Below are 143,733 nucleotides of genomic sequence, written 5' to 3'. Positions count from 1 at the left end.
GCCTGCCAGCCTAAACCACGACACCAGTAAAAATGAACTCTGAGACTGAACAGCACTGCATATTTATAATCAGATCATGAAGTAAGAACGTAGTTGTGGTTGTGCCAGTGTCAGCTCTTTTAGGTAACTTTATGTCTGCCTGTGCCTGGTGAAAGGAAAAGATGCGATACCAACTTGCTCTGCAGTTATCACATTTAGGCTGAAAAAAATCCCCGAACATCCTGACATTTTATTGGTCCAGCAGTGTAGATGGGCCGTTAACCTTGTCTTGTACACACTCTTCATACTACACAGATAATAATATTCAACTAACTTACAGTGTTGCTGCTAAGTAATCACTGTACTTTGCATTGAGGTTATTGGAGGGAAGGTGCTGTTCTCGCATATCGTTACAAGAAGTGATTTGGGGTAACGAAACAGCACTGTTTTTTCTTTTAAGTGCCTGGGTATAGGTTGATAAAGAGGCCTGATTTGGGAAGGGAAAGGCTGAACTCCAGAAGTTTCAGGTTTTCAGTGTTTCTCATTAAAACAGTGGTTTTTAAGAGGCATTGCTCATGTGGTTAGGCAGCAAAGAAGATCTCTAAGTAACTGGAACAAAAGGACAGTAGCCTCATCATAACTGTTGTTCTGGATGACAGTAAAGGGTAGCTTAAAGGAAAAAAATGTAAGAAATATTGCACCAGCAGTTAATTTGCACTGTTTCCAACAATTCAGCTAAGCCTAGAAAAAACAAATATATGGGTTTAAAGATGGTTGCTATAGAAACCAGAAGAGATTTTATAGTTGCTTATGAGAGTAAAGGAGGTTCTGACTGATAAGACAATCGCATTCAAATAGTCACTATGGAAACCCAAGGTGACCTGGAGGAGACGTGACTCCTCTTGCTCTGCTCCTGTGGGCAGATGAAGACAGCCTGGGTGGGGGAAGGTCTGGGCGATAAAGCACACTGTAGCGAAGCAGCACAGCGCTCATTGTGATGCTGGAGATGATTGGCATTTCACATTTCAAAGCCGTGTGAGTGCTGATCTCTATATCGCTGAAATACATTTATTTACTTACCCTTGAAAGAGATTTTTTTCTCTCATTGAAATCAATAGGAGCTCTGCAGCTGATTTCTCTGGGAGCAAAGCAGGTTTTAGAGACCTTCCTATGTCTTCAATCCATCAAAGCCGGGAAGCATGCTTGCATGTCTCCCCTTGAGGTCTGTGTTTGACAGCTGCCTGTGCTTTGCTGAAATGGGGCCACAGAGTTGCTGAGCACTTTTTGCCTTCACTAACAAGACTTGTGTTTGCACCCTGGTCCCAGAAATAGGACAGAAAGTAAACTGAATATACAAGCCTTTTGCTTGTACAATGGTTATTTAAGAACCAAAGCTCGTCAGCCTGCACATAACATAAATCAAAAATTAAGTAGCTTGATAATGCCTCAGTAACCACTTGGAGCATTTGCTTTTCAATACGCACTTTTAAAGTCATTGATAGAAAGTTACATTAAAGGGCAGATGCTCAGCACTCCTGGACACAGCTGAAAACTAAAAAGTTATTTCATATGTTTACTGTCATCTTATTATCTTGATTAATGCAAAGTGTTAATGCCATCAATGTCAGCTCCAGGTATTTGAAATACACTAATTCCCTGGTAAAGATTCAAACTGGGCCAGACCCTACCTGGTTCCTCTGCCCAAGCCTAGACACACTCTTCTCCTATATCAGGTAAAATAACTTTGATTCACTGTACCCACATATGATCAAATCATATGGATATTAATCATCAGATACATTTATCTTGCGTTATTTCCAGCGAGGTAAAAAGAACTAGCTAGCAGCCTCAGGAAAACATCGATATTTCTGAGATTTCACCGAGTTTCCAGTGTAAACATGCAGATAGGAGGGAACAATGTTGTTGGGAGAAAACCTGAGGATGCATGTCCAGACTGCAGTAGCAGAGTGCTGAGCAGCACAGGTTCCGGGTAACTCTTGCTCCCCTGAGTTAGCTGCGAGAGCTGGTAAGAGTGGTCAGAAAATTAGTCCAGCCCTGCTGAAAGGCTGCTGCCTTTTCTAACTAGCCTTGATGAGTTTTGAAATTGCCCTCCCATGTAGAAAACCAAGCCATGCTTGTACAACAGCTAATCCATGAAAAACAAACAAAACAAACAAACAAACAAAACCCCCAAACAAACAAAAAAGAACGCAAAAAGAGAATACTGCTTCTGCTTTCTTCACTATGAGGGTAGTGAGGTGCTGGCACAGGTTGCCCAGAGCAGCTGTGGCTGCCCCATCCCTGGCAGTGCTCAAGGCCAGGCTGGATGGGGCTTTGAGCAGCCTGGTCTGGTGGGAGGTGTCCCTGCCCGTGGCAGGGGGGGTGGGACTAGGTGATCTTTAAGGTCCCAGCCAGCCCAAACAGTTCTATGATTCTATGTTTCCATCATCAAAGCAAAGGTTTAAACCTCAGGCCGCTCCTAGAGATGCAGGCAGCGCTGACACTGTGGTGGGGCTGGAAGCAGGGAAAGCTGACCAGGTACACACTATACTGAAAGAAGTTTCTATGGTTTTAATGATAAGCAAAATTGTTACCTCTTACTAAGGCTTTTGGCTCACAGCTGGAGGTAGAGATCACTGCTCTAATGGAGTCCTAATAATTCAGCTACAAAGAACATGAGAAAGTTATCAAATCAAAGGTATGCTCACAGGAAGGTGCAGTCTGCCAGGCAAATTTCTGTTCTGCTTTTTTTTTTTTTTTTTTTGTATGTAGAAAGCAAATACATAGGCAAATAAATAAGAACAAGTTAAGCTCTTTGCACAGGAGTAAATGGTGTAAATGTGTAGCTGAGCTTTTTACCCTCAGCACTGCTGCTCACGCTCTCCATCATCAAATGACAAAGCAACTCTGGTATTTTGGGTTCTTTTTCTTGTAATTCATGTAACCCAGCCTCTGTGCACCTCCTAGCAGATATAAGTCACACTGGGAGAGAGAACAGTTATAGCTGTTCCGTGAAAATATTCAAGGTGTAAAAGGTCTCCCAAAGCACATGTGGGAACCCAGCAGCTTTCTCCCCTTGGCGGTGAGGGTGGATAGCACTTTAATACCATTGCTGGGAATGGATTGGGAAAATGCTTTTCTGATACCTTATCTCTCTTTTCCTTCAGGCTGAAGCGGTGTCAGAGCATGCCTCCTGGAAGCAAACGCTACTCAGTATGCCCTGCAAATCATCCTGACTTGAACAGGCTTCCCTGGGCCTCAGCCACCCCATACCAGAGGCACAAGCTGTCTCTTACAGACTGTTTCTGCAAGCTCCACTTTGGAACGTGTCCAAGGAGATGGTACAACTTGCTCTCCTCCTCCCACCTTCCAATTTTAAAGACCACTCCCTCCCCTCCCCCCCGCCTCCCTCCCCGATTATTATGATGGCAGCAAAGCAGCATTTTGAGAAAACCGTCCATGAAAACAACCAAACTCATACGGTTTTGAAATCCTATAGCTCTCAACACTGTGGAATGAGTTTTGCTTTCAGAGCCCAATCCTTCAGCTCCCTGAAAAGTGACAAATAGCTGTAAGCCTTATAGCTATTCCCTGGTAAGTACCATAAATTTACTAGCAGGTAGTGCAGGGTTTCTCTGAGAGGCGTGTAAAGGCGGTAAGCACCATCTGCTGGCTTCAGCATGGAAAAGGAAACCAGGAATTTTTCATCTGGTTGCATGTCTCTTTGGCTGTTCTGCTTCCAGTTTTAGGACAAACTCAAAGAAACTGGTGCAACAACATCAAAATGAATGGGTATTCCTAACCAGAGCTAGACTGCCTGAGGAACATCAGTTATCCTGCACAGACCAAGATAATGTAGGACAAAAAGAAGAAAGTTAAATGCAGTGAAAATTCACAATAATTTTGCCAGCATTCAAACTGAGCATCATTAAAGACCTTCATTTCTCACCTGGTTTTGCATTAAATTTGAAACATAACTGCTTACCTCCACCGAGGACTTGAGCCAAATATTTACACAGCCTTAAAAAAAGAAACAGCCGAGAAACATTTTGCAAGAAAATTGTACACACAGACTCGTTTTCCCCCCGTGGCTCCTGATTTCCAATAAGGATGTGGGGATTTGGCGCAAATATAGCAGGACAGCATTTTGCAGATGGCTAATTCATGTCGTAGATATTGGTTACCAAAGGACCAAAGCGATGAAGCCAGAGAGAGCTGAAGGCACACAACGGCTTTGCAAAGCTGCTCAGCAATTTGCAAAAATTGAACCCAGAACACCAACAAAAGTAACAAATCTGTGAGAATTGCCAGTTTCCAAATAACCAGCCCCAGCCTTCTGTGGTCAGGGTAGGACAAAAAATGCCACATTCAGTTAATTCATAGGAAGGCATAATCCTGCAGCGCTGGGGGCCAAGCACGTCCCTGGTGGTGGGCATGTGGAGCTCCTTACCCTTCCTTGGCTTGACCCACGCGGCAGTGGTGCCTCTCTGGTGCCTTGTTCCCCTGCCACGGGGTCTGCACAGACCGGCCAGGACAGCAGGCAACAGCTCAGGAGAAGCGAAGGGCACCTGTGTGCATCCGAGGGGAATTTCCCACTCTCTGTCCCTCCACAGGGAGCTCTGGGGTCTGTGCTAGGAAGAGTGATGGAAGGAGGCTTGCTCAGGTGCACCAGACCAGGCTTCCTCTTCCCTTGCTCAGCCTGAGCGCTGTACACCCTGCTTGTTCTGCCAGGCAGGAATAAAAGGAAATAATGTTAATATTCATCAATATAAAATACATTCACTAATATTAATATTTGTTAGGTATTATTAAATATATATTCTCTGTTAAAATTGTAAGTATTTATTAATATATAATAACAATTACTATTACTACTACTATGACTATTACTATTATTATTACACTAGCTCTAACCAAGGGAGAATTCTTTCTCAGAAGATGCTTCAATAAGCATTTGGAGCTGCCTCCTCAGACTACATTTACAATATGAAAAGGTTGAGATTTCATTGTTTTAAGCCTGCTCTTGTTTTTGACCACAAGATGAAGCCCAGTGAGTAACCTCATCCTGACTAGGTTTGTCCGGCCAGATATCCATGGGAAATGGTGGTAGCAGCTGTTCTGTGCTTGAACAGCAGAAGCAAACTGGAGATGGCTTAGCGCTCTGCGCTGCTGTGATCAAGTCAGTGAACTAAGAATGCAGCACCCCTGCTCTCTGGTTAGATTAGAACAAGTGTCTGAGGGTTCCCATATCACAACCTCTGGCTTGTTGAGAATAGGATGAAGGGCAGGTGCTGGAAGTTTCACCTCAGCACAAATGCCGCATGTCTTCTTTTGGTCTCTAACCTGCAAATTAGACAACTTAATGGTAAATGCTGGATATGTTCATGTGGCCATAAGCCACTGAGAATGCCTTACTTGGGTCACGAGCCATTATTTCAATGCTAATGCCAGCACCCAGGTCATGTAATGCATCACTAAGTACAGCTTGACCCTACCAGTATCTTTAAACATTATCTGTCAGCAAAATCCAGCTTCATTAAAGCCTCTGCTAAAGCATCCTCATTACTCCATTACTGTAGCATAATGTGTTCATGCATTGCAAGGTTTATTGCTTTTATCATCCCACTAATCCAACCTTTTGTCTAGCAAAAGTCCTACCCTTATACTTGTCTACAAACAAATAATACTGAGCTTCCCAGGAGCTTAATTGCTTTTGTTTGCCGTACTACAGCTTAATGCGGGCAGTTATTTGTAGGTACTTATTATGTATCTGTGTAGTACCTGGCAATAAACTGTGAAACGTCATGTGCAAAATTAACTGGAACATGCCTTGTTAATTATAAAAGGTGCTGTAAAGTACATGTTTCATTAAACAAAATGATTAGTTGTAAATATTTTATTGCAACAGCAGGCTGGTTTGGTACAGCATGCGGTAGTTAATGAGGACATTTTGTTGGACTGGGTCCAACACTGCTTTTTGTCACTTGCAAAGGAGCAGGATTAAACCCATTTACCCAGCGTTCTCCTCAGGCAAACAGCCCCTAACTCCTGCAGCAGGAGGCAAAATGCCTTTCTCTGGGAGATGTAATACATTTTCCCCCATCCCCAGTGTAAAGCGGGGAATGAGCGGGAATGAAGAAGCTTTGGAGTCACTGGCTAAGCTGGTGATTGCATGGCATTGTCAATTGTACTCAATATTTCTTAGTGCCAAATATTTCGGAGGCAGGTCCTCAACAGTATCAGCTGCATTTCATGTTCATTTGCCATCAAGGGCAGGACGCACCCATACATTACCATTTAAGTCTGACTTCAAGCTGAATTAAAAGCCAAGCACATAATGTTGGTAGAATAATAAGATTAAGATAATAATTAAAAGAGACAAAGTGACTTATTTAACTGTATAGCTTCATACATCCAATGGGATATTGTGGAGAAACATTACATGAGAGTCCAATTGCTGTTAAGGCCAGAGGGATCCAACAGTACAAGCAGGAACCACTCACACTCTTGTGCTGTGTATGACAGTGAAATTCAGCACTCACTTAGGCTTCTCCTTGCTGGTCTTCTAAAAAGCATGTGAAGACGTTGCCATCCACATGCTCCACAAGAAGACAAAGTGCTGCTGTCAGGTCTGATTTCTGTGCATGCCCTCTGATGCCTCCAAGGACCTCAGCCACCTTGCAGAGATCAAAGGCGAATATTATGTGACCCCCACCAGGCTGAGTGCAGTGCAGATTGAATCCTATAAATACAATGCAGAATGAAGGGCCATCACAGCCCACCCAGGGTGAGCCCCTAGCTCATCACCTATAGCACTGACAAATCGATTATTCTGCAGCACCCTTTTTTGTCTTTTGGGGCTGAGCCTTGCCTCATGTCTCCCAACGTTTGGCTGCATTTGGGAGTGGCGTGGTGAGGCTCAGGTGGTTTTTAAAAGAGTGTCCAGCACATGCTTATTGCTGCACAGGGAGAGGAGCAGGGACAGCAGTGTGGAGCCTGCCTTTGTGTCCGATATTAGTATTGGTTTCCTAACATCTTGCTCAATTTGTACAAAACCCAAGAAAGAAGCTTGGATCCTGTACCAAACAAACTTGTCTACAATAGAACAAAAAAGTGCATTCTACAGAAGAATTTTAATGTGAAAATTTGAATCTCATCTAATACTTCCTCTCTTTAATATACCGTAAACCATGACTTAAATCCTAGTGATGAACTTTTAAGGCTGCAGTTCTTACTCCTGTTTTTGGCCAAAAGACTTGCTCTCCAAGTAAGAAAAAACAAACGAAAAGATGCCAAAGCTGCCCCCCATGCACACTCAGCCGTTGAATTCTTCCTGTTGCAATGCAGGCTTTTTTCATAAAAAGTTTAACTTACTCATGACTGAAAAGTGTGCGTGATAAGACTTTGAGACAAACATGCTATGTGAAGAGTAACTGAATTAGTATCCTTTATTTTCATAACAGATTTTTAGTCAACTGGAAACAATAGGGGTTTGCGGTCTCAGTTTCCATATTGGTTTCTGGACAAGCATCAGAATTTCAGGAATAACTTTTTTGCCAAATACAGATCAGATTAATCCAAGTATTGGTTCATTTTTCATAAAAATGCCAAATTCACCATGACTGAGCAAAAACGGATGCAGCCCAAATATTGTTGTTCTGTTTGCGGAGTTATCCAACAGTTCTACAGTTTTTACTTAAGGCAAATAACCCTCCCTCCCTCTTTCCATAACTCTAAACAAGTAACCACTCTAGACATAGGGAGAAACTATATGTTTAAAATACAGCTTTTCCATACTATATGTTTTTTAATTTCTAATATTTGGAGTTTCAGAATATTTTGGGAAATCCAGTGGCTACAACAGCACAAAGGCTGTTGAAGGATCTCCCGTCTGCAGGATTAGGTCCACAGAGCAGAGATACACTTCAACAAAACACAGTCCTGACTTCCAGGCTTTTTAAGATTGTAGTTCATGTACTGTGCTATGTGGACTTGTGCACTTCTTCATTATCTACTTGATCTTCTTTACATGCATTTATTTATAGTCCTCCTTTTCCAACTCCTGGGAGTAAAATAAATAACATAACATTGCTGAAAAAGATTATATTTGGTTTGCTTAAAGGTCATTCATTACTGAGTGTGTTAATGTGAACCTACACTTCTGGACAATGTTTTCTAGAAATACAATAAATTTCTTAAACCCAGCAAGAGTTCATTATTCTAGTAGTTGAGAAAATCTAGCTTTGTTTTAGCTTAGTGCCTTGGGATGGATCCTGTCACCTGACTCCAGCAAATTGCAACAACTGGGCCTAAATCTTTTATGCTTTTTGCAGCCTGGCTGTACTATTTAATAAAATGAAAACCTGTTTGGCTACTTTCTAGTCATCTGGATACAGTGGTATAATTATTGCAAAATAATGAAGGAAAATAAAAGCCAGGAAATAAGCCCAGGGCTTTCACTGCACTACAAAACAAATTATGGGAATTTCAGGCTGCTTAGAAATAGGTTGTTGAGAAAAGCATAGTCGACAGCTTATGAAAGTCTATGGAAGTACAGAAAAGTGCTTTAAGAATGTTATGGATCTTGTGTGTACCAAGTACAACTATGGGACAACTTTTCCCAGATACCCAAAAGTGGTCCTCTTGACACCTCCAGAAAGGACATCTCCATCACTCCTTTCTGATGGGCCAGAGTGGACCTCTCTGAATGGCACTCAGGCCTGGAGGGTCAAGATTTTTGCTATAAAGCTGGTTTAAGATATCCTGATCTTCATTCCCTGGTCTTGAGAAAGGTATAATGTATTTGGGTGGCCTGTCTGAACAGCAGAGGATGACAAAGGGGATTGGGATGGAGATGGCTGGTGGCGTTTGCCACCTGCCTGGGCAGTGGATGGGGTGGCAAGACAGAAATTCCCCTGAAGTCTCTGCAGTGATGGAATACCCCCTTTGGCCTCCCCTGGGCTGGGAGGTGAAGGTGGAGAGCAGCTTCCACGCAGTGGGTGGTGGGTAAGCCATGTCCCCAGGCACCTGGGAGTGCAGGCCAGTGCCCCCACTGCAGCCCCAGCTCCACTGCAACCCCCTCCCGCCCTTTGAAGAATGTGAAAATGTGCTTGCCAGGAGTCTCTGACCTGGCAGTGGCCAACTTGTTCATGCTTACCCTCTCTTCTGCTTTCTCTGAAGGTCACCAGTTGATTTGGGCTGATTTTCTTCCTTCTTGCACATGTCCTCTGGCCTCTGACACTTCTACCTCCCTGGCTGCTTGGGCTGCTTGGGCTTGCCTCTTCCCCTGATCCCTCTATTCCACTTTTCTCCCATTTATTTCCCTTCTCCTCTCCTTCCTGAGGCTCAGCCTGTTGCAGAGTCCATCCCACAGAGCAATTCCCATGGAAAAAATGGAGAAGCCAGGTGAGTGCTGTGTCCCTTTCCCACAGCCCTGCCCTCTGCCTGGCCCATGTCACCTCCTCACACAGCCCCTGTCCCCTCCTTTCTTTGCTGTCCCTCGTGGCCATCAGGGCAGTCAGAGCCATGACTCAGTGAGCCAGTTTTGGAAGGTGTGATCACGCCAAGGTCATCTAGAAACCAGGGCTGTCTATTCGATATTTAAAGGGTTGCAGCACTATTCCCAGGACTCTAACCCAGCCAGCTGGGAAGTTTTGTGCTGCTGGCAGGGTGCTTCGTCTGCAGAGCCCCCCTCCTTCTGCAGATGGACCCTTGACTCTCATGGCAGGCAATTTGCCCACCTTAAAAACCTGCTTTTTTTGTTACTGCCAAAATTCCCATTCTGGATCATCACCCTGAGCTGGAGCATAGCCAGGACCACCGGCAGAGACACCTTGGTTGCCCCTGCTCCTCACCACCACAGCCATGCTGAGCACGTCCTGGCACGACTGCAGCCTCTCACCTCAGGAACAGCAGCAGAAGGGATGTATTTAGCTGCCTGATTACAAACGTTTTGGAGGGTGAGCAAAGGAATAGAGCTGCTTTTTTTCTGCAGTGCTGCAGCCCCCTTTGTATAGGCTGTCCGACCTACAGCTGCCTGTCCAAGCAGTTGCCAGGTCTTCTCCTCCAGCACAAAAGATCTTTCCCTTCTGACAGCTCTTGGCTCCTTCACTGTTACAAGATCCCGAAAGCAGCTGGACACTAATCCTGAGTACAGCTCCCTTTTCCCTTCCTCGCCTTGAGCTGCTTCTTCCGCCAGAGCCAGGCAGCAGTGAGTCAGGCTGAAGAAGAGGGAGTTTATCAGCACCAGCAAAGCGCCCATGCTGCCAGCACCCTGCCAGCCGCCGCAGGCTGGGCAGCTGCTCTGTGCTGGGGTGTCCCTGTGGGGAGTCCCTCCTCCCTCCACCCAAACCTCGTGCTGGTTAAGGAGATCCCTCCGGCCAGGGGTTGCACCTCGTGCGACCCCCTTGGCTCAGTCCTGGCAGCTTTGGTGGATCCAGTCACTGGGAATGTCGCTCTTGGCCCCCTGTGGGTATTTGTTCCTATGCTCATGTAGAAATAACAATTCCGCTGGCAAAGCCATACCTGAAAAACAGAATTCAGCCTCTGAAGTTCTTCAAGAGTCATCTGTTGTTCAATGTTGCAAAGTAACAAAAGAAAGCAGGTGTTAAAGATAAAAAGGCACCCACTGTGCTATTAGTCACACTCGCAGCAATGCTGTGCAGTGAATTGCCTAGGTGCCTGGAGTGCACGCTGCTAGGAGGGGCAGGTCTGAATTAATTAGCAGGCACTTCTTTTCCTCTCAGATTGTTTTCTTTAATAAATTTACTGTATCTATGCAAGCAAGATCCCATTTATACATATTTCCAAAATAAAAATCATTTCCCATACCTACTGAAGACAATGAGGATTCAACACTAGCTTTGAAGGGAAAATCCTGGTTTTAACCCACTGGTGCCTCCGCATTGCAAGCCAAGTGTCTCCTCCTGATAGCTGCTGGGAGCTCACTACACTCCTTAATTTGTATACAGTTCCTAGTAAAATCAAATATCGTTATGGAGAAGCAAAGTATTTTCTGTACCTTTGCAGACATCCAAGGAAAGTGCTTTTGTCTATTTTCCCCCTCCCTTTCTTCGGATCAGGGAGAAACGGTGTTTGCTGCAAGTGCTCCATGTACTATTATTCATTCAGCCGAATGACAGACAACACTTTCAAATTTTCACAGAGCTGCATTCATCAATAATTTACTGCATAAATAATGCTCCCTGAGCAGCAGTAATTAACAGGATCCTGAGATGGTAAGCGACAGGACAGAGCAGCACTTGGCTTCATTATCAGTATACATACTCCTGATGGCATCAGGGGATAGATCCAGAGCCATGCTGTCATACTATTGACACTGTACAAGCAGCCTAGAGCCAGGGTCTGACTGCTGAACTGGGCACTGGCCAGATCTTACAGGACAGGGGGTAGTGAGAGAGCAGCAAATGGATCGGCTGCAGCAGAGGTGTTTGCATTAAGCACAGGAAAACTTTGGGGAGGGAGCCGAGGAGAGCAGGAGGTAAGAGGAGCAATGCTGGAAGTGATGCAAGTCTGCTCAGATCTCTCCCTTCCAGAGGCGGTCCCAGCAGGGTCATACAGACATATCCAAGTGACCAAAGAGCCCAGCCCTGGCAGCTCCAGCTGCTGGTCCTGTTAGTGGTGATCTCCACCTGGATTCCCCAGCAGCTTGTCCTCTTTGTCCCCATAGTGGCATGGGATGGGAGACGAAGGGGAGGAGCCCTGGGTTCATATTTCCCAGAGCATGGAGGGGAAAGGAATCTCCCCTGAATTGGGAGATCTCAGCCAGACTTGACTTTTTTTAACTCCATGCTACAGCCATCCCAGCCTTGGTGCCTTCTCTTGCTGATGCCCTCAGATGGCATCGCTTGCTGGCTTCCTTACCACTATTTCTTGCATGCCCAGACTGTGGCAAAGCCAAAGGACAACCAGACAGACTCCCCATGCCAGCAGCGACAATGCATATTCATGCAGTCATCGTAATACGAGCGTGCAATACTTAGCATTTATATTGAGAATTTTGCCTCCCGAGTAGCAGACATAGATTAAAATTCTAATTCTGCTCTTGAATACCAATATTTGCTGCTAGTCTCTCTCTCCCCCCACATCCTGCTTTCTGAAAGTGAATAAATAATTGGCTGATGAGAGAGATGTGTCCCTTTATTCAGAGTTATCGGGCTTATGGAAATCTATTATTCACACCGCACACGCTCAGGTCCTGCACATAGTCTCAGCATTGTCATTCCCTGAGAAGCAGCTCATGTCACTGTGTCCTATCAGAGACTCAGCCCTACTCAGAAGACAAATCAGCCAACATTCGTGGATAGAAATTTCCTCTGGTTAATTGATTATCCTGTGCCTGTCTATCTGCACCTGCTGCTGGAGGTTTCGCATCCCATTAGCTTTTCTTTTCTCCAGGCAATCCCATAGGCTCCCCAACTTCTCTTTCCCAGTGTTACCCCCTACCCGCACACTCTTGTATTTTCTCCTCCATCACCTGGGGGCTGAATTTATTCAGGAAGAAGAGCGTTTTACTTCAGCTCCACAATTGGTGGGGCTCACTCTTGGCTCGTGGCTCAGCTGATGCAGGCAAGTGTGGGAACGGCTAGCCTGAGCAGCAGACTTTGGTTTGGGCAGCTGGTGCTATGAAGATGAAAGGTTTGGTTTCTCTTCCAGATCAGAGCTGCCTGTTGCAGAGCCAGTAGCTAGGACTGTTTGAAGTTTGAATTGTATAGCCACTTGGATACTCTCCTGGCTGACTCATACTCCACCTGAAGTATGAGCCACCACGCGCCACCTGAACAGCTATCCATGTAACTCAACATGCCATAAACAGGGTTTTTTGCCACATTACTGGATACTTAGGTTCTCCCAAACCACCAGTGACAGCTCTGTGTCTGGCTGCCTGGGTCCTCTTTGCCAAATCCTACTCACAGCAGAGGCATTTAGAAGCTGAGGGATGTAGGGATCCTTTCCAACGGCTCTTTGCAGGGTTGAAGTGTTGCTGAGCACTTGCACTCTCTGATACATTTACCGTGAACTTGAGGGAGTTACCCTTCTGCTGCCTTCTCCATGCCTCCTTCACCAGCCATTTGGTGAGGGAGGAGCTGTTCTCCTGGGCTGCTTCCCTGAAGCTGTTGGCAGGAGATGCAGCTTGCAGCCCGAGGACTCCCAGACAAGCCGAAGCACACGAGGTGCAGGGTGTCCTGTGGCTGGTGGCCCATGGAGCTCGGCCAGCACCCTGCCAGAACCAGCTGCAGGGAAGCGTGATGGGCAGTGGGTGGTGACGGCAGCTGGCTCCCTACCTTTCATTTATTTAGCAGTAGAGAGATAACCTGAGAGAACAGGAAGAAAGCCTAAACCTTTGGGAAGGGCAGAGGCAGATCACACCCTACCTGAGCAGTAGGTTCTGCTGTATGCTGGTCATGTTTTGTCAGCAGTTATATTGAAGCTCTGGATGCAAGCAGAGCATGGCTGCAGTGATGGACATGTTGGCTGGAAGGGATCTCTGGAGGCCTCTGGTCCAACCTCCTGCTCAAAGCAGGACCGTTACCAAAGCTGGAACAGGCCAGCCTTGCATTGTCCAGCAAAGTGTTGAAAATCTGCAGTGATGGGGTAACTGTTCCAGTGAGAAGTTTACTCTTCTGGTAAACCGTTTCTGTCCTACCTAAAACTCCCAGGCCGCATGGCTGTTGCCCCTGCTTTTATTGCCTGGCATTACTAGGAAGAGTTTGACTCCAAGGTCTTTGCAGTAGCCCTTCGGGCAGTTCTAGTCAAGTATTAGGCTGCTGTTAAATCACCCCTTGGCCTCTCCTGCTCCAGAGTAAACCAGGTCAGGTTCTTCAAGCATCTACTCCTGAGTTGTGTGCTCTAGGTCCTGACCACCTTGGCAACTCTCTGCTGGATCTTCTCCAGTTGTTCCACAGCTCTTTTGAACTGGGAGGCTCCAAACTGGATAATATTGAATATTATCAACAGTTACTCAGATACCATCTCTCTTCATCCATCTACCTCCTCTTTGCTGCCCTTCCCATAGGAGGAAATCTCCCTGTTACCACCTGTGGAGCTACCTCTGTGCTCTTCTTTCCACTTGTTAACAACTATGGCTTCACAGACAAAAAAGAGTCGGTATGTCCAAAGAGCTCACGTCTTTTTGCACAGGTTTACAAACCAATACTACATTCCTGTTATGACCTTTGCCCACTCAAAAAAAAAGCTTAACCAAAAACATCAGGCTGCTCATGTGCCAAGAACACTCTGCCATGTTCACTGAGGTTGTCTTACTCGTATTTCCTCCTTTACCGTGTTACATAGACTTCCTTGTAATCATGTACTTCATATACACCTACTACATATACCTCAGCTGTAAACTCCCATGGTGTTGCTCATCACTCTGGGTTTGTCGAGTCACTAGCTCAGTGGGAGCCTGCTCCAGAGTCAGGGCTCCTGCCTAACACAGCAGCTATTGTTAACAGGAACATGCTTAATGCTGAAAGGAACAGAATGATACCCTCGTTGGTGTTTTCCAGCACATGCTGTAGATGCATCTGTGAAAAACACAGATGAGAGCTAATTTAAGGGAAGGAGAAAACTGTGGTATAAAACACAATCCTCGAAAAGTCATTTTCAGGTGACAACAATGCTCATGCTGTGAGATTGCAGAAAAGAATCAGTTTTGCCAGAGGAATAGTCTGTGATTTCCAAAATGTTAGTAATCAAACACACTGTGTAATTGAGAATATGCATGTAGCTCAGATCTCTATAATCAGAAAACAGCTTGTTTCTTCCAGGCTCCAGCATGCAGAAATAAAACAAACATCACCAATACACACTTGAGCAGAGATTACAACTGGCAGAACACTAACGATCCCTGCCTCCTGTAAATCATGCCTGTGAGCATCCTTATGAAAATGTGCAATGGAGCAGTGGTCCATATGACAGGTGGCGTTCCAGGTCACCCATGACACCATCCTACAGCACAATGTCATGGCTTGTAAGCCTCGATGAGCTTGAAATGGTGAGGGGGTGCCTGGTTCATGCATTACTGAGATTTTTTGTTATCTTTTGCAGCCACAGAGTGAGAATTATTTCTCCTCACACACCAGCAGTGAGGGAGGAGGTGGGGGAAGGCTGTACGTGACTGCCACATTGAGCTGTTAGCTTGAAATGCAGGCATAAAGCTACAAGCAGGCCAAAAATTCTTGAGCCCTAAGCTTTTTTCACATCAGGCTGGAATTTGTGTCACATCCACACAGAAGCCAGTTACCAGAGACTGCTGTAACCATGACTGAGTGGTACCGGGTGCTTGTATTTTATCTTTAACAGTCTGTATTGCTCCACTGCCTTAAGTGCTACAAAAAGCTTACAAGATAAAAACAAGGCAAGAGAGTAGGGACAAGTGCCCTGCTGCGGATTGGAAAGATAAAAACAAAAACAAGAACAGGGGAAATGTCTGCTGGCAGCAACTAAGGACACTTTGGCCAACAATCCAGCCACTGTGGCTTGGTAAGTCAGTCAAGGCACAGAAACAGTTGGAAAGGACCAAATTCAGTTCCACATGTGGAGACCTTGGTTTTGTGAATGTACAACATGAGCTGAGTGTCTGGCCTCCTCCTGCAGCCTAGTCAATACAGCCATACCCTGCACCTGGTGCACCACTCCACTGCCCGCAGGGTTTATCGTGTGCTCAGCTACAGGTTCCTAATGCCACCTGAGATCCCCTGGGTATCCCAGGCATTTGTTTGGGAAGGTAGGTATAACAGCAGGCCTGAATCAAGACTCCATCAACGCAGGCAGAGAAATCAAGGAATGATTCATCTTGCCCCAAAGTGGGCACCCCTGCTGACCAGCCGAGCATCCTCCAGCTGGAGCTGGCCAGGCCAAGGGGGGTCTCCAAGGGCTGTAAAGGGACCTTCAACACATAGCTCACATGGAGCCACTTGCACTCAACTGCCCAAATCCACTTATGTGATCATGGAGCTGAACTCCCCCTATTTACACCTTCTGAGCACTCCCCATTTGCTGAACAAGGTAACTTAGCCTAGACCGCTCTCAGTAAAACATTTGAACACGTGGGATAGACTATAAGAGTGGAAATGCAGAGTGAGGGCATATTAGTTAATGGTTTGTAATTTGTTAAACTGCCATTACTTGAGTCTCCACCTGATCTGCAAAGGAGAAAGAACTAGAACACAGACCTGTTCTTCTGAAGTGCATTTCTTCCTCCTGGTTCTTCATCTCTAGTTCTGAACTTTTCATTAAAAGGTCAGTATTGGATTAAATAAAGACTTAAATAAATACGCCCATTCTAAAAAATTACATTAACAACCACACATGTTCATAACTAGGTCTGCTTTCCCTAGTTCAAGGGAAGGGTGACTTCTCCAGGCATGCAGGCATGCTGAAACCCTGGTTTTGTGACACCTCAATTGTCCTGAAGTCCTGTCCTTCCCTGCCATGGAACTGCATTTCGGGGAAATCACAATGATGTTTAGATAAACAACCGGCTGGTGATGGATGATAAAATGACAAAACTTACCTGTAAGTCTCGTCACCATATGATATTACTGAGACCCAACAAGCCAGAGATTAAGTAACTTCTGGGTCAAAATGATGCTTTTTCATTTTGCACTGTATCTTTTTCGACAATTCTATGTTTACTAACTAGCTAATAACCTACACTGTTACTAGGGTGCTTTTGTTTCTATATTCTTTATGCTCCTGAGCCACTCAACCATGGATCTTTCTTTTTACTGTATTTATCAATTCCCTTCACTTGACAGCTTCTAACTTACATTTTTTGTGATGTTTTCAATCCTACCTAATCTCTGCCCCTTTAGGACACACAAACACACCCACACTATTTATTCCTACTTCAGTCCAGAGCTTTCAGTTTCTCTTCCCATTTTCCTTGCTCAGAGTTCAGACATCTGTTTTGTTTTGACTCTTGTCCACTTCTCTGGAAACCATTGCCACAATACAGCTGTCCAAGAAGTCTTCCTTCTTCCAAACATCATGTGGTGGGCAACGTCTTCACTGAGGAACTGCATGTACTCTCCTGCTTTACAGACTACTATGGATTTATAAAGACTTCCTTATCTTCCTCACTTCCTCATGAAGAGATGGACTTACCAGCCAGAGATTTCTCAAGGCAATGGCATGATGAAAGGCCAGAGCCCAACCCCTAGTCCTGAGCCTAGGTGACATAGTCTGGGTTTTGGCCAGTCTGGCACAGGGCTAGCTCCATCTCCAGATTCTTCTTGGAAATGGGTAGATGGAGTAGTCCCAAAAAGACCCAGGTATAAGCTCTCATACACTGCTGTAGACACTCAGGTGCTCTAACCATCTCTTATTTCTCAACATGGATGCAGAGGTTGCAGAATCAGGAGGCAGGCAATCCTTGCTGCATCTTCAGCAGATACATCTCACTAAGCCTGTTCAGCCACATGGAGAACAAAAAAATCAACAACAATAAAACATGTTTAAAATGTCAGCCATTGGTTTCTTCTGCTTCCAAAGCTATTGTGCAGTTTTGGCCTCTAAAACTCCTTTCTTGGCTGTTTCTGTTGCCTGGTGAAAAATGGCATGTTGGGAAGGAAAAAACCGTGGCTTGCCAGTCACAACTTTTCCAGCAGAAATGTTGTTCCTAAGCCACGCAGTGTCACAGCTGGTCCGGGACAGCCCAGTGGTTGCAGGGACACATCCTGCTGAGCGATGCAAGACCTATGCAGTCACAGGCAGTCCCCAGCTGCTCTATTTCCAGCCCTGCCAGGAACAGATGGTCATTGTATGGAAGGGGCAGCACATTACACACAAATACATGTTGGCTTCTCTGTATCACTTCACCTCTGGTGAGTGTGGTAGTCAGAGGAATGTGGCACTTGGGTGACACAGGATACGGTCTGTGGCATGGACCCTGTCACAACTCAGTTGATCTTGGTCAAGATCTGTTGAACACAAAGGCACTGGGGGTACACAGCAGCACATTGCCCATGGATGAAGATTCGGATGAGGACGCAATTTTCCAAGTGCTTCTAATTAATGGGAGTGACCAGAGTTTATCATTATTACCTATCAAGCATTACTCCCTTATGTGAACATTGCTAGCGTGAGTTATTCTAACAGTCATTTTTCTGAATTTCTAAAATTGGACAAGCCTTCTACAAGCAACTGGTACCACAGATGAGGGATGGGTCACAAGGGCCAATTTAAGTTCTGTAAACCACTTACCACCTCTTATCCTTGCCAAGTGTTTACTGCTTCCTTTAGAATCTCCTCCCTAGGCCATGAGCAGCATGTAGCTTTTCAATACTTTTTCTAAGAAACCACAATAAACTTTCATGTTGCAACCAGTTCTCCAGGGAGAGAGACTGATTGCAAGAAAATGAGCTCTAAAGCAACAGCTGGTCTAACAAAACCAATCAAAAAGTGTAATTTGCTGCAGAATCTGCATTCACATGCAAAACAATGCACATGCTGACTGGTGGGTGTGCAAGGTCACACCTTCTTCCTTAGAGACATGGTGTCCTGAAAAGTCCCTGAGCAACTTTAAGACCTGAGCTGCCATTCTCTGGAAATTTGAGGCAGCAGTTGCTGCCTGCTGGACCCCCAGCTCTGGCAGGTGGAGCCAGGTTAGTGGGGAGGACTTTGCCACAGCTCTGGCCGTGCATCCCCCGTGCCCTGCTCCTCTCTCCGCATTGCGCAGGGAGGTGGAGATGCATGGGGCACACGGGGCAGCACCACCCATGGCATGGCCATCCCTCTGCCCCTGGCAGGGCACCCAAATCCTGCTGTGGGGCTGAGCATTTCTGATCCTGGGCTGGGGGACGTGGTGAAGGAATGCAAAGGTTTTCTTGTAGCCCTGATCCCCTCAGCAAAACAAAATGAAAGGCGTAACCCACAGATCTATGCCAGAGAAGACAAATTGCAAAAGAAAATGAGTACAGCTTGCTCCCATGAGAATTAATGGATTTTTGTCTGTTAAGTTCACTGGGAGGGCTGTAAGAAAGATTGTGTTAAAAGGATATTCTGTGGCTACTTACCCATGTGTCTAGTGTACATGGAGAAGCAGTGCTAGTGCTCTGGAGAGTTGCCTGGGGTTTTCTATTAGTGTATATCTCTCTATATATGAATATGTGTTTATTTCCTTTAATTCTTCAACTTCTAGTATAATCATTCTTAATTCAGAGAGTTTTTGTGCCTAGATAAACTACTGATATCAAATGATTAATAAAACTGAATGTATAGTTATAGTTTAATTTTAAAACAATTAGAACAAATAGGTTGTTAATAGCCAATTCAGGTTACAGGCATGGTAACAAGGTCCTGCTAAGCGCTTCATTAAGCGCCGGCAAATCTTTTTGTGTAAAACAAGAACTTCAAGGTTACAAACAGAAAGGAATTTAAAAAGAAAACACTCCCAGAAGACAAGGTGAGTTGACTGGAAGCTCACCACAAGAAATGAGCTGAGCATAATGAGGGAAAAAATGATCTTGAACTCAGCAAAGAGTTAGTGAAACCAGGGGAAAAGTAATCCATGAGGGGGAGATCATGACCGCTGACCTGTTCTCAAGAAACCCTCTCTGGGAAAATCAAGGGTGATGGACAGAATAGTCTGATTGCAGTCCATCATGATGCAGAGGACATCCATCATGTCCTACAAAGAGTGAAAAAGGATGGAGAACATTGATGGTGCGACACTCTTTTCAGATGGTCACTGACTGCTACTGGAATGTTCAACAGAGTACTTCACCCTGTTGTTTTATTGATACCAACCCTTTTGCTTTTCATCTTGATGATGGTATTGTACATAAAAGTTTGGGAATGATGAACCAACTATCCTACTTGCTATCTCTATTCCACATGCATACGCTTGATATTCCCTATATATATATGCTTTTGATACTCCATGTATTATTAACACCTAAATGTCCTCATGTGAACCTTGAGTTTAGTCATGGGGGGAGTATGTGAGAAAATTACTTTGAGGTGGAATTGGAGGAAACTGGGACCTAATGGAAACATAGTATTACAGAAAGCTTTTTAGGGTAAAATACAGCTATCACTTTCAGGATGGACGGCTACTTTACCATGGCTCCCTGAGCAACACACCTTGCCATCTCAGTGCCTGCTGATAGGAGTAACGGAGGGTGGAGCGAAGTGGAGACCCCACAGCCAGGCTCTGCTGTGCTCATTGCAGGAATGGGAACTTGATGGTACCACACAGCTGTCAAGCTGCATAGCAGTTGTCATATGAAGAAACTATGAGAAGAAGCCTGCTACTGAGCCAACCATTGCAGCCAAATTACTTTCCTCAGATGAAATAATCCCATTGTTACACTAATGCATCCATCTCAAAGTTACCTGCCCCCATGGTACCACTACACATCACTGGGCATGTGATACCCATCAGTAACAAAAAGGTGCATGACTAGAGTCACTCAAGGTCCACCTAAATCTAAAGAAAATGAACGGGTCTTGGACTGAAATAAGTCCAAAAGGGGGGTGGGGTGGGATGGAAATTGTTGTCTATACTCCTGAATTACCCAACTCTGACTTAGTGTTTAGCTATATGTTAAACATTTCTGTGCACAAAGTTTAAGTTGAGCTGACCCACTCGTTAAAGCCGTCAAAAATAATGAAAAAAAGCACTTCAAATTAAGGCTTTCAGCCTCTGGAAGGATCGGAGACAAAGAACAGATGGTGAAAAGAACACCGTTAATTAAGAAAGAAGCCTTCAGGTGAGGAAGTTCTAGCTGCAAGAGAAGACAAGCTGATGAGGTGTTGTAACCCACATATCTCATCAGAAAATTAATTGAAAGTAGGACAAAAGTAATTGTGGCAGTGGGAGATCTCGACCTCTGATTCAAATAGCCCCCCCAAAAGAGGGCAAAACCCCACTTGGGGAGCATGCATAGTTAGTAAAGAACTTCAGTAGTCCTGTCTGAGGATGTGTACTAATTTCCATTAGAAGTGAGGAACTTGTAACCAGTCCTGTGTGTGATACTGAATATGCATTGTGCTACGAGGTATAAAAAGTAAGCAAGGGAGGGAAGAAGTTAGGGAAGCCTCCACTGTAACTTCTGGGACCAGGCGATGGGCCGAGCCTGTCTTCTCCCCCATAGGGACACCTATTGGGTAAGAACTTTATCCTGTGACAAACTCATGCTATCTGTTACTAAGTGCGTTGTTTTAAGCTTTCTTTGCAGTCAGTATAGTATCACCGGCAATCTTTGAACTGTATTCTGTCACAAAGTTGTATTTTGTATAACAAAAATCTTCAGCTGAAGTTCATTTTGTATAAGTGTCCAGAGATTTGAGTCGTTGCTATAAGAGATTTGGGTAGTTTTTATAAGGGATTTGACTCAGTGATGCTGTCGGGGGGTCCCTGAATAGGTGAGTTGAGTCACCCTCTGATATGGTGGGCTGTCAAAATGAAGGTAGCAACAGGCTGGTCAGGCACAAGGGTCTTGCCTTTCTTGGGAAGCTGACAGGGTGATCAGATATAAAGGGTTCGAGGAACTCTCCCTTCTTAACGTGACACCTTCCGACTCAAAAGGAAGTAAGAACTGAGTATGCAAGATAATTAACATAAGAAACAAGAAAATTACTTGTCAAATAGGGAACTGGATACTAAATAATGAAGGAATGATGTAGCCAGTGAAGACTGACCTTTTTTGTTTGCTAAAATATATGAATAGTGTGAAGTTTCCTCAGTTAGCAAGCTAGTTTTTGCAGATTATCACCTAGCTCCCTACTTTGCACAAACTAGAATAAAAAGATAAAAATACCTTGACTCGGTGTGTGAATTGATGCTGTGTGCCAGGTAACAAATTCCATTTGTGAGACAACACTACCAGCCTCAGTTTGCAAGTGTATTGACTGCTTATGATTGAACTATATTCTTTGTTAAAAAAAACCCCAAACCTACTAAATCTTCAAAACATATTCACTACATTTTACTTAACTTTTACCTTACACTGTCATCAGTCATTTCCTGATGATTATCAAACTTTTCCCTCTTTTAATGTGTGACTTAGTCTGGTGCAGGAGCTTGTATACTGTTCATGAGCAACTGCTTTTTCTTGCTGCAAAATACTTTATGGACTGTTTCAGATATATGGAAAAAAATTTCACCCTGAAGATGGCCAAACACTGGTGCAGGCTGCTCAGAGAAGTGGTAGAATTGCCGTCCTTGGAGATGCTCAGCACTCTTTGGGACACGTTGCAGAGCAGCTTGCTGCAGCTGGACCTGCTCTGAGAGGGATCAGACTGGATGACCCCCAGAGGTCCCTTCCAATCTGCATAACTCTGTGGTTTTATTTTAAAAATATAACCTAGAGGTGTTTATTTTTTTAACTGAATAATTTAGCAGAAGAAAATTAGAAAAGACACAAGTTGCAGGAGTTGCTAGTTTAGGAAATTGAGAACTCCTGGTGCTACTGTATGCAGAAGAAGCAGACAGTATGCTTAGTCAGGGTGATTTATTTCAATTAAGAAAGAGCAGATATGTAAATTTCTCTTTCCATGAAAGAAAAAATTAAACTAAAATGCATTGTAGCAGTTTCCAGCTTAAGAAGAGGGCTCTGCTCTGCATAAACTGAATGATAGCTCCTCTTTCTGGTGACAACATACATGGTGCAATGTCATGACCTCAGCCTCTAGCACATCAATGCAAGTGAAGGGTTGGGGGGTTCATTTATTGCATATACCTTGAGTGGACTTTTACTTATCTCACCAACAGTTTTATTTTGTTTTCAAAATTCTTCCTTTAAGCTATCAGCCCTAAATTCAAGCCTGGCCTAGCTCCTCTGTGACTGCTAGCTGTATTACTACACCTCCCACACTTCATTGACCAGAAAACCTCTGCACGGAGGGTATCTGAGAAGACTATTACCTTGCTGTTGGCTCAGAAACGTCTTTTTGCTGAATTAGCTCCAGCCATCATTTGGCTATTCCCAAACCAGATGGCTCCTGGAAAAAAAATTTCTTAAAATGTCATCATTAGTTACTCGTTACCATGAGCTGAGGGCAGGAGCAGACCAGCAGCCTCAAGTGGCCCTGTGGGGCTGGGTCTCCTGCTCAGGCCACCCCTGCATTTCCAGGGTCCCTCCAGGCACACTGTGCCATGGGTGAGCTGGGGCACAGAGGAGTGCTGCTCAGGCACACTTACCAGGTCCACAGTTCACAGCCTTGACAGCATCCTCTCTGAAGGCTTAGGGCTGCCAGAATAAGACCAGGCTTTCCAGGGTGAAATCCTGTTTCATTTATGCCTTTATAATGAAGGTAACACTCATATAACTGTTCTTTGGCTGTTATGATGTAACTATGACTAAGAACAAGCTCCATCAGCCATACCTAAGCCTTTCTCTTGCTTGTAGTAGAGCATTTCTTTGCCATAGTCACATCATCCCATCTGTGTGAGACCCAAGTACAGTGCAGGTAATTTCCTTATAATTCTTAATGATGATAGCTCGTTTAATGTGGAGCTGAACCAAACACAGGACAGTCTCCCTTGCCAGATGTCTCAGCAAAAAAACACCAATTATAGGTAGGTCAGCTTTGATGAGCTTCAAAAAAATCAAGTTAACTTGGTGCAGCTGATGAGCAAACCACTTCCTACATTCCTACAGTCTTTATAGGGAGCGTTCTTAGGAGCCAGCCTGGGGCACGGTGCATATTCTCTCTGAATGCTCCTTTGCTGAAGTCTTTGCAGGATCAGGCCTGGGCTTCATGTTTCACCCTGAAGAAACCCGACTACTGACAAAGAAAAAGTTACTGGAAAACAGCTGGAAATGTGCTCCAACAGTGATCACGGGTTAGACAGTACTTGTGAAGAGGCCAGCCTCAAACTGTCTGGAAGTGTTTTTTAGGAGAAATTGCCAAATAATCAGTTTCTGCTAAAATTCAGATGATAATAAGATCACCTTAATTACTATAGCACCAAGTAGGGAAAGTAAGAGATTTCAGTATAATAAGACATTGCTTTGTGTAGCAAAATAACGGCATGTCATTACATTGACTGTTAAAGTTGATGGGAAAAAATGACACCACCATGGCCAAACACTAAAATATAGGTCTAAGGCAGCATACCTCACAGGCATGTTACCCTCTGCCCCAAAACACCCACAGACCCTGCTCTGTCCCCCGGGTCCAGCGAGCAGCCCCGGGGCAGCTCGGCAGGGGGGGATGGGGCTGAGCCCTGCTATGGGACACAGGGAGCTGCTAAGCTCTCTATTGCTGAGCAGCAACGGGAATTCTAAAAGCAGATCTTTGCACATTTCCCAGTTCCGCATAAAGAAACTTTCCACTCTTCTGAAACTGCAGTGCTGGTCTGAAGGATATGAGTGGAAACTTGCTTTACAAAACAGTAGGCAATAGAAAAACATTGTAGCAAATGATAAAAGTTTTTTTCTTGCAAATTCTTTCACAATTTGCAGCAGCATTCTGACTTCTGATTTATGTTGCGAAGCAGGTAATCAGATCTGCTATTTACCAGTGACTACCCATGCTGAGGAACATACCTGATTCCAGATGGACATTGCATCTGATTTCTGCAAAGCTGATGCTTCTTCAACATGAATATTGTCTTTAGAAGGTAATGGCCGAGTCATTTCTGCTGATGTTTTTGGACAAGAAGAATCCTTATCACAAATCTTTATCTGCAGATCTGGAAGTCCACATATCTTGCTAAAAACCAATATACCTGCTAGCTGAATTTCTGTACTAAACTATAATCCTTGCTTCAGAATAGATGGATTAAGTTCAAGGGAAAGAGGTGCAAAAAATTCGATCATTTTTTATTGACACATCAAAAAAACATGTAAGCCTGACCTTGGCACTGAAGTATCATCTTGGTTACTAGATTTAGATACCTGTATGTATACAAAAGTGCACACGGAATCACTTCAAACTAATATCAAAGTGAGCCAGCAGAAATTCGGTCCAGTATTAAAATTCTTAGTGTCAGCAAGTTAACCAAATATCATAAAACCACAGAAGCATCTGCTATAAACTATATTTGCCTGTTGCTACAATACTTCAGCGAAAGCAATGGCACAGCAGGGTGAGGAGAGTGCTCCATTCAAATAAAGCACCTGAAAGCGATTTCTTCTCCTGTAGACAGCAGAAACCCTCACAGATATGGGGTTTTGAGGAATAGAGAAGGCTACTTACAAAGTCTTTTCGACACATTTTCCTTCAGTCCCTGTGCACTACTCTTCATTTTGCAGCTCTTCAGTGTGATCATATGCAGCATAATGTTTCCACCTGAATAATTCATAAGCTAAAAGCACTCAAGAAGGGTATGACAACATTTACAAAGATACAGATGCAAAGATGGTTTTCTCTAGGCCATTGCAAGGTACTTTTTTGTTGAAGCTTATTTCCATAGGAAAGTACATCCACCCATAAATAGCTACTTTGAATATCAATCAGTTTAGTGAAATATGAATTGTATTTTTATGCTTTATTTGGATCTCCAAATCTGAGTTACTATTTGCTTAAATCTTAAGAACATGGGCAAAATAGCTGGCAAAACATGTGTAAAATAACTTCAAGTCAAGCAGTCAGCATTCACAACTACCAGCAAACAGTAATAGCATTAGAGGGGAACGCAAAACCGCAGCCCAGATGACCAACATAACACACTCTTACTGGGACAGCGCCAGCTGAGCCCCTTATTTTTAATTGGAACAGTTTAAAATACAAGGAGAAAAAAAGACAGAGTAGAAAATATATACTATTTAAGGAGCCATTTTTTATTTTGACATTTGTAGAGAATACTAATGGTCTGCTTAAGATGATTTCTCTGTACACTTCATACTCACCATGGGTGGTGAGTATTAAAGCCTTATTAAACAAAACATCATTAGTACTGCTATCAGCTATTATTTTGGAACAGAATATTTTTTCTGGGTTTGAGTGTGCTTTTTTAAACAAAGGGAGCATATTTTATGAAAAGGAAAACAGCGTGTAATTGAGTTTCTGTTACTCAAGGCATCCCTCAGCTAAAGTTACAGAAACAGAGAAGCTTAAGAAAACATTTAAGGATACAGCATGATTTTTTCCAATTATCGTTACCAGAGCTAGGTAGCTGAATAAAAGGCATTTCATGAAGCTATTGTCCAGCTTTATCCACCAGCCTTTGAAAATCTTGACAATACTGTTAATTTCTGTCCCCAACTCTCAGGATCTTATTGAGATGTAATGTATTAGTTAGTTATCCTTTCACGTCAAAGGAAAATGGAAAAATCACTATTTCAATTAAAAAACAAGTTCCTTGTCCTTGTACTTACCAGGAAAATCCCGAAAGCATGATCCAGATTACTTAAGAAGGAAATAGAATTTCAGACTGAATGATTTGGGAGAAATTATTTTTGATCCAATATTATGATTTTTGGAAGGTAATTTATGTTGTGGAACAGCTGACCTTGTCAATAGCAGATTTATTTTTAGCTAATCCCATCATTCTTTGCAAAAAAGAAATTCAGCTACAATGAGTAACATAATAAAACTTCCTCTTTTTCCTCTTGCAACAAAAAGATGCAAAAATGAGTCAAGTAAGCAATAGTGTTACTGTAAAAGATAACAGGGAGAAGAAATGCTTGGTGACTGAGGCAATTCAATATAATCCTATCTGTTGCATTTTACTTGTAGTTTATAGTCCCCTCTGGAAAAAAACTTGTAACAATTTCTCTCTGTCCCTCCTGCACAGACTGGTATTAAAACGGAACAGAACAAAACCACAAAAAAACCTTGTGAAAAATGCCAATTTTAAAACAATCTTCTGTATGTTCTCTTTTTGAAACAAATTATACTGATAAATTAATGTCCTGTATCATTTCCTCAACATTTTTTGCAGCCATGTGCAAACTTTTAATGAAAGCAGATTGTTATCACAGTATAGTTTATATGAAAAAGGAAAAATAAAGGTTCTTGCCCACAAAATACAGATGTGGTGCTACATCACCTTTCACTGACAAACCTATAAAAGTGCAACTGAAAAAATGTAAATTTACTGTGCACCACTTTCAGACTGTCTTGTTTTTAGTAAGTCCTCATTGTTTCTCTGTAAGACTAATTTTTCAATGTAAGAAAATTTTTCTGTGGCAAGGCTACACCGCCAAATAACCTTGATTCCTGGAAAAATCAGCTTTGCCTATTGTTATCATCTAAGGAATGATAACCCTTTTACTGAGACACTTTTTTATTTAAATTACTTTTGGATGGCTGTAGAGCATTGGCTCCTGTAAGAACAGCTGATTAACGGGCATTGCACCACTCCACAGGGAAACCGAACCTGTAAAAACTCCACTAATTATAACTCACACTTCTTGGCTACTTTGCTGTAAGCCAATGTTTTTCCAAAATTACAAAGTCAATTTAAGCTGTTGCATTTTTCTGTGCAGATAACGGGTTGCATATTTAGGGCTGTTCAAGGGATGCGGTCGGATGTGGGATCCAGGAGCGCCTTTCAGGCCCAGGTGCCCATCGCAGTGGCATCCAGGCTCCATGCCGGAGCCAGCCCATTGCCTGCCAACAAGCCCTGAACAAAGCTACCGCAGCACTGCACCACAAGTCCCGGACTTGGGTGATGGCAGACACAGACCTCAGAGCACTCCTCTACCCCACAGCATGACTTCAGGAAATTAAGTCCATATAAAAAGTTACTTACAACTCGTTGTAGGTTACAAACACAGGCCAGGTATCACTCTGTATATCTGCTAAACTAATAAAGGCAGATTTGAAATGCAGCCTGCCAGCTTCCCTCCTTAGCTGCTGCTAAATGGAGTCATTTTTTGGAACACGATGGTGCCACTGCAGAACATGGGTCAGAGAAGAGAAAGCTGGGATGGGTGATGAACGACAAGTTGCACCCTTTTGCATGAGTAGAAAATCTCTCTGATTACACTACTGCTCTACAGCTGCCAAAGATAGGATCCACGCCAGGGAAAGCCAGGCACTTTTTTTTCCTTTGAAAGTTTATGATCTTACTGCTTTCAAGGAACTGCTGTGGTATTTGCACCATGCAAGATACAGATATTACAGTCTTTTTATCTAAACTTGTACTCCACACTCACACCTATGAAAAAGGCAGAGTCTGAAGAGCAAGCAAAAATACCAGTTATAGGTTGCATATAAAAGTGTTTAGATATTTCTTAACAGATTGAGGAAAACAAATCAAACTCCCACCCCAGCAACTCCATCCCTCTAGCCAGGATCCTGATGCCAATCTTTAGGGGCCTGATTTTCAGAAGTGCTAAGAAGGCACAGATTCCATTAAGTCAGAGGTATGTAACACCTTTAAGATTAAGCTACTTGCATTTAAGCGCTTTAATGGAGATTTAGCAACCTACCTTCATGAAACTAACTTTGAAGGTTTCGTTTACATATCAAGGGCAAATGTTATCCCATTTTCACGAAGAGACAAACCCACACAGCAGGATGCTGAAGGTATCTCATCCCCTGGGCTGGGCAGATGAGGTGGCCGGTGCAGGGCCCTCACCTGCTCCCAGGCGTGGAGTTGCCCATGTGCAGTTGCAGGAAGCAAGGGGTCAACCAGGGCACTCACCAGGACAAGAGACAGGACAGCTCATTCTCAAAGAAAAGGAACACTCAAGATGCCAGTGACAGCCCTGGTCTCTGAGCAGGTTGCAGCCAAGGTGCTCTGTTTCCCTCTACTGGTAAAATTTCAAGCAATTTTTTAAAAAATGTTTGTTTTCTGCTGGAGGTTTTCTGGTGGAGGTGTTCCAGGGCCACCATGCACTGCTTTGCTTGGGAAGCCTACTCAGACCGCTGTCATTCTTCCCAAATCTCCCCCTCGACTGAAAACTTCTTTCCTGAGCTCTGTCATATAGCCGTGCCTCTTTAATGCTGCTGGCTTCTGCAGGGTTGGGCAGGAATTTAAATTATTAAGAAATATTTCAGGTGATTTATGGGTATTTGGAAAAGTATGAAAGCAATACCACAACACTGAAGCTATTCTAGGCAACTTAGGTCTTTTAATGAATTGCTGCTATTTGGTTGTGTTCAAAAGCCAGAACAGAGGTCCTGTTGTTGGAAAGTCTCAAGATTATGAACTGGCAAGAAGATGCGGTAATTGTACACATTGCACTGAGTGCACTATCTAGGTATTTTAATTGCTCAACTAGACCACATGGCCCGCAGCCGGCTCCAGTAAGACTTCATGCATGAGCCTCTATTTGCAGTTGCCAGACAAAACAGCGTTCACATCCATTAGTGGCCTCTAGAAGTATGCAAAATTAATTTGAGAAGGAGCTTTCTGAGCTTTCACAGACAGCATCTTAAAGAGACGGAGGTTTCCCAGCTTACAAACTTCTGCTGTCTTGGAGCCTTTCAGGTTTTTGCCTTCCCTTCCACACAACCTCCTTGATGCCAGAAGCAAGTGCAATTTTGATCTGTGGTAACGGTAGCAGGGGTGACATTTTAAACTCAGAATACATTTGAGTGTTTCCATATGTAAAAACAAGAAATAGAGAATTTTAACTCCAGGAAAATTAAGCTATGGCTATATTTACTCACTTACAAAAGTGCCAGTGCATTTCTTGAAACATCCAACCATTCATGCTCATTCCATTTATGAATGATGGATTAATTGATCTATTGAACATGTCTTGGCACAAAGTATGTTATAACACACTTCAGAAGAGCCTTTGGCAGGTGCCTTGAGTACAACTGTAGCTAATACCGTACAACCTGGTGGGTCTTAGAGTGAGTGGGAATTGAAATGAAATTACAGTTAAAGAAAGTTATGGGAGAAGGAGAGGAAATCAAGTGCTCTGGGAGCAAGGTAGTCTGAAAATGCCCAATTACAACTTTCTTGATCACTTATGAACATGTTTCTGTTACGGCAGCAGTTGGAGTTTTTTACAGATACCTTTATACCTTTTGTGTACGTGCCAAAATGTTAAAAATCTATCAGAGGTTTTAGGTTCCACTGGTCTTTTTGTTTTCACATCAATTTGTAGTTACTTCAGTTTTCCTTTTTAATTTAATTGGAACTTATATTCTCGGAGTGCAAATTACCAGCCCAGATGGTAGGGCAGTTTAACCAAAAAATGAGAGTATTTAGCGATGAGCAGCATATGCTTCCCTGCAGCAGCTCGAGCGTTGTCCCAGGAACCTTGCGGCCTGGGGCTGGGAGGCGCAGGCAGGTGAGGGGGTGGGAAGCTTGTCCCCATGCATGCATGGATGTTCTTCATACCTGGAGTCATCTTCAGAGGTTGTCTGTTGCCAGGCAGGCTGGAGCACTGCAGTCTTGCAACCCTCACGAAGGACCCGGGTTACATTTGGGCTACTCGCACTTCAACACCTAATATTTCTAGAAGCAAGATTTTCCAGGATCTCACCGTTCTGCTGGTAAGGGCTCCAGCTTCTGGCCTTGTTCACAGTCAGTTTTCATCTCTTCAGCAATGGCTTGTATATGCCACCTTTAAACCAAGTAGTTCTGTACTGCTGAAGTTAGATGCAGATGAATTTTGCCTGCTTGAATTGCCCTCTACACCCCACTTTTTGAATACATATGTAGACTGTAAATGTAGCCAAGAAAACATGTGCTTCATTGAAGCATTAAACGCAGCCTATGTTGGAAAATTTTTAATACTCTATATTAGCCCTGCAAATTCAGTAAATGGTGGAGGAGGAACTTGGTCGAAAATAGCTGCTTAATTCAGCCTAATCTCTATTGCTGAAGATAATGGGATTCCAGTGACATTACTCTGAGATTAGTCGGAAGACCATGACTGCCTGCAATAACTGTGGGCATAATTTAGCTTTCTTCTGCACTGTTGTTAATGTGCAAGAAAGCATGAGCTCAGACAGATGAGCCGATCTCTGTTTGATTTGCGGGATAAGCCATTAGAAGAAGAAACAATCATTTCATAGTAAACTAAGCACAATTAACAGGCATTTGGGGACAATAGACATTATTCCAGAGACACTTCTGAAAGCAGAAAAGGACCACAATAGCAAAATCACATGATTTAGAAATTCTCTAGGGAGCACAGTGTGAGAAAGAATGGGTCTTTTTGCTAACCCTCAGTAAATGACGTGAAAGTGGGCAATTTCAGATCTCATTGCGATTTGGAAATGAGAAAGCTGAATGATGCCGGATCATACATCTCATTAGTCACAATATCTCAACAGTCTACAATATATTTTGCTCAGCCAGAAGCCTCCAATTTTGTACTTTTGCCCCACTGTGATCTTAATGAACATGAATGCTTTAAGCATGGCAGAAGGACTGCTCTCTTTTTGCTTGATTCTGCTCCACTTGGTGGTCAGACACTAGCACAGTGCAATCAAACCTCATGTAATGAGAGAGGGAAAGGAGACACCAATGCTTTTCCATTTAACATGATGTGATCCCAAACGTCTGTGAGTGAAGTGTCCAGAGCTGGAATCCCTGATGGGAAATACAAGACAGCAATTATATTTTGAATACATATGCCGTAGCTTAAAACTTCTCCTTTTTCTCCATCTACTTTTCTTTATTGTTTCTGGGTTCGGTGCATGGAAGTTTACTGCAGATTTCTATTAGATCAGGAAAAAATTTAATTTGCAATTAAAATTTGTCACAGGTCAGCATGACTTAGTGGGTGGATATGCTGAAAATCACATGGACTTGTTCTCAGTTTTGCACTGATTTTCCATGTATCTAGGAACAAGTCTTGTGTCTCTATTTCTGTGTCTGGAGAAAGGCAGGATTCCTGTCCCTGTTTGTAAAGTGCTTGGTGGTAATGGGGAGAAAACGGTTAACAGGAGCTAATATTTTCCATTTGTCAATAATATTAGAACCATAAAATGAACCCAATGAAGGAACTTTGAGCCCAAGGCTTGAAGGCTTCTTCAATCTGTGAAGGGCAGGGCAAAATTCTTATTCTGTTTAATGGTTTGGTATTGGACTTATACTACTGAATGTCCAACAAAACTTCCATAAAAAGTATTTGAAATATGATTCAGCTGTTGACTAAGAAAAAATGCAGGAGTCTGTATGTGAGACAGGAATCACAGTTCTTGTTAGTCAATGGAGACTACTTCGTATCATCAGCATAGTCTAAGGAGTGATTCAAATGATCAAATGGAGGTGCCTGCTAGGCTCCACTGGATGTGCTGCCTCAACATAGGCATCCAGTGCTGTCTGAGATGCCCTGGGCACCACAGTTAGTGTCTAGCAGCTCCTGCAGAAGGATTTGAGTGCTGCATAACCTTTGCCAACCCCACACACCTCATACCCGCTATGAACCCTATGTTTAGACCAGCGAATCGAGCCCAGCATCTTCACTAGCAGTGCTGACAAAGGCAGTGCACCACTCCTCTCCTTGAAGTCAGTGACACCCTTCAGGGCTGACCGGTGCTAAATTCTTACCACCGCTGCCAAAAGCAAAGAACTAACACAACCAGCGCTCGCTGCTGCGAACAGAAGCATTGGGAAAGAACCATTAACAAAGAGGTGAGCTACCACAGTTACCCAAGAGCACGTCCAGCTGACCCCCCCCACTGCAGGCATGGCAGGGTCAGCGGTACCAGTGCCACACCAGGCAGGAGCCAAGCAGCTGCCACCTGTCCTTTGCACCAGGCAGTTTCGCTGGGTGAGCACTCGGTGCTGCTGTCGGGTTCCTTACGAAAGCACACCATGGGCTTAAGTTCAGGACAGGTGGCAGATGTACTCCAGCCAATATACCCTCTCATTTGACGAGTAAATCTTTGATAATTGCAGTCTGGTACTTCAATATTTTTGCGTCTTGCAGTCATAGTTTCATTTAGTCCGAGTTTTGCTGTTCTGCCAATGAAAACATCACATAAGACAGCAGAAAGCTTGCTGAACTCTAGACGCATAACTTCTGTTTCTTCTTCCTTACTCACAACACCTATCACCCAGAAGAGATGTGGGTTAATGTGACAGATTGTCCTTGACAAATGCATTTTATCTGCTACTCATTTTCACACTTACAAATTGTTCATTTGTTCCAGCTTTTTTTCCCCCCAGAAATCAAAGTTAAAAAAAAAAAAAACAAACCCAAAAAAACTATCCTATTTTGCTGGTTTTGTTTGGAGAAGAGTTAATTTTCTTCACAGTAGCTAGTATGGGGCTATGTTTCAGATTTGTGCTGAAAACGGTGTTGATAACACCGGGATGTTTTTGTTACTGCCAAGCAGTGCTTACACAGAGTCTGAAGGGATTGTGGCCCAAGGTTAAGTCCATGCAGAAGGTACATTGTCACAGCACTCTCCAAACCAGCCAGCTGCAACAATCTCATACCAACATACTCTTCATACAGTCCCTCTGCTGCCTTGCCTTCGCCTCATCCAGGGCCTGCTCTCTCTTCTCTTGCTTCTTCCTCAGCTGCTCTCCCTTCATTAGCTCTCAACCCCTCAACAGAAGCAGCCACACCTGCACATTGTCTCCATCAGCCAACCCACCACTCCTGAAGCCAACTCAGTTATATATTATCAATGATAATTAACCCAGCTTCATTCCACTACAGTACATCTTGAAGCATCTGTGGTTGCAAATAAGTCCATGCTGCAGCAGGTACACCTTGAAGTATTAGCAGCCGTGTGTGAGGTCATGCTGGAGCACCTCAAGGTGTGTGGCCATGGATAAACCTGTGGCAGAGCAGGTACACCCCTGGAGGGACTGCAGCCATGGGTAAGGCCATGCTGGAGCAGGTTTACTTCTGAAGAAGCTGAGGCTGTGGGTAAGGCCACACTGGAGCAGGTATAGCTCTGAAGGCATCATGGCCCATGAAGAAGGCCATGCTGAAACAGGTGCACATCAAAGCAACTTTTCTGTGGATAAGTGTATCCCACAGCAGGTATAACCCTGAGGAGACTGTGGCTCAGAGATTAGGCTGCACTTGGAGCAGGTACAACCTGAAGGACTGCAGTCTGCGGATAAGTTCCAGCCAGACCAGGGGCAACGGGAGGTGGTCATTGAAATGTTAAACCCAGTGGTCTGGCCCAAAGGGACCAGTGGTGGAGACTGTAATGGAAATACGTTTAACCTGTTGTAACCCAGAGTTCGAGTCGCATGTTATAGGAACTATCACAGGAACCACCTGAACCAATGGAGGACAAACCTTACAAGAAGCAGTGACCCAACCTGAGCTGGCTTTGGTGACCAATAACTCCACACAACACACCACCTCTCCTGTCCTGAGTGACCACCACAACAGATGGAGCCCAAAGTCACGGACTAAATGAACTCAATGAACATTGGTGGACATTTTAAAGACATTTTGTAGGGCTGGTCCACAGACTAAGGGAATGATATCTGGGTATTATATCAAAGAATGGGAAGGGTGATGGGGTTAATGAGGATGTATTAGATAGTGTAGGATTTTGGCATGATATAAATGGTATGGAATAAGGGATGGAGAATGTGCTGATTTGGGCTGGGATAGGGTTAATTTTCTTCATAGCAGCTTGTAGAGGACTATGTTTTGGATCTGTGATGAGAACAGTGTTGATAATAGAGGGATGTTCTCATTATTGCCGAGCAGTTCTTACACAGTATCAAGACTTTTTCTGCCTCTCACGCTGCCCCACCGGCGAGTGGGCTGGGGGTGCACAAGAAGTTGGGAGGGGACACAGCTGGGACAGCTGGCCCCGACTGACTGAAGGGATATTCCATACCATACGATATTATGCTTAGCTTATAAAACTGGGGGAAGAAGGGAGGACATTTGGAGTGATGGTGTTTGTCTTCCCAAGTAGACTTTATGTGTGACGGAGCCCGGCTTTCCGGGGAATGGCTGAACACCTGCCTGCCGGTGGGGAGCAGTGAATGGATTCTTTGTTTTGCTTTGCTTGTGCACACAGCTTTTGCTTTACCTATTAAACTGTCTTTATCTCAACCCATGAGTTTTCTCACTTTTGCCCTTCCGATTCTCTCCCCCATCCCACTGTGGGGGGAGTAAGCGAGCGGCTGCGTGGGGTTGAGTTGCTGGCTGAGGTGAAACCACACCACCTATAATTCACTGGCCCTTCTGTTTTTGGGTTTTTTTTCTCTTTTTCTCTCAGTAACAAGCCAGTATAAATCAAGAGCTACCCTACTGAATAAAAATTAATATTCTGGTACAAAACCTGTGTGAGATTAAGGGAATCCAGGGCCATTTTCTTAGGGAACTGGTTGTGCAGCCCTATTATAATTACAGACACTGAAAAAAACTTCACATGAAAAGCAATTTACTGAGAAAAGCGTGACCTGGAATATTTACAAGAAGCAGTAATATAAATGATTTTGCTGTTTAACATATTGGGAGCAATAAGAAAATGTATAACCTCGGCTGGCTCCTGTCCTATGGGGACTTTTAATGTCCTGGAGTGTTTCTAACAGTATCCATGTGAGTACAGAGCACTGGAAGGGTAAAACAAGACTGGACTTTCATTGCCAGCCATTTTGCACCATATAATCCTCCAGTTAAAAACCCAAATAGTTTTATTCACGCAGATTGTACTATGTACCAACAGCAAGGCAAAGTGTATGTAATGTGAGTTGAGTCTGTGCAAAAATCACAGTTGCATCCGATGGTATTTTTGAGACCAACCTGTTCCAAGCTGGTGCAAAGTACAAAAGGCTAGGGGTTTTTCCCCCTATCTTCGGTGGATATTCTGTCTTCTACAGTTTCCGGTGATTTGGGGGAAATGGCTCACATTTCATTACTAAGAATGTGAAACCTTTGGGAGAAATGGTGCATTTGCTCTGGTGGCTTGCACAGACCTTTGCACAGTGGGTCCTCGGTGTGAAACAGGCTTCTGGGTGTTTCTGGGGGGCAGAGCCCTGTCCCCCTTCCAGGGGCTTCCCAATACTCTGCTTGCTCAGAGCAGCCTTACAGCCATCACTTACTAGGGTGTATAAACACATAAAATGCTACAATCTCAATCTTGGTAGGATCTATGACAGAGATCTTTCTGTGTTAATTTTTCATAAGGGAAGGCTAAGGAAATATTCTCCAGCTCTGGGAGCTCTCGTGAATCTGCTCTGGGTGAATCTGCAGCAGTTTGTGTTAACAAGTCCCTCCTGGAGAGTTTTCACTACATAGGAGCATACTGATAACTTTTTGCAGGTATACATAAGAGAGGACAGTTTCTTTGCACATTCAAGAAGATTTTGTTTATTCTGGATATTAAAACTCATGCTGTTACATGTTTAACATTGTAAACTCAGCTTTTTATTTGGGAGGGGGGCTGGGGAATCACAAAATAAACAGGATATAGAAAAGATGTCACATTTTTTTCAGACCACGGGAGTTTGCCACCATGGAGACCTTCCTGTTTTCTTCTAGAATGACTCACATCTTACAGATGGAGCATATGTGATAGAAGCAAAACAATATCACCAAGAATTCATTTTAAACATTTCAGAAAGGGGTTTTTGAGCGCCAACCAAGGTCCACAGACTGTTCACGCAGCAAAAATATGCTTCCACTTTTTTCCTTAAGCTTCTTTCTTTCTAATGTGAAATAACTGAAGGTTTTATTTCTAAAGCTAGCTGGATTTTAAGGAGCTTGTGGTACATGAGACTGAGGGCTGGAGGACTTCACTATTATGTTGTGGTTTTATACAATGAAGTACTTTTTATAAGAGCTAATGTACCTAAGTTTTAAGGGCATAATGAAGCTAAAACTCCTTGAAAAGCTTGGGTTTAGTATTACTTGTGCAAGTACAGTTTTTAGCTGAAGACAACCAAATCATGTATGAGAGGGAGCCAAGAGCAGGACAAGGTGGTTTTTCAGCAAGCCCCTGGTTACACCAAGCCCGGGGAAGCTGGAATGAACTTGGCTCGGAAGCACCAGCACCTCTGGAGTTGTGTCCTGACAGCCAACAGCAAAATGCGACTTCGGGAGCATCTCTGGGCAAAAAGAAAGCCTGGGCATGCTACTGTTGCTGTACCTCATATGGCATATCAGACTGCCCCACTCCGCTTTAGTCACTGCTCAGCCTGCATAAATCTATTTTTAAATGAGCGTGGAAGGCATTGCAATGACATCCAAGGAGACCAAATCAAATTAGTCCAAAAATGCATGACAGACTTTCTCCCAAGCCTGCCTTTCTGCTGTGCCGCCCACCTGACTATCTGGTCTGTGGCAGAGGTAAAGCTGTGCCCTCCCCTCCATCATTTCTCCCACCACGCGATGCCAGCCTGGGGCTGGGCTCTGTCACTGCCCATAGTATCACAGGGCCATGCACAGTGCAGGGTACACAGGAGCCTGCCGTTCCCCCCGGGTCACTGTTCTTTATGCCCCTGTGTCTTGGTGGAGAGAGAGAGAGAGAAAATGCGGCCCCGCACTGCATTAATTAGAGCAGCAGGGCAGCTCTAAGAGATGTAAATCTGGTTTTAGATGTCCCTGCAATAAATCAGAACTCCTGCAGCCATATGACACAAGGTATAAAAGCAATGCCCACTCACCCCTGTGAAAATACTTCACACCTGGTGGGGTTTGCTCTCAGCTGTTGTAATTGTCCCCCAGAAAAGGCATCACTTGTCCTTCCACAACACGTCAGATGATCGGATGAAGAATGTCAGAATAAATACAACCTGATGCACTCAGGCTGATCTAATAGAAGGGAAATTGGGTATCTACTCTTAATCAAGATCAGCTTTTCCTGATGGACCATGTGGCATTAATCAGTGTGCAGCCACTTTTGGCAAGGATGGTGGCAAGAGCTACTGTCCCAGGCCCAGGAGAAGCCTGGGCAAGTCCATGGTCCATGGAGCTAGGCAGCCTAGAGAACAGGAAAGCACAGAGCACCATTCAAGTGGGGCAGGATTCCCTACAATACCTTTACCTTAGGAATACCTGGGACGCAGCCTAGGTGCTGAGATGGGGCGCTGCCTCTGTTTTATCTTTCTTTCTTCTTCAATTATCCTGATAATAAGTAAGGCAAAGGAAAGGTCCGTGGTATTTCCATTATCAGTGAACAAAATAACTATTTGGAAAAACTAAATGACTTCAACTTGCAAATACTCTATAGAGGACAATACAGGAAACTTGACCTGAAAACTTAGCAACATTTGTACTTAGCATACATTGGAAAAATATGAATTAAGAAATCACTGCAGTTAAGAGTTGCACTATGAAATTCATCAAACCAAGGCAATGCTTTTTGTAGTTTCACGAGGTCATCTTTATCACAGCCAGTAATCAGGTTGTACTGGGTACGGTGACTGATACCACTTACATCACTTTTGTGAGTCCAAGATTTTTTTGTGTTCTACAGCCTGGGTTGGAATAGTTGAATTAAAAATTTATCAACACCATAGTTCTATTTGGCATGTAGTGGAAAAGTTTAAGACAGAATATAATGTTTCTTTTCTTGAAGCTGGACCTTCTTACAATTTGTTTGTTTAAGTTTATTTGCATTGAGGATAACATTTGATCTGTTGCAGCCAGTGCTCTTTCTGGCACAAGAAATAGGCTGTCTATAGCAATGTCACCTTCAGGAGTACTTTGAAAAGATTTATAGAGCCAGGCTCGAAATGACTTAACCTACTTGTTCTTACTACCTTTCCTGAAAAACTGTGCAGAGCCCCTCTCCTCTATGAGCTGGAAGCTGTCCTCTGATTTCCAGCCTGGACTCATCTGCAGCCAGTTTCCCATTTAGAAGAGCTCTTCTCTCTCGTTTGTATTTACACTCTGTACCTGTTCCACTACAGATGTTCCCTGAAGTTGATCTACGGGAACTGTATGCTGCATTCCAGATAATTTATCAGCACAGGCCTATGAAAGAGTGTTAGTTTGGGGCGCTGTACCTGGGTAATCTCTAATCTTTACCGTGTACTGACTGCAAGCAGCCCCCTCTGCTCTAAGAGCCTGCTGCCATGTTCTTATTTTGTTGTTCGGTTTCTAACTCAGTTTGATTATTGGCAATGCTTTCTAAGTCACTTCAGTAAGGAGTATTTCTTCTGATGCTTTTTCCCTACTCTGCCTTCATGCTCGTAGGGTACTATGATCCCCACCACTTTCCTTGTCCGCAGCCATGCCATTTCCCAATTTCCCACTCTGGCTGGGGCTTACCAGTACAAGGGCACAGCCTGGTGATCAGTCTTGGCTGCTGAACCTGATGTTAGGGATAAGACCAATGTAAAGCATTTCATTTATTACTGAAATATTTTGTTTCTGAAGAGTTCCTTAGGGTCTGAAGTGTTTGAAGCATCCTTCAGTCTCTTCTGCTGCCTGATTTCTATTAAAATTCCTGATACAGATGATGTTCATTTGCAAGCTACAGCACATGAACCACAGCAACTGGAGCGGGAGCTTCGTGTACAAGCAGGGGTGAGCGATCAGAGTGCAAGCAAGAGAGGAACTAGCCTGGGGTCAGAAGCAGTGTGGTCCACACCCAGGCAGGCTGGGGCAGAAACTTTAGCTGCTGAGGTAGAGGCAGCAGGGGTGAGAAATGCAGATCAGCAGCAGAGGAAGGCTGATTTCTGTGGGCTGAGGCTGCTGGATCACGGTTCCCACTAAAACCTTCCAAGCAAGAAGGGTGTCCATGGGATCCAAGCAGCCTTAGGATGGGGAAATGCAGGCACAGACACATCAGGGGTTGTCATCCTCTTCTCACATCACACCTTCAGAGGCTCCAAGGGAGCACCCAGCTCCCACAGCTCAGCTGCACCCAGCTGGCTTGACAGACAAAAGTTTGGGTTTTTTTTTATTACTAGACAGACAAACAGGGCTGAGGGATGGGAAGCAGAATCCCTGCCCCCCATCCATGGGTTGCTTTAGGCTGGAGGTGCCAGGGAGGCCAGGGCACTGGCAGTTAGGAAGCACCTGGCTGTTTGCAGGGCCTGAGCTGGTAGGTGGGTCTGGGGTAACAGTGGGGTGTAAGACCCTCAATTTCTGCTGTTCAGCTGTTGGGGAGCCTGAGCTGGGTGTTTCCCGGCAGGGCATCTGTGAGCATGACAGCACTGGCTGGGGAAATGCCCACCTGCTTCCCTGCCTTTTCCAGATGCCGTCTCTGTGTCCAGCATCTCAACCAAGTGATGACCAGGCTGCCCCAAGGCTGTTGTCACTTATGGCTGAGGTTCATGCGTGGCCAGTCCCCCGAGGACTCCATGGCTGTGGCATGTCACAGGCACAACCACCCACTCCTTTTTAGGACAAGCTGCAGGCTCGCTTCCCATTGCCACGGCTCTCTGTTCCTTGGGTGGGCAGCAGCGACAGCTGTGCCCGCCTGAGTCATCCTCTGTGGGCACTAACCACACTCCGCAGCCCTGGTGGCACTCACCAGCCCTGGCAGAGCAGCAGTCCTGTTGAAGAAGACCCCAAGGTTGGGGTCTCCAGACCAGAGGTGAAGGTGTCTGCAGAGCCTGCTGCCACCCTGAGGAGGGGCTGGGGGGGCATCCTGCAAGCAGAGCCTGTGGCTAGTTGGGGTGCGGGATTGCTCTTGGGTAGGATGGATGTAGCCGTGGGTCATGTAGCTCAACAGGTACCACGATGTAGCTAAGTGATGGGCAAGGCATAAAATATGGACCGTCTTCACCACAGAGATCACTTACAGATTACAGAGTCTTAAAGATCTGCTGATAATCAAACCAAATGCTCGGGGGCAGCTGTCAAAGAAAAAATACAAGTACCATTAGGAGAAAACAGTGAACTAGTTCATCAGTGTAGGGAGAGTCTCTTCCAGAGACTTATTTTCATACCATGCACAGACTTTAAAAAAAAAGCATTAGAATTAAACCAGCATTTGAAGCTGCCCTCTTGAGACTTTATTTGAATGTAATATATTTCAATTACTGTGTATTCAAAATTCCCATGCTAATATACAATCTGCAGACTTAATAATGTGTGTTGGTTGAAATATGAGCTAAATTAATATAATCAGTTCATTTTTTTTAAAAAAAAAAGAGAAATAATCTACTTGGCTGCAAGTGCCTCAAGGAATGTTGAGCACAAAAGAGAGAGAATAGCCGGGGAGTGGCTTTGGAAGCAGCTCTTACAGGCCAATTGCTCAGAGCCAGTGCCAGAAAATAAAGGAAACCTTCTTTTATTAAACATGATTGCTGTGACCTTCTCTGGTTAACCTACAGAAGGAAAAATGAGCTAGGCACTGTGTATGATTTGTTGTTATTACAGCTGGGCTGTTTTCCAGTGAACCTGTAGAAGCTGGGATGTTTATTTTGATTTATTTTTGCTTTGATTTTGCTCAGAAGAGCAAAACCAAATGAAACATCTTCTAGGACTGCATATGTGAACCCATTTCTCTTTGAGTACTGTGACTACGACCTCTGCTCTCACCTCCTTCCTCTCTGTGAACACACGGCCAGGCACATCCCGGTCTCCCTCCTCCCATGTGCAGAGAGGCTCTGCAATGGGTATTAGCATCACCCTCCTCTCAGTGCAGAGACTGCAGCTGGACCTGACCCTTGAGCGAGGGCTGGTAAGATAAGCTTTCTCTCGCCCATCTTCTTCTGAGGCAGGCACCACTAATGCTCCCCTGGGGATTGCATAAATGAGATGGAGAGCAGCAATTTGATGTATTTATGCACAGCAGAGTCAAGAGGGCCCCGTTGTGCCTGGGATACACACCAGCAGAGCTCCAGAGAGCTCCAGCTGCGGGGGCACCACGAGGACAAAACACAGAGCAGCGGTAAGACTGAAGAGACAAGGACACTGCAGTCGTCTCTGTGCTTGGGTATTATTGTCAGTCTCAGAGGTGTTTTGCAGAGGTACATTAATGTATGCAGCATAATCAAGAGCGTAAGAAAATCCCCACAGAATCCAGACTTGGTGAGCTAATTGTGGATTAGATCATTTTCGATGTGCCTTCCAAGATGACTGCATACACCTAATTAAGATGCCTAATGTATTTTGTTTAGCCCAAATGGTGATGGAGGAGGAAGGTTATTGGTCTGGTGTCTGGGGTATTGGCAGGGCTAATTTTTATGTGGATTGGAATTCAGCAAGCTTTCTGTTTCCCAGGAATAAAGTTACCAACACAATTACTTTGAGAAACAGTCAAATCACTAAGAACATTTTCTAAAATCGTAAGATTCCACTGATTCATCTTTCTGTGTCATTTCTTGGCCTCAGCTCTCACTTCAGGAAACAAAATGCATTTGACTTACATTGAAAACAAGGTTATTTAAAGAATATAACAATCACAGAATGATTGAGGTTGGAAGGCACCTGGAGATCTACCCCAAATGCCTGCTCAAGCAAGGCCACCTAAAGCTGGTTGCCCAGGGTCACGTCCAGCTGGGTTTTGAATATGTCCAGGAATGGAGACTCCTGAGCAACTTGTTCCAGTGTTTGATCATTTGCAGAGTAAAAAAAATGATGTTTTTACGTTTAAATGGAATTTCCTATATTTCCATTTGTGCCCATTGACTTCTGACCTTCCAATGGACACAAAGAAGAAGAGTCTGGCTTTGTCTTCTTTACTGTCTCCCAACATCAGGTATTTATGTACATTGATGAGGTCCTCCTGAGCCTTCCCTTCTCTGGGCTGAACAGTCCCAGGTCCTTCAGCCTTTCTGCATGCATCAGGTGCTCCAATCCCTTAATTACCGTCATGATCCTTCGAGGGACTTTCTCCACAGTGTTCATGTCTCTCTTGTACCAGGGATCTCAGACCTGGACGCAGCACCCCAGATGTGTCTCACCAGGGCTGAGCAGATAGGAAGGATCACCTCCCTTGACCTGCCAACAATACTCTGCCCAACGCAGCCCAGGTGTCTGGACATCTTTACCGCAAGGGTACTTTGCTGGCTTATGGTCAGCTGGGTGACCCCCAAGCCCTTCTCTGGAAAGCTCTTTCTAGCTGGCTGGTCCCCAGTGTGTACTGGTGCATGGAGTTATTCCTCCCAAGGGGAAAAGCTTGGCACTCCTCTTTGTTGAACTCGATGAGACCCCTGTCAACCCATTTCTTCATCTGTTGAGGTCCCTGTGAATGGAGGTGCAACCAACTGGTCCATCAATCCCTCCTCCCCATTTTGTACCCTCTGCAAATTTGCTGAGGGTGCAAGTTCATTAATGAAGATGTTAAACGGTATTGGACCCAGTATGAACCCTGGGGTACTCCACAAGTGCCTGGCCTCCAGCACAACTTTGTGCCACTGATCACAGTCCTCTGAACTCAGCAGTTCAGTTAGTTTTCAGTCCACCTTACTAGTCACATATCTAGCCTGTACTTCATCAGTTTGTCTGTGAAAATAGGCAACTAAATTCAGGGTAAATAAAGGCCACAGCTCTCTCCTCATCCACCAGTCATCTCATCTTAAAGGGCTACCAGGCTGGCCAAACATGATTTTACTTTCATAACACTCATAAATCCATGCAGACTTCTTCCAGTCACCTTGATCTTCTTCATATATTTGGAAATGGTTTCCAGGATTACTTGCTTCATCATCTTCCCAGGGATTGTGGTGAGGTTGAACAGCCTGTAGTCCCCAAGATTTTCTTGCTTTTCTTGAAGATAGGAGTGATATTTGCTTTCCCCCTGTCCTTAGGAGCTTCTCATCACCACAACCTTTCAAAGCTATTTGAAAGTGGCCTTGGAACTACATTAGCTGGCTCCCTTAGTGCTCGTGGTTGCCTTCCATCAGGTCCCATGGACTTCTGTATGTCTAGTTGGTTCAAATGTTCCCTAAACTGGTCCTCCTCCAGTAAGAGTAAGTCTTCCTTGCTCCAGATGTTCCCGTGAGTCACAGAAGCCTGGGATTGCCTTACCAGAATGACCAGGACAAAGGCAGTATTGGGTACATCAGCCTCTTCCACGTTCTTTCTTGCTGGATCCCCTCCCCACTTCAGCAGCAGGCCCATAGTATACCTGCTGATATATCCATAGAAGTCCTTCTTGTTGTCCTTCACATCCCTCATCAGATTCAACTCCAGGTGGGCTTTGACTTTCCCAACCTCATCCCTGCACATTCCAACAGTGACTCTGTATTCCTCATGGGTGACCTGCTCCTGCTTCCACCTCTTGTGTTCTTCTTTATCATGTTTGGGTTTTGTCAGGACCTCCTTGTTCATCCATGCAGACCTCCTGCTGCCTTTGCTTCATGTCCTGCATGTGAGGATGGACCATTCCTGAGCTTACAGGAGATGATCCTTGAAAATCAACCAGCTCCTGGGGACCCCTCTTCTTTCCAGGACCATAACCCATGGGATCCTTCCAAGCAGCAATCTGAAAAGCTTAAACTCTGCTCTTCTGAAGTCCAGGGCTGTGGTCCTATCCTTTTCCCTGCTCACTTCTCTCAGGATCTTGAACTCCACCATCTCATGGTTTCTGCAGCCAAGGCTGGCCCAGCCCTCACATCCCTGACCATTTCTTCCTTGTTTGTGATTCTGAGGTCCAACATATCATTTCCCCTTATCATCTCTTCAGTCATCTGTGGCAGGAGGTTATTGTCAGTATACTCCAGAGATGTCCTGCTTGTACCCTGTTTTGCCTGTCCAGCAAAAACTGGGGTGGTTGAAGTCTCCCATGAGGACTAGGGCCTGTGAATGTGCAGATTCTTCCAGTTGCCTGAAGAAATTCCTTTCTTTGTTTGTTTGTTATTTTGATAGAGTAGCAAGTATTTAAGCAAAGATGTTTTATTAAGAAATTACTTATATCCATTCTGCTTTGCTTTCAGTCATTTAATACAATTTTCCAGATCTTTCATCTTTAATGCCGACGTTCTCCAGAGAGGAAGGGGTTTGGAAAATTTGAGTAAAATTGGGTTATTCCTGCTTGAAAATGGAAAGCGCACACACCCCACCACACAAGTTTATTTGAATCTTTTCCTGAGCAGCCTCACAGCAGAAAAGAGAGGCAGCTGAAATTTGGCAAAGACTTGCAACCCCCAGAGAAGATGCATCTTTCAGTACTCCGGTAAGAGTACTGGATTCAGCACTGCCCAATTTTGTGCCCACCAGCAACCCACTGTCTTTGTTTTGTACAGGTTTTCCTTGCAGCGTCTTTCATATTAAGGAGGCCTGTGCTGCATGGGTGATGGATGCAGAGCTTAGGACATGGCCAGCAAACCTGTTGTCTCTCTCCAGGTTTTCCCTTCCTCTGCTTGCTGAAGTCTCTGCTTATTTGCTTGAGGCCTTGGTTCAAATTAAGAGTGCACCGATGAGTGGAGAGAGGTAACTCCAGCCTAACGATGTCTCTTCCTGCTCCCGCTCTGAAATGCCTCCTGCCTTCTCCTCCTCAGTACCTCCCGGCTCCATTTTTCCTATCCATCCCCAAGCTTCTTCCCCTTGCACCATGAGATGTGCAGCATCCTCTAAACAATGACAAGTGCCCAGGAGATGCAGATGACCATCATGGTGGCATTGGGAAGAAGAAAGTGAATTCAGCAAGGCAGGGACAACTCCGCAGCACCCATCCCCCTCCTGCTTCTCAAATCCACCTAATCCCTTCTCCAACCCCATGTGGTAAACCAAGGAAATTTTTTGGCCAGCCCTGTAGCCCTGGGGCTATACATTGCACATAGAGCAAAATGCATACAAGATGGTGGGGAGTCTGTTAGATGTCCACACAAACATTATTTTTACACCATTGATGCACATGGCCATCTTAACTGTACATTTAAAATAAAGAGTGGAGGTAAAATGCAAGTGCTGGCTAAGAAATAAAACTTCTATGCGAGGAGATTGAGTTTCAAGTGGTTTGTTGGAGGGAAAAGCCTGTGGCTGGCTGTGAATGGCCAAATGCAGGACAAGTGGCAAAGAGCCAGGAGAAGTGAGAAGTGCCTGCAGCGTTTCACCTAAAGGACCACCTACGTGCGCCTTGTGCCAAGTGCTGTTTTGCAGATGGGGTGGAGACAGGGTGTAAATAAATGAGTTACATAAACCACGCAGAGTTCATGTATGAAAAACCAGTGATGCTGGATGTCAGCTGAGCTGCCATGCAGCCGGTGGGGCTGCTGTGTCTGATGTCTCTGGTAGGACTCAGCTGTGCTTTCTAGGGCATCTGTATTCTCATTTAAGCCATCCTGTCCCCAAGAACTCAACGGAGAGCGCAACCGGTGGAGACTCTGTATTTCACAGCCACTTGCTCTGTTACAGGAACATTTCTGGCATCCTTCTGACCACAGGCTCATCAGTGAGGTCCAAAGCATCCCAGGGAACCTGGCAACCAAATGCCTCGATGAGAAGAAAAATCGTAGCAGTAGCGCCATTAGGCATAGGGCTGCTGCCATCTGTTGGCTGAAATCTCATGGGGAGCTGGGAGAATCCTTGAACCACTGGTGCTAAGATGTAGATCTACTGAGAAAGGATATTTTTAATGATGAATGTGATGTGATCATGTTTTATATATTGGAAGGGGGGTGGTAAAAAGATTTCTCTGCATTATTACATTACATACTTGCTGCCCTGTATATTGGTTTGAGTCCTTTGCTGAAGCGTAGGGTCAAAGCTTTAACTTTTTGAGCTGTGAGTCTACAAACATTTCTTTTCGCGGCAGTGCCAGCTTCAGCAGCTTGTGCTGCTAATTATTCGAGGCCACTCCACAGCTGAACACCATTTTTGGCACAGGTCCATAGACCAAACAAGCAAACTGATATGGACTGGGAATAACCACTCCACATTTTTTTTTTTCCTGCATAAGTTTCCAAGACACATCTGTATGTCCTCCCACAAACACAGCACAGCTGAGTGAGGAGGGGCACCCGCAGAAGCTGCTGAAAACCTCCCTGCTGCTGTGAGAAATTCCTGCCTGTGTCATCAGGGCTTTCAGCAGAACAAAGATCTGTGGCCACTTCCCACTGTAAAAGTTTGGGATGAGCCTATAACATGACTGTTCCATAGGTCTCTCCAAAGGCTGTAGCTGTCCAGATTTCTGCCTCTCTTCCTTCCAAGCCCAGAGCAGCTCAGAATTCACATTCACTGCCTGAAGCTCTTCCCTGTTCTCTGGCTAACCGTCACAGCTACGAACTGTCACAAGTAAATCCTATAGATTGAGCAGCCCTGAGCGATAAGTGTTTACCCTTCAGCTTTCTCCACAGGTCTGCTAAACAAATCTACACATACCAAACATTTCCAGAGTGAAGTGTTTCCACAGTAAGTGCAATTGAACCTGCAGTCTCCTGCATTCCCAAATGATCTGGGTATTAGTTGTTCACACTCACATTAAACATCCCCAGCTGTAGAGCAATGCCTTGTGGTGTCCTCTGGGCTCTCCCTGCCCACCTTCTCCTCTCTGCACTCTGCCAGGCTTCACTTGCAGCTACACATGACCTGCCTGGTAGCTCACACCCAACAAAATCTCTTTCGAGGTTCAGAAATAGCTACTGAACATATTGAAAAGGCACGATACATACTCTGGGATGCTTCTGGGCCCTTTCACTGGAGATGTGCATGGGCAGAAGCACCAAAATTTGTAGCTAAAAAACATGTCTTTTACAGGGTTGCCAAAGTTTGGGTTTGACCTAGGGATGGGTAGGGAGGGGGGCAGTTTCCAGATTTCTTTCCATGTAGGTTGAGTGGAAAGTGAAATAAATCCCTGAACCTCTCCTTGTGACTCCCGCCGACTTGGGTAGATGAGGGATTCTTCCTCACACATGATCTGGCAGTTGTTGCTCCTCGCGCTACTCCAGTCACACTGCAGCCAGAGGTCGCATTTCTTCTGCAGTGTGACCTGGCTGGTAGGCTATTGCACTAGTATTTCCCACTAACTTCCAATGGTTGAGGCACATTTTGAAATTTTAGGAAGTTCATTTCAATTTCTGTGTGAACTTGGCAGAACTGCTGGAAACTAGATGGAGAAGAGCCAATTCCCCCAGTTATTTAGAACTCCAGCTGAACTCTTGCTCAAATTGTAGGAAATACTGAAGAAAGACTCACATGTGCCTGTGGCTTTCAGCAGAGATTTAAAGGAGAATTAGCTGGCTAGGGTAAACGCTGCCTTACTCATTCTTGTAAGTCACAGCTCTTAATTCTTATTTTGCTTTTTGTGCAAGAATTACAGGCTGAGGGTATGTTCTTGTAATAAGCCAAATAGATGAGTACCTACAAGGCTTATCTCAAAATTGTCAATAGCCTAGAGACATATACACGACGGTTATGACAACAGCGATAAAGAAGAGATATTGGGCCATGATCATCCTTCTCCAAGCCACTGCTCAGTTTCTGGTTCATTCCTTCATTCAGTTTTGCATGCGGTCCACCTAGCTCTTTCCAAGGCAAAGCCCAGGTAGGACCCTGGTGAGGGCTCACTACCCATTATATGAAGAAAAAAATGTATCTAAAACTATTCTACTAACAGTTTGATCATACTCCCCCTAGTTCTAGTTTGTGGGCTATGGTGAATAACCATTCTGAATTCACCGCACCCACCGCATTCATGATTTTGCAAATGTCAGTCATAACTCCCAACCTCCTCCTCACCAAAACCTTGTTGGTCTCTGCTTACAAGTTATTTCATTACCATGACCGTTTTAGTTGTCCCTCTCTGCCCTTTCTCGAACCCCATCCCATCCTGGAGAGGACATAGCTTAGCATCAGTGGGAATGTCTTCCATGCGGGTTATGCAGTGCTGTTCCCTAACTCAAGCCATAGTGGCCCTGTATGAAGCGTGCTCCAGCCTCTCAATCTCATGGGCCACCTCATCAGAGAAAAACTTGGCTGTTCTCATGCACTGCCCTGACTACATCTTACTGCACAGGTCTCCATGGGCCACCATGAACCCTAGAGAGAAACTCCTTCCAATTAGGTGAAAATTTATGACAAACAGAGGTGAGTTGACCCCACTCATTCCCTTCTATGTACAGAGTGAAGTAACACACAAAGGCACCTAATGGCATAAAGAATAGATTGACTTTTTACTCTGCCACTGCCCTTCTAAGAGGACAGAGGAGCACAGGGCAGTGGCCGCCGTGTCTGGTGCTCCTCGAGGGATGCTGTGCTGTGGCTGCAGCATGGTGGGGACAGCTGCCCAGTTTGTGAGGCAAAGGATGGGTTTGGCTGTGAAGGAGATTTTCTGGGGTGTCTCACAAGGTAATAACAAAACTAAAACCCAACAGGCAACAGAAATGAAAAAAAAAACAACAAAACAACCAAACCAAAACCAAACCCCTCCCAGGGCCAGAAGAGCACTCAGTGGTTACCGAAGATTTTTCTGGTAAAGAGCATGACTAATGTTTTTCCTGAAACTCCTGGCCCCTTTCCAGCAGCCAGCCACCTACTGTCACCGTTTGACAGCCCTGCCATGGCTGTGGGGGAGCAGCTGCTCCCCAACTCCCCTCAGTGAAAGCCAGGGGCAAGTGAACCTCCTGCCAGCCAGGAAAATCAAAACGTTCAGTTTTGCAGAGTCCTCAGGGCTCTGCTCAGCCCCAGCCCCTACATGGGGCATGAGTGAAATTTGCACAGAAAGCAGCTGGCCTGGACCCTGGCAAATGTGCCTGTGCAAGCCCACGCCAAGAAGGTCTCCTGAGGGCTGGAGGTAATGCAGCGTGTGGCTGGGGTGCTGTGAAGGGGGATGCGTGTGGCCAAGGCTGGCTCTCCGGCTCCACAGCCCCTCCGCTTTGGGTGGAATTCCAGCAGAATTGCCTTCTGTGCATTTGTAGAAGTGTTGCTATGGCCCTTGCTGCAAGGCTTGGACCCGATGGAGAAAAGAAAAATGTGGTTATGAGGATTAAGTGATTTCTTATAGATTGTTTTTGTTTTACTCAACCCATAAGAGTTTGGGTTTTACTTCTGTGATGCAAAATACGTCCATCCTTAGAAGAAGCACAGAAAAAAGCAATGCCTGTCTAGCTACTTTACTGTTGGTACTTGCTGGTGGTGTGCCAAAGGTCTTAAGGTGGACAAAAAGAAATTAGTGTCACTAAGAAATAGCTCTTGCACATAATCTGTGACCCTTACCCAGGGTCAGAGCTGAGGCACAAGACGATGGGCCCAAAGCCAGCGTCTTTACTTGTTCTTGTGTCCCAGGTGCTTAGGGACATGGTTTAGTGATGGACTTGGCAGTCCTGGGTTAGCGGTTGGACCTGATGATCTTAAAGGTCTTTTCCAACCTAAATGATTCTATGACACAAAAGTGAGCCCAGTTTTCACGAACAAGGTCAGGTGTACCCAGGTCCATGCTGGCTATACCCAGTCTCTGCCATGGGATTTAGTAATGGTCACAGGTCTTCCCTGCCCCACGTGCTGGAGCTCCATCAGCTTTAGCTGACAACAGCACTCAGCTGGCATAAAGTGGAAACAAGTGTAGAGAAAACACAGGCTTTTGTATCTTCTGGGTCTTCTGAATTTAAATTTCTGTTTACGTAAGAGTCAGCCTGCTCCTGGACAGATTTTGCCTTGCTTGCTGCACCCCCAGCACATCCCCCAAGGAGATGTTAATTCCTGTGGGCTGCAAACTTCATTCCCTAAATCAGAAGAGCAATTTCATCTAACTCAAGAGAAGAGTGGAGACAGGGAGAGGGGTCAAAGCTGCAGGAGGGACTGACAATGGGGTGAATTAAAATGGGGCCAGATATGGCTGTGGTAGCAATGAGGGGCAGCAGAGCCCTGCTGACATGATGCACAGCGTGTGCCACGCCAGGCAGCAATAATGGGGTGGGGGAGAGCAGCAGCCCCGTTAGCGTCCCACATCCTCCCTCCCGTAAATCTGCCTCCAACTGACAAAAGGCAATGTGCTCATCTATTCCCAGTGCTGAAGGTGCTTGTCCTTTCATAAATCTAACTGGTATCTATTTTCCTGTCTGGACTCTAGCTGTGCAATGTTTGGCCACACCAAGAATGAAATGGGAGCAGTGTACATTTCCAAGAGGTAAATATATTGCTAATGCTGCTCTGTTTTCTTTATCCCTCACTTTCTTAGATGTTTAATACGTACCTGCTAACACCAGGTCCCATGAGAGCTCAGTGCTGCAATAGCTCTCTCTGCCTTCTTATCTTCGCCTTCCTAGAAGGACCTTCTGAGGGTATTTCTAGACATTAACCAACAGTTCCCCTGCAGGGCTTGAGTTTGCTGTTGGGAGTCACTGCTTTTCCTTCAGAGTGCTCCTTCAGTGGAATAACATGGTCTGCTATAGCTCTGCCATAGTTCTGCCGTACCTTAGCATTCACTCAGGACAATCAGATGCAGTTTAGGACATCTGCATCATTTCATGATGGGTTTCTGCCCTGTGCTGACCCATTTCTCTGTAACCCCTTTTGCCTGTGTGTTTCTGTGTGTGAACCATCTCCACTATAGAGATACACACCTATACATATAGAATAGATGTATTTCTGGTGAAAGACAGGTCTGATAATTGCATAAATAAAGGAGTATAGGAAATGGAAATAAAATCAATGTACCCAAGGAGGAAATAAGTGAGTCACTGATATGAAATGCACGCTACACTACTGACAGGTGTTTTAATATAGCCTGTGAACAAGGGATTTATTTATAAGAAAAAAAGCTAAGACAAAACCTCAGAGTCTAATTATTTACCCAGCTATGCAATTATTAGTTATAAATCGCTAAAATGGCTGAGAAAGTGTTTGGGGAAATGCCAAGTCTGGCTCTGTGTGAAATGCTATTGCTAGGAACTGTGTTATTCCTACCGATATATTATGGCCAAAGACATCAGAGACTTTCCATTTTCTGGGAGCTCTGCCTGTTTGCAGCAAGAAATGTGCTTTCAGTGATGGCTTTAATATCATGTTACAGGCTCCGGCCACACAGGGGAGGAGGAATGGAGGTAGTTGGACCTTTCTGGATTAAATGTCTATTATATGGTTGCCAGGGACAACAGGGGACTGGGTTTAATGACCCAGGTGGTCCCTTCATATTCTGTACTCATATCCTCTGCTATTCAAATGGTTCCTTGGGGATCTGCCTGATCAAATATGAGCTGCACTAAATCCTGAGACCCGTTGGAAGAGCATTGGCCTAAGTGATACAGTATGTGCTGAGGCAAAGAGGAGTGTGTGTTAGCCAGGCTCAGCTTATCCTACCCTGGCCCCAAGGCTACAGTGTTTGAGACACAGGATGGTGACAGGTCTTCAGGAGCAGGAGACACAGCTCTGCTTCCCTCCCAGCCACTGCACAGGGGGGTCCTTTGCTAGAAGCTGGCACTGGCTCTGTTTCGATGCTCTCTGCTCCTTCCACACAAGGCACACCTAATCCTGGAAGGTTCCTGTACCCAAAATCTCAATGTCACTAGACATTTCACAGAATCACAGAATGGTCGGGGTTGGAAGGGACCTCTGGAGATCATCTAGTCCAACCCCCTGATAAAGCAGCTTCTCCCAGAGCAGCTTGCACAGAGTCATGTCCAGGCAGGTTTTGAATGTCTCCAGAGAAGGAGACTCCACAGCCTCTCTGGGCAGCCTCTTGCAGTGCTCTGTCACCCTCAAAGCAAAGAAGTTCTTCCTCGTATTCAGATGGAACTTCCTGTGTTGCAGTTTGCACCCGTTGCCCCTTGTCCTGTCACTGGGCACCACTGAAAATAGCCTGTCCCCATCCTCCAGACACTTACCCTCAAGGTATATTTTTATATTGTATACATTTATGTATACAATACATTTGTATATATTTGCCAGTAATAAACTCCATAATGTAACCAGTAGGGTCTCCTGGCATAACAAGCAGGGTACCAGTGCAAGAATTTTGGCTATATGCCATAAATTTAGCTTTACCCACATAGATGGTGAATATAAAGAATGAATTCTGTACCCTTGTATAGTTCCCACAGGGCTATAACACGACTATACACTGATCGTAGGGGTATCTTGCACATACACCCCCATATTTCTACTGTGATTTATAATGGAAGACCAAGCAACTAGGCCAATAATCAACTTTAGATCCCTTGTTAGTGTAAACATGTTAAAGTAGTCAAGCATAGGAAAAGGCCAGCTAGCATTTGCCATCTGGGTTAGAAAATCCCAGACAGCAAAAGTAGAGGACACTGCTATGTTGGGAATTAAAACTTATGAAACCTTGCCCAATTGACATTTGCCGTGGCTCATCGCAGACAGGTTTGAACTAGGTTTCCAAAGCTGTCCACATATAGATGCCTCCTGGGATGTGCAGCCTTCCTAGGCTTGCTACACCTCCACTATAAAACAAAGAGCTGCAACACAGGCTGCACTGAAGAAAGGATTGCTGAATCACCCTCTGTGTTTTCTCAGCCCAGAAGGGAGGGAGGGAAGCATTAAGGATCCTGCCAAATGTTGCCCTGAGTCACACTTCCACAGATGCTGCCACTGTGTTTGTGCTGGCTATTCTGGAAGCATGCATCTGATCTATGTTTGCCCTGAGCCTGCATTCGGTGGCATTTTTGCTGAAGGAGGCCGAGCACGGGATGCAGTGGGTGCAATGGTGCAGGCTTCAGGTGCTCTGGGTGACACCGCATGGTGTATGCACCGTCTCTAATGCCTTCTGCCTGGCTCCCTCCAGGGCTGCTCCTGCCGTACTTTATGAAAAAACCCTGGGTGAAGGTAACACATAAATGGGGGGCTCCAGCCTGCCATCCCCACCACCTTCTGAGTGTCTTGTGCCAGCTGCAGTGGGTCCAGCAGCATGGGCTGGCATGTGCAACCAGTCCTGCAAGTGGCAGTTCAGACACAGCTTGACTTCCTTCTCACTCCAGCCCCCATGTAACAAGGCAGTCTCAGAGCAGAGCTGCTGCCACTGCCTACAACGCTAAATTTGTCCTTGACAGCAAAGATTCAGGGGGTCAGCACCATGTGTGATGTGGTCTAGGTCCAGGGAAAGGGTGCTGAGTACCAGCAGTGACATGCAGCAGCAGTGGAGGGACCTCAGGATGGGAGTAGTGATGTTTGCCTGTTTGGGTCACCTTTCCGGGGTGTGAAGGACGGAGAGATGAGAGGACAGTCGCTGAGAGATGGCAACCTCTGCACTCAGCGGGCAGGTTGACTCAGAACATGTGAAGTTGCATCCTGGAGGTTTTGCCCCATGTTGCTTTCAGGTGACAGCAATACAGGAGGTCAGGGCAGGTTTTGCTTGTGTGAGGTTCCCCAGGTGGATTAGGCATGCCACCGGGTTGCTCACTCAGTGGGGTGCTGCTCGATGCCACCGCTGGCCCCAAGACCTGTCTCCTCACCCAAGCCACAAGGAGACTGTTCACACCTGCCTCGCTGCTGTTCCTACCCTTGGGGCAGCAGCTGTGCGGAGCTCTTGCACAAGGACCCTGCCTTGTTCTGGGCTGGCAGATGGGTCCTCTCCCCGGGGAAACGTTAGGAGGAGGATAGCTCTCCACTGCAAGCGCTGGAGCAGGCTGGTGACATCCAGGCTTGAACACTGTGTGTGTCTGATGGTCACCTGCTAGTGGAGGGAGAGAACAAGCCCAGCTATGGTTTTAAGGGCCTATGGACTAATCTTCTTTCATTTTACAGTGCTGAATTTTTCATGCTACACTAATAAATCCCACTTGTACCATCCTATAGTCATTTGCTGAATCGTTTGAAAAAGGAAGAGATTTGGCAGGGGTGTCCCTTAATTGATCTGCAGCATGCATCACCCCACCTCAATGGAGAGCCATGGTGCACTTTGCAAAATTAGCTGGGAGCAGAAATTTGTCAAAATGTGAGATCAGCTGTACTGAGTCAAACCAAAAATTCTTGTTGACGTGATCCTGCCCCTGTGGCTGAGAACAGACCCCTGTGAACAGGTGTAAGCACAGGGCAAACACAGCGATACTCCCCAAGCCTCCTATGACTTCTGGCTGCATTTAAAAGCAGCATTTGAACCCGCACAGGATGACACCACTGTTCTCAAGTCCTAACACCATAACTAGCCAGGCACCATCCAAGTGCAACCTCAGCTACACGGAGCCATGCACAGCTCATAGCCCCAGACAGGCTGTACCCTTCCCACCCTGCCATTAATGCTGCAACAGAGCTCTCAGACTCTTTCTACAGACCGTTGGTACCCACAGGAATGGGTGGTCTTCTGCTATTTGAGGGGGTGGAGTGGCCCAGGGACAGATCTGCTGGGTGCTGTACCCGAAGCAAAGGTGAGGATGAGACACCAGGACCAGGACTGGGAAAGAAAAGGTTGGGAAAGCACAGGGAGTTAGGAACCGTCTCCTTCCAGTGCCTGCAAGCTATCAAACGTGCTCAGTGGTGTGTGAAACTGCAGCCTTGTCGTGTGATGTGCAACTTCAGGTCTCGACTTTTGCTCGCCACTTACTGTTTGTATGGTGAGAGACTCGACCAGATCCCCTCACACACCCTTGGCAGTGGGAAAGGTTAACCCGGGGCAGCCCGGCACATCACGCAGATGTCAGCAGGTCTGGAGTGCCCATCCCCGCATCCCCCAGGAAGCGCACGCCCCGCACATCTGCCCTGTGCACGGTGGGTGCCAGGGACATGGCCCTGGTGGGGTTCTGCAGTTTCAGATTAGGATGTTGGGCACAGCTGGCAGCTCCTCAGACCACACAGTGAGGGTGGGGGGAAACCAGAATGTGTCACAGGGGATCTGGGGGCGCAGAGGAAAGGAAGGGGAGGGGTGATCCTGCCTGCTGGAGCAGCCCACCATGGAGTGAGAGGTGATGCAGGACACTCAATGCCTTGGAGGCCAGGGCAGCCTCTTGCAAACATGTTTTACAGCGAAATACTGGAGCTAGGTACTGCTGAGGTGCAAACACGGTAAGCTTTCAGCTCCGAGCTTGCAGTGTTGGAGAAATGCCAGGCTCAGGGGGCTGCATGCTGTCCCACAGGGAAGTGGTGGCTCCGGCAGGATGGGGACTTGCTGGCACCTCATGGGAGAAAACAAGGCACCTCGCCAGGGGGGCTGGGCTGTAGAAGGGTAGGGATGTATCACTGTTTATCTACCTTCCTGCTTTTAATTTCTCTTCTTTCATAAAAGGTTGTTTCCAAGATAGTGTGGCTTGTGTGTGAACAGGAAAAGTTCAGCTTTTGCCAGGGAGCTGGAGCTGATGTTTTTTTAGCAACCTCTTTAAATTTGAGCCCAGATTGTGCTGCCGCCAGTAAAGCTCAGTCAGAAGGGTTACATTCTCCTCCTTCAGGGAAAAAAAAAAAAAAGTAATAAAAAAATGTCCAGCCCATGTTTGAGAGTACTTTTTCTGAAATAAAGCAGCCCCGGAGCTGTTAAACCAGCAGTGGGTGGGACAGGCAATGAGTGGTAGGGGTATTGGTCCCTGTGACATGTCCAGGCAGAGTTTCCTGCTGCTATTTTCTATTTGTGAGCTGTGTTACTAGCATGTCATGGGTGACAGCACATGACATGTGCCCTGTCAGAGATCTGCAGCAGAGACTGCAAGCTTGGCAGAATCCAGATACATCTTTTCTGCACTGCATGGGATGCTGTGTCAATCCTACAGACAGCATGAGCTGGGTGTTGGCTTTTGGGTGACTGTGATAACTTGGCATGAATCAGGGGAAGGAAACCTCACCCACGTAGGAACGCATCAGCACAGCATTTACGCTTTGCAGAGGGGAAACCCCGCAAGCTCCGCAAGTATTTCTGTAGCAGTCCCTGCTTGTGGCACTGGGGATCAGGGAGCTCAGATGGGTTAAAAAACAGCCAATAAATGGGGAACAAAAGGTTGTTTTCAGCCTGGCTCACCAGTCAGCTCTGCCAACAAGCATGTTGACTGGATGGAGAGACGTGGAGGGGACACCAAACATGGAGAAGGATGAATGGGTACAACTGGCACTGAAGGGGATGCTTGGGAAGCCTGATGGCAGCAGGGAGAGGGGGCAAATGGGATTTGGGAAATGAGGTCAGAGCTGAGCTGTGGGGTTATGCCATGAAAACTGTGATTTTCTGCTCTTCAGCACTGCTTCTGCTGAAGGCACATGGAGCGAGATACCACAGTATTGTTAAACGTAGCTCCGGACTGAGCTGTAACTTAAACTCTGATAAATGACTGCCTGCTTTTGTTTATGGCTGAAGCTGCCTAGTCTGAGAAAAGGAAGTAATTCTGTCCACCAGCAAGGCTACGTGGTCCCCGTGAAGGTGAGAGAGCCCAGGGACAAGCCAGTTGGAAGAACCACAGCCCCACATCTGCTGGTGGGGACATGCCCCATCCCCTCCCATCTGCTGAGGGCAGTGGGAAGGCTGTCACCGCCTTTTGAAAAGAAATTCCTTTGCTGCAGCACCAACAAAAAGCATGTAGCAGCTGGCCAGGAGACATCATGCTGCTCTTCTTAATCCCAGAGTACTGAAGGGGCCATTGCTGGGTCAGACTGGCCCCCTCTGAAGTGCTGTGCCAAGAGCACAGAAAACATTGTTGGGGGATGAAGGCAGCGGTTGCACTCTGTGGGGAAAACACAGGAACAATAAACCAGCTATATGCTTGTATGAAGTGGCAAGTATCAGCGCAGCAGGTGGCAGCCCCTCTCCTCAGCCTCCTGAAGCATCCCCTGGCCTTGCAAGAGGGTCACGGCACATGATCAGTCAAACGGCACTGCCACAACCGTGAGCTTAACTCCACTGCAACGCCACCACCCCTTTATCATTTTAGGTGCAAAACACACCGTTTGCTCTCTGCACCCCACGTCATGGCTGGCTCTTTGGTGTCCGGTCTCCTTCCCCTGGGGACAAGTGGGAAGCTCTCAGCGGGCAACACCCCAGCAGCTCAGTAGGCAGCCAGCACGAAGCTCCAGGAGCTCATCCGTCTGATGAAATCACCTCGCAGTATGAAGACCTTGAAATTGAAAAGTTATTTATTCCTCCTCTAAAGGGAAAAACAGCTCACTGTGGAGGCTGTTTGTCCTTTGGGGTAGGAATCTCACTTTTGCCAGCTTTTGTGTCTCTATGCGCTGGCTGGGAGCAGTGAGATGCTCCGGCAGGCGGGAGATGGAGCAGCTCTGATGGTTTCCTGCCCACAGCCTCCCTCTGGCAGGGCAGGTACACGGCGGGGCAGGAGTCAGGCATCAGCCTGAGCTGTTCCTCTCCACGGGACATGCTTTCCTGGGGTTCACAACAGTGCTGCTAAAAGCAGCTCTTCTGCTGCAGCCAGTTATCGGTGCAGAGGCTGCTTCTCCATCCTAACCCCCCCAGGCACCAAACTGCCTCCAGAGAAGCCACAGCTGAGATGTCCTGCGCCCTCCCTGACGACCCCAGGGACAGCAGTCTTCATCACCCAAAGGGACTGTGAAGCTTCTACATGTCCCGCAGGTGCTCTGAAGGGACATCATGGCCTCCGAGGTCCTTCCTTCTCCCGGGAGGCTCCATGACCTCTGCCAGCATGCTGGTGGGCTCTGCAGCTCACAGAGGGGCTTTTCCATGGGAACACTTATCCTTTTCACCCTGGCTGGGACATGAGACCAATTTTAAACCACCCAGGGAATGGTTTTACCACTATTCACATTCTGTACTGCCCTTTCCTTATCAAGGGTGGATTATTTCCGAGGATTCCCTGCATGGCCTAATGCTGCTGCCGCTGCAGTCTGCAAAAGGCACACCACTGACTTGGGCCAGTGCTCAGTGCCTTGCAGCATTCCACCCTGACAGGGCATTTGAAAGGTTTCTCTGAATGTTAAAGCAGCTGTTCTGCTAGGAGAAAGTAATCCCAGAGCAGGTGAGAGCTGAAGAAGCTGCCCAGGGCCAATCTTTGCTCCCTGCCAGCAAAACTGCTCTCCCAATCCTGAGATTCATTTGGAAACTTGACTTGGCACAGACATGACTCAGATCAAGCTGATACTGCAGAGGCTGATTTTTCAAGTTCTGGGAAACAGGGAATCTGGGAAATATTGCAGGAAACCCTTTGTGGGTGGTACTCACAGATTTCTTACCCCACTTGGATGTTACCTGCTTGGTCAGATCCTGTGCTAAGCGGGGCTGCTCATTTGGGATGGGTAGGATAGAGGTTCCGCTCCAGGGCTGGGCCTCCCATGTGCCAGAATAATAAAAAATAGCATTTAATAGCAACAATGCATCTATTCAGAAATGTGGATGCTGTTGCATCACTGTCAGGCTTCAAACCTCAAAGAAACAGCTCATCCCACAGCCAGAAGCACCGGTGTGCCAATAGGGCCAGGTTTCCACTAGAGGGTTGTAGTGCTGTACAGAAGCGATGCGGTTACTGTAGCAGGAATATTGTATGTACTCCAGGCCTTTGTCAGCAGATCAAAAGCATCCTGTGACAGCCAGGCTTCCAGCAGTCTCTGCAGTCTTTGATGCACACAGCCTGCAAGCTGCGAGAGGGCTGGTGCCTGAGCAACCTGCTTCCCTGCCTTCCCTGAAAAGCCTCTAGCATTCACATGACTCAGCACCTTATATATATGTATATATATATTCTTTTATATATATATATCTATACACACACAGGTATAGTAAGTAAACACACCATGTCTATGCGTATACACACACAGACAGTATGTTTGTGCACCTGGGATTTTGATGCATGGACAGTCATGCAGCGTGGCTGTGGCATGCCATGGCAAGGAACTGGGGCACTGCTGATGGAGCAAAGCCCACAGCCTGGCAACACAGCAAACGGGACAATTAGCAGCATTGGCACAATCAGCAGGATGGGAAAGCGATAGCTGTTTGCATACAGCCTTGGGTCGCTGTGCGTGGCACCAAACGCGGGTGCGGGCCCCTAGAGCTGGCAAGCCAGCCTTCAACGGGAGAAGTCAGAGGGGACCATCACTTCTACCACCAGCCATGTCCCCATGTCCAGTGCAGCTCAGCAGGTCCTAGTAGGTTCATATGTATGTGACCCCAGTCTGTGCCCATACATCTTTTACAGTAGCATGTGTATTTTGACATATGGACATGTAGAATCACAGAACCACAGAATGGTTTAGGTTGGAAGGGACCTTTAAAGGTCGTCTGGTCCAACACCCCTGCAATGAGCCTATGTTTGCAGCTTTCTGAGTAGCTGGTGTGCAAAGTGCTGGCAGCTGTACTACCCAGACCAGGGTGGTTTTACTGCCGAAAACAACAACTGGAGTTGTATAACACAGCGGGGAAAGCCCAAATAGCACTGACGTTTCCTTCCCTTTGCAGAAGGAGTGGGAAGGCAAATGCAGCCACAAGGCTTGCCTGTAACATGGGAAACACAGTGTGACGTTCACAGAGAATTTACATAGTGATCAATTTATGTGCCACCTGTTTGCCAGATACTATCACCATTTCCATTTATAGCTAGATGGAAAATAGATTTTGCCTACATTTTCATCTCTTTTGTTATCAGAAAGGCTTTGATGAAGCAAATAGATATCCCTGCAAAATAAATGATTACAGGAAAAGATGGAGCTTGGTTCCCTCAGAAGATGACCTGATCGTGCCTAAATACAGCTGTGTAGAAAGCAACCATCGAGCCAACAGAGAAGCCTATGAGTGCTGAGATAGATCATTTGACCCAAAATAGACATTTGAATCCTCTGCCCTTTATAGCTGGCTGGAGGAGTGCCTCCTCTCATGCTAGCAGGGGACATCAGAAGGAGGTCAAGTGAGATGCTTCTTGCTATAGAGGAGAAAAAGGCACCAGGGGAGACACTCAGCTGCCGAGACCTGCAGGGTGGACACATAAGGTTGGGAGAGTCACCTCCCACAAGCAACGGTCTCCATCGACAAGCCTTAGACCTCTGGGAGACCAGGCTGGCTGCAGAGCTGGGACTGTGGCGCTGGTGAAGCATTTCCTCCTGAACCGGGTGACATCTGCGGTGGCAGTGTGAGGCTTTGCTGATATCAGCAATGTGGAAGAGCTCTGTAAGTCCTGGCCACAGGGGTTACTCCGCTCCTCCTGAGGCGCTGCCATCCCTTGGGCTGACCCCACAGGGCAGAGGGGTGGGGATTCACCACCAAGGATGGGCAGCTGCTCATGAGCTGTGGAGGGAGAGAGTGGCAGAGAAGTGTGGTGTGAAGGGTTTGGAGTGTGTTACCATCACTAGAGATGGAGGGGAGGGAAGGAACGTAACTGCTGTACCCAGGAATAAGGTGTGTCTGCAGCTATAATTTAGAGGGTTATGTTATGTTTTTTTGAATTACCTATTCTAACCAGTGAGAACATTTATTAGCTAATCATGGTGCAGTACATAGGTTTATTACTAATCTCTCACATCTAAAATTCCTGCAGAAGATTAAAAACTGAGAAACGATATCTGTTATTTCAGCAGTGCAAATGGACAGGTGCAGAGGAGAGCAGCTGTGCACAAGCACCTCTGCCCCATCGGGCAGCAACGAAACCCACCAGCCTTGGTGTGGTACAAAGGCGGGCGGCGTTCTGTGCTTGCTTTTGCCAACAACTCTGCAAACCCTCTTCTCACATAGCAAGGAGTCTCTGTCCCTCCCAAAGGAGTCATAAAATACAGCTTTATCCATCCTGCATTCAGTAATCAGACAGGCTTAAGAGCTTAAGAACTCATAGGGTAGCAATGTTTAAAAAATTGCACCAGCCTATTTGTCTACCTCGGTTCGCTTCTCCAACCAAACCACTCCTCGGTACGGACTTGTAGGGGCACATTGTTAGTGCCAGAGGAAGAAAATTGAACTTGCTAATAGAGAGGGAGTTGTTAAACTTGCGTCCTTGCGAGGCTGTGCCCAGGGCAATTAGCAGCTTGCACAAAGAGCCAGGCACTGCTCCTCTTGCTGCGCTCACCGGCCAGCTGCTGAGCCATGGGGCGTCAGGATCATGCAGCAGGCAAAGAAGATGGGATCAAACAAATTTCATCCTTTTAAACTGTTTTATTAAACAAAGCCAAGCAAAACAAATCCAACCCCACTGTCAATAAACCAGCTTCTCATTTACGCAAGATCCCTTTCCACAGCTCTGGGAGAACAAAAAGGCTGAAGTGCAAATGAGATCAGTGTCAGGAGCATTACGCACATGAATATTTATCAAGGAAGACCAGACAGGGACCAATTTGCCATCTTCCTGCAGCAGTGGGAGCTCAGTCATCAACAAGTGGGAGGGAAATGGTAGGTGAAGAGGCTGGTCCGTGTCTTTGTGTGAGCAGGGGCATGCAGGATGCTGGCAAGAGGCTGTGCCTGTGCATGAGGATAACTGCAGGAGTCATCGGTCAGGGACGATTCTGAGAGGCTCCTGTGTTTGGGGACTAAAGCTAAGTACAATGCAGTTATGAAGCAAGCATACAATGCCCCTTCCAGTCATGCAATCAGCTTGTAAACTGCAGGTTAAAGAAAAAACTCTAAAGAATTAACTGGAAGTTGTTACCATTCCTTGGGCACGCTGAGTGCTCACGATAAATCTTTTTCCTGAAGGAAAAAGCAAGGTTAAATCAAACTACAAAGCCCATCAAGCATGAGATTTACAGCAATCTAAAAGGGTTACAGGTTCATTTCTTAAACAGTTGAATTATAGCTGCTTCTGGGTATTGATACATTAGCCATGCTGACCCTCTCAGTGCTGCAGGGAGCTAGGGTATGAGCAGCAACGGGGAGATCGCGCTGGTTATCGTTTTTATATGCATTTCAAAGTCACTTCCAAAAAAGAAGACGAGGTAGTAGTTGAGTATTCCAGCCACGGACATGAGGAACAGGAACAATATGATGCGCTTTCCAAACAAGTAACCGGGAGTGCTGAGGAGACAGAAAGAGTGGAAAGCAAGTCATTAACATACATCACCTCACGGGAGAAGTCCTCAGGCTTCGGAGTCTGCTGTTGAGACCAGCTGAAAGACCTCAGGCACTGAGACAGGGGGGCAAATTGCTGCTCTGTCTGGCATTGCAAGGCAGCTGCAAGGTCTGAAATGCCATTTTCAGGATGCATTTGGGTCTGGCTTTGGCCTGCCGTGCTCAGCGTAAGCTGCTGCTTGCTAAAGCGGCTATTCAGAGGGACTTGTATGTCTTCTCAGCCATCACAGGCTGGGATGACCTTGTTCCACATGTGTGTAATGAGCTTTATTAATAGCAAAGGATGATCTTGCACAAATAGTAGCACGAACATGCAAATTTGTGTGTTTGCAGAGGCTGTGGGCAGAAGCTGCCGAAGCAGCCGCTCCGTTCCTGCAGCTCCCCTGACCCCAGTGCTGCTGCACGTCTCCCACAGCTCTCCCCATGCACCCAGAAGAGTAGGGCTTTCCTGCCTTACCCCATGCAAGCACCCATCACAAGCAGCACCATGAGCCGGCAGCTGTGCCTGTACAAGTGGCAGCATCTGGTTCTGCTGCCATTGCATCCCAGATTTTGCAAAGAGGCACTGCAAGTCCTTACCTCTGAGTCCTTTCCCCGAGGTAGCCCACAAAGTACTTCTGCCTCACAAACAAGTACATCAGGCCAGCAAAGGCAGCAGGAGCTGGGTAACGGGTAAAGCAAGGTGTTAGAAACCCCAGCCCAGGTGTCACTGTACCTAATGTCCTCACCTGCTGCCTGGGCCAGACTGGGAAAGGGGAACCTGCAGCCCTGGGTTTCAGGATGAGCTCTGGAATCGGGATGGAGACCTTTGCATGGGAAACCAAGCACTTGCTTTGCCCTCGCTCTGACTTTTCTGAAAACTTTTTGGGTATAATACTGCACACAGCTTTGCCCAGTGCTGAGCACACACTCGTCCCTGTCAGAAACCCAGTGTGGGTCACGCTGGGCTCAGGGAGGAGGGTGCCAGCTCAGGCACTGTCTTCACTGGAAAGAAACAGCAGCCAATAGATGTGCTAGTCTAGGAGCAGGTAGAGGACAGCACTATGGTCCTGTACTCATTTCTGAGCACAAAAAAAGGGGCTTTCCCCACTAATCCTAGTTTTCCCCAGACCTGCAGGGAAAAGCCCCCTTCTCCTGGTCAGGAAACTTCTCTTTTCCAGAAAGAATAGCCACAGACCCCAGGAAAGTACTCAACTTTAGGTAACCTCAAATTGCATTCAAGGCGATCATATTTAGAAGTGCAGGTACATACTCCTGGGCTGCCCTCAGCACTGGGAAGGGCTGGCAGCTCTGGCAGTTTAGTCAAATGAGCCCGTTTTGAGTCCCGAGGGTGAATAATGTGGCATCCGGCATCCAAATACTAAACCCTCCACTAAAAACCCAGGGATCTCACCTGTAATGCCTGTATGGGAATTGTCCCTGGCCTGGACTGTCCTGAATCATGTCTGGGAACACATCTGTTGGCATAAACCGTGCCAGGAGTGTGCTGCCGCTGCCACCGCATATGTAGCTGCAGGACAGACGGGGGAGACAGGTTCCCCCGCTGCAGGAGGATTTGGTCCCTGGAAGTGTAACCTCCAAAGCACCCACCATCCCTTGCTGAAAGCGGTGCAAGGATGAAAGGAAAAAAACCCTAAATGAGTGTTACCTTGGCTGCAGAGAAGGCCAGCGCACCAAAGCACAGCGAGAAACGTAGGGTACGCATGTCCGCAGTTCTGGCTGGGAAGGAATTTATATGACAGAGGTCAGAACACGGGAAATAGACACAAAATCAACATTACACCAGCAAAGAATGGTGGGGTGTGAATTAGGGCTGTGCTAACACCATTGCAGGTGGGTTTTTACTGCGGAGCGGTGGGAGGCCCCTGAGCTGCCCGCAGCAGGCAGCTGCTGGGGGCTGGCTGGCATGTCCATGCCTGAAAACCGCGGCTGCCTCACCCCCGGTCTCCTTCCCTGCTTCCTCCCCCGGATAATGGATGCCTTTGTCCTGCCCAATGAGGCAAACAAACCGTTCCACACACATGCCTGGCACCTGCGAAAGCTGCTTTCCTCCTCTTAACAGGTTTGATTATGGCACGTGTATAATAGATGCCGTGTGCTTTATTGGCTTGGAAAATTCTCATAATTAAGTCATATTAATCAAGTTATTGGCATTGAAAGCTGCATGCGACCAACAAAAGGAGAATCACACCACAAACATGAGCATCTCACAGAGTTAACGTGTCTTTGCAGGGGAACAGGAGTGGTTTCCAGCTGCCTCATCCAGTTGGCAATGCTGTCTGAGGGGGAAGCACCCTGCCCTTGGCAGGGGTTGCACACTTGTGAAGGGCAGCACTTGGACATTCCATCCAGTCTCAAGCACATTTTCAGTACTTCACGGGTAATAATAAATATTTTATGTTCTTTTCTTTCCTGGGTTGGAATCAATTTTCCCCTCTGATCTTTCTGAAGGGATGTCAAAGACAAGAGGTACAAGTGTGGTGGAGAAGTGGAGAGCCACGTGCTGACCGAGCTGCCCGAACTGAGGGGTTTGTATGAGCTTTGCCACCAACCTGCTCCTCAGCAAGCTGGCACTTCTCTGCCAGCTCTTTCCTTTTGAGATGCAGTGCCCTTGGGAACATTGGCTGTGCTGGTATCACGCTTCCAGCATTAGCTACTGCTGGGTGAACTGGTTCCCAAATGAAGGGCCATGGTACTCATCAGGGCTGTAAGTCCAATATAAGTATGGTACGTGATGTCCAGAAGGGAGCTGGGTTCACCATATTGGAAAACCATGGGTCTGAACACAGCCGCAATGCACACAGCAAGGGAATGCAGCCAAAGCCTTCATCTGAGGGCATTTGGAGCCCACCTCTGGACGCCAAAAGGGTTTGTATTAAACCCTAACGAAGAGAGAGACAAACCCCGCTCTGCCATCACCGGCTCCTCACAGCTTGCCTACTCACTTGGCAGTGTAGACGCGGTCAAAGGCAGAGGATCCTGGCCGCTGGAACCCCTTGCCGTTGCAGTGTTTGCTTTCATGCTCCACTTTGCTAGCAAAAAAAGCTGTTAAAAAACACAAAGTATTCAACCTGAGATGTAACTTGGAGTTATTGCAGAAGCTGGGCTTTGTAGGCTCAGCTCTATTCTCATGAGCATCCAGGCTGGATGGCAGGAGAGGAGGTGGGTGTGCAGGGGTGCAGGATGTGGCCAGCATGTTAGATCTGTCACCAAGGTATAATCGAACCCTCTGCACAAGGGTGCAGTGCGATGTGACCTCAGACATCCCCACATGCCTGTACGTGACTGGTAGCCTGCCCTCATCTCTGAGCCCTGCTTCATTCCCACACGGCACTTCTGGCAGCCTGCACCTCTCTCTGCTGCAGAAGTACAATCCTGACTCGGCCCTTTGAGCCCTCAGTGGGGACAAAGCTTTCCAGTCAGAGCTGCCAACCTCAGATCTCAGCCTCTAACAGAGCAGGGAGACAAGGGAATCTATTCTCTTTTAGTGATACCCATTTGCCAAACCAGGGACATCCTGCAGGGCTGCTCTATTTTCCAGAAAGGCCCATTGAAAACCTGGTCCTGAGGGCTGACCTCGCTCTGCCCATCTTGTGTGTATCCTCCTTTAAAGCAACAGTGTTGTGTTAGGGTGCTAGCTGTCGCAAAAACGCAGCACCTCAAGATAATGTGTCATATGCTTGACAAACACATTTTATCTGATGACACCAAACCAGAGACCATTAAATCATGTGTCTAAATACACCAGACAGAGCCCCAACAGGCTACAAGCTGCAAGCTTTGTATTGTTGTGCATCCCATCTCAGTGTACCCAAATCACCCTATGGTTTAGAATATTAACAAAAGTTATATATAAAAGATAACCCATCAGGAAAGATGTTATTATAGCAGTAGAAATGTGACTTGATAAGCTGCAGGATTTCATCCCTGGAATGTGAAGTCACCTCTTTTATCCCCTTACTGATGCTGTAAGTATGTTCTTTGTACTTCCATTGCCTTCACTACAAGCTACTGAGTTTTTTGCTTTCCTAAACTGAGTGATTCCCTAGGTACATACATTCTTTCTCTGGAAAAACCCACAGTGCTGGAAAACCCACAGTGCTTTAAGCCAGCGTCCCCACCCTGAGCCAAGCTACAGACCCTCCCACTGCCACCAGCACGGAGCACTGGTTGGCTCCTGGAGGACCTGGCCCTGGGGGACCCGGAGCCAACACCATCCAGTGGCACAGGCACTGCAAGCTCTCAGCATCTCCACCTGCCCACCACCCCAGCCTTTGGCATGGGGTTATTAACCTGCTCAGAGGGTCTAGGAGGACCTAGTTGAAGAGGACTAGGTTGAACGGCATTGTTTTGTCCAGTGCAAAGCTGCAGTGATGAGAAACCACTTCCTGCAGGTCTGGGACTGCATGGGCTCACCGGGATATGCACAATACCTTCTCTCTTCCTTTTAGCATGTATGTGAAATTACTAGAAGATGCCACAGCTTCAGAGAAAGCCGAGAGTAAGCTGTATATACATATATATATAAATCTCACCACTGCAGCAGGTGCTGCCACTTCCCAAATGCCAGCAAGCCACTGCAGAGAGGCTCTGCGATGCTGAGAGCCATCAGGCTGAACACAGACATGTCCAACATGACAGCTGTAACCAAGGACAAGAGCTTGGAAGTGCCAGTGGTGACACTCCAGGTGCACAGCATCTAGGATGAGAGCTGGGCAGGCCTGGGGGTGCTGGGTCTCCAGGGAAGGATCTGGCTGTGGAGTTCCAGGCATCTGTCCTGGAAGCTTTTGCCGTCTCTGATACGGTGTATGGATCCTGGGCCAAAGGACTGGACAGTAGGGCAAAGGCACGGTAGGGTTATCATGTACACCCACACTGTGGATGAGGAACAGGCTTTGTCTCACTTCAGAGATACTGAGGAGTAAAAGCTGGTGAATCCTGAAAGCTGATGAATTGCAACATCTTTCTGATGCAAAACCAAAACCTAAAGCTAAAGGCATGACTCAGTGGCATCCGGCCGCAAGAGTCATTCTGTGGGATATGGAGATTCCCAACCTGAAGAAAGTGGCAGTAAATAGACATCAGACTGGGGCAGCACCACAGCCCACCTCCAGCTTCAGGAATAACAGCATTCACCCAGACTATTTTCTAATCCTGCACCAGATGCAGAAAAGCATACAAACCCGAATTTGCATCATATTGACTTCATGTACTTAAAGACAGTTAAGCTGAAGCCCAAGTGCTTTGCTGAACCAGAGCCATAGCAAGAGTTCAGTACAACTGATGTCCCTTGACAAGCATTTCTACTGCCTTAATTATTGCATTCATTGCAGAACTGCATGTCAGTATGGTCTTTCTAGACAGAAATCCTGGGAGAAGGAAAACAGATGATGCAAGGTCTGAAATCATGGCTTAGGGCTGTGTGCCACTCGTGCTTGGCATGCTAAGTTCTCTGCCAAGCATCGTGCTGCCTGCTTGCAGCAGTTGGGTCAATAATCTCACAGACAAATTTCCATGAGATAAAAGCGTGTGTCAGGCTGGAAGGCAAATGCCCAAGTTTCAGAGTCAGAGGAGAAAACCCTGAATATAAAGCCATTTGTTTAAATAGCAAGAAATATATATTTGACACATTCAATTGCAGTATGTGCTGTGATCTCAATGTGCCATATTCTGGTAATGTCACATGCTGTGCATTTACCAGAAAACAGTATTGGGGTAAACGATGTGGCATTTAGTGTCTATGTCGAAACTAAACCAGTCTGCATCTTTTTTTTTTTTTTTTTCTCCCTTGCAGCCAGGCTTGTGTTGAGGCTCCCACCACTTCCCCTCTCTGCAGCAGCCCAAGAACAGCCCATTTCCTAGGACCAAATGTGGACTTTGCACTCAGTGGGAATCTCCCATTCGTACCAAGAAGCCTTCACAGGAGATTTTCAGCATTTGCATCAGCCCCTCATCCCACTTCTGACTCTTCTTGAACCTGGGTAATATCAGTGCAGCTGGGGCAAAACTCACTCCCTTCTCAGTACTCTGGGCAGAATTTCCTGCTAAAGTGATTAAGTATTTGTAAGAGATTATGATCAAGTTGAAATCAGATTTGCACAAGAGAGAAATTTGAAACTTGTTGTATTATTTAAAAAATGCTGAAGAACAGTTGAGACTACAGAGGTCTGAATAAGAGCTAAAAATGGAAACTTCTCCCTTGCAGGAAATGCGCAGTGTTCTTAGGACCGCAGTTAATTGAGATTAGTTGGACTGTAGGATGTGGACATGTGGGAATACAGGAGATCTGCCTGTCCACAAATAACCCAAACAGAATCCTGCAATGAGTTGACGGAGTTTTGCCCCATTGACCAAACTCTGTGCAAAGGTCTGAGCCACCGCAGCGCCCCGGGGCCCTGGCCCCTGCCCATGGCGGCGGGGTTCCAGCTGGAGAGCAGCCTTGGCGGCCCACATCAGGGGCTTCAGCCAGGAAAGGAGGTCTCGGTCCTCAAATCAAAATACATATTTTCACAGGGTACCCCAGTATATTAGTCCTTTCATTAGCTGGCATATGTACAACAAATTCACTCTAGAATAGCACAGAGTAGGACCATGTCACTGCCAAGACACTGCGACAATGGCATGCAAAATCACATGCTTTGAAAATAATTTCCAAAGCCAAAGTCATGCCTAGGCACACTTACAACCAGAGGTTATCTAGCCAAAGATCAGATCAGCATACATCATCCCGAACTCTTCCCAGCTCCCTTTTAGCCTTTAAATAAATGCTTATTTTTGTCTTACCATTCTGGACAACACTTATCAAGGTGACAATGGCGAGCAGGACAACGCTTCCCACGGTTTCCTGGTCCATTTTGCAAGCAGGCTGTCGGGGTGGATGTTGCAGCCTCGGCAGCAGCTCAGCCCTACGAGCACAGAAGGAGGAAGTGAAGGTCTTTCTTATCTTGAATCATGAAACACTTCCTATGGCTTCACAGGAGAGTGGCAGCACCCAGGTGCCTGTCAGAGCAACACAGCCACAGGCTCGCCCGCTCGCTCAGTCATCACACACAGACGAAGCCCAGAGAAACAAGAGATCCTATGTTTGTGATCTGAGAGGGTCTATATTGTGGATAGGTATCTATTGTCCTTCCTGTACAGGAGCAGAATAGCAACCTTGATATCTAAAGTATGCCTGAACATTTGGCTAGCTGTGTGCAAGAGCAGAAAGGCTGGAAGAGACCAGCCAGGCTATCATGGCATTGCCTGCAAGTGCCCGACCACCCCACAAGTGTCTGGGAGGAGAAATAACTTTGGTGAGTCTCAACAACACTGCTGCTCTCAGACATGTGTCCTCCCTAGTCACATCTCCATCAGCCTCGCCAGTGAGGAGACCCCAGGTCTCCAGGTTGCAAGCAAAAAGGCCTCCAGGTTGCAAGCAAAAAGCTCCTGATCCATCTGGCGTATTTAAACAGGCAGTACACAAATGCTGCGAGCATCATGGGTGGGCACAGAAAACCATCATTCATTACCAGAGATAGATCCTGCATCCTTCCTCCTACAAATAACTCCCTGGAAGACAGTAACAGCTGCCAGCATTCGGCATTTTACAGGCTCAGACTTCACAGTTGCACCCCAATTTTATCAGTCAAAGCCCAATATGGCTGAAGATAATTGCTGCAGCATGTGCACACCTCAGTGCTGACCCTGTGGTGAAGAAGGCAGGGAAGCACAGATTGCAGTGTTGGACGGCTGCAGAAAGTCCCGCAGCTTCTGTAAGATCATTGGAAAGCATCCTCAACCAAAGTGTATATCACTCGCTGACCCTAACTACTCTACTCTCTTTTGCCCATATTCTGATGGGGAAAAGCCTTATGGAAAATGCTTACCTTTAGTAGGGATTTAACACCAATAGAAGTAATATTTTCACTGGACAGAATCCTGGACAACTTTTTTCCTATCTGTCTGTGTCTACTCTGCCACATACTACCCAGAAGGTCTGAGTGCCACCTAGCATCCAAACCGTGTCCAGATAACTGGTTACCTCTCTGGATGGGACACAGCCTGGTAGAAGTTCCCAGCGGGAGCCAAGCTGCAAAATCCATCTTGTTTAACGAGGACATGTTTACCTGCAACAGTGTTTTTATTCAGTTTCTCTACCATGCAAATTATTATCATCTGCACTATTATATCTGGAAAACTCTGAAGTACTTTGGGTACAAGCAAATATACAGAAACATGCTGGCTGAGAGGCAGGTGATAAACATTTCGAGTGGTGACCTACTGTTAACTTAATAGGAAAAAGCTGTCTTTCTGGGACACCTTCCCTTCCCTGCAGTCCATGCAGACATGACTGTGTGAAAAGCAAGGCCATAAATAGTATCTAGGTTTAGAATTTTAACTCTTGGAAAATTTGCTTTAGGGGAAAAAAAAAGCAAATAAAAAACAACAAACCCAAGAACAAAAAAAGAAGTACAATAGCACTTTGAGAATGCTTTTATTTGGACTGAAGCTCTCTTTCCCCCAACAAAACAGTCTTTTCTTACTTGACCATCAAAGTTTATGCTTTGTGGTCTACTAAGCACAGAATCGTAGCTGGTATTTAAGGATGGTATTTAATTCTAAGCTACTACTAATCTGAGGAGGAAAACCCATCACCTAAAGAGTGGTTACACAATTAAGTCAAAAGAGGAATATTGTCCAAGCAGATACCCGTTCTGTGACTGTGAAGAAAGGACCTGTGCATGGGCTCGGGCAGGCAGGAGTGAGCTGCTGATGGGAGAGGGCAAAGGAGACAGCACAGGTCCTCAGGGTATCTGCCGCAGGACCACTCCTAGTCATCCTCCCACAGCAGACACAGATCCTTCTCTTTCTTCTGCCTGTGTTATGCTGGTGTAAACCTACCAGGCACTTGCAGCTTGCTTTTGATTTACAAGGGGCAGTAAAAGCAGATGAGCCTGATCTGAGATCTGCTCCAACTTCCATGAAAATGCACACACTTCCCTGCTTTCAAAGGCTTCCTATAGGTGACTTCAGTTTGGCAGAAGCATCATATTAAAGGGGGTAGGAGTCAGGCTGCTAAGGTTTGAAGTTGCCATAATGCAAAACAAAAACCCGTACCAGGAGTTTATGCCAGCGGGTTTTCGAGCTGGCCAGCCCAAGCTTCCAGCCCACAGCCCATGTGCTTGCCAGGTTGCGAGGGCTGAGCAGCTGATGCCTTCGTTTTTTCTTCATCTCACTCTTTTGTTTTCCACATCTTTGCTTTGCTGCTGCTCAGCACCTCTTACATCATCCTTATCCCTGCTTTGCTCTTCTGCTCTGCCCCTTCTGATTCCCCCCATCCCCTGGCACTTCTTGGCACCAAAGGACCCTCCGGCGGCACTGGCGCTTTGCTGGAAACCCAGCCTGTTACTGCTTTTTGCCAAGGCTCGCTCCAAAGTCACCCCTCACGTATGCATAGAGGAAAATAGGGCTTCACCCTCCTCCATGCAAAACAAACCCCCATGACATCAACTCCAGGGCTTGCTAAGCTGATTTCTGGGTGTGCAGGGGGAAAAAAAAAGCTTTGCCAGTGAGAATCTGTTTGGTATGGCTGCTGTAAAATAAGAACTGTGGCGTTTTGGGTGGTTTTTTTTAAGTGCAACATCACTCTGAGGGTTTTCCTTAAGGCAAAGCAGAGGAAATCAAGAGGGTATGAGAGATGTAGAGGAAGTTCCATCTCTTTACTGTGGCAGAGCAACACTGTTGTAAGTATGGTGGGACAGAGCAGAAATCCCTTGCCAGGAGTATTATCTTTTCATACCCCTTAGGAGTGGCATAGCTGCAGGATGGAAGGAGGTTTTGGCAATTTTTTTGGCAATTTGGGGGATTGCCTTGGCAAGGAAGGGCTAAGGTGGGGCCAAAATGAATCTGTGAACAGCTTATGTCATATCTACACATCATATTGTTCCCTCTCCCTGAGACCTAAACATCTGGGTGGCTCTTGCCTCCTCTTCTTTTGCGGGATACACACAAGATCACTGTCTCAGTCAGGCAAAGCTGGCACCACCATAAAACCCTGTCCACCTGGTAGAAAGATCAGTGCAGGACACCTCCATCATATTCCACTTGGCCATTTGAAATAATGGATTTTTCTTAAGAAGATAAAAAATAAAGGGGGTGGTGGGGTGGTGGTGGTAGACACCTTGGGGATCAGTGCCTGCATCAGCTGTAAGCCCCAGTTGTGGTCGGTGCTCTCCAGGCACAGGTAATTCTGTGCTTCAGCAGCTGCTGTCAGACCCCAGCCCTTCTGCTTGCTGTATTGCTGTTTGACATCTACATCGTCCTGTCTGAGGGAGATAACCTTGACACAGTGAGCCATGAAACTCATGAAAATGTGCAAAGCCAGCGAGCTTTTCCCAGTTGTGCTGCAAGGCTTCCCACACATTAATCTCCTCCTCTGGAAATCTTGAACAGCCAGTCAAAATAATCCTTTTGTAGAATTGCTTTCGTACTGAAGAGGAAAGGACTGGGAACACAGATCTATAAATATCTTTTGGGATGTTCATCTCTCCTCTCATGCATGCTGCTTAGTGCTTGGCTGCAAGGACTCCAATGAAAGTGCATCTCCTTGTAAAATAAAAGCTGCTGCTGTGAAGCTCCCATATACAAATGTCAGGCGACACACAGCCATCATGCTTTATCATAAATGCAATGGGACACGAGCCTCTTGAACTGGTTGGTTGGTATTAGCACTGTGCTTTGCAAACTTAAAGCACCACAGAACCACCAACTATATAGTACATCTACATAGGCGTGTGTGACTACCTGCCATCACGTCAGTCTGCTTCAGCATCACATCCTCTCCGAAGCCTGACAAAAACCTGAAGGAGAGCATAAACAGAGCTGGAAACGTGAAGTGCAACAGGGCACGCTGCAGCTTTTTAAATGCTGTCTGCATTTTGCACGGCCAAGAGAGTGACACCATGGAAGCAATCAGAGCACTGCCTCAAAAACCCATCCTTCTCCACATTTCCCAAACTTCTTCCTTTTCATTACTGCCTCCACACTCCATTTGTACAGGTTCTGCTCAAAACACAGCACCTGAAGACAGAGCCCATGGTCCCCCCGGTCCCCGGCACAGCCTCCTCCTCACGCTCCGCTCCGTGTCTCGCCCACTGCTCTCCCGGCTGCGTTCCTGCCTCTCCGGCGAGCCCTGTGTGACAGAGCGTGCGCGCCGGGCTTGACGGCCCCAGAGCAGCTGTTTGGGTTCATCTTTATTAAATTTCAGCAGGTTGAGCCTGGAGAGGAGCTGCAATGTAGTGAGACTAGTTTGAATCTGAGTCCCTCCAGCAAGGTGCTGGAAGCCCGCCTCCAGCTTGGGCATGCTGGCAGATTTGGTATCTTCCCTGCCATCAGGAGACCAAAGGATGGAGCGGGGGCACAGGACAGCACCTTCTGAGGCCTTTTTGGCAAAGCCCAGGAGTCTCCCAGGAAGTTATTGATCCGTAGGGTTTGAGTGGTGCCCGGTGAGTGGCAGAGCCACCTTGTGGGGATCTCCTCTGTCATCTTTCCCTTCCTTGCTCCCAAGAAGCAGCTTCTCAGCAGCCATTGTGCAATGGGTTTGCACGGCAAGGTTTTGGTAGCAGAGGGGCTACAGGGGTGGCTTCCATGAACTTTGTGAGGTACCTGCCGGCCCATTTCTCCAGCCCACCCTCTGGATAGCAGCTTGACCCTCTGGTCTCACAGCCACTCCTCTGAGTTCTCTGTTGTCTGCAAACTTGCTGAGGGTACACTCTGCCCCATCATCCAGATCATTAATTGAGATGTTGAGGAGCATTGATCCCTGGGGTACACCACTAGTTACTGGCCTCCAACCAGATCATGACACTGGCCACCACCCTCCGGTGGTGTTCAGCCAGTTTTCAATCCACCTCACCACCTGCTTATCCAACCCATACACCAACGGATTCTCTGTGAGGATCTTACAGGACACTTGGTGAAGCCATACTGACTACTAACAATTTCTTTGTCCTTGATGTGCCTGAAGATGGTCTCCAGGATGAGCCGCTGTATCACCTCCCCAGGGATCAAGGTGAAGCTGACTGGCCTGTAGTTCCCTAGGTCATCCTTCTTGCCCTTCTTGAAGTTGGGGGTGGTGTGCTTTCTTGGTGGCAAGTCCTTGGGCACTTCTCCCAGCTGCTATAATCGATCCAAGATCATTGAGAGTGACCTTGCAATGACATCTGCCAGCTGCTTCAGCACTTGTGGGTACATCACATCAGGGCCGACAGACTTATGTACGTGTAGGTTGCTTAAGTATGCCCTGACCTGGTCCTCATCCACCAAGGATATGTCTTCCTCACTCCAGCCTTTGTCCTCTGTCTCTGGGACCTGGGATTCCTGAAGGCAAATTACACTCCTTTGGCACAATTTCATTTTCACAACTCACATTGGCTGTCGTTTTCACCTTATTACCTTTTAGGTGGCTGCGAATTGTTTAATAATTTGTTTCATAGAATTTTCAGAGCTGAAGGGAGGCTGCTTGGGCAGCAGATTCCTGGGTGTTCCCCTCCACTCCCCTTGGAGATGTTTCTTTTGCCATGGCTCATTTCTGTCAGTGTTCTCACTATCCATCAGCTCCTGCAAATAATTATCAAAGGTCTTTCAATTTTGTGGGATGAATTTTGTCTTTTGTTCCTCGAGTCTGTGGTCACAACTAGTCCTTTTCGTATCGAGATTGTGGAAGAAAAGGTGCTGGATACTTTGGCCACGTGTCAATAGGCTGATGCTTGGGTTTGTGTTCCTTGTCCTTGGTGTATGACCATGGGGTTTCTGCTTGCCAGCACCATGGTCTGTTGTCTCAGCACGAAGCTTTCAGGCTCTCACTCGCAACTGTCCCACCAACAGACCAAACTTGGAACGCTGTTCCTTTTCTGCTTGTCTGCTGCTCGCCTGTCCCTTGCTCCTGCGGGAAAGGCCGCGGTGACAGCGCGGGGGGTGGTGGGGGTGGGTGGGAGGTGGTGGTGTTCATGTTCTTTAGATTAAAAAAGCAAATCACCCCCAACCCCGGTGATTGCACCCCCCCACCCCCTACCCCCCCCGCCGCCCAAGGCGCTGTAGCACAAGCCGCCGTCCCGCCGCCGGAATGCCAAAGGGACGGGCGGGGGCGCGCCGCTTCCCGCGGGGACGCGCAGCCACGGCCCCCCCAAGCCCCACCCCGGCCGCCGCAGGGATCAGGAGCGGCGCGGCTAGCAGGCTTGCCAGCGCGTCTCTGTGGCGCAATCGGTTAGCGCGTTCGGCTGTTAACCGAAAGGTTGGTGGTTCGAGCCCACCCAGGGACGCAAAGCACCACTTTTCAGGTGCTGGGGTCTTTTTTTCTCCGCTGCGAGGCCGGTTTCGCAGCGGCGGGGTCGTATTATTTTTTGCCTGAGTCCCTCGTTGAGCCCCAGGGCCTCGTCCGCCGCCGGGAGGAGTGTCAGTGGCTGCTGCCGGCGCGGCGGCTGGGGTGCCGCTCTGTTGCGCGCCGCCATGCTCCCTGCGCCCGGTCAAGGGGCGCTGCAGAAAAATAGAAGTCTAGCGGAAGTTTCCGTAGTGTAGTGGTTATCACGTTCGCCTAACACGCGAAAGGTCCCCGGTTCGAAACCGGGCGGAAACAGCATGTATTTTCTTTCCCTACGTCACCGCGGCTTTTGGTTTTCCCGGTTCCGCCTTGAAAACGCGCCAGCGGCCGTTGGACGGAACGGCTCTGCACGGCGTGGGGGAGGAACGGGACAGCCCCCGCGGGAGAAGGCAACAACCGACCGAGCTGAGGCTGGCGGGTCCGCGGCGGGGCTGGGTGCTGATGCTTCCCCGCCCCGCACACGCTTTCCCTTCGCAAACACTTTCACCCCGTCTGCCCGGAAGGACGGCCTCGGGGGGGACAACCGAGTCTCACCTGACACGGTCTGAACGTCATCAGAAAACTTGGGACAAAACCTTCGGAACAGTACGGGCCCGAGTGGGAGCACTGTCACCGCTTGTCCCCGAGCGGCCATAGGCGTGGAAGAGCGTTTGGTGGCTTGTGCGGGACCCGCTGGGGTGCTGGCCGCGGGGAACGCCAGGTCACAGTCACGTCTGCAGGGCTGCAGCACAAAGCACTTAAAAACTTCATCTTTCCCTAGCAAAGAGAGGCTCCAAGTCAGAGAGAAGAAAAAAAGCGAGCCGGATGCTCACTGAAATAGTTTAAAATGGTGTCTTAGAAAATCCAGATGCACAACTTCTCCCAGCTTTCCCCATGACTTCAGTCTCTCCCTCTGCTACACCAACAGAAAAAGCCAGGCAGCAAAGACATGGATACAGAAAAATGAAACAACCTACAGAAAAAGGTAGAGTTACAGCATGGGAGAACTGTAAAACACCATTTAAAGGCTCAAGTACATATTTCATACAGAAAAATTATGCGCCATCTTCTCTTTGAGCCAAAGTGGTTGAACACAAAGTCCACTAACAGAAGGATATAAAATAATTTGGGGCTCTCTGCTTCAGCTCTCCATCTAGCATTTGCGTTGGAAGGTTCTGCACCAGGACCAGCTGCCAGGACCAAAGTTCCATTTTGCTGGAGAGGCAAGGGGAGATGCTTCCTTGCCAGGTACATCCACGGCAGGTTTCCAGTGTATTGCCAACCCTTATGGCTCATGGGTTATTTTAACATCCTGCCTACTTGCCCTGTTTCTAAACTGGAAATCCGGGGACAAGATTACAGCTAGCCCAAACCCTGCCTTGGGCATTATAGAAGCCCCTGTAGATGGTCATTTGCATAAAAGAGTAATACAGACCCATGTCCAGGGAGAAATATCTCACGAGGGTTTATTTCTTCGGCCTCTCTAGAAAACATAAGCTGGAGGCACCTGGCCCCCAACAGGTAGGGGATGCCTTATGCTCCTTCCCCAGCACTTGCTCTCCTTCGTGAGTCCCGTGGCTCCGCCGCGTTCTCCTGTGCTGTGCTGCTTCAGCATCTCCCTTGTACACAACCACACTGTGTTTGTGCATAGCAGTGCAAAACTAAGCATGCTGCAAACTTCATCAGCCTTGTAATCCTGTTAACCTTACTCTCTCTCTTGCTCCGTCTGCACACTGCCTCAGATCTATACTTAGACTGTAAGCTCTTCCACTCCGAGACTGAATCCTGGTGGACTTTAAATCACAGTGCACACTTTGAGCTGCATAATCTGCTTGGAAGGTTAACATGCTCTGCTCTGAGCACAAAGGGGCTCACATGGAGAACAGCAGCTGTTTAGGTTTGCAAGAGGAACACAGACAAGACATGATCACTCCCATTGATACACTGTCAGAAAGGGAATAGTTATTTAAAGCAGAAACCAATGCTGGCAACAGCCACCCATGAAAAACATCAAGATCAAAATCAGATTTATAATCAGCACCACAATGAATTTTTAGGAGTGCTCCAGCAGGTACACAGCTAAAAATCCATGCAGGCAGCTCCCTTGCAGATGGGCTGGTTTATTGTAGGCAGGATGTGAGAAGGCGGCCCTTTTTCCACCCCTGTACTTTGATTAAAAGTGTTTGAACATATGAAGCAGTAAGATCTGAATCAGTGCTACCTCCACCACAGAGCTGATTCTGACCTACAAGCTGTAAATCTGGTAGTGCCACAATTGTGCCTTTCCCCAATCAGAAGACACAGACTGACAAGATCACGTGATGCAAGAAGTGAAGAACGTGTAAAATACAATGCCTTGAACTGCTCGAAGCCTTTCCAAAAGGCTTTTGGAAATTTACCCTATAACACTGATAAAACCTCCAAAATACAGTGACTAACTTTTGCTCACTAATCGTATTTGCTATATGCCCACCTAGTGTATTTCTAAAGGACAGAAAACTAATACAACACTTGGTATTCTCTTTATGGCAACTAAAAAGTTGCATTTTAAAACTATTCTCAAAACAGGAAGTCCAGTAACCACCAAATTCCAAACTGTTTCTTTGGTCATGGGGTCTTCATCCAATCTCAGCTGAATTCTCACTTGCACAGGATCTGAGGCAGTAAAAAAATTACTGAAACAGACAAACCTGCACAGCATCATCTTTAGTTAATTATTCCAGAAAAAAACAGACAGCAAAGAACTTGCAACCCAAGAGATTTAGTTTCAGACTTGCTTTAATCTCAAATACTATTTATTTGCTTACGCAGCTTCTATACATACACATACCCATGCTGTATCCCACACGGCTGCAGACAGAGGACTCCTAACACCAGTTTGCAGAGGTGCTGCCAGTGGTGACCAGATTCTTGCTTCTCTCTAGGCATATATGCATAGTGGATGTGCCCCCATCCCCTTCTCTGCTTATTATAGTCCTCTCTCTTATTATAGGCCTTACCACCAGGACTCGCTCATCTTCTCTTCTTCGTGTTGCCCTACGCATTCTGCATCACGCCAATCCCAGGCTTGCTGCTTTGCTCACCCCTGTGTGTGTCATGCCCTGAGCCACTGGTGAAGGAGTTTCCACCTCACAGCTGCAGGCAGCTGCAATCCAGTCGGTCACAGATGGTATCTACACTTGAAGACAGCTCCCCACTGCTTGGGGAAACCTCTGCAAGAAGCAGTCAAGGTTGGAGGACACACTGCGCTTTAGCGGTTTGCATATATAGAACCCACTGGTTGGAAAACTCTGCAGAAATATCCTATTACCCCTCTCAAGTCTTGCAGAGGCACCTGTTTTATTCACTGATAAATCAAACTGTAATTTTAGTCACCTTTTTTTTTTTTTTAAAAATAGGGGAGTTCAAACAGGCAAACATTTCACCAGCAGTATAGTGGCACTACATTCAGAAACCATTGATTTGTTCTCTGCTGTAACGTTACCAATTACAACATCTAAAACAAGGGAGCTCAAGTTCTTTACATAGACTTATATTTCAAGAATTAAACCCTTCATTGTCTGAAGTGCCAGTCCGATAAACTGGTACATAATTGCATCAGAAACAGCATGGCAAGGTGAGTTCAGTGCTACTGACAGTTTATCGAACTTTTTGAACCTGGTTCAAGCAACCCAAGACCATTTAAATCTGCAGTCAATGCCTTGTAGTAACAGTTCTGTTCAATTGCACCTCCTGGAAGACTAAGACTGAAGACTTCATGGTTTGGACTTGGGTTCTAAAACAATGATAAAATGCAGAACACCTCTAAAAATGGCTGAAACAAGGACTTGCTGATAAAATCCTTGTTATTTCCAAGTGCAAGAAAAATGTACAGCTAATCTGATTTAGCATATAATACCCTCAGCTCTGTGTCTAGCTAGACTCACAGCTAGCAAAACAAAAGCTATACAAACCAGAAACACCAAGATGTGAATTGCTCTGCTTACTCATTGCTGTCTTGCTACATTTTCCATTACTTTCCTTCTATTGACCTTGCCTCTCCTTGGCATGCTCGTATATGGATGGGGTGCACTGCTCTGGTTATGAAAAATTGAGTAACAACAGTAATAGGTGCTAACTTACAGTTAACTTTAATTCTTAGAAACCTTTCTTTTATTAGTGAATTTGCAGCTATTAATAACTAAAAGTCACATCTGATACTTTTTCTTAGTGCTGCAAACTCTGGCCCAAATCTTATTAATTTTACTTATAAAATAACCTGGCTCAGAAAAATATTCTACCAAATTATATTTTCAGTTACTCAGGATCAAAACTCAGTATATGCCATAACTTCAAATAGGAAAATTTCTACCTTATATCCACCCTTCCTTGGATCTGAGGGGTGTTGTGTATACATCAGGGTGAGCTTGTAGAACAGTAATTCCAAAAAGAACAGAGTCTCTAACAGAATACCAGGCTTGAGTTTAGTGTTGCAAATGATCTTTGTATCAAAGGATGCAAACATACATCCCTGATCACAGAAGGTACCTTTTTTTTTTTTTTTTTAACATCAGACAAACTAAATTCAGGAGCTAGGTGATCCTGTAAAATAAATCACTACTACTTAAATAATACTTCTTACACCATCACATCATCAAGACTACTGAAGTTCATTACTTCTCAAACTTGGTAGAATATGGGTAAGTTTTCCACATTAAAAGCAGCAAAAGTTAAGACTCATAGGAGCTTTGAATTAAAATCATCATTATATCTGACAGCTAAAATAACTGCTTCTTAGAAAAATAAAATGCATTAAAACCTTATTTGTCTGCTACAATAAAATTTTAAGGAAAATAAAATACCACAAATATAAATTGTTCAAGTACAGCCAGTGTGCAATTAAATCAGTTAGAAAATATAATATAATAGTGCTTTGCTTCAAAATATACATAACATTGAAAATTACTTAAAACCAAGAAACCGAATATTTACCAAGTTTCAAACAGAGTTTCATCAAAATGAGGTAAATCTATGTCACCTGCCATTGAGCTTGGTCCTGAAATGAAAAACAGGTCTTGAAGGATATCTTCCCTTGTAGGACTTTCAAAGGCAAGTTTTTTCACACTGGGTTTGCTTATTGTATGAAGTTCCGAATTACTGTCCTTTACAGGACTGTAATAATTGTGGTCCTTGCTTGTCATTGCTGCAAGTGGCACACAGGTCTCACCAGACACTGTCATTGCAACACTGCTGTCCACCATTTCCATATACATACATTCATCTTCACTTTTTTGAGCTTCTAAGGAAGCAACAGTTGAAGTAGAGGACAGTAATTCCGCCAGTATTTCATCACCGTTACTATGGCTAGTGCACCCTGATACAGAGTTTGCGTTAAATTCAGATTCATTATCTGCAACATCAATCTGATATTGCAGTTCCCTTAAAACGCTCTGCAATAATTCACTGTCACTGTGAGATTCAGTCTGTGGTTGGGTGCTTACATCTCCACTCACAGGTTTGTCCTGTTTCGTCTGTTCCACTGCTAGCCTGTCCAGTGAAGCCAACTTCTTCTTTTTAGCATTAAGTTTTTTCAACAGTTTTAGGCGAAGTTTTTTTGTTTTGTCACTATCTGACTCTTCTGTCTTCCCAGAGTTAAAGCTAGGTGAATGGAACTGAGTGACTTTACCTGAGGTACCCAATGTACTTCCTAACTTATTCCAAGCTGGACCTTCAAGAGTGGTATGACTTGCTCTTGGAAGACAAGTGTTTTGAGAAAATCCTTTGAAATTTGATAACGGATGAGTATTACTGTTCTGAGGAACCACTGAATTCGGGATCTCAGTTGATTTGTTTGTACCTCTGCTTTGAAATCCACCAAAGTTACTTGCTCCTTTGACTGGCAACCACACTTCACTTATTTTTTGCATTGAGGGAGTTTTGCAACTTTTCTCATTCTTGAGAGCTGAGGCACTTGAAGGCATAAAAGAATTATTCTTGTTTAATAATTTCTTTACCCAGCTTCCTACAAATCCTCTTTTTTGATCTTTGCGGGAAGGCTGAAAGGAATTATTGGCAGCAGAAGAATTGGTGACCTGAGAATTAACTATGATTTTGCTTGCATCTTTCAAGTCGGGTGATTCTTGTGTAGTATTCTCTACAGTTGAACACTTCTTGTTTAGTTGTAGTTGTGAATTTAATCCATGTTCTCTGTTAGGTAAATCAGTTCTGTCGCCTGTTCTTCGAGCAAGCAATGAGTCAGGTGGGTCAGGGTCATGTATTTTGGGCACAGGAGTAGAATTTGCTGGGTTCAACTCTTCTAGAGGTAAGCAAATGCTGGAATTTTCATATAACATGCAGTTATTGCTCATAGATAGACTAGCTCCAGCAAACTCTCCTGTACATGGAGCATTAGGTGAAAAAGCTGATCCCTGCTGTTGCAGTGTGACTGTTTCAACAACAGAGTTATTTCCCACCATCTGTCCGTTCAGCAACAATTTACCTTCTGAGTCAACTTGAATTTCTTCAAGCATCAGTGTTACAAGATCATCATGTGCCAGATTTTCTAAACCATGATGAACAATACCTTCATCCTCAGCTGCCTGCTGCTGTTTCTTATCTGGAGTTCTCACAGAATTTTCTTTGTGATGTTCTGCAAGTATTTTGTCTACAGTGTTACCAAAACCACAGTGTGACGCTGTGGAATTTGACGGTACATTATTAGGAAGAAAATCTTCAATATTTTTACTCTGGAATTGCGAATTCTGTTTTTCTGGCACACGGAATGTTTTCTTTTCCCAGATAACAATATGAATCTCTGAAGCAGGAACTTCAAATCTTTTATGTCTCTTGCAATATGGCCCCTTTAAATCATCACATTCAAGCCAAGTTCCTGAAAAACAAATAGCAACCAGTGTAGAGACTCAGAGACTTAAAATTTAAGTCACTACCTCAGATACTTGTCAAATATTTTTATTAACCCATTCCCCTGACAAGCAGAAAATAAAGAGTTTTTTTCTCCATTCTTTATTACATCAGAGAAAACCAGGATATTTCCACTGTAAAAAAATCAAACACAAGCAGAATTTCCAGCAATATTAATACATCAACCAAAGAAACAAAGCTAAGGGTTTTTTTTTGTCTGAGCTAATGATGCCGACATCTTGTCTGAAAAAAACCCACAGCCCTGAGGGAAGAACCATCTCTCAAATTAAGTTTCTTTGTGGACCTTTACATTGCCTGGCTGGGAGGCAGGCAGTTAAAAAGGAACTGTTCCTTTTAATAATCTGCCTCATCATCTGCAAATTGTTCATAGATCATGAGCAAATATTTTACAGCTTTAAGAATTTTAAAATAGATTATCTGTGAGGTACAGGATATTCCCAACTAGGCATTTCCCAGCGGCTCCCTCTTCATATTTAAACTCTGGCAGTATGATTTAGACAATTTTCATGTTGTCCCAATGCTTGATAAGACTGCACTCCATTCTTTCTACAAAAGCATGAGAATCAAAACACCAACTTTTCACCTTCACTGATTATGGAGTTCCCACTAATGGTATGACCATCGCACCACTAGTAACATTTCTAACACGGATTTGTGCCTCTCCCTGCCTCCTCAGGTGCAGTACTGTTCATAAACGAAAAGAAACTTAGTTAATGCTGGTAGTTTCATAGGTTCCCTCACTACCAGCCAAGAATGGATTAGTAACTGGCTTCAAAATAACCAATATCATTTGTCCCACAGCCATGCTCAGACAGTATTTTTTAACTTTTACAAAGTAATGAAGAGAAAAAACTCTACCCAAATAACTTTTGCCAGTGAGTACAGTGTAGGACAGAACGCTGCTGAACAAATCAGTTACACCAAACTGAAGCCTTCACCCTGAGCAACAAAGTTCCCACAATTATTCACAAAATTTTAATATGAAGTTTATAATACAGACGGAAGAAATCCTTGATATTATAAGATGGACTGTTGAGACTATTGCAGTAACCCATAACACAGTATTTGATATAGACTCATGAAGTGTTATAATAGAATTTATGTTTCTTACCATCCGGATTCAAAGACCAGGTTATGAAGTGCTTCTTATCTGTTTGGTACTGAACAACACATGTTATTTGGTAGGTGTCTTCTTCAAACTGAAATGAATAGTTCTTCAGGTTGTTAAGTGGCAAGCCTTCTACAAAATGTATCATTAATATTGAGGGTACTCTAATAAAGAAACAATAAAGAACCAGTTTATTAAAACGAAACAGTAGCAAAAGATCCTAATGAAAAAGTAAGGCAGCTCAAAGAGTATGTGGTTCCGCCTTTGCTATTCTGCTTTCACACTGGACTCTTCAGATTGCACAGTAGTCACAGGATAAGAATGCTCCAACTGGATATTCTATTTTGTTACAGATTAGGGGAAAAAACCCAACATCACGTAAGGGATTTTGGTCATTGGGAAGTGGTGAAAAAACCCAGGAGACAGCTGTGGCATAACCACAGTAGGAAAGGACATTGTTCCCGAATCAAACTAGTAAACAGATGATCAAACAGCAGTTTTACCCAGCAATGGCAAGGGTTGTGAAAAGGCTGACACTGCATATCAGTTGTCTATATTTACTACTTGGTATTTTTGACCTGGCTCAAACACATGTGCTGGTCAGCATGTTAAACACTGCTCTATGTTTCATGTTTATTAAACACTATTTGCCATTTCAGCATTTAAGAACGATCTAGAATCTTTAAAAGTGAGTATTTATCAGAGTCTAAAGTTTAGCATCTCTGTAAACCCAAGATAATAGTTTGGTTTGGAAAGTGATACGTTCAATAATTGAAGTCTTAGAATTTTATGTATTTTATTTTCAAGTTCATATATGCAAACTTACTTTTCCAAAATCATCTGTCTTCTTTGAGATCTATCACCACAGTTATTACATGGTCCAACATGAATAGCGTTAAGTGGATGCCAATCAGCAATTATATTTGTGAACGTTGTTAGTGTTTTCCTACATCTGGACACACACAGAGAAAAAATAAGTTTAGTTGCTGATCAGAAAACAATAAATATACACACTTTGCCAGGAGAAAAAAAGTTATTAAAACATTATGCCAAAGCCAAATTCTCTTCATATTCATGCCATTTGTGTGAATTCCACTGTGACTGCATCACGTCCAAGTCAGCACTGAATTCAGTTCTGCCAAACAGTATCAGTCATCATTTGTTTTCAGCAGCTCTGTGGCCTTCAGTTTCACATTATTTGCTCTTTCTCCCTTAGCATGTTACCTTTGTTTCCTTTCCAGCATAAGATAGAGCTTGTACCAGGATCCACGTAATTTACTAGCTAATACAGAATCTCAAGGAGAGAAGGAAGCAGTAACAAATTACCTCAGAATCCATGTTATACAAGGTCTAGCTTTCAAAAACCAGTACATTCAGAGCAGAGATTACACAGAGGTTATATTGTATGAAAATACAATGTACGGGATATTAAAGTGAAATAACATAGTTTATTCATTCATTAGCCCCAGAAAGGACTTCCTTTATATTCAACGTAAGCTATTCAACTTTTAAAGAAAAAACAGTATGTAACAAAGCCTCTTGAACACATCCTATTAACCAGGCCTACACATCGGCTGGCAGCGTAACAGCATTAATCGCATCTCACTTGGGGATCTACAATTTTATTGTATAAACCTAAGATAGCGGAAGGAAACAGGTGTTTTCAAATGATGCTAGCTGTCTTCTGAAGGTGTCTCTCTTTTTCTGATGACTCTAAAAGGAGTCTAAATTACTAGCTTGTACCTGCAGCTACAGAGAACTAAACCAATTCTAAAGAAATTCCTTCCCTGTAATACTATTTGAAAATAGGTAAATATGTATGAGAATCTGATTTTTTGTAATCCAAATGAATATTACAGATATTCTTCAATAGCAAAAGTGTACTAGGACTATATTCTTTAGAACTGCAACAATATGTATACTCTCAGCAAAATATCAGAGTGACCATGACCAGGGACTCACACAGTTACCTATTATTTCTTTCTTAATTAAGTGATAACATGGTTTCCTAATATATGACATAGCAGTAAACTATTTGCCAATGCTAGCCTAAAAAAAGTAAAACTTCACCAGCAAGCTTAAGCTGTACAAAACCTGGAGATCTGAAGAAAGCCAACTATTATATGCAAATTTTAAAAGTGTAAGGTAGAACAGTTATATAGAAGCTACTTAAATAAAAATCTCACCGGTCCTGGTATTTGTAGCCACAACATAAACATTCAAACTTCCATGAGAAAGAATGCAAGAATAGTTTCTCAGCTTGTTGATCCAGTCGTAAGAGTAGAGGGAGCGCAAACACTGGGCTCTCCTTCATACCTTCAAAGATGGGGCAGAAAAAACAGCCACTGAATATTTGAAATCAGCTTGCAGTACTTCAGAAAGGAAGATAAGCTTAGTGCTATGATTTTCATTCCAGTTATCTGTTCAAGGCTGTACTTCTAATCCTCACAGCAAAGGGACTGATCCATGTTATTAGGTTGTTACCAATGATGATTTCATGACTACAGCATAGTTACAAAGATGAGAATATGCTCTCTAAAAAGTCAAAAACAGTCAAGGGACAAACCAGCTGATCACACTGTAAAGTATATGTATGTCACCAATAAAAACAAATGTATTTGCAAACTGTCTTGTATGCATCTGTACATGCTTATTTTTATGTACTGACATACAAGGCTTTACATGTAGAGTTTCCTGAAAGTAAATACTGCGATACTATGCTAATTACTTACCCAATTCACACTTAAGCTGAGGCTGAAGCTGTGTAAACATTCTGTTTCTGATTTCACTGAGGTAAGATTCTGCTTTTGGAAGAACATCTAAAGAAAAAAATACATATGCCTTCGTGTATTTATGTGTAACATCCCCACCCTTTCATACACGTGCCTAACCCTAACATGCCTCATACATACCCTAACATGCACTCATTCTCTGAAAACCGGTGCCTTTCAAACTGATCCATACTTGCTTAAAACTGTTGGTAAAATAGCCAGTGCTTGGTATTCACAGGTTTGAAAATTAGAGAAGAATTTACACAAGTTGTCGACATTTTGCTGCAGCCTGCTAACCAGTAATTACTCAACCTGACAAATTATGGCTAAGAGCGTGTACCAACAGCTAGATAGTAACAACATTTAAGGATAGTGTAACCAGACATTACAAACCCTGGAGATTCAGAGATTAAGAGTGGATTTTAAAATGTAAACATTAAGATGAAGAGTCCAAAAATTTGCTTACATGCTTTCTAATGATGTTATACAATTCATAACAAAACATTTAAATGTATTGTTCCAGATTAAATACTGATTTCCTAAGTCAGCCTTTAAAATAGTTTTAGAAATACTTTGTGTGCTTTATGTATCTTATTATGTATTTTAAATTTACTAGTTGTTTCTACACAAATGCATTCTTTAAATGCAAGCAAGAATAAAACTTCTACTACACAATCATGATCATAACGTACACAAATTAAAGGAAGGATTTAGAATAGCTCTTGAAACTAATACTTATAAAATCTATCTATATATAAAAAGGTAAAAAAGTTTCTTGCATCTCAATTGCTTTTGATTGTTTTTAAGAACAGCTGTATGTAAAAGATACTGAAAAACTACACAGATGGGCAGAGTAAACATTACACCTATTCTCCACAACAGTACTCTTCATCCAATCTCCTATCCACTGTTCCCCAAATAAACTAACTGGGTTTGCAGCAATGCCTGGAAATGAAAAAGTTTAAGTTATCACAAACAAGACTATATTCCAACACTCAATATCCCCATTTAAGGGTTCTTGCACACCAGAGCTCCTTTGCAAATACAGCACAACAGAGGAGAAAGAAAAACATCTGAGACAGGCTCTGTGATGGTAGAATGCTTCCAGGTAATAGGCTGGAAACCTAAAATCAAACAGCCTGACTTTCTGGCAAGCAGATTACATGAACTACTTCAGAATCTTTTGGGGAATTTTTTTTTTTTTGTTCCCCTCCAAAAAATAGTATGTCTTCTCTGCCACAAGGTGGATTAAACAATTTTTGATACACCTATTGTTTTTCCCAGAAAAGATATTAATTTCTTCAAGTTATCTGATGCTGTTCTTGGACTATAGTCTATATATATTCAACCACAAACTTTCCCTGGAATGTCTGTTGAAAAAAAATAAATCATGAAACATACCGGCTAACCAGAGATCTGTATTAATTCTCTAACAGATGATGACTTAGAAGTTCAGACTTACGACACCAACAGGCCAGGTCAAGAGAACTAAGAAAAACACGTCTTAGTTTAAGATTCTTAAACTGAGTCCACAGCACAGAAAATGATCAAAGGCCGTACTAGTAGATTACAGTGTCACATCCTCCTCTGACTCCAGTTGTGCTGCCTGGAAGGTTGCCCCCAGCTGCTCATCACTGCCCCAGTGCCTGGAAGTTACAGTCCTTGAACCTATTAAGCTGCACTTGTGAGCACTCACTAACCCTTTCCAGACAAGGTTCCAGAACCAGGTTAATGCGTTTGCCTAATTTTGACTGAAACATGTTAGAAAGCACTATCACCCACACCAGAGCTTGTAGACCTCAGGGAAAGCATTCCTTCGAGTGCAGCTGCAGCCAAAAGAGAACATATGTTCACAGCTTTACTATTTTTGGTGTGACAAGGCAACTGCCCACTTATAAAAGGATATAAAACACAAGAGAAATTATTTTGAAGATTAAGATTAGAACAGCATCTTAATATGTTAACCAATAGAGGGGAAGGAAACAGGGTAAGGCTCAATTACATCATCAATTTGCAAATTCTCTGTGTGGGATATGACCCAAAAAAACAAATCAAGAGATGCTTAGTGTTTGATGCCTTCAAAGCGTGCCTGTTTGCCCCAAGAAAAACAATGTATAAGGTTACTAGGATTCTGCTAGATTAAGCACTCCACATTGTAAAGTCACAGTAATGGGTTGTAACTCATTTTTTTGTGATCCTGAAATAGAAGGAGGCATATTTAAGTGCACTGTACTAAATTCCACATATCTGTAGCAGGTAAGATCACTCTGAATATGAAGAAACAGCAGCTAAATTTACTCACCTTCTACTTTACTTCTTTTACAGGTATTCAGAAGCACAGTTGCTTGATTATAGTTTGTTAAGAGTTTCTGGAGTAAACATTTCTCATCATTATATTCCTCTGCTAGAGCACATTTTAATGTTTCTAAGTGTACTAGTGCCGACAAAATACAATCTAACCAACAAAGATTATGTATGTTTCTCCACTGAAGACATAAATCTGTGTTATTAGCAGAATCTTTATCATCTTTGAGCAAAATTTCAGACGTTGAGAAAAGTTCAGAATTTGGCAAGAGTTGTGTTTTGGGACTAGAAGTCCTAGGCGGACTTTGTTGATAGCTGTTGGTGTTGGCAGTTTTTTCAAGATCTGCCTTCTGCATGCGGGACTCCACATTGTTACTAGGTTTTTGCTGGTCATTTTGTAATACATCATGTAGGCTTGACTTGGGAATGCATAAACTATTCTGATAACATCTGACAACAGGGTCTGTATTGTTAGTGTGCTCAACTGTTACCACAGTATTAGTTCTTGATTTTTTTGGATGTGATTCAGAAGGAGAACAGTCACTGACATCACACAATTTCCTTTTCTTATGGACAGATGGAACTTGATGATTTTCTGAACCAGCAGAAATAATTATGCTGTTTAATGGTTTATAGCCAAGTGGATAGATACACTAAAGGAAAGAAAGAAAGTTACAGTGAGATCTACATAGCAATTTCAGGTGTACAGGAGCTAAAAATGTATATACCATACTCTTAAAATGGAATGTAAGACTTCTGGAAAGTGATATTTTAATGAAATAAACACATAAATTCAACATATGTATGACAGGAAGACTGTTTTTTCCAACTCCTGTCTTATAAGCAATTGTGAAGTAAATATATCAGTAGTGATCATCAACACTACTTCTCCAGTAAAGGCTTCCAACCCTTGAAAACCACCTAATTTTACTAAGGAGAGCCCTCTTCTCTTATTTTGCTAAATCCATTCCTCTAGGCTACGGATTTGGCATTATCATCAGGTGCCTGAGACACCACTGGCGCCAAAACTGGCAGGATATCTTTCAGGCTAGCCCAACACAGACCAGGTGTTGGCAGGGTCTTTTATATATATGTGGCTAGTCTGCAACCAGAATATAGTCAAATCACTATTACCAATCTCCAGAACAATACTATGATTATTTAAAAGCAGGGAAGGATGGGAAAAGCAACTCGGAGACCCACAAGGCCTAGTCTCTACAAGGGCACCAGTCCATATGAGATTGCTACACCCTCCCCATGTACACGGAGCAGTGAAGAAGGGAGAGACAGCAAAACCACAACTCAAACATTAAGCAGCACAGAAATCCAAGTAAAGTTAAAACTTAAAAGGGGAAAAAAGGAAAAAAAAAAAAAAAAAGAAAAAAAACCCCCACTGCAATTATAACAACAAACCTATTCACATTACCCAGACATAAAGAAGGGAAAATAGGAGACTCACATCTGCAAGAGTCATGTTTTAGTTACCTGGATTATCAAATTTTCACCTTACTATTCTGATGCGTACACAGATTTATTTAGTATCATTTGTGTTCCCTTGTTGCATAAGGGAAACTCTGTTCATTCTTATCTACTCTTTTTAATTCTTCAGGGTAGCTAGCTATGCCTAAACAGTGCATTTACACAGGTTAGTTACGTTTTTGTCTGTACACAGGCAAACATCATCCAGCATATGGACTCAAAAGGGTCCAGTTTCAACAATCTGCTCACCAACAACAATCTTAAACTTAAAAGAGGTGTAACTGCTGAAGGTAAAGGCCTCTGCACAAACAAACAAAACCGTTAGTGTAATACCTGAGGATTTTCACAAAGAAGAATGGACTCTTGAAAATTAATGCGGTAAGTCCGTAAAACTTGGATCTGGCCCTTCTCTTTGCAGGCTGGACAATACTCACATGCAGTTGTTTCCACAGGATTACAATTCTAAAAAAAAAATTTTTTTTTTAAAAAGCAGCATAAATTTATGTATTTCATGTATTATCCCAACGTAAGACATACATATATACCAAGACAGAAAACCAGCGTGCAACTTCTAAGTATAATACCTAATAGAATTTTAAAGAGTAAACTAGATTTTTTAAATATTTATAGGATATATTTTTGTATGCTAGTGTTCTAAATAAATTTATATTTTGATTTTAATATTCAAATATTTAATAAGGTATCTTTAACAACACAATTAAGCAACTTTTCGTTCTACTTGAACTGAACCACAGGATACTTATCGCCAGGGAACACAAGCTCAGATCTTTGAAAGACAAATCAGTTTTCACAGGAATGCAAACAGTCATAAAAATAGTGCCATTAAAAAATCATAGGCACAGATTTACTTAGAATAATCTTAATCTTTCGCCATTGTTATAGATTTCCGTGGAAAATAATTTTGAGAATTTTTTTGGTAAAATTAAGACCAATTAAAAATCTCTCAAAGCAGAGAAAAATATGAACTTTGCACACATGTAAAACAAGTTTCAACTGACTTTTCCCAAATACCCCACCATGTGGAGTGTCGATTTCCCTATACCAGTCCCTTCTCCAATCACTTGCAAACCATTTGTAGTCTTCTGGGTATCCATCATTCTGAGCCACTGGCTAATTTATGTCACTTGTAACAATGTCATGACCACTAAGGATTTTTCAAAGACTCCTGAAAAATAAGAAGTGAATAAAACAATTAAAGAAAAATTAGATAAATTTTGTGGGAAAAAAATACACCAACAATAATGCAGCCTGCACATTCTGTGAAAATGGATTCAGAAGAGTATTTTCTTCACTGAAAATATTTACTTTCTAGCGCAGATTATGAACTCAAAACTTTAAGTCACCTAATAGATTTAACAGCTTTAGGCCTTGAATTTGCAAGCTTATCTATGCATTGCTTTCTACAAGGTCTCGCATATTTTCCAAGTGCATTATGCTTTACAGAAACATCAGTGTTTTGCCTGAGCATCTCAGCTTACTGCACCTAAGCCTCAAAGAAAGAACTTGTTTAAAAATGGCTACAATAAGATCCCATACAGTTATAGATGGCTGCTGAGGAACATTAAAAAAAAAAAAAAAAAACAACCAACCCACTGTTGCATCTTTCAAAACAGTGAATTCATTGCATAATAAACTATTAAAAGTTTATCCTGCAAACATTGCAATTTTTAACTACAGAAGGGCATCCTGCTGCTACTGCCACTTTTTTGAAACCTCTAATGTCATTTTAACAGGGTTACAGACTTCCTAGCAAACTAAAGCTCTTCCACAGTTACCATTGCTCTATAACTCCATTGCATATTTTACAAGTGACATTGAACATTCTATTTCAAATGATTTCTCAAATTCAGGGGGAAATTTTGCCTTTCTCACATATCACACATGCACAGAGACACATTTATGGAGGACAACTTCAGTAAGAACCAGATGCACGTCAGAAGGCATATCCCTAAGTCCACTCCTTCACTGGCACTGAGGCTAACTACACCCTGAATCAACCAGAAAAACAGAGATTTAGAACTACAGGGATCCAGTTCTGCTCCTGCTGACTTCAAATGGAACTAACTAGAATAAATACATCTCTCTAAGATGTAGGACATAATTAAGGCAAGTTGAATTGTGAAGTCATCAATGTAATATCTTTCAGCCATGACTGTTCCCTTTTCATCACTTTCACTGAACAACATCCTCTCCCACACCATGATGTCCTTTCAACCCTTTCTTACACTATAGCACTAACTCAGATCATACTTCCTTTCAAAAAAAGAAATTTCCCAAGATATTCTTGGAGACCTGTGTAAATACCAGTTCAACCCAAACTGTTTATAATACTGGGCAAGGATTGACCCTATAGAACTGAACAGAATGCTAAAATCCAACAGAACATGAATAAAAAAAAGAGCACTAGGAAAAATTTAACAACTCATTTCAAATCAATCTCTAATGGCAACTAAAGAGAAAGTCAAAATGAGATGATAAGGACACGTTCAATGCATTCAGCATTACCATGCTGCAGCGTACAAAGATACCCTGACTCATAAAACTAATGGCCGTAATGGAAGGTAAGAACATAAAAACATCAACCCACATGCCTTAGAGCGCATTCTTAGTTTTCCAAGTAGAGTTGGAAGATGTGCAAGAAACACCATGGTCCCAGACTCACTCAAGGTAAAAATTAATGAATTAGCTTAAAGTATACAAGCTTGTTGGACTATAAAGGAAAGCCAAGCTCCCCAATTTTTCATGCAGTGGCAATAGTACTATTACACTGCGACTCAACTCTCTTACCGTATAATAGTCAAGCGAGGACCTTGAGTTTTTTTATACAATTTGTGCAGATACCAACCACACTAAAACACTGAAAAACTTTACCCTCCATTCTATAGCTAGTAAAAAAAAATGCCTCTAACTTGTTCAGGGGACTTTTACTCAGTTCCTTGGCCCGAAGCAGTCTCAGCTGTCCAGAGTAAATAAAATACATAGATCACACAACTGTAACTCCAGGCAATTTCTCACCGCACAAATACAACACACACTGAAAGGTTAGTAACACTAACAACCTGCAGGTTATTCCTTTTTAAGTATGCCTGCGTTTTATAAAATGTATTTATTTCTTTGCAGGTCCCCATTATACCTCTCAAAAGGAAAGCAATTTTTTTTTTTGGTTATGTTCTCTGTTACTTCTGCTCTTCTTTTTATCATTTAAATACTGTTCTGAGATGTACGATACCTCCCTCAACTATTATCACCCAGCAATAGTACTATAGTACTGGCGTAAAGACTTTTATTGCACTTTTGAATATAATGAACATTTAAAAAGTATTAATTGTCCTTTTATTTCAAGGACATAAACACAACAAGCAAATAAAACTGATCTGCCAGTACTAGATAGGCAGAGTTGTACCAAGTGGCCTGCCTGTACTTTGTAGTATTTGTAACATTACAGCAAGTTATTAGTGAACTTTGCACAATGTACAAAAATTGGGCATCAGATCAACAGCTGCCAAGAAAAACAGACAATTAAAAGACTGCTTTATCAAGTACTGAAACAACCCATTGTAGCAATGTGTAGTATCCGTATTACAGATGGGAAAGCACACAGGAACGTGCTTTCAAGCTTACAGAGTCACATTTAAAATCATTTATGCTACTTTCCTTCTTTTATCCTGGATACTTGAAAAATGTAGTGCAAAATATGCTATGGACCTGATAAAATTACTAAGGCTATTGTTACGTTTCCTTGAGTAGAGGAGTTGATCTAATGGCTCACTGCTGCAGAATAGGGAGGTCTCTCTTCTCTTCTTTCTCTCCCCCCTACCTTCTCTGACAGCTCACATCCTTATCAGACTTTCCACAAGCTAAATGAGCTCACAAACCAGCAGAAACGTCAGTAAAGCACAAGTTTTTCTACTATTCTAGTAAGTTAAATTGGCCTGTGAGAAGGTTCAATGAGCTAAAGAGCTGACAGGGCAGAAGACAGAAGAGGGGAAGGACTGCAGAGATATGGGTTTGATGGATGGACTGTTAGATGGCTAAGGAATTGGCCGCGTGGCCACATCCAAAGAGTTCAATGTCCCAAGTAGAAACCAGTAATGAGTGGCGTCCCTCAGGGGTCTGTATTAGACCAATACTATTTAATATCTTGATCAATGACATAGAGAGCAGGACTGAGTGCAACCTCACAAGTTTGTGGATGACACCAAGCCGAGTGATGCAGTTGATATGCTATAGGGAAGAGATGCCATCCAGAGGGACTCTGACAGGCTAGAGAGGTGGGCCAAAGCGAACCTCATGAGGCTTAACAAGGCCAAGTGCAATGTCCTGCACCGGGGTCAGGGCAACCCTCAGTATCAATACAGGCTGGGAGATGAAGGGATTGAGAGCAGCCCTGCAGAAAAGGACTTGGGGGTGTTGGTGGATGAAAAACTGGAAATGAGCCAATAATGTATGCTTGCAGGCCAGACAGCCCGTCCGACCCTGGGCTGCATCAAAAGAAGCGTGGCTACCAGATCAGGGGAGGTGATTCCACCCCTCTACTCTGCTCAGGTGAGACCCCACCTGGAGTCCTCGGCACAGGAAAGACATGGACCTGTTGGAGCAGGTCCAGAGGAGGGCCACAAAAATGTTCGGAGGGATGGAGCAATTCTCGTATGGAGAAAAGCTGAGAAAGTAGGGGTTGTTCAGCCTGGAGGAGAGAAAGCTCCAGGCAGACCTTACTGTGGCCTTTCAATACATAAAGGGGGCTTATAAGAAAGATGGAGAGACCTTTTACCAGGGCCTGTAGTGACAGGACAAGGTGCAACTGTTTTAAATATTAAGAGGGTAGATTTATACTGGAGGTAAGGAAGAAATTCTGTAGACACTGGGGCAAGTTGGCCATGGAAGTTGTGGATGCCCCATCACTGGGAATGTTCAAGGCCACACTGGACACGACTTTGAGCAACCTGATGTAGTGGAAGTTGTCCCAGCCCACAGCAGGGCGGTTAGACTTCATTAGATTTAAAAGTCCCTTCCAGCCTAAACCATTGCATGATGCTGTGGTAAAAGGGACCTGGACCTTTTCATAATAGTAAGCTGTACCTTGTGAAACAGTACCTTATAAATAAAAATCAGTTACAAACTGTAGCAAGCAGGTGACAAAACACTGACTACATTACAGTGAAAAGAACATCTCCCCTTTGTTCAAAGACTAAAAAGAACACTTAAAACTGGCCTTCTTGTAAATCATCTTACAAGTCTTCTTTCCTTCATCAAGGGGATATTGAAAAGATGAAAAGAAACAAACAAAAGGAAAATATCCATTGCATTATTAGTCACCTCTCCATTCTTTATACAAGAAGAAATTAGACTATGAACGTTTTTCTGTATCTGAGGTCATAACCATAAAAATTCAAGTCACAGAAAAAAAAAATTACAATTTTGGCTACAAAATGTGCTCCATTAAGTGCAACTATAACAAGACATCACTGCTGTTACAAGGTAACTCTCTCTACTGGGCAGCCTGTAACTGCTGTGCATAACTGCAAATCTCTTTATGTGGAGGCAAACACAAATTTCTTCCCTGCAAGATGCCTAACCCAACCTAAGGCGAACCAGGATAAAACTGATGCTCACAACGTTTGTTACTCTGCTGTTCTAAAAGTTTCTTCTACAGTCAGTCTTCTCTTAAACCTTTTCATATTTAATACGTGTATGACAAGGGACAGGGACTACCCGTTTCGTTGACAAATCATTCCGTCCTTCCGGAAAAAAAACAGTGAGCAGTGTGGGGCAAACAAAGCCTGAACTAGCGTAGCGTATTACAGCCTCAGCTATGAGATGGAGGATTTCAGGAAGGGACCTGGCGCAGGGGGGCCAGCTCCCACCCAGGGGTCCCCGCCTGGTGCCCCCCGCCCCCGAGGGCGCTGGGCTGCCGCGTACACCCGCGGGGAAACGGCCGCCTGAGCCCTCAGCCCGCAGCCAGAGCCATCCACAGCTACCTATGTTAAGACTATAGAAGCCTGTGCTCGGTGCACGTCTGCACATATGCGTGCACCCGTGCCTCAGCGAGCGCGCCTTCCATCGCACGGCGCTCCCGGCCAGCGCCACCCGAGCGGAGGGACCGCACGCCTCAGCCGCGCAGCTACTGACATGAAATACTCAGTCGGCATTCGGAACCCGCAGGGGCCCCGCTCCGCCGCGGAACGGGCACCCCGCCCCCCGCCGGAGGGCTCCAAGCACCCCGCCGAGCGCCGCGGCCGCCCCTCCCGCCGCCCGGCCTGCCGGGCCCCGCTCTCACCTGCTAGCTGCTGCCGCCGCGCCGCCGCTCCCGGTCCCCGGCGCCGCGCGAGGCACACGCAGCCCCAGGCCCGGGCTCCCTCGGCGGCCTCCCAGCGCGGCCCGCACCGCTGGGCACCGGCCGTTACGTGCCGCCGTCGCCCCGGGGCGGCCGGCACCGCAAGGCGCAGCCCAGCCCACGCCGCCGCCCGCCCGGCTGCTGCGCAGCTTCCGGCGCGTCCCCGGCGCCCCACCAGCCCGCCCCGCCCCGCCAGGCTGCCGGCAGGCGGCGGAGGCGGAGCCGGGCGGCGGGCGGGAGCGGCAGCGGCGCCCGAGGTACCTGCCCTCCCGCCTCCCTCCCCGTGCGGGGCGGTGGGAGGGGACCATCCGCGCCGCGGCCCGCCCGCCTGCGCGAGACCCCGCCGCCGCCCGCCCCGGCTCCCCAGCAAAGGGGCGACCCGAGCCTGGTGCCCCCGCCCGCCGGCGGGGCGAAGCGCGGTGGCCGGGCCCGGTGCAGCTCGGCGGCGGGCGGCGGCGGCCCTGCCCGCCCTGGGCCTGCGGCCCCCCTGCCCCGTCGGGCCCGGCCGCTAACGGGGGGCCCCGCGCCGCCGCCTCGCAGCCGCGTTCCTCCTGGTAATGCCTTTGCGCGTCTTGCTCGGGCCAGGCAGTCGATGACTAACTTGCAGTTCACTGAACACGCTTAAAGTCAGCCCCCGGGTGCGGTTTAACCTCGCCCGAGGTTCGGTACCTCGGGTCTCACCTCCCTCCTAGCGCCGAGAGGCTGGTTCTGCCGGTCCTGCCGCTCGCTGCGGCCGAGCGCAGCTCCCTTTAGAGAACCTGTTCTCTGAGGCTGCCCGGCCGCCCTTTTGGGATGTTTCAGCCTCAGGAGGCTGAGGTGATGCGGGGCGCTGGGTCTCAACGAGCGTTTCTGCACCAGCGGCCCCGCGGTGCGGCCTTGGAACCGTGCGGGCCCCTCTCCCGCCAGCTCCCGCAGGAGCCCCGGAGCCCCGGCGTGTAGGTCGGTGCGGGCTGCGGTGCGGGCCAAGCCAGTCCGGTCCCCGAGGCCCGGGGTTGGCATGAGTCAGGAGATTGCACCAAAAATGCCTTCTCTTAGCGCCTGCCTCTGCTTTACTGACTCCTTACTCTCGGTTGCATTTTTAAAAAGCGTTTAGCATTACATGATTTACACCGTGAAATAATCTGTTAGTACGATGGCTCCATTGTAGCGTCCATCATCTTTTTGCTGTAGTTATCCCATTGTAGCATCCATCATTTTGTCTTCTTGCTGTAGTTATTCCATTGTAGCATCCATCATCTTATCTTTTTGCTGTAGTTATTCCTTTAATTTGTACAGCAGTGTTCTGAAGTTTTTGAATTGATGTTTGAGGGTATTTTGCTCAACTGGAGCAGTTCTGAGGAAAGATTGTAATTTGTGAAGAGTGCTTTTTTTTTTCTTTAAGATTGATCTTGAGTTTTGATTCATTCATGCTTTCATTGTGGAGAATGTATTTTTTTCTGTGTACTTTGATCAAAAGTGTAAAGTGCTTTTTGGTAAGTTGAGTAGGAGAAGGAACTGATTTGCTCTAAAGCCATTGAGACTGGTGTTTCTACATACTCATCAAATGCAGTGTGTGTATTTAATCTCTTTTTTGGTTCCTCTGACGGTTAAAACATTCAATAACGCAGTCCGCTGAATGCTGTTAAGTAGTTTCATTAGGTAGTTGTATGTATGCAAAGATTTTTTTCTCGTGGTGTTTTAGGACTTAGTATTGTGATTTTAGCCCTAGTAATACTTACTCATGGTTAAAATACAGTATTTGGATATACAAAAATTAATATATGCTCTGTTTATTAATTTCAATAATAAATTTTTAGCTTGTTTTCATCGTAGTTTAATTTTTTACTTTTTCAAGGGATGGCTAGGGTTCATTGTTTTGTTTTTGGCTTCCACCAAGCATAAGCTTTTGTTTCAAGCATATACTGCCTAACAGATGATTATTAGGCATTTGCTTGTGTGTGTTTGTGCTCCACAATGATTAAGTAGACATTTTTCCTGCTTGTTAGCATGGACTGGCTTTGAAGAAGGTCCAGTATAGATTCCAGTTCTCTGATCCATTGGAATTCATGACTTGAAGCTGTAAAGATTTTTAAAGCGACCTAATGCCTCCATTTTCTGTTTTGTCTTCCCCCACTCCAGCTTTTTTGGTAAGTTAACTTATATTTGGGAACAGGCTTTTTAACAGGGCCTGTAGCAATAGGAGAAGGAGTAATGGTTTTAAACTAAAAGCAGGTAGATACAGGCTAGATGTAAGGCAGAAATATTTTTACAATAAGGGTGGTGAAACACTGAAACAGGTTGCCCAGAGAGGTGGTAGGTGCCCCATCCCTGGAAACGCACAAGGTCAGATTGGATGGGGCTCTGAGCAGCCTGATCTCATTGAAGATCTCCCTGCTCATTGCAGAAGGCTTGGACTAGATGACCTTTAAAGGTCCCTTCCAACCCAAACCGTTCTATAATATCAGGTATTTTCTATATACTGTGAAGTAGCACAGTATGATTTACTGGTATCCCTCCATTTTCCCACACTGACATTCAAGTTAAAGAAAGGAGAGCTTGGGCCAGAGAAAGAATCCAGATCTGAGTTTTTCCATGTGCTTTAGAAAGAGAGTTTGCATGTTGGCAAAGGAAAAAACCTGAAATTTTTCATCTTGCAGTAAAATAGAACTTTGTTTGGCCTGAACAAAACAGTCCTAAAGTAATAATTACTACATGATGCAAACTCCAGAGTCACCAGGAATTGGTTTGGGTGTTCCAGATGTGGACTGGTAATGACTTTGGGATGTAGTTAGACTGTTACTTGCTCAAACGTTGTTTTCTCCAGCATGTTGTGTCAGTGTGACTATATTTAGATTTGACTAACAATGTATGAGCACACGACTTTTTTCTGGTTTTACTGACTTCCATCTTTACCTTTTTAAACTGTTTTTTCCTAACATAGGAGGAGTAGAGGGTTTTCTGATACAATTTTTGAAGCTGCTTTGGTTCAGGCAAATGAACATATGTATCTGATTTAACTTTCTGAATCAGGGTATCCTTTTGTTGCCCTCTATTTTCAAACATAATTTGCCAACTTTGAGATTACATTGGCAGTAAAGACTTTAAAACAATTTAAGTATGAATTCATTGTAATTTATTATATTTTTAAAAGGTGTATCTGAAACGGGCACTTTCCATGACTGAGTTCTATTGGCATGTACATCGTGCATGTAGTATAACAGGAAAAAAACACTCTTCTTTTTCTGTTAGTATGTTCAGATATGGAGGAGAAAACATAATCATATAGAGGCTCCCCCCAGCCCCCAAGGTGAACTCTAAAATGAGTGTTGTTTAAGGCATCATACACATGTTGTTTTCAGACGGTAACGTATCTGTACCAGGAATCGTTATCTGGAAAATGATTACGAGTGTTGGAGAAATAATGTTCAGAGCATATATTTAGAAGATTGTACTCAGGCTGACAACATATGCTATTCATGCGTGTCTTCTAAAAATATTTTCCCATGCAAATTACACACCCGTTGGCTGCTTACTTCTAACCAGATTGTCACTGCATGATGGTCCCTGAGAAACTGAATATGGAGTGGGAGGTACCAAATGAAAACTCTTGCTCTGAAGGTTTTGTTTCTCAGGTTTTATGTTTGCTTGGCTTTCCTTCTGCTTTTTCCAAAAATTAACAAAAGAACATTAAAATTTAAATTTACAAAGTGCCGTTTTGGAAATGTGAAAAGGCTAAAGTAACTAATTAATTATATCTATACTTTTTTTTTTCTCTGTTTAATGCTCAAATTCGTTATTAATGTTCTGTTAAATATACCACAAGAAAGCTTATTAACGATAATCTCAATTTTGATAATTTTTGTGTGTATGAAGGCAAGATTACTGTGATGGTAAACTTTTTTGCTCTCCATAACTATTTCTAAGTCCACAAACTACTAACATTACTGATTTTGATGTATACATGTAGTATCCTTTGGTTTTTGCATTTTTGCAAAGACGGGGATATCTTTTTTTGAGACAAGTTATAAAATCGGTAGCTAAAACATGAGGCCAGGTTCTTTTCTGTCAACCACTACTGGTTTAAACCCTTTTTTCTGGAGTAAAGCCTCTTATATTTTTATGACATTTCCCGCCCCCTATTTTTTTGAAAATAAGTGCTACATTGTTTCTCTGTTATGGGGTCTGTATCATTGCCAGAACAGGAGAAATCTATTCACTGCTCTGAGTTGGACACTTTTTTGAATTTTTTTTTTTATTAGTTCTTAGAAGTAGCTCTTATCTTGCCATACTTAACAGGAGCAAAGAGATTGCTACATTGTAGCAAAGAGAGAAATGGAACACTTTAGGCCTGATGCAGTGTTCTCAAAAATCATTGCAAAAATTTCCATTTGGGAATTGTAGCTGGCCCTCAAAATAATTTTTCTTCATTTTCATTCTGTTCTTTCCGTTATTTTACCTCCCTGTCCTACAGCCCATAGGCTTCTGACTCCATTCCAGTAGGGAACGATAGCCAAAACTTAATAGCTTTTGTGTTTTCAGAAATGAATTATTTTCAGGAATATTTCTAGTGGGAAAGTATCAATGTGAAATGTTGCTTCAGAAACCCATGTAAAGATGGGTGATGTTTGGTATGATCATTTTTTTTGTATGATCACTGTTTTGTGCACTTGTGTCCTTAGGATTCTTCCAATAGTTCGGTTATATTCCTGTGGCATCACGGTGTTGCATTGCTATGCTTAGTGCAAGTCAGCATAAATAGAAAATACATTTTAATGTTGATAGAAGAAATTGAATGGGACCCAGCATGATGTAATATAAGAACAGTCAAACAAAATTCACATCTCCAAGGGCAAAGATCTTGGCTAGCTTGATTAGGATGGTAAGGACTTTGAAAACTGATGTGAAAGTTTGGAGATGCATTGGTTGAAAGACATACAAAATAAAAAGGTTTACAGCAAGCCAAGTGTTTTGAAATTAAGTGAACAAATCACAGATAGTATTTTATGCCCAGTGATATGGTTTCTGGTCTCATACTGGTTTTTCTTTAATTGATATTGTTCTTTAAAGGCATGTTATATTTGACTCTCCTTTTTGTTTGGCCTTTATACTGGCTTTCTGTTCTTCTGCATGGAAGTCTGAGATTTCTAAGGTTGCGGGTGTTTTTCTTTGTTGTGATTATAGTTTTAAGTGATTGACTTATGGCAGAATTCAAAGACATTTTATCAGTAAGGTGATTCATTAGTTTTGAGAATGGTGATGTTCAGCAAGAGCAAGCTTGAAGACAGTGCTTTACAGGACTTGGGAAAATTGGGATGATGTAAAATGTGCTGTTTCTCTTCTGTGTGTATTTATAATTTGGAATTGATTTCCCTTTTATATCTACACAAGTATGCAATATTTGATGTAACACATGGCTCTTTAAAAAAGGATCTAATGGTTTCATTCTGTTTTCAAAGTAACTTTGAAGGCTGGCTGTTTTGTTTTCTTGAAAGTAAGTGGTAATCAAACATATTAAAGTCAAACCCTTGTGACTCTCGGAGAAAGTTTCTAAATACCTTGCCTACCAAACTAGGTTCAGATGTTAGTAGAACAAAGAATATTAAGTAATGCACTTGCTGTCTGAGAAATTAACCAGTTCTTGTTATTGTCTATGACATGCTTCAGGATGTTTTTCTTGTATTCCAGTTTCTGGTACTTTCAAAAGGAAGGAATCTCTTTAAGTAAACTGATTCTTTGTTGGTAAAATGGCAATTCATACTGAGAAAGAAGAAGGAGCAATGACATATTTCATGAAAAATTTAAAAAGCGACAGATTATCCATTCTTACTTGTCTAGTTAAACATATTACTACCCATCCATCAGAAACATTTCCCTCCAGTACTTAAGACAGTTGAGCTAAACTTTATCGCTGTTATCTTGTGGTCCTTTTCTTATTTAGTCTTGGATTTTTTTTGCTTTCTATTATCACATTCAAGGGATTGTGTAAGGATGCTAGTACTGTTGTAGCCATTGACACTATGCATGAGCTGAAGCTCCTGTTGCTGGCATCTCTCTCTAATGAGTGCTGTGTAAATGCAAAGAACGACTAATGCTTATTCTGAGGAGTTTAAAAATACCTGTCCCATCTCTTCTTTCTTCAATAGCCAACATATGGCATACTTCCCTTTTTTTTTTTCACAGAATCGCATGGGTCTAGATAATTTGCTAAATTTGGTGGTACCAATTCTGTGTAAACTCAAAGCATTTGCAAAATTTTCCTGTTACTGAATTATCCTTTGGTGTTTTGTGTTTTTGGTTGGGTTTGCTTTTTTTTTAATGTCTGAAAACATAGTATCGGGCATGGTGTTAATGTGTATTTGTGAAACAGCTAGTAAACTTGATGGTATGAATTAATTCCTTAGCAAAGGTTAATCAAAGAAAATTATTTGACTTTATGAAGTATATGACATAGATATTTTTATATGTCAGGTTTTATTTTGTGGTGGTGCTGGAAGGCCACATCATGATTGAGTTTTGTTATGCTGGTTACTGTAAAAATGCATGTGGTTCTTCACTCTTAAAAAGCAAACATTTTGGGCCTGAAGACCATTATCCTTCTGCAAATAAATAAATAAATTAAATGTTTAAAAAAAAAATCCCCCAAACTGTTTGTAGAGCATTTTTCCATAATTCTTAGGTCTTGTGTTGGTGGAGGATGTGGGGAGTGGATGGGGGTGATGATGGTGAGGACAAAGAAACTATTACATTGTTTTTTTCCTGGAGCTTAAAATATCAATAGTTCAACTTCTAGCTGAAACCAAATATTACTACCTTTCTGTTTGCTGCTATAAATGTATTTCCCCTCTCATTCTCGTGTGTTGCATGTGTTGGAGTGTTAAATGCATCTAATTGTACGTCCTTTTCCCTGTCAGTCTCTCAACCTTTCTTTAAAATTAGAGAGAATATATTGCAAAGCTGTGATAATGTTCAGTAATTCTTCTACATAAAGCATAATTTTTACCTTTGCCTTTAGAAGAGAAGGGAATGGCTATAATTGTCCTTTTCAGTCTAATAATGCTTTTTCCAGAAAACACCAGAAATGTTATTAAATAGCCACACTGGTAATTTTCATATAACCTCTGGTGTGTTAATGCAGAAGTTTTTGAGGTGCTGATATGTCATCTGTATACTGATGTCATTCTCTACGTACAATACAGTATAATTGATACTCACAACTCTTTTTGTTGTTGAGTTTGTTTGTTTTCTAGTCAGAGTTACCAGGAAAGTAGTTTTGCACCTTGGCCAAAATTCAAAATCAACTGTCTGCTTTTTATAGGGCAGCAGCACCTAGCAAGGTTTGGGCATATCTGTCTTTGTAAGACACCATGAGAGCATCTCAAAATTTGTTCACTCTTCCCTTGAGCAAGGTGCCAGAACAGTGACTTGTTACTTCATAGTCAGGTATTGAGCTTCCTGTCTCAACTGGAATGCCAAATACTATACTACTATACAAGGTTACCACAAACATGGAAATACAATTAATTTTGTCTCAAGCAAGTATTCTTTAGTAAAATTTCACTTTCTAAAACACAGAAGCAATATAGTTTGGTGTTAAAAGGGAACTTAAATATTCAGTGGACTCAATTACTCAGCTTTATTAATCAGAAAAATATTAAAGTGTCTTGACAAAACTGAAAAATAAAGATGTATAAGGTGGAAATTTTGCTGGTGATGTCAGTTTGGGGATCTGTCTGATCTCATTTTTGGCTTTAGAATTGCTTGCTTGATTCTTGTCTCTTGTTGCCTCTTACCTGCATTGTTCAGCCGTGTCACTTTCGTGATCTGTGGTTGATGCATGTGCACCATCATGTGACCTAACTTCTGCCATTTATACAGAGGTGGGAAAGTTTGCTGAGAGGTCCAAATTTAACTATTTGGGGGGATAATTAAGGGTAAAATTCTGGGAGTATCCTGTACTTCAAAAGCTAGTATATCAGGTCAAACAGGGACAAGCCCTCTAGGCAACCAGGCATACCGCATGGCTATTAATGAATCCTTGGGGAAGGCATGTAAATAATGTCTTCAACTATAGAATTTAAAGGGTTTTCAGCATATTTTTTTAAAATACTGGTGTTTAAAGATGTCTTTCAGATAGGCCTAAGACCAAGGTTATCAAAGCAGCTAAAGTTAATTTATTTCCTTCTATATATCCTGCTGCTGTTTATTTCTTGTTGCTGTTGTTACCACTTAAATAGCATTTTTATGGTTTATAGTAAAGTGTCCACAGTAAACAAAAATGACCATGAAATCCTAACAAATGAACAAAGTGAATAAAAATATTATGTTCTCTTTCAGTTCTATTAAATAAGCTTAATTTTAATTAGAATGTGATGTATTAATATCTGAATTTATTTACTATAGCAGGTAATAACTGTTTACTTAAACTTATTATTTACAAGATGAGTTTTTCTTCTCTATTTAGTCAGTGTGTCAGAGTTTATGTATTGCCACATAACATAGATAAACTGTTACTGTGTTTCATGCTTCAGAACAGAGGGATGTTACTGGGTATAAGGCAAATTTCTTTTGTAGTTCAGCTTGTGTGGATGGGTAATTGTGGGTTTATAAAGCATTTCAACTTTTTTCTTTTTACGTTTGGATTGTTTCAGTGATTTTTTTTTTTTTTTAAAAATTAATTAGCAATACTGCAACATATTAAATCACTTCTTCATGCATGAGAGAAAGGTGTAAACTTCAATACAAATCCAACATGGAGATCCTTATCAGAACAAAATAAAACTGCAGTACTAAAGCAGAGGTTCCCAAAGTTACTCTGCTGAAATTCAGTCACTGGCATTGATGATTAAAGGATTGTTAGTGCCAGTGGTGTTAATTTCTCTGGTTTTATAGGTGTATCTCAGAGCAGGACCTCTATCCTGAATTAATCAACTTGTGAAACACCCATGAAACCAGGACCCAGCTGTGCTTCCTGCCTCACTTACTGGTTTATCATCCCCTACTTCGTTCCATCCTGTTCTCATGTATCAAAATCTACTCATGTACAGCAGGCTCACTTTGAAAACTGCTCTCAAAACGGTATCTGCTTAAAAGATGTTTACAGTGAAAGGGATGTATGGTACTGATTACAGGTATAGCTGGGAAGTATTATAATGTGCCACACTTAGGAATAACGTATGGCAGGTAACTGGTCCCACAGACTCTTCTGCAAATGAGTAATCCTATCAAAGGCAGTTGAGTGCATTTAATTAAGGATTACATGCGATTAGTGGTCTGCAAGGTTAAGAGTATGACCTGTATCATTAATAAGTATTCACATATTAATGCTGCTTTGAGCAGAAGGTTGAGCTAGATGACCTCTGAGGTCTGTTCCAACTAGAATGATTTTATGATTATCAAACTTGTATTGTGGAAATAGATATTTCAGTTATAAAAACTGTATTTATTGAATAAACTAAGCTCTAGCAAATCATTGCAATTATTTTGCCTATTGCATCATGTTGTAGCATGGAGTTGCAAATTTGACCCAAGTTTAAGATCTAAACCAGTAAGAGAAATACAGCCACGCTTTTTTGTCTGTTGCATTGGATTATTTGTAAACAGTTTTATATCAGATTGAAATCCTAATACAGGAATTCCTTCCTAGCATACAGTTGACTCTGTTCCAGTTCTGGAACTAGCCCACAGTAGAGTGCCTAAATATTTTATGCTTTAGGTGCAGTTGAGACATGCGAATGGACTTCAGCTTAGTCTGCCTGATTCAGGTACCGCTAGGACTGAGATTACAGGAACAAAGGCATCAGAGCAGGTTAGCAGTCTAAGAAAGGCTTGAGGCCCTAAAAACTTGCCAAAGTTTTCTCACTGAATGTGGGAGGGCATTTTTATATTTAAAAAAAAAAAAGCCCTAACCCACCATGACCCAAAAAACCCCCAACAACCCCCCCCCACTGTTAGAATATACTGTGTAGATTCTGCATATATGTAATGTCTAGACACAACAGTCTCTTTATCATTATTTAAGACATTGTATTTTGATTAACAGTAGTATGATCCTTCTTATTAAGATGTGCAGGGAATTCATATGGATTTCCTTCCTGTGTCTGGAAAAAATTTGTACCTATTGACACCCCTTTAACTGTTCTCATTTATTATTGTTAATCATTTACTTTTAAGCAAGAAGGTGGTGATGAGGAAGGAAGTCTCAAAATTACTGGCTGTAAAAGGCCACTCACTTTCACATGCATGTGAGCAGAAATGTTTTTATGTAACCTTTTAACCCTACCAAACATGTGAATTAACCACAGTAACAAAGTATAGTTGTTGTCATGTGTTATTGGTAGCAGCAGATTTCACGGAAATACTTTGTATAGTATTTCACAGAAAAATTTTCACAGAAATATTTCATTTGTATGCTTTTATTTAAAAAGAAAAGGAGGATGGTAACATATTAAGTAATGTGTTAAGGGCTTGATGGGTCTCCTGGACTTTTAGGGAGTGTAGAAAGCAACTAACAAGAGGTCCTAGGAAGGAGCAGAGTGATTTCTTCATGCTAATCCTCACTGCAGAGATGTTGTGGACATTTTATTCTTTTCAAATAATGTTGATGGGACATTATCTGATTATGGGATTAGAGAATCAAAAGATTGAATGCTAGAATAAAGTGCTAGGGACCCCTAAGTCATGATGACTTAATTAGAATCATTCATTATTTGGTTCTAAAGGATGAAGTGGCTGGTCTGCTAAGAAGAATGCATCTTGTTAGGATGAGATGCTGTGCCAGAAAACCAGAATCCATCAAGTGTTGTATGTACTGTACTTTTAAACTGAACACAAAGAGCAGATCTGGAATTTGCAGACCAAAGACGCATGTTTTAATGCCATGTAAGTGGATTTGAATACTAAATGGATAGTCAAGTAGTTCTGTGAACATAAGATCTAACAATACCGAGATAGTTGTATCTTAGTACAAGCTGCAGCTGGGGTAGTTACTATGTGTGTTTCTTACATATGTGTGTGTTCTCTAATAACACGGGCATATGATGCAGCCTATACTTACTTCAGGCAGTTTGTGAGCCAGTCTTTATCCGCCTGCAACTGTAAATGAATTTTGAATCTTCCTCTTTGACAAAACTGTTTCAAATCAGGTAGTGGATTCAAAAGTTAGAATCAGACATGACCTAGGCAGATACATTAAACAGAATTAATCTTTTCTGTCTTTAGCAGTCTGAACAATGATCTAAGTTTCTTCTGTTGTTAGGGGAAAAAGACACACATGCCCACATATATCTTCATATACTTGCATACTGTGTGTATTTCCTCCCACCTTCTTAGATTTACAATGTATGGTCTCTGGCAGGAAACTGTCTCTGTAATCCAAACAATTTTGGTGTGGCCCTACAAGCATTCATTTTTGGTGCAATTGTGGCGATGGTGAACTCTGCTGCAGAGATGGAAAAGAAAGTTAAAGCAGTCCAAGAATACCCTGTGGTATTGCCCTGTCAGTGGCAAAGCTGTAATCTACCTTGTAATTTACACTTAGGTGAATAACGGTAGTTTCTAAAGTGCTGACATTTGTAGCTGCACTTAGCTATGTGCTCGTTTCTCATTTTCCCTCCTGCTGTATTAGCACAGCCATTTGTGTCGTTATGCAGTGACTTGGATCAGAAAATTAATCCTGAGTTCAAGACAATTCTATGGCAAGCAGCAATTTTTAACCCAAGTTAGTTCTTCAATATGGTATAGCGAGTGGTTCCACCAGCAGGTACATCTGCACAAATGAGGTTGTAGCAAGCAGCAGGAGGGTCATCTCTGTTTGAACAGGCATTTTTACCAAAATAGATGTTCATCAAATTATGCCTCTAGAATCTGTCTTAGAAATGATCAGTCTTGTCCTGAAATAAGCACTCACAGTTAAAATACTGTATACATTCTTAAAATGAGAGAAAGTTGTGAGAAAATTGAGGGTAATCTTCTCAGGCTGGATATATTACCATAACAATGGTAGATGTCATTCAGTATTTGCAGTTACAAAATAATTTACACTGGAATTAATACCTTGAACTACCTGAAGATAATTCTAAATTACAAGTAAATGCTCTGCAAAAAGGCATGTGTCACTCTACATGTCCTGGTGGAAACTTCTTTGCAGTGTACCCACTGTAAAAGAAACAGCCCTAAAATTTATTGAAATGCTGCTTCACGGTAGCATTAAATGGAAGTCCTTTACCTGGGCATTTCTGCTCAAATGAACTGTCCACCTGGTTAAATTAAGTAATTTGTACTTAATTTATCAGTCAGTGCATGTACATATCCTCCGTGTGTTTTTAAATGCTATTGAAAAATGACAAGTTATTGAAAGCTAAGTATTTTCACTAAGTTTACACAAAATAAAGCCGCCGTATTTCTTGCTTTCAGTTCAATTTCTTCAGATGATCTGTAAATTTTCAATAATGGCAATACATTCATTCTGCCATTTGGAGGAGCCTGTGCCACAGAATAACGATCTGAAGAAAACTCACTTATTTGCAAGGAAGTCTTCATTTGGGAAATAGTAGTGATGCAGTTAAGAGGTGCTTTGTCAGGTTCAGGTAAGTACTTTTTTCTTTGTTATTATTTAAATTACACTTGGTTTTGGTAGGCTGGCATTTCATTTAAATTAACAGACATGCAGTGTTATGTCAGAATGTGGCAGCCTTTGTGTTGGTCATTTGACATGGAAAGTATCTTGAAATGAAAAGGCGCATGCAGTAGCACGCATGCTTAGGAGATGTGTGGAGGGAAGTTGTCTGGAAAATTATTTTAGCACAATTTATTATCTCTGGAGTACTTGTTGAGGATGGAGATTATGATGTTCGTAATGACACAACTCTCTTTTGCTATGAGTTCTTTCTCAGAGTTTCTTATGTATTTATTTTCTGAATTCAGTATTTTGCTAAGCCAGAGTTGTTTTGGATGCAAGTGTTCATTATTAAGTCTCAAATCATTCAGGGGAAATAACAAGAAAGTAACGGTCAGGTATTCACAACTTGGAATATCTTCAAATTTTCTATTTTAAAAAAATCAGCTTTTGAATCTTCTGCCAGTCAGAATTTTTTTCTAAAATGGATCCTTAAATCTTGCCATGGTAACACTGGATCAGGATTTAATTTTAGGTGAATGGTTACTGTATGTTGTGTTTATTTTTTTCTAGACATTCAATTATTTTTATAACATAATAATGACTTCACAGCAGAAGTTGGTTCATAGTCATATTCTGCATGGGAACTGTATGCAGTATACATTCAATAAGAAGTGTTAGCAGTAGAATAATAATAAAATTATGAATATTTAAATAGTACTTGAATTTCATTTCCCATGTTCTCATTGCAAACTGTGTGTGTGTGTGTGGTGTCTCTCACTGGCTATGAGCTTGGTGTTCTAACCAGTGGTCAAACAAGTGATTAATTTGAAAAAAAACACAACTCCAACCAAACTGCTTCTTATCAGAAAGGCAGAGTACAGTTTGTCAGCCTTTTCAGTGGTGCACAGAAATCTAGATCTTTTTTTATGTCAGTGGTGCACAGAAATCTAGAACTTTTTTTATGATACCTGTCTACTTTTTTGCTAAATTACTGGATCACTTCTATAAAATATATCTTTATAGATGCATATATGATCTGAGGAGCCTTAACATTACCATTTGTCTTGCTAAAAATCCTACACAATGAGAAGTACTAGATTTTTCAAATTGAATACTATCATATCTTTTGGGCTCAGAAACTGAGGATTCTGTTTTGCATGGTTTTGTGCACATGCTTAGCTACTTATCAACGCCGTCCTGGTACAGTGCTGATGCCTAAGAACTTCAGTGACATAGAAAGAACAGTACGTTTACTGTAAGCCTTTATTTTGTCCTCTTACACTCAGACAAAACATGAAGATACTGTTTTAAATAAATGCTTTATAAATGTAATGGATAATTAAAAATCAGAAACTAGTCAAGTAAAGCTTTTTGAACTGTTAAGGAACTCCAAACAGGGAAAGCACTAGTGAAAAGGAGGCTGTTGCTTCAGTGGAGTTTTAAAAGTTGAAATGCATTTCAATGAAATCATCACAATAGATAATTCATTCTGGAGACACTTCGTAAATTTTCTAGTATTAATTTGCAGTATGAATACTATAAATAGTGTCCACCAGATAACAATTTTAAAACGCTTTTTTATAAATGCTACAGAATAATAAAAACTGAGGGCTTTGATGCATCTAACTTTGTTCTTTAAGGATATTAAAAATAATATTTTTTAAGCTTATTCCTGTTGGTGTGTATGGATTCTGGCTGTACATGAAGTCAAACCTTATTGAACACAGTTCCATAGAAGCCAAGGTAGGACAAGAGTAAAACATAAAACAAGTTTAGTATTATTCAATAATAGTGCTTATGATGTGTATAATATGGACATTGAGAACAGTGAGTGTATTTTTTTTCTGAATCTTTCAGCAGAAGTATTACTGTTCCTAGAACAACCTCCTGTACATAGACAAAACTGGATTTTCCTCAGTGTCCTATATCTGAAGAGTAAGAAGGTAAGGTACTTGTGATTATATTATTTCAGCAAGCAGTTGAAAGTAATTTCAATTACTTTTAATGCACACGAATATACAAAAATACTTGATTTGTCATGCATCAAGAAGTCTCAAATGGTTTATATCAGTTTCTGGGGTTTTTTTTTTCCATTTTAACCCCACGGGTGGAATTTCTGAAAATATTCAGCTCTGCTTTTTAAATGTGTTTTCTGTGAAATCAGTGAGGTGACCTGAGTGGGAATAAAGGTTGGTGTATCTTTAGTGAGACAAAGTTAAGTCATCACCAAGTGATTTTAAAATCCCATCCCTGAAATACTAGGTCTCTGACATTCAGTAGGATGAGAATCTCTGAACAGGCTGACTGCTGGGGACTCTGAAGCTTCAGTTCAGGTGAGTAACTTCTTTGGAGGAGGAACTTAAAGGTTTCTTCTTTATAAATTATGATAATTAAGTAGCAAAGGGTGCAACTTAAACTATAAATATTTTCCACTTAACATTTACATTTAAAATAGATTTGTGAGAGGATTTGTTAGTTACCATTTGAGCATTATATAGTAACCTAACATTTCAGCAGTACTGTTTCTGAAGAGGACTTCTTTACCGACACAAAACATGAATGTCTAGTTCTATTCCCAGCCACATTTTTATCTTGTTTTCCAACATGTAGCTATGAGTGTGTAGCTAGTTCAGCTACCGCAATTTCCATTTTACAAAGACAGAGATGTCTTTTGGTAATGCATGCATAATTTAGAAGTAACAGTTTCTACATGGAGTAAGTGTTGGGGACTCTGTTCAGATCACAGGATTAACTTGGTTTGTCTCCTGCTCCAGCTGATCCAAGGAAAGGGTAGTTTAGTTGTTTGTGTTGTGACAGTTCAATGTAGTTTGTAACCTCGAGCCTTAAAGTCACTCAGAACTGGTGCTATTCTACTTTACGGCTGCTCTTTGAAAGTATAGTGGTGCAGCAGGTACTCCTGCCTCAGTAGTGGAGATGGGGAACTTGGAGAGGAATAAGGTGTGCAATAGGAACAGGAACTGCTACGGCCATCTCCAGTAATCTGTCCTAGTTTATCACCCAGGGTCCTCTTTCATTCTCTGTTTTGGTGGGGGGTGGGAGGAAAAGGTGGAAAATAGTTCTGTAATTGGTAGAAAAAGAGCAAGAATTTTTCCTGTTTAAAAAAAAAAACAAAAAGTTTTTCCTCTGCATGATAGGGTTTCAAAGAGAAAACATTAAAGCTTTGCAGATTTTTTTAAGACTTACCCAGCTTCAATTATAGACTGACTTCTTCGCCTTCTCCAAAAACAGAAAAGATACTGTAAAAGATCAGTATTTTGAGATCAAGATCAAGAATAAAAATGGAGAGTATTTTAAGAGAAATAACAAATCAAAGAAATGCATGTATTACCTTTTAAGAATATTTAACTTCAGAGAACCATTAACATCGATGAGATATTTAAGGTATTCTATGTTTGGTTCTATAAACAATATAGACTGTGAGAGAACCAGGTGCATCTGAAGTGGATCATCTGGTTTAAGAAAGTAAGCAACGATTCCCGCCAAGCAATCGGTTAAACTAAACTATTAAAATGCAAGTGTTTTCATAGTAGCTCTCAATTTAAGTAAGTGGAAGAAATATTACATGCTTGTAGTAAGTTGCACGTTTCTTCAGGAGTGACGAAAAATACAGTAATTTTTTTTTCTCCCTTCACCCCCCATCCCGACAATTCAGTAATCCCTGTAATTCTTGTCATGGGTATACTAAACAACTGGGGGCAAATTTCTGCCCCTCTTGAATTTATAAAGTTACATAAAATCTAAGCAACGGTTACAAGAGTTCTTGATAATTAAAAAAATTAAATCAGGAGACAGCACATTCAGTCTTAGAGAAGTGACATATTTTAAGAGACAGTTTGTATCACAGTAGGTAGGTATGTGCCCTTAGCACTGTAAATTAGAAGCATGGTACCCGAGTAGTATATAATCTGTGCACCTGCCAGTTTTTGTGCTTAATGCATTAATGTATTAGTGTTATGGAATACCTTTGTTCCATTCCTCTTTAGAACACAATTAGCTTCCTCTCCCATGTCTCAGAGAGACATATTTTGCCTTGTTCTTGGAGCTTGTAATCCAGGAATGTCTGAGAGAGGGCTCGTTGGCTGAGAGCTGATGTATAGCTTACCTTATGACTTAACAACCATAGCAGGACTGCATACCACCGCAGCACGCTATGGAGGTTTTGGTTCCCAGCATCATGACATTTTTTTGAGAGCAGGCCCAGAAATCTGTTGCCTTGATCATCAACACCCAGCTTAAATACTGTCCTCTTGGATCCTGCCATTTCAACGTTGTCATCTTGAGCTGGTTAGTTGCATTTTTGAAGGAAGGAGATGCTTGCGCCTTATCTGCGATATGGCTACGGGAGTTTCAAGGTTTTCCAAGAGAAGATATCTCACTCCTGACATCCTCACCAAGAAGAGAAGATGAAACTTATGTAGTGCCTAAGATTAACTTCATCATCCTACTGTGTAGTGGCTAATTGTGTATGTTATGGACTACCATCTTACAGGATACAAATACTGTACTTGGTATCAAATGAGAGCTTCAATCAGTACATCAGAGGGGGATAGTTAGTGACTTGAATTTCATTTTGTGCTGCTCTGTGAATACAGCTGTCATTCAGAGACCTGGCTTTGGGATTCCAGACACTCATTAATTTAAGGGGCAAAGTATTTCAGTTTGTAGATGGATGAAGTGCCCTCTGCTTTGGTTTAGTAAAGACCGTGGTTGGAGACTTATCTTTTTGCTAAGTTCTACCAGTTGTTTTCAGGGATGCTTCTAGAATTGATTTACTCTCTAGTTGTCGGTGACCATGATTCTTTATGCAGGATCTGTCTTGGCACAGCCTTCTGCTTCTAAACACCGGGTGAGGGTGTTTTCTTTAGAGTATGACCTGTTTATGCTACTGCTTTTTTTCCTTCTCTAGTTTTAGAGACAGTGTCTTTCGTTGCAACTTGCTGTGGACTAACTTCCTATTGGATCATTTAATCCTGGAGACATCAGTTGTATATGTTCCCACCCTCCAACCTTGTTTATCTGACTATCCTTCACACAACAAAGGGCAATGAATAGAATCTTATATCTTTTAGGGGCAACATGGGGCCAGAGGCAAGTTTTGTGTGGCATGAATTTCCTAGCCATGTTTTATTTAGCAGGATATCTATATCAAAGATTGATCTCACCTTAGTAATAAAGAAAGGAGGATCTCTGAGGATTAGAAAAAGAATTGTGGCTGAGGCACTTGGAGAAAAAAAGCTTTGGAATTTTCAGGAAAAAGAAGCATTTTCCTCAGTTTTCCCCCTCAGTCTATTGGTAAAAATGGCCCATCACTAAAAAATTCTGCATGTTTCAAAATCAGTAGTGAAGTTGAACTGAAAGTAAAAAATTACAGTATTGCATCCTTCAAGATGCTTTCTGTAAGTAACAAATATTTTAGATGAAGTTACATTGTTACTGAGTTTCATAGCATTGAGAAATTTCAATTCCTATGTGTAATAGACTACACTTACTGGCAGGTCCTTAAAGTGCTCTGTTAACTATTTGTAATGAGGTAATCTTTCTATACAGAGATGTCATGTTTGTTTAACAATATTTTCTGTATAAGTATGCCCTCTACATTTATTTATGACAGGATGCTACTATTACAAGGATTGTGTTTATTTTTATTTTCAATTTTTTTGCTCTTGCTGAGGCTGACCAACTAGCAAACAAAACCCTCAACTTTTAAGTACCTCTGTTTGCAATACAGATCCATCCCTAAAATTAGAACAAGTTTAAGGTCTAAAAATTAAATATTTTGTTATTTTTTTTTAATAACTAACATACCCATCAGTACTTTCTATGTGCTAGCTAGGTTATAATCAACACAATTCTTATTTTTACTGAAGCACATACAGTTTGCCTCTTGATACGTAAGTTACTATTGTAGATATTTCACTTCATCCAAAGATTTTTGGGAGCAGCGATCTTATTTGTAGGGGAGAGGGAGACAGGGACACACAACCATGCATATATACGTTTATCTTGAGTTTGTTTTGGAAGCTATTGTAAAACAAGTCATAAGTAAGGAGGAAAATGCATTCTTGTTTTATCAGGTGATTCTGATGTCTCAACTCACTTGAGATGTGTCCGGGAGATACCATTCATAGTGTCCTAAGGGGAACATGCTGGTTAAAATGTTATGGAATACTTGGGGAAGCAATTAAATTTTGTTCTTTTAGAAGCAAAAAGGTTGGGTTTTTTAACAGTGCAGCATGGATTTGCAGATGTGGTTTCAAACAACCAAATAAAGCACAGACAGTGGTGGAATTACTATTGTGCAGCTAAACTAAAGGGATTTTGCTGGACAACTGCTTGCCTGTTATTGTCATTGGCAAGTCAGAGGTAATTTCCAAAGCTGTAGTCTGGCTGAGGAGGAGTAATTGCTTTTATGTGTATTTTTTCAAGCCCAAACACACGCTTTGTTTTTACAGTGTTTTTACTAAGATTCAAAATTATCACAGCATTGTTGCTGAAAAAAAGAAGTTATTTTTAAAAGAAAAAGTATTATGAAAAGAATAGAGACACCTGAGTGGCAGGCAGAAAACTCGTCAGCTGAACTCCTGACAGAATCTGGCAGAAATTCAAAGTCTGGTTTGTCTCTAGTAATTCCATTATCACTTCAAATGTTGATGATGATCTGGGAATTACACAGGAGGGATTATTTTTTAAGGCAAGAAGTAGTACTCTAAAGCTTTGCCTGTGCTGGGAATATTGCAGCTATCTTGCAATAGGTAAATGGACTATATCTGAGATACTAAGCTCTCTATCAGATGTTTTGCTACTTTATCTGTACTGGCATAATTAAAGCATCAGCCATCTTTCCCCACAGTGTGAACAGAGCTGTATCAGTATAAAACTGTATATATATTGGCAGCTTATTTCTGCATAGAAGCAAACAGCCTAGGAGGGCTGGCCTAGTTTCAGAAATTGTTTTAAATTACATTGCCATTGCTATGCCTGTATGAACTATTTGTATTGAAGACTTTATACCAGAAGAAAGTGACTTCGTTCTAGGTTATTTACCCTTATCCATAGAGCCCCATAAGAAGTTACACCACTTCAGTTTCGTAAGTTCGATTTGCCTTTGTGGGCAAACTTGCCCTTTACACAAACTTACGTTCATCTGTGCTACAAGACATAAATGGTGAGTGTTTTGACAATAAAAATGCATCTTCCTTTCTGATATAAGCCTAATCTATTCAGTTGATACTAGAACAAGTGCAGTTTACTGTGAATGGTTACAGTTATTTCCATCTGGCTGCATGCACCAGAGCCTATAAAGCAGCTGTCCCCAACCCAAATCCTAACTTAACTCTGTTTTTCAGTATAGAATGCAATGTTTTATGTACTCTGATCAAACTTTCAAGTGCTGTTTTGTAGATGAGTGTCTTGCCTTGCTTTTCTGCTGTGTAAATGAATCTTGTCCAGTGTGCGTTACCTAAAAAAGAATTTAAAAAGTTGAAGTCAGAACATCAGAACTTGGATCACTTGCAAATAAGGATGACCTGGACGTGCTTGTTTTATAAAAAGATACTGTTGAGCAGATTCAGATGATTCCCATTTTAAAGCTACGGTGAGGGAGAGACTGATCCCATATTAAATGGTGGTGAGGGGATTGTGATGGGGAAAAGACTGAAAATCAGTATAGCCCTTCTGTTCTTAGCCTGGCAGCAGTAAAGAAAGGACCTAGTCAGAGACTAACTAGCAGGAACAGAAAGAGCCAAAAGGCCGGGACCTTTGACCATTCAGAGAACATTCACTGGCTTTAATTAGCTGTTCACTGTCCTATGCCCATTGACTGTTTCACCCTCTTTCTGTCCATTCTACCTGTCTTCAGTCCTGCTTACTTCATATGTTTCCCCCCACCCAATCTGTCCTCCTTACTCTGTATCTCCTTCCATTTTCTTTGTAAGCAGAAGCCACCCCGAAGACAGAACTACCCTTACGTTTACTACAGTCGTGCTGTTTGTGCTCTGTGTGAACTTACCCCCATGCTGTTTTATCTGTTTAGACTGTTGGTTTTTATATGATCGGGCACGTTTTACTGTTCTGTGTTTATGCGCTGCCCAGCATAATGGAACTTCATTTTCATAAGTCCTTAAAAGACCTTAAATATGATTAAGAATAATATTCATTTATCCTGTCTTTTTATAAGAAATTATTTCTAGGCAAATGAGTATGCTTAATGAAATAAGGCATATGAGATGTAACAGGGTAAGAGGACTGTGCTCTTGCAGTTTTTCTATAGGCGAACTAGACATTTAAAAGTATAATTGTTATAACTGTGGTTATATTACAGTCCAGCATAATATGATGAATGTTTCAGAATTAATTTTATATTGACTATGCTCGCATTGCACTTGCAGTGGTTTGCAAATTGTTGGTTTGTTTTCCTTGTTTTACAGCTTTTAAATTTTCTTTCTAGAAACCATTTTGGTAGGTGTGGGTTGCTTGTCAGAAATCCATTCTGAAGCCTGAGTGCAGGCAAGCAGGGTACTAATGATGAATATGGATGGATATCTCAAGGACAACAATGGATATGGCATCTTCAAAAGCAATGGCGTTCTGGTAAGAATCTGCATGTGATTTATTAAACAGTACATGATAGCTTACAGTAAAACGTGTTTGTATGTGTCTCCGAAGATTTGTCTGATTGTTTAATGAAAATTTCTTCTAAAATTTGAAAATAGGAGGATTGCTCTGTACCATGCAGTATTTTAAATTCTGAAACTATACAACAACTTTAGTTTACTTAGCAGTGACTTCTTGCATATAAAAACAGTTAAAGCATCTTTTTAGAAGTGTTATTTTAGAGAAGTAGTTAGTGGCCATTTATGGTTCACTGTTTGTGAATCTATTTCTCTGAATACTTAAAGTGAATATTTTTTAACAGCTTTTTTTCCACTCACAGTATGTTACAACTAACCTCAGGAGGCATATTTCAGCACTACACATGTAACTATTCTAATGGGCATTGCATCCGACTTTTCAGGAAATATGAAACATATGTAATTATTGACAATTAACCGTAGCTGGGAACTTTTAATCCTTGTATAGGTTTAAAAAAAAAAAAAAAAAGTAACACGGCAGCATGTCAAGTTACTATACTGGTACAACTTTGTTGGAGGTTTTACACTATTTAAATCTACCAATTAGAAAATGCAAGTAGAAACACCAGTGGAAGTTTTACTATAACTACAGTATAGTAGGAGTGGTTCCTTCTAATTTAGTCTTTGAAATAGCTTAGGCCAACAATTCCTTAAGCAAAAATTCTTGTTTTCACCAAAACCAATTCTGTTCTTATCTCTGCATGTACCGACTTCTTGAAATTAACAAAGAACTGGCACCACTGGTGGTTGGTATTGCAGTGGAACTGTTCTGGTAACAGCTGGCAGTTCTTAAAGCTTCTTCTTAAGGATATTTTGAGATCCTGGGTATGCCTACACTATGATAGTAAAGAGCAGCACAGAGACAGAGTGTTCTTCTGGTGCATGAGTTTCACAGTTGATGTAGCTCTTCCAGCAGCATGCTACTTCCAGTGAAATTAGGGTTTTGACAGACCTCAGGAAGTCTTAATTTTCTCATACTATGCTGAAAGCTGTGGTGGCTCAGGAGCTGATTCACAAGCAGATTAGGCATTAATCGGATAGACTATGTTGGTCAGAGGGGTGGTGGTTAATGTCTGAGCATGGTAACAGCGTTTGGTCCACTGCGTGCCTGTGGAGGCCTTAGCCCTGCTGAGAGGCAAGGATAAGGAGCTCAGACAGATCATTGTGCTAACACAGATACTTCCTGTGGGCACCTGATGAGAGCAGCAAAACTGTGGTGTATCCTGGGGGAGAGGAGGACCAGCCTAGCTGACAGAATCTAGTTGCGCTGTACTCAGTTGCACAGTATAGACATGCACCATAACTTAACAGCTACCTAAGGCAGCATTAATTCAAAGACAGTATCCTCACTAAGATACTGGAAGTACAGAAAATGCATGGTAGATGAACTCCTGAGAGGTCTGTGGGCAGACTCCAGAGGCTTGATATAAATGCACGTTAGACATGAAAGAGTTCATGTAAGCAGTCTCCTAATTTGAAATTAATTGGTATGGAATTGACTAATAGTGACTTCTATTTAATAGCCCTTTCTGCAACACTCAGCTTTTCATTTTTACTTTTTAGGTGGGTGGGAGATAAAATCTGGCCCTCAAAGTGCTATGCACTCATTCCAGTGCCAAAAAACTGAACACAAATCAGCAATTGTAATGTAAGGACTAGGTTCCTCTAGTTGCACTGGACAAGTATGTATGCTAGATACAGGAATATAAGCTTAGATACCTGCTTAGATATATTTATAAGTAGATTTTAAAGCTGCTGTGATTCTGTAGGCTATTGTAGTAACTTGGGACAAGGAATTTAGGCTGCTCACAACTTTTTTTTTTTTTTTTTGCCAGGCTAATCTTTCACTCTGGTTCATTACATGGCGAGCGTTTGGTTATTTATTGGAGCTGTTTACATTTTAAACCAACTTTTTTTTTGGGGGGGGGGCAGGGAAGGGAAGGTGAGCTCTTAGTTTTGAAACCCCTCAAATTCTGAAGGGCAAGTTCAATCAAGAAAAACCTACTTTGCAGTTTCCACACCATAGAAGTATCTTATATGGACTTGTAGTAGTTATATAAACCAAAGCTGGAGTGTCTTTTTCTGTTGATCTTTTCTAAGGTGACTGTCCTGACTGGTATTGTTTCAAATAAAACAAGTAAAAACAAGGGATTGACTTGTAAAAGATTTGACTGCCATTTAGTGTTTAATTCCTCTTTTGTTGAATCATTTTTGTGATATTAACTTTATTTGTGACACTTGAGTTTTCCCTGAGGAGAAAAATATTATAGTTCTTTCACAATTCATTAGTTTGTGGTTGTTTCTGTTATGTTGTTTCCAAACGGAGTGACTCATGTTAAATGAACATGCCAGCCTAAAGGCATGTCCTCAGTATGGCAGCCCACAGTGAAACCTGATGCCATTACATCTGTGTGTGTATATATATATATAAATCTGCAAGATGCTCATACCCGTTTGAATCCTTGAGTTCTGTGCACATTGGACATGTGTGCTATCAATTACTTAATGTACTTGCTTTCAAAAAGCTGTGTTTTACCATGTCTGGTTGCTCTTTTTAACACCATTGATTTGCTGAGTTGGTAGGCTACATCTGTCTTGTGAGCGTAAGCTGGAACTGAGAAACAGTGATTTTTCAGTATTTTTTTTTAATAAAGTGGCACAGTTTCAGTGTATTAATTTATTGACTGTTTGATGAGAGGCTACAGAAATATCTTCTTTGCATTGCCACCTGTGCATTTTTTTAATGATTTAGACAGATTCAGAAATGCTTTTATTTTGGAAGTTGATAGCACAGATCTAATGCTCTCCGTGTTGTGAAAACACTAATTGGAGTGAACCAGCTGGCTGCTGGCTATTTTAGCTCTCCTTGAATTTTTACTTTCTTACCAATTTAAATTTTCCTCATTTAATAAAAATGTGAAAGACAAAACAGATTTACTTATTCACAACATGTGACAGAAATTACCACTTACATTACAGAAGCTTCATACTGGAACGCTGCAAGAAGCAGGTCTGTCTGGCCAGGGGTTGCAGTCCTACATTTCTTTGGTATCTGTAATACAGAGACAGACATGCACCCACAGAAGCAAGATGAGAGAAAGGCTTTTGAAAAGCATGGGGTGTAAAATTTTTCAGATACTCTTTTGAATCTTTAGGATGTTTGGGTTTTTGCATGCGCTATATAGTAGTATTAACTCTAAGCCTGCGTTGATTTGTTATTAAAAATATGCATATAGCTCCAGAAATTTTGTTCTCTGGATGACAGACCTGTGGTTTTGAAAGGAGTAAAACAGATTGCTGTGATAGAATAGCTACAACATAGCCACAGTTCAGGTACTTTGGCTTGTAAATAAGTCTTGTTCTGCCATGCATAGTATGTAGTGGAGGAGTTTATGCCAAAGTAAACAGATTTATATGAAAAAGTGGTCTTCCCATAAATGTTTCACATAACACTACTAACAGCTCTATGTTGGGTGTGAAGTTTTTCTATGTCCCTCTTCATTTTCAGGAGGAGGTTGTCAATGCTCACCTAACGCTACTTCCACTGATGTGGAGCCTGTCTGTCCATCCCTTGTCCAGTCTGGGCTGCAAGACTGCAGGCACATTAAAGAAAACTATGTGCAGCTATTAACAAAGTTGATCACAATTTCCACAGGAAACACTGGAAGGTAATAAAAGAAGCCATTTCAAACCTGTCTTTAATTCTAGCACCCCAGACCAAGTCATCTCGGGTCACTTAAAGATGTGTCACTGAAAGAGTATAAAAGGTATAAAGATAAAACAATACTACAGTTCCATCTTCCAGTGGTATTGAAGTATTGGCGAGGAGAAGGAGGTGGCAAAGCGAAAATACATCAGAAATCGCTGCTGTGGCCAGGCTGATGCGTTTGAAAGAATGGGGTGTAGATGCAGTGTCTCTGCCCTCCTGTACAGCTGTGTTTGCCTTTAATAGACCTAAGTAGCAACAGCAAGCCAGAACCCGGCCATGCTGGTGTACCCCACATCTGCAGGTGTACAAGCTGCCTCACCAGACCATATTTTCTGCAGTTTTCCCTGGTCTGAGCCTTTGGCTTGTCCAGATCCTTCCTTTGTTTGCTAGGATCCTGGAATCTTGCTCGTGTATGCTACAGCATATACAATTTTAGCCCTGCTCTCGCTTTCCCACCTGTTGCAGAGGGTTTTTTTATCTTTCCAGGGCTGTGTGACGAAGATGCGCAGCTCGGAGGTTAAGAGTAGGGACCGAGTGCTGACGGACCTAATCGGGGTTTCTTATAAGCAGAGCCAGGTTTGATGCGGGGTGCCGAAGGTACTGACCTTCTGTCGGACCCTTTAGTCCTCTTCTCCCGGCTGGCGGTGTCACCCGTGGCCGCGCGCACGCGGGGGTGCTGCACCTCGGTACGTTCAAGTGGCCGCAGGTTCTTCTCCGTGAGATCGGTACTGGCGTCAAATGTCGCCGTGGGCAGAAAGCTCTCCCCGTTCGGGTGAGCAGGGCACGGCCCGGGTGACCGCAGTCGGCGGAGGCAGCTGCAGCAGCGCCGGCCGGGGAGCGGCGGCGTTAGGACCCGGGCGGCCCCTCCCCGGCGCTCCGGAGACGCAGCTGCGGGGGCCGCGGCCGCGCGCGGACCTTGGCCGGCCGCGCCAGCTGCCGCCGGGCGGGCGGGCTCCGCGCCCGCTCCCCATTGGCTGCCCGCCGCGGCGCGCGCGGGGCGTGGCCGCCCCCTGGCCCGCCCCCTGGCCCGCCGGGAGCCCCGCGCCCGCCGCGGCCTCTGTGCGCGCCGGGGCAGCCCTGCGCGCCGCTCGGGTCGCGCGGTGCCTGGCCGGGGCAGCCTCCCTGCGCGGGGCGGGCTGCCGCGGGGCGAGCTGCTCGACCCCGGCCTGCGCGGCGCGGCTGGGGGCTTCCAGCCAGCGGGCTCGCCTTGGGGATGCCCCCGCGTTACGGCAGCGCGGGGTCGCCGTTGCGCGGTTTTCTGGGGCAGGTGAGGGCACGCTGAGCTCCGTGGCGCTGGGAACGGGCCTCCCCCTGCAACGCTGGGCCAGTGCTGGACCGGAGACACGCTCCGGCTTAGAGTTCTTGTGCACCTCGGGAAAAGGTGCGTGAATGATTGTAGGCAAAAGCATTTCTAGTCGCAAGAAATATTTTGTTCATTTCGGGAAGGTAATTTGCACAGCATGCGGACCAGATGATAAGCACAGTCTGACAGGTTACCGTGTGAGTTGAAGTAATTTTATTGCTTTGTTTATGGCAGTTTTCTTTTGTGCATATATAGGGTAAACTTAGATTTTCCTTTGGCAATACGGTGGATTGTGGCAGATGTTCATGTTCAAAAATAAGCTTCGTTAAAACCAAAAATTAATAGTAAAATATCTTCCATTTAATGCCTACACGACATTCACGCTATGAGACGGGAGTTCTACTCTTACAGCAGCTATGTATCCTGCTGAACTTTGTAGTTTAATATTTAAAACAAGACGTTAAGAATAAAAGAGTACTGATCATTAAATTAGAATTGAAGTGGAGCAGAAGCTGATACGTTATCTGACACTTGGCTTCTGTAGTGCCTGTCACAAAGTAATGGCTCCCTTAAACTGTACATTAATCATCAACGAGAAGTCCTGAAGTGTCTGTTTCAGTCCAGGAACTTCTTATTACCAAACAGCTTTTGTACCATTGGAATGCACAAAGAAATGCATTTAACAAGGAATTCCTTCACATCTAAATGAGGTTAGTTTACACCTTCTCCCCCCGAGTTTAGTTTATTGTAATTGCACACCCTCTACTTGAAAAAAGTGCATGGGGCAACTCGGCAGGTAAATGTACAGTTAAGTATATTTCAAGTTATCTATATTCAGTACATATTTTCAAGCATATAATAAAATAGCTTTAGAAAAGCAAAAGGTCCCTTCTATTTCAGCAAGTGATCACTATTTGTCAGTGGGGTGTATTATTAAAATGATCACAGGCAAAAGCTATACAACTAAAAGGTAAATCTAGCACGTGGTAATTCTTTTACTCACAAATTCACAGCCTGTGTGATCTGCAAAACAGAGAGTTAAACAAGGGGAATACATTTTATATTCAGTCTTCCTGGTGGTGAATGGTCTGCTGCTTTCAGAACATAGATGAAAATTTGGGTTCAGAAATTTTATGTTGCCTTTCTGCAGCCTGTGGGCTTGCTTTTGTGCCAGATAGCTTCTCTGTCACTGTGGACAGTAAGGTCTTCTCAGACCCACAGCTGTACATTGACTGAAGTTCCCTTCCCTAACAGAACCGGTACCTGTGCCTACATTGAAGTGTCACTGCACTGAGTTTATGTAGCCCTTTAAATTTCTCAGTTTCTTATGTAGCTCTTTAAATTTTGTCTTGGTACCAACTGCATTTTCTTTACCCAAGAAAGATTTCCTAGGCAATCTTTCTGGTTCTTTGTGCTGTCCGTATTACTGACCTTTCAAGTCTTCATTTGCACCCTGTATTGTACTGTGTGATGCTTCAGCCATTTATTTCTTGGGTTTACCTGACCCAGCCCCTAAGCCATGAAGTCCCATCCTTGCACTGGCAGTGCTGGCAGCTTCTCCTTCCCGTTCCCCCACTATGCCCTGCTCCCAAACAATGCTATCTTCTCTTTACCTTCCCAGAAGCAGTGGAAAAAATTCAAACAAAATATATGAAGCCCCATCCTTATGCTCTCTTTTGTGTTTTTTTTCCTTGCCTATCTTAATAAAATTGAGACTCTGATCTTTGAGAGAGAATTTTAATTTTCATTATGTCTTTGTAGTGACTAATACAATAGGGTAATGTGTTTTCTAGTGTGTGCTGTGACAATATGCGTTTCAAACTAAAACATGATCTAATCAAGATAACTAAGCAGTATAGTGGTGGCATGCTTAAGAATTAGTGCTTAAACTATTTCTAGTTTCCTTGCTTGTGAGTGATCAGTAAGTAGTCACTTTTGGGGTGCTTTTTAGCAAGATATGTGATGAGAATCCCCATTAAAACAATCGTTAACAAAAAAACAACAACAATCAAAAAAAAAGGGTAAGGGGAAAAATGTTCAATCTCAGGTCTTTGAAAAAATAGACAAACTTTTTAGAAGCTGGATGTGATTGAAAATCAGGAAAAATATATTTTAGGTAGAACTTGCAGTGATGGAGAAAATGAGTTTATAATCATGCTGATTTTTGTTTTTCATGTGTTTGCCTTTATTGCTTACATAAAAGCTTAATGTGTCCAAACTTCAGTAGTTTCAAAATCTTGTAACTGTGACTATACTGTTGTTAATGAGCTAGTAATAGTGTTTAATGCAAACTGTAGGAAAAGTTACCGTGAGATTGTGAGTAAGAGTTCAATAATGAAATCAAATTGCTATTCCTTTTTTTTAATTGATAGGAGTGGAGTTACCATATTGGCTTAAACCATAATACAGTTTCATGTTTCACTGGTAAATATATCCCAATGCCTCAGTTGATGTTAACTCTAAATAAATTTCTTCCTGATTTCTTTATGTAGTAAAGGGTTTGATTTATACCATTGTTGATAGGGACATTGTATTTATATTAATAACCGAATTTCCTTGATAATCAATATGAATAAATTACATACGATGTGAAAAACATTTCTTCTGATCAGTTTTGATTTTCCACACTTTGGATGTTTCTCTGTATTTTTTTCTTGTGTTACAAGGTAGCAACCACAGAAATGTCTGAGCTGCCCTCTCTAGAGCAGTTGTATTTTTTTTATGTCCACATATAATGCTCTTGATTTTAAACTTCCTAATTTATCTTTGTAGGATCTTTTTAGTGTTTATCACTGTTCACATTTGAGCCCTTTCCAGTTCTTTATTATCCTTTTGGAGAAGGGATGACCTGTACGTCATGTGGAGGTTTTTCTGTTAAGGTCACAGTATTGATTTTTATAATCTATTATACCGGCTTTCTTCTAATTCTCCTCCATTGTTTTAGAAGCCTGATTTAAAAAAAATTTTATTATTATTATTATTATAGCAGCATATTGAGCAGATATTTTCACTAAACTGCTGAAGTGGTCCTGAGGCCAAAACATCTTCTGTTCTTTCCCGTTACGACATAACTGGTCTAATGAAAAATTTCCATTAAACAGAGGCAGTTGTACCACCTCCGTTGTACCTGACACTGGCATTCAGCTGCCCCAGTGATCCAGTGCATGGAACTACACCATTAAAAAAGCAATCCTAGTCCTACCAGTAAAAGGTTGATTTTTCTCTTGGTTTGCTCCCTGAGCAGACTTACCAGTGATGGCTGCTGTTGCAAGGAGAATAGAGGGGCACATGGCAAAGGAAGGAGGAGGGTATGCAGTGATCTGTGTCAGATCAGTTTAACTGGCATAAAACTATGCAGAGTTGTAAAGGAGTGTGAAGATTGGTGTAAATGCAGGATGGATGAAAATGTATGTGTAAGCATAAGGTGAAAGAGCAAAACAAAGGGTTAAAGAAATGGCCTGTACTGATAATGAAAGACACTTTTTCCAGGACACCATTCCCAGCAGTGTCTGTGTGCTACAGCACAGATGACTTGCTAGTGGAAGACCTTGCATCCTAACAACAAGAGGATGGCGACAAGGGTGTAGTATATCACAAACATTGTTCTTTTTTCCTGTTAGCCAAACAGGAGAAGAGGCTGCAGGCATATATTTCAGACCTATATTCCAAACAAGGAAAAATGGACAATGGACAGCAATGTGGCCTAAGATTTATGGAAGACGAGGTAAGCAAGATCCTGAGGCAAAGGACTGTCTTGTCACAGTTGATGATTTCTGAAAGATATCCTAAAAGATCTGCTAAAAACCCTAGGGTTTTATTGCTAATCAAGAACAACTCCTGAAATGGGGTGAGGACATCAGTTAATAGCTCATGGCCCTTGTCCTCTGTTTTACATGGAAGTTATCCTGGCCAGGCCATTTGGACAGGTAAGTCTCGGTGCTTGTAAGTGAGCGTACGAGTGTGAGCATTTTAAATCTATGGGAGAATAAATGTCAGTGGGTAACGTCAACTTATCTGGAGATTCTGTAGGTAACTGTTACCTTCCCCTTGCCTAACACATTGAGTTATATTACACTAAGTTCCCTACAGTTCTGCCTTTAATTTGAAACTTCATAAAACACAGACTGTTTTCTCTTGCATTTATTTTAGTGTGTGTTTGTGATTTGTCATCATTTATACTTGGCGTTTTTGGGGTCCGCATTGTGCCATGACTCCAAGTAAGCTGAATAACTGCAGATTTTATGCCGTGGTACTCACCCCACTTTCTGGGTGACTAACAACTGTACCACAACACAGGGCCAAATCCATTCTTTTGAGACACTTTGCAGTTAACTCTTTGCCATTAATGGCATTTATTATAATGAAAACAATTATTTAATCCAGTATTTCGCCTTGTTTATTCTCATCAGGTTTTAATCTATGACTGTCTGCATCTTTGTTTGTTTGTTTGCTTGAGGAGGATTTGTTTTCTTACTTCAGGCTTTGAAAGAACTTCTTTTCTGTTATCCAGATGAATAGATCCAGAGCAAGAACTAGATCATCATCAGTAGTAGTTGTTCTATTCTGTTTCTTTTGTACGTGATGCCTAGTGTGACTTTGGCTTATTGTTTGTACTAGAATTAGATTTCCAAATTTGTGTGAGACTCCTTTTTAATTCAAGTAACTTCTTGAAGGTCATTGTTTCTTCATAATGTTTTATTATCTTTTTCCCAGCAATAAGCATGTTTTTGGGGACTCGGAGATTTTCTTAGCATGTAAGATATATCTAGGAGTTTTGCTTCCTTATTTTGGGCTTTAGAGACCTTCTTCATGTTACTGAAATCTCCTAAATACACCCTAAATACAGGGTATATTTAAAGTTCAGTAGGTTTAACAGGGAGAAGTGTGCATTGTGGGGCATGAACTCTTTGCCTATATGAAGGGACTCCTTATATTTCTAAGTTTTACCAGTCTTACATTTTACCTTTTTCTCATTGATTGTTTCAGAAAATAGCTGATGACATCTGTCACACACATGACAAGGGCTTCCACAGTTTGTTTCTCCCACCCTGCTTCCTCTGCCAAAAATTCTGTATGCATCTTGGATCCACATATACCTTTCCATCACTCTTATTCTCCCTTCTCTTTCACTGTGTTGAATTGTCTTGAGGATTTGCCCATCATTGGTACTGGGGAGAAAACAAGCTGGTGCCAGCCATGAATGCATTCCAGCTCTTTGTTTTAGGATTAGGGATTTTAGAAAATACAAAGTAGAATCATAGCTGTGCATCTTCTACCTGGCATGTGTGCATAGTTCTATGAAAATTACATTATCAGGTACTGTTTAATAAAATGCTGCATGGCATTGTAAGACTGGTTTTTTTTATTACTGTAAAGTAGTGCTGTTTAGATGTTGAAGTTCCTGTGATGCTAGGCACCACACAAACAGGCTGAAAAGTTTATCTGCAGTCCTAAATGTTTGCAATGTAAATAGTTGAAAGGAGTTGAATATACACAGATGAGAAGGGAAATACTAGGAGTTGAGGGAGAACATTCATATTTCAGGCATCCAACTCATGTACCTAAATCAGAAGACTGATCTCCCTAGGCCATTTCCACACCTTACCCAGAGACTCCTTCAGAGGACAGTTTGGAATATTTTAGGCATTCCTTCATCAAAATTGTTCTCAACAGGAGCCTCTTTCCATTTACCGCATAGGAGGATTCATGTCCTACATCCCACACTTGCCTACTTCAGTTACTTAAAAGTAGGTGGTGTGTATATACCTTCTTATCACACATTTTGCTCATAGGGGCTGTAGGGGCACCTTGGTAAGCTGAATTTCAGAGAAAGCTTTGAAGAACAGCAATGCGAAGTATGTTTTCAGATATTTAAGGGAATTTCCCTAAAGTGTAAGGTGTAAAACAGGAAAAGGCATGAGGTGTTTGTTTGAAAATATAACGTGGGTGAGAGAAGAGCTGAATGACGCTAAATGATGGGTGGGAGATAGGAAGGGAAGAGATACAAGAAGCGCCTCTGACTTTTTTTTTTAAAAATAATTCTTTTTTTTTCCCCAGGAAAAAGTGGGGGTTTTGAAAGTGTTTTAGCCAAACAGAAAATAATAAACAAATCAGACAGTATGATCTAACGGTCTTTTCAGCTTTATGTTTCATGAAAATTGGCCTAGCTTCAAATGCCAGCAAACCACAGCTGTCTTCCTGATGATGATTAAGGAACAATAGGTGCGGTGGTGATAAGCAAGGACGAATGGGCCTTGAAAGTGAAGACAAGTAACAGATCTTCCAGGAGAAGTCAGGGAGAGCTGTAGAGACAGCAATGGGTTCTCTGATCAGCTAGCAAAAGGGTATTTGCAGCAGTGTTCTGAATGAATGCGAGTGAGATCAGGCTGTGTTTCTCAAATGCAGAGAGAAAAACATTGCTGAATCAAAGTGTGATGATGAGGGTAACCTGATGGAATGCTTCAGTTGATTGAAAGAATTAATACATCTTGGAAATGTTGTACTGAAAGTATCTGCAAATTACGAATACGAATCTTATGGTTTGTAGTAAATTTGGGATCTCAGGTGATGCTAGAATTATCTGTCTGAGCAATAGGCAGGATGACTGTGTAGCTGTGCAGTGTTGTGTATGTCACCAGCAATTAAGTCATTCATATGAAAACCTTAAAGATCTGTCCTCAAATACAATTGTATTGTTTATTATTTGGAGTTCTTTGCTCCTATGATTGCTTCCCAGGTAATATTTCTTAGAATATTTCCCTACCTGCCACTAAGGACGGGATGTTAATTGTTGAGTTTGATTTGTAATGTCGCAGTGGGGTGCCTAGCATGAAAAGGTGTGTGTTGCATTTGCAGGGAAAGCACCGAGCGTTTTATTTGGTTTATGGTATTAATGAACACCAGGTACGGTAATTTCTTTACAATTAAATTATGAAGTCAAGTCCCTAATAACTATACTCCATAGTACTTCAGTAATATAATTAATTGGTTCAGTTCCTCATTCTGATCCTGCCTGATGATGTAAGAATCCTCCCCAAGAGGAGGAAGCTTTCAGTTTGCTTGAGGCTTTTATAGCCAAGTCCTGTACCAGCCACAGCCATACTTTCCTTCCCCCTTCAGCATGTCCCAGAGCTCACACGCTGAGAAGAGGGACTGCAGAAAGGGCAGAGGATATCTGCTCTTAGCTAATTTTCCACTGGCGTATAGTCGTGTGGGCATGGTAGCAAACAGGTGAGAATTAGAATTGTTTCTAGGCCTTTCTCACTTAAACCAGAGATGAAGCAACTTTAGTATCAGGGAGGCATAACCCGAAGTAAAACAAACAGCTTTTTATCTGCTTTCTTGTTATTTTTACAACAGATACATTTCCACCAGGGTTGGAAATATAAACGGTTCATGCATTTTTGCAAAAGCAAGAAGAAAGATTGTCTTAGGTGTCTAGTAGTTAGATGTCCAGATTAAAATAATGAAATATGTAGTATGCTCAGGGAATAGAAATTAAAAAATTGCCTATCCTCAGAAATGTGACTCTTTGGAAAGGAATTTGATATTAATAGCACTTCAGTAGTTTCAGGTTTTTCAGAGAAAGAGCAGTGATAGCCAGGTAAGGCAGTAAATGACCTTTTGCTTGCTAAAAAGTGTGAAATTGTAAATTCCTGAGTAAACACACTTCATGGCATGCCAGACATCTGTGGGCCAAAGGTGACATGTGTCTGTGGGATCCCGGCAGCTGGATGCTCACAGCTGGTGGGGAGAGATGAAGCGGGAGGTCAGGCATCCCTCTGCTCCCCACTCGCCCTGCGGCTGGGACCTCCGCCTGCACACGGCGAGGCAGGACCTGCTGAGGTGTTCTTCCTTCCTTCTGCCCCAACATGCTTACTGAACAACAGCCAGATATTAGTCTGTAACCCTCTTGAGATAAACCGACCAAAATATGACACTATATTCTAAATGTGGTGTTACAGGTTCTTTATTATGTACCAGTTTCTGGCATGCATGTGGTATACAAGTGGGAATTCAACAGTAAAGTGGAGATAAAGATTTTGGTACCTATCCTGACCTAACACCAACACTAAGAAGATGAAACCATTACTTTCTCCCACAGATTTTGGAAATCATACCTGCCTTGCATGTCCATGAATTTCCTCATATATAAGTAATCTGAGTAAAGTCAGTGTCTCGTCTCTGCCAAAAGGGTATCTTAATGTCCGAAGTGCATATTGAATAGAAAATTTTGTATATAGAATTTTTTCTTGCCTAGAAATAATAGCAATTTGAGTCTTTTTACCTCTCAGTCAGTGCTATTGACAAATCAACATCTCTTTCAATGAATTTCAGGTGTTCGTGTCCTCGCGTATCTTGGAATAATTTTTAAACTTATTTTATTTTATATGAAGGATCTTGCTGCATCTTAAGCCGTCAAGTAGGGGATATAAAAGTAATCAGAGACGGTTGATTCTCCTGAACATTTTTTTGGACAGAAAGTGTGTTTTTATTGATTTGTCTGATTATTTGCTGATCTCTGAAGACCTAACTGTACTATAGTAAAGGAAAGAATGGTATCATACTCCTGGACAACCTGATAGTATTTTTGGTCTGGCTAGCTCAAAGAGGTAGTACTGGTGAAGGTGCAAGGTGCAGTGATGTTTACAGGCCTGGTGAATTGGCCATTACATGCTCCTGAGCTGACAGATAGCCACAGGAAGGTCATAGGTAGAGAGAAAGCATGGACTCCTTCCTGGGGTGGATGATTAACGCTGCTGCTGAAGTTCAGATGACATGATATTCCATGGTGTAGCCTGTGGTTCTGTGTGCTTGTTCCACCCTAAACCTGATATTCCTGTAGTGTCTTCACTGCTGCTGTCACACATCCCTGTTGTATTAAAGCCTATATTTCAGTTGGCAAACCTCCTTATAAAGCTGACATTTTTTTGAGACAGTCTATTTTCTCATTGGCAATTGTATATGGTACTAGGTGCATGCTACTGTGGGGTTTTATTAGTATGGCAGGGAGAAACATCTACATAAAAAGTTACTTTATCTGACACGCTGCCAAGCTAGAACTTCTCACAACCTTCAGATAGGCATAACAGTGAAAGGTTTTTTTATAGAAATAATATTACTTTCTGTCAGTTTTACAGTGTTTTAAAATGTGGTAAGATTATCTCATTTTAGTTTTGCCACCATGTTACTAAGAGGCTAAAAATCTACACATCTAGAAATGGAAGAGTTGATGAAGATCAAAACATCACCTTTATTGATTTTTCAGACCACAATCTTTTGTTTAAAATAATAAAACAAATTATATATACATAAGAAAGAGTGGCAGCATGCAGGAGGTGAGCAAACCCACTGCAGGTATTCGTATTTGCCTGAAGGGGAATATGGCATGATCAATTAATGCTGTATAAAGCTCTTGATGTCAGATACCACTTTAGCCTTTCCTGTAGCTGCAGCGTTTTTGGTAAAAATGTAAATCTTGTAATGGTCTAGATACTCAGATTATTTTTCTGAGTTTTATTTTTCACTAGTCTGGTGTCTTTTTAGAGGTGTGCGTTGTGTTACCTGATTTCACCCTTCTTCTGTTTGCGTATTTAGGCCCTAATCCTGCCACTGGATTTGTCCAAATGGATCTCGATAGCCATAACCATGGGGCCTGACTGAGTTCATGGGACTCTGGATGACTGCAAGTTCCTACTCTGAAGATCTGATTGTAGGCCTGAACCTAAATTTCTGTTTTATTCCCCTGTCTATTTGCTTCTAATTCATGAAAATTATCCTGCCAAACAATACTGTATTTGAATCTCATGCGCATCTACTTCAGTAGCATTAGGACACCATGTGCTTGCAGCGTTGTCAGGCATCATCAAAATACTTCTGTTGTCAGGTGCCAAAAACTCACGATTGATGTGATTATTGTGTAATATTTTTACATTCAATGGCTTCCTACCTAAAATGGACATCATCACCTGTGTTTTCAGTCATTGTGGTATCTGTTTAACTCAGATTTTGAAGTCAGAATAACTGTTGGAGCTCTATTCAAGACATTTTAAAATATGCTGATAGACTTTTTTTTTTAATTTTGCAATGTGCAAAATTTTGCAATAGTAGCCTGCTATTACTGAAATCTTTCAATATGATGATACTCTGTGATGTAGACCAATAAAATAAGTAGGAAAAGGCATTAACTTTTACTAGCTCTTCTGTTGCTTTTCTATTTCTGTGGCTGTGGTTATATGACATACTATATAGCTGAGAGTGAGGATATTTTTATTTTTGTGAACCAGAGAGTATCTTTTGTTTACACTGAGTGCTGTTCCCTGTTCTATTCCATATGACCATGCTGCAGTTTCACTGAGTAATAAAGTTAAATAGCTCTGATAGAAGCTGGAAAGGACTTTGCAAAATTGCATTGAAAATAGAGTTTGAGAGGAAGAATGGATATGTCCCTTCCTGTGCATGCTAGTATTTATACTGTGTAGACTTTTTAAAGCAAGTATATAGCAATATAGGATAATTAACGGATGAAAAGATCCAAAACTTTCTCTGTATATAGAGAATCAGAAATACCTTTTTTTTTTTGCCTTTGTAGGCATATTACAATGATATCTAAGAGCTTCACAGTATTTGGTGAATTTTTGCTTATTCCCAAAACAACAGAAAGGCACCGCTGTCCTGTTTGACAAGGAGAAAACCAAGCCACTCAGTCAGTCAGTAGGAAAGTTGATGATATTAATTGGGTTCTCCTGCCTTTTAAACTCATGCCTCCAGCTCCATTTCCCCCTCAAAAGCCAAAGCTTCCATTATAATCAGCTGCTTTGCATTTCTACATAAAAGGCCCAAGGTGTTTCAGTTTGGACTCCCAGAAAATGAGGAAGACAAGGTTGGTGGCCACCTGCCAAGGTACTTGGTCTGACTGGCTCCTCATTCACAGAAGCCGATGGCGAAGGCAGAGGCAGAACTGAGTGTTCCTGTGTGGCGTTCAACTGCCTTAACCACATGCCCATTGCTCTCTTCCTGTAGTTGTCTGTCTTGTTCTCTGCACAACTTCTAGAGCAAACACATATACCAACCTATAAATAATCTAATTCGATACAGAACCCTGATTCACTTCCTGAGCAGCGTGTGTCCTGCACACACAGGGCGGCCACAATCCTCTGGAAAAATTCAGCAGAGTGGATGAGGGCAAATATTAAGGCTATTAAGTATTTAAACTTTGCAATGAAATTGTGTTCTTTTAATGTAGCTTATTATAGCTGTAGCTTGAAGTATTTTTAATAAGAAACAAGAAAAGATGAATGCTTTTAAAACTGGTTGTAACCGTTTCCCTGTCTAGCATGTGAACGTGAATATTCAGCTCGGTGAAATACAGAACATCAGCTGGTAGGAGGCTGGCCACCTCGAGGGAGGAAGGGAAGAAGACTGGGTAGTAAATGCACAGGTAATACCCTTAAAATACAGTTTGCTTTTGAGTCTCAGGGACTATTTCGGGAGAGTTTACCCTAGCTTTTGTTTTCTCTTCAGCATTCCCAGCTCAAGAAATTAGATCCTCTGAGTTTCTTGTGCAATAGATGTTTGGAGTGTATGGTGTGTTGCTATAGTCTGCTAATAGGTGTAAATAAAGGAACGGAAAACAAAGGTGGGATTTTCTCTTATCTGTCTTCTTCCATTAGTCAGGAAGAGGAGGCAGTCCTCAAGTCTTCATGTTTTCTCCCAGATGAATTTCAGGGGCGATCAATACAATCCTTGAGCTCAAAACAGGTAGCAAAACCTTTTATAATAGAAAATGTTGTACTCCACTTGTCCCTTTAATCTTCTTCCTGGTCAAACTGTAGTAGCCTGTTGTGTTTGTAAGCTACCAAGAATGGTGTGGAGATTCCAGTGCCGGAGCAGTGGTGTTGGGAATCACAAGCTTACCTCTTTATGTTTTATGTTAGACTTGATTTTGAGGTTTTTTTCTGGATAAATCTTGCCAGACCATAGCCCAGCTCTCAGTTTTTATTAATGTTCTACCTTATCCATGGGTGACACCTGAGATTCGGTGGCCAGACTAGTCATTTGCTATGACGAAAACAAAGCAGCCTTATGCTTTGCTTTTGCATGTTTTCCTCTGGGTTTTGCAGTCTTTTCCCACAAGGAAGGCAGCAAATTCAGATGGCCTGTAAACAGCGCTGGAGATGATACTAAGATATACAGGTAGTTAGGAAAATTTTGGTCAAACCATTCACTGAAATTCATAAAAATCAAAACACTTGTCAGTGGAACTCATGTACTTTTGCATTTTGCTGTGAAGAAAACAATAAAACACTGCTTTTAACACTTGTTTTTTTAAATAAGGATCAGTTTTTGAATTTTCACAGCTATAGGGAAATTGTGGGAGCAGGAAGTGTCTTGATAGGGTAGAATCATCTTAAGCTAGTATCTCAACTCTGCACTTTGTATCGTGAAACCATGGCCTGAAACTGCTGCCTGTCATATCATCATCGATTTATTATGTTACTTCATCTTACACATTATTTGTAGTTGTTTGGTTGGGATTGTTTGCTGGGCTTAGTTTGTGCTTTTTGGGTTGGCTGGTTGGGGGTTTTTTTGCTAGCACTTAATGTGAGTGAGCCCTGATCCATGACTTGGCTTCCAGGTACTAGGGTAATACAAGTAGTAATCATGTGTGCTGCTAAAAATGTTCTACCTTATTTCGATTTGCATTTGTTTACCTACAGCTTCTAGTTATTGATTCTGGTTACGCCTTTCTCTGATGGATAAAAGAGCTCTTTAGGACTCACTGTTTTCTCCCCAGGAAGGTGCTTTTACCCTGTAATCAAGTTACTGCGCCTTTTTTGTTGTTGTTTTTGTTTGGTTTTTGTTAAAGCCAAACTGAGTGAGCTTTTTGCGGTTCTCATTATTTCTTTTCACCTTCTTGGATGAGTTTTGGGGCTCTTTTCTATCCTTTCTCTAATTTTTCTATTAAAAGAGAGACAAAACTATTTTGCTAGTCACATATACAGCAGTGAAATTGCTTCACTAGTTACCCCTGTGTTAGTATGGTCAGAATTTGATGTTTTTGCAAGGTCAGATAAAACAAACAATTACTTTATATAACTTCAGCACATCTGAGTGTGTAATTATTAGAGGACAGAAAAGGATGGACCATTTTAAAAACATTTAAATGCTTCATAAACTTCAAAAGGGCTATCAAATCATCCAGAATGGGTGTGCAGGAGGGATTGCAGAAGTGTTTGCATTGAGGTTTTTAAGGAGATAGAAGTGAAATAAAAGTAATAATCTTAATTGTAAAGCCACAATAATACAGAAAACCTTAAGTGCTATGGATAACATGGTAATATGTACTTTCCAAAATTTTGTAGCATTGAATGCAAAATCTTTGTTTGTAACAGACTAGGCAGGCCACTGAAAATAGAGACTGTGAATGGGCGTGCACATATGCATCCTTTACATCCATTTAATCCCATAAGTAGCCACTTGCTTATGTTCTGCTGTAATAAAAGAAATAACATAGTATTAAGAATTTCTTTTGTTACAAAAGCTGTCACCATGAAGTCATGTGTGAGTTCCAACAATCAAAATCCATAGCTTGAAAGAGGGTCTTGGAATTTTTACTGCTTTAGTATTTCTTAACAAAGGAGTGGCTGTTCGTTTTGATTTTGATCTGTACTTTAGGACAAGGTTGAGTTAAATTTACCCTAAGGAGACTAACCAGATGCCTGGTCAAAGCATCTCAGACTACCCAGTGACTTTTATGCATATCATGCATATCAGCATCTGAATTGAATCTGCATCCACAGATCCGCACTTCTTCCTTATGGAAACAATCAGATTTTCAGTAAATTGAACTACAGGCTGTTTAAAGTCTCAGTGCTGCAGATCAGTTTAATGCAAGTTTGTCTAACATTGTCTCTTACACAAATTTGATGTCACCAGGTTGACTTTCTGTCCAAACTGTCTTGCTTTTTAACTTTGAAAGGAGTACTCCTTTCTGTTTTGGCAGCATTCCCTCAGTGAAACTTGGGGCATATTCAATAAGGAGCGTAATTTGTTTCAGCAAAATTAAAGTTCATGGAAACATGGTAAATGAGGAAAAAAAGGAGAATTAAAATAATGTAAAAGACTTTAAATCCTCTAAAACTCCTGAAAAAGGAGTAAAGGCAAATAAGGACAGAACAGAAAGCCAAATGGCCTCTGGCTAAGAAAGTACTAGTCTAAATAGGTTTAGACTACAAGTGTGTGTTAATGAAAAAGTTAATACTAAGATTTTGGTAGCAGTGGGTGACTTGGGCTAGAAGATGTCCCCCTGCGATGATGAGCTCACAGAGCCCTTTTCAAAGTGACTATCTGAGAGAAGTGGGCATTCCCTTGGATGCCTTTTGTTGTCACAGGTTTAGTTTATATAAAGTTTGTAATTTCTTACATCCTAGGTTGCCTCAGTTTCTTCTCCTGAGTCTCCCAAGTCCTGGAATAGAACACTTAAATAAAGGGAGAAGATGGCACTGGGAAAGAAGATGGTAGAAGAAACAGGATGATTATCATAGCAGCTGGAGACAGTCTCCGTAAGAATACTAGCATGACTTCATTTCTCTGAACAGTCATTTAAGAGGTGATCCTCCTTCCTGAACCAGTAATAAATTGGGACGGCTGCATATAATGGTAGGTGTTTGATCAATGCAGCATCCACTGGAGTGTAACATATACTGGATAACTATTCTGGCGGTGGGGAGAGTGGAGGGGTGGCTGGCAAATTATCTTCCCATGAAATAATACTACTGATAAGTATTTGTTGAGCAGGTTCAGCTGCCACAGTGCATTTTCCAGCTTCTCTTTGTACAGGAGTATGGGGGAAAGAAGAGAGAAAGGGGACAGAAAGGAGAGAGGTGAGGAAAGGATAACAGTTTTTTAAGACTTCCTATGCTTTTCCAGGATATGTTCTTTGCCCTCCTTAAGTGATTCACTCTGATAACTTGTAGTACTTGTAATCTTCCTTGAGCACTGTATCTCATTGGGAAGTGCTGAATACGTGGACGATTCCCTGAATGAATGAGAAACACTGAATGAGAAACGCTCCATTGTCTACCCTTGCATTGTTAGGAATGAGATGAACACTACTCAGGGACAACCATACACACTTGGCTGTATTCAGTGGAAGGGAGAGACTGTCAAACTATGCAAGTTCCTTTCTGAAGCTATGAGCTAATGTTTATTTCCTCCAGCAGTTCCTGTAACTGCTTGCTTGCAGTGTAGACATCACAGTAGATCCTGTGTAGTTTCCAGATAGTGGTATGTGCTGCATCCCTTATTTCTTTGGATGTCAGCATCACATGAATTCATATTATTTTCCTGTTCTGTGGAGATAATACTGCTAGGATTTCTAATATCGGGGACTGTGTTGGTGTTAGTTGTCTTCTACATATTCAGAAGCAGATGGCTTAGCCTGTGTTGCAGATATGGATAGAGTCCTGTATAAAGCGTTAGAGTACAGATCTGAGTGATATTTGTATATTGTGCATTTTCAGAAAACTTGTAGGTAAGAGAGTAGTAGCTCTGTTCCAGCATTATACCTGGCTCAAGGAATCTTGCCAATCTAACTTGAGGCATTGAGGGCTATCTAAAGGAGTCCTGAATGTGAGGGAGCATATCTTGTTGAGTCTTTTGGGCTGGATAAAATAGGAAGGAAGGGAATCTGAGATATTTTTCATCACCTTAGCCTGGCCGGATTCTGCCTGTTCAGATGTAGAAGTCTAATAGTGGCGTCAGCATCAGAAGCTTACCTGCTACTACAGTGGTCTGAGGGAGGCTGTGTTTAGAGAAGAGTGTCTGTGAAGGTGGACAGTAGCATTTTTGGTTTATTAGAAGCAGGTGATATCTCTTATCTTGGTGGTAGACTTGAGTGTACAATCACCTAAATGGTCTGGAGATTTTGGGGAGGGACTGAATATTTGATGCAATGTTTCCAGAAAGTTGAAGAGGTAAGTGGATGTTGCACTGCATGTTGTGCTCTCAGCAAATCAAACATCTCAACAGGTCAATAATTTCAGAAATAGTGCAGTTCTAGAAAAACATTCCTTGAACTCCTTTTTTCTGTTGAAGCTGAACACAGTTCCTATCTGTCTGTAACCCAGCATTGAGAGCTTCACAGAGACATTTAAAGAAGTTATGTAGGAATAGGATGCTAAAGGAATCACATGTCATAACAGTAAATAATTTCCATCACTGTCACCATGAAATGGTTACTTTCTATACACATTTTCACTGTAAAAAAATGTTCATGGCATACTGATCATCAGAAGAAAAGTCAATACTGATGTATCTTCAGCAGGTTTGCCCAATTCATGAGCTGAACAGTGTAGGTATACACTTTTGCTATGGAAATATGTTTTCTTGGAAGCTTTACTATTTATCTGTTAATTCCTCAAAAGCCTATACAAATGTAATGTTGACCATTCTATGTTGAAGTGCTTTGTAAGTACTGACCCTGATTTAAGAATGTATCAGCTCTAGAAACAATGGAATTGTCTGCAGGGCTCACATGTCAACAAAAATCAGCTGGTTCACACATGAAGCCTGGTGAGGAAATTACCGCAGCAGCATGGGTGCCATCCCTGCTCCCTGACTGCCTCTCCCAGACCACTTCCTTCAGTCAGCTGAGGTTACTTTGCGTGGCTGCTGCTTGTCCGCAGTCACTGCTTACTCGCCCATGTAGACTAGCCAGCCACTCATCCATGCTGAAAGGACAAATGGCTGTCTGATATCTTGTTCTCTAGATAACTCTCACTAATAGAAGAGAGCCAATAATATATGCAGATTACTTGATGCAATCTGAGCAAATCCAGCCAGAAAGGTGAAGCGGAGCACATTCCATGCATTGTTACTATTTGCAGACATGCTAAGTCTCATTTCTTTGAATGGGGTCTTTCTCCTTCGGAAATTATTTTAAGGAGCTATTTGGCAGATTCCAAATAAGGCACCGGAGAAAAATATTGGTTGTAAGTCTGCATCTAATAAGCAACCGAGAATTGTGTTCATCTGGGCTGCATACAGGCTGGCACTGCAGCCTCAGGAAAAGGGCAAATACGGCCAGTGCTTTTTCCAAAGGTGCTGCGAGCAGCCTACCCGCTGGATGGCTGAAAGTGTTCAAAAGCAACAGTGACAACCTAAATCACCAGCAGCTCCGTCATATGTACATGTGCCTCGGTGCCTTGTCTCTGCAAATGTTTTGCTCTTGTTTTAAGCTGAAAATGTAACATTTTCGGTGAGAAAGGCTTTCAGGTCTCGTTAAAAAATACCTTAATAGTAGCTTTGGATTTGACTAACAAGCTAGGTTTATTTGTGCCATTTTCACTGTAATATTACCTTAATTTTGACTAGAAGAAACAATGATCTCATTCCTTGGGAGGGAGGACAGAGTGACAAAATCTGGAGGTCTAGTGACGACACTGAATCTCTTCATTGTCAAAGTGAGCTATGAAATCATCTGCCTTACAGCCAAAACCACTGGGGAGTAAGCAGCGTCCTTCACAGAAAGCAAAATTTACAAGGGAATGTGATGGCATGGAACAGCAACCTTCTTGTCCCAGGGGAAGTGTGCTGCCCTGCATCCCATCTCCTGCATCTCCTGGAATTGATGCAAGTTCCTTTTCTCATCTCCGTCAGCAACCACACCACTCAAGTGGGCACAGACTTCCCAAGGCGTGGCTCTTTATATGCTGTGACTTTCTTGAAAATTCTGCTGGAGGAGTCTCAACCAAGGTGTTTCACAAAGTTGTTTTGAGAGCTGGGGAGAATGAGATCCCCGCTCTGCCTTCTCCCTCTTGACCAGGCTTCACCACTGACCAGGTGGGCTGTACTTGGGATTCTCCATACTTGTTTGTCTTTGCTAGAAGTCTTCAGCTGTGAGCTAGACGGGCTGATCTGAAGTGACATAATTATTTTAAATAGCGAAATTAAAACTCTGTTTTCATAATTCAGTTAGAATTTTTCAGTTCCTGCTCAGCAATACATTGTCTAGAAGAACAGTTCTGTCTTTGGAGAGGCCTTTCTCTGTTATCTCTAAAGAAAATGGAAAACAAAAGGATGCTTTAAAAAAAGGTTAAGAATATACAGCTGGTGTTTCCATCCAAGTTCAGCTTGCCTTGCATGGAAAAGAAGTTGAACCAAACAGCTCCTTACAAACATTTCCACTAGTTTTCAAATAAGTAGCTACAAAGGATATAGTAAAAATTGATATATTTGAAAACATCTATCTAACAGAAACCATAGTTTTATTCATGCTTTGCAATAAGACATCCAATCTGTGTGACTTTTCCCAAAGTATACTCCAGTTTGCAAAACAACAAAATTACTAAATAGGGATTTTGAAACTCTCAGCGCAGCTACATACTTTTTTTTTTTTTCTGGACCAGTCATGTTGGGCTGTTATGACCCGACTATTCTGTAGGCAAAGCCTCTGTGCATGAAGTCAAAGGTGGCTCATGTTATCCAAGTGATCTCAGTGACTGCACCTGTCATGTGGAGTGTAATTTAAAACAGATTTGGACTTCAATAGGGTTTGCAGAAGAAAGCATGTTTGTAAAGTATCAGAAGGGATGTGGCACAGCATGAACAAGAGAAGAAACATAGACTGCTTCTGTAAAAAATGCTACTGTCTGCAACCAATGAGTAAATTCTTTTTATTTCTGTCATTGGGGACTGCAAAAAAAACCTTGCTGGGATATGGAAACCTGTACAGGCCTTAGCATGTAACTTAGCAAAGATGAAGAAAAACCTTTACTGGAATATGTCATGTAATCAGAACCTTCTCAGTGCTCGCCTTTTACTAAATTGTTGGGTCTAGACAACAGCTGGGAATAAATGCCTGCCTTTTCCTTCCTTTCAGGTCTGGTTTTCACAGAAGAAACTTTAAAGAAATTCAGAATGTGCAAAGCTATGAGCTCCTGCACACTAGGCCACATAAATGCTTGTGCTTTTTACAGTTTTCTTCTGCTCCATATTCTGCGGAAAGGTTTAAAATTTAAGGCACAAACCAGCCAAAAAGAGACTTTGCTTGAGACAGAAACATTAGTGTTCCTTACTATTCCTGTGTTTTCACATGATTTCAGGTAGCAGAACCGCTGTCTTCATGTGTCTATCGGGACTACTTCACAAACGAGGCAATTTTAGCATTAGGGTCATTGACTTCCCTAAAGCACCCCACCTTGCCGAACAATTGATAATTGCGTTAGAAGATTTGGAATTTGTTTGCTGACTCACCAGCAATGTCTTGAAAGAAGCACCAGCTTGAGGAAGCAAAATGTTAGGAGGCAGCAGTCATAACCAAGCCGCAGCAACTGGCTCGGGCATTGGATCCAGAACAGAAATTACCAGATTCTGGATTAATTAAGGGTATCAGATGAATACTAATACAAATACTCTGTCAGCAGATGTGTAGAAATGCGTATGACTTGTGGGGCCTGTTCCTCAGCTGTGAGGGACCTGGTTAACTTGGGAAGACTTTGAGGAGAGATTGATGTTTTCTTGTATGGGAGAATTGCCAGAGGACAAGGGTAGAAAGTGTGAACAACACTCAGAAGAAGCCCTGGTATAATACTTCTTGAATAATAAAGTTGCCCTGCTGTATGTTCAGATGCTTACTGGGAGGTGGTTTACATCTTGTGACGCTAAACAGATCTCAGCTTAATATATGTACTGACAGCTTCCTAAACAGGAACCTATTACATCCTATATAAAACCTATATATTTGTTCTGTGGGACTTAATGGTACTATGCACACGAGAGTATTGAAAGTAAGCTAGTGAGGAGGGAAAAAAATGCAATTTTTTTTCACATCGTTCAATATGACATAAATGTCAATGTGACACTGAGACCAGCCATTGATGTGTGGCACTGCGGGTTGAGACGTAAGTGTAGAGTGTTGCTGCACACCATCCAGTGCGGTAACACCTCTAACAGATCAGCACCCATGGCCTCTGCTATGAGGCTTGCTCATTTCAGATTGACTTTGTTTCTAACAGTGTCTTATAAATGTTTTAGAAATACCACCCCACTTAAAGAAGGAAGAACGAGCACAAAGATTTGTCCAAGGGTCACCAAAAAGTAAGTCTGTGGCAAAGCCAATCTTTTGCAGCCTCTTCTGTGGCTTAATCCCCAGAGACAAACCAAGCAGAGCGGCTGCTTGGGTGCATCTCCACAGGATTATACTGTGACTCTTCTGCTGATACAATTAAAGATTCAACCCACCTAACATGGATGCAAGCAAGCAGAGAACTGAGCCATCCCAGCATATAAGTGTCTGCGGTGAGCTAGTACTAGTATAATTATATTGGTTTCTTTATAATCACATTTGTATCCAAAGAAAGAGGAAGGTATTTTATTGAACTTAGGCCTGTCTGCACTGGAAATTGGTACAATTGTGACTTGAAGATGTGGGTCTGACTTTTTTTTAGTTCTTGGTATTTGTACAGTTTTCCATTTGCCTAAAGTTAATAGACTAGTATTGTCTTAAGTTTCTCTCTTACTAAGAACTGGGCAAGTAGCGTTGGGCTAAATGAAGAGGTACACAGTATTATTATTCTTGGATTTAGGGGCTAGTTTTGCTTGGGACCTTAAACACAACTCCCTAGGATTCACTTTTCACTGTAGTTAATTCCTGCTACTGAAAGCTATTAGCCACGGTCCCAGCAAAGAGAACAGAGGCACTTTATCAATTATTGTCAGATGGAAATACT

General features: G+C 43.1%; 3 protein-coding genes, 1 long non-coding RNA gene and 2 other non-coding genes across 14 annotated transcripts; 3 read left to right on the top strand and 3 right to left on the bottom strand.

Moving 5' to 3' along the window:
• Nucleotides 1-61,537: 61,537 nt before the first annotated feature.
• ALOX5AP (arachidonate 5-lipoxygenase activating protein) lies at nt 61,538-69,481 on the bottom strand. The gene is made up of 5 exons (XM_005446471.4): nt 69,250-69,481; nt 65,412-65,511; nt 64,115-64,185; nt 63,046-63,127; nt 61,538-62,412 (listed from the first exon to the last, which is right to left on the bottom strand). The coding sequence occupies exons 1-5, from the start codon at nt 69,317-69,319 to the stop codon at nt 62,250-62,252; spliced, it is 486 nt and encodes a 161-aa protein (XP_005446528.1). The 5' UTR covers nt 69,320-69,481; the 3' UTR covers nt 61,538-62,249.
• Nucleotides 69,482-75,693: 6,212 nt separating this feature from the next.
• Nucleotides 75,694-75,767, top strand: TRNAN-GUU (transfer RNA asparagine (anticodon GUU)). Its single transcript has one exon. It is a non-coding gene; the product is annotated as a tRNA-Asn (tRNA).
• A 241-nt stretch (nt 75,768-76,008) lies between these two features.
• TRNAV-AAC (transfer RNA valine (anticodon AAC)) lies at nt 76,009-76,081 on the top strand. The gene has a single exon. It is a non-coding gene; the product is annotated as a tRNA-Val (tRNA).
• A 2,484-nt stretch (nt 76,082-78,565) lies between these two features.
• USPL1 (ubiquitin specific peptidase like 1) lies at nt 78,566-96,851 on the bottom strand. Of its 3 annotated transcripts, XM_055702847.1 has the most exons (9): nt 96,687-96,851; nt 91,408-91,574; nt 90,722-90,850; nt 88,908-89,562; nt 86,567-86,653; nt 86,021-86,150; nt 84,661-84,786; nt 83,838-83,998; nt 78,566-82,673 (listed from the first exon to the last, which is right to left on the bottom strand). In XM_055702847.1, the coding sequence occupies exons 2-9, from the start codon at nt 91,504-91,506 to the stop codon at nt 80,773-80,775; spliced, it is 3,288 nt and encodes a 1,095-aa protein (XP_055558822.1). In that variant the 5' UTR covers nt 91,507-91,574; nt 96,687-96,851; the 3' UTR covers nt 78,566-80,772. The 3 variants fall into 3 exon arrangements, with proteins under 3 accessions (XP_055558822.1, XP_005446527.1, XP_014141582.1); XM_005446470.4 differs by lacking the exon at nt 96,687-96,851 and having other exon boundaries at nt 91,408-96,649; XM_014286107.3 differs by lacking the exon at nt 96,687-96,851 and having other exon boundaries at nt 91,479-96,646.
• Nucleotides 96,852-96,998: 147 nt separating this feature from the next.
• Nucleotides 96,999-137,427, top strand: LOC114017892 (translation initiation factor IF-2-like). Of its 7 annotated transcripts, XR_008731013.1 has the most exons (7): nt 96,999-97,297; nt 109,134-109,306; nt 111,196-111,281; nt 111,601-111,671; nt 117,806-117,948; nt 121,498-121,657; nt 132,599-133,615. XR_008731013.1 is itself a non-coding variant. In XM_055702849.1 (4 exons), the coding sequence occupies exons 1-3, from the start codon at nt 122,437-122,439 to the stop codon at nt 132,662-132,664; spliced, it is 813 nt and encodes a 270-aa protein (XP_055558824.1). In that variant the 3' UTR covers nt 132,665-132,713; nt 134,337-137,427. The 7 variants fall into 7 exon arrangements, 4 of the variants coding, with proteins under 4 accessions (XP_055558824.1, XP_055558825.1, XP_055558823.1 ...); XR_008731014.1 differs by lacking the exon at nt 121,498-121,657; XR_008731015.1 differs by lacking the exons at nt 121,498-121,657; nt 132,599-133,615 and adding an exon at nt 119,825-119,908.
• LOC114017893 (uncharacterized) lies at nt 111,672-122,428 on the bottom strand. The gene is made up of 3 exons (XR_003563219.2): nt 122,304-122,428; nt 120,962-121,041; nt 111,672-116,818 (listed from the first exon to the last, which is right to left on the bottom strand). It is a non-coding gene; the product is annotated as an uncharacterized LOC114017893 (long non-coding RNA).
• Nucleotides 137,428-143,733: the final 6,306 nt, after the last annotated feature.

The sequence above is a fragment of the Falco cherrug genome, chromosome 2 (genome assembly GCF_023634085.1).
Source record: "Falco cherrug isolate bFalChe1 chromosome 2, bFalChe1.pri, whole genome shotgun sequence".
Classification (NCBI taxonomy): Eukaryota; Metazoa; Chordata; class Aves; order Falconiformes; family Falconidae; genus Falco; species Falco cherrug.
The sequence above is the reverse complement of the archived record's forward strand: the minus strand, read 5'-3'. Positions and strand labels throughout refer to the sequence as shown.

Bases quoted from the DNA above. Each gene is read 5' to 3' on its own strand.
- ALOX5AP (XM_005446471.4), bottom strand. From the start codon at position 69,319: ATGGACCAGGAAACCGTGGGAAGCGTTGTCCTGCTCGCCATTGTCACC. The intron at 64,186-65,411 runs GTGAGTAGGCAA...ATTCCTTCCCAG, and splicing joins GACCGCGTCTACACTGCCAA to CCAGAACTGCGGACATGCGT. The intron at 62,413-63,045 runs GTAAGGACTTGC...CTGTCTCCTCAG, and splicing joins CTCGGGGAAAGGACTCAGAG to CACTCCCGGTTACTTGTTTG.
- USPL1 (XM_055702847.1), bottom strand. From the start codon at position 91,506: ATGATGGATACCCAGAAGACTACAAATGGTTTGCAAGTGATTGGAGAA. The intron at 86,654-88,907 runs GTGAGTAAATTT...TTTTTTCTTTAG, and splicing joins TAAAAGAAGTAAAGTAGAAG to ATGTTCTTCCAAAAGCAGAA. The intron at 82,674-83,837 runs GTAAGAAACATA...TTTGTTTTTCAG, and splicing joins CTGGTCTTTGAATCCGGATG to GAACTTGGCTTGAATGTGAT.
- LOC114017892 (XM_055702849.1), top strand. From the start codon at position 122,437: ATGTCGCCGTGGGCAGAAAGCTCTCCCCGTTCGGGTGAGCAGGGCACG. The intron at 123,080-126,621 runs GTGCGTGAATGA...TTTTCCTGTTAG, and splicing joins CTTGTGCACCTCGGGAAAAG to CCAAACAGGAGAAGAGGCTG. The intron at 126,726-132,598 runs GTAAGCAAGATC...TTGCGTATTTAG, and splicing joins TAAGATTTATGGAAGACGAG to GCCCTAATCCTGCCACTGGA.